The sequence below is a fragment of the Myxocyprinus asiaticus genome, chromosome 20, assembly GCF_019703515.2.
Source record: "Myxocyprinus asiaticus isolate MX2 ecotype Aquarium Trade chromosome 20, UBuf_Myxa_2, whole genome shotgun sequence".
NCBI lineage: Eukaryota > Metazoa > Chordata > Actinopteri > Cypriniformes > Catostomidae > Myxocyprinus > Myxocyprinus asiaticus.
The window spans coordinates 33,483,657-33,627,835 of record NC_059363.1 but is presented as its reverse complement, the minus strand read 5'-3'; the positions used below and the strand labels follow the sequence as shown (position 1 = coordinate 33,627,835).

At 41.1% G+C, this 144,179-nt stretch overlaps 1 protein-coding gene and 1 long non-coding RNA gene across 5 annotated transcripts; one reads left to right on the top strand and one right to left on the bottom strand.

The window, feature by feature from the left end:
• Positions 1–12,734: 12,734 nt before the first annotated feature.
• On the bottom strand, positions 12,735–16,489 carry LOC127411376 (uncharacterized). The gene is made up of 3 exons (XR_007892269.1): positions 16,355–16,489; positions 16,145–16,233; positions 12,735–12,839 (listed from the first exon to the last, which is right to left on the bottom strand). It is a non-coding gene; the product is annotated as an uncharacterized LOC127411376 (long non-coding RNA).
• A 47,672-nt stretch (positions 16,490–64,161) lies between these two features.
• LOC127411330 (solute carrier family 35 member F4-like) lies at positions 64,162–139,705 on the top strand. 4 transcript variants are annotated; one of them, XM_051646839.1, is made up of 7 exons: positions 64,162–64,484; positions 118,928–119,228; positions 122,040–122,259; positions 123,008–123,133; positions 124,661–124,853; positions 125,884–125,973; positions 137,499–139,705. In XM_051646839.1, the coding sequence occupies exons 1-7, from the start codon at positions 64,265–64,267 to the stop codon at positions 137,738–137,740; spliced, it is 1,392 nt and encodes a 463-aa protein (XP_051502799.1). In that variant the 5' UTR covers positions 64,162–64,264; the 3' UTR covers positions 137,741–139,705. The 4 variants fall into 4 exon arrangements, with proteins under 4 accessions (XP_051502799.1, XP_051502803.1, XP_051502801.1 ...); XM_051646843.1 differs by lacking the exon at positions 137,499–139,705 and adding an exon at positions 126,391–126,438; XM_051646841.1 differs by lacking the exon at positions 64,162–64,484 and adding an exon at positions 98,318–98,671.
• Positions 139,706–144,179: the final 4,474 nt, after the last annotated feature.

The following is a 144,179-nucleotide window of genomic DNA, read 5'->3' as shown; positions in this document are numbered from 1 at the left end:
TTTTAAATGATTTGATGCACTGTTTTCCTTTGCACCACCCTTTGGGGCCACTCACACTGAACATGATTTTGTGTCGATCTGCTCTGTGTTTAAATTTATATTTTCTGTAAACACGTGCAGCACTTCTCACTGCTTTTTCTGTGTCTCGTGCAGGAGCACCATGTTTTTAAATGCTTTGTCAAGTTAAAAAGAACTTCAACTGTTAAAATCGTGTCTGAAGACACGTTTCATCTTTGTGCATTATGCAGATTTCCAAAATTATTTAAAAAAAAATATATTCACATAAATAATAAACATCACTTGTACTCTGGCTTGGTAAACTCATTCGAGGGATCCCAGCCTAATCCTCATTATCTGGGGGATTTTCCCATATCAGATGAGAAGCAGATGTCTCCATCTCTCCCTCCCCCTGTTCTCCTCTCTTTATCTCACTCTCTGTTCACTTCCTTCACTTTGTCAATTGTCAGCTTGTGTTGACGTCAAAGAATGCCCCTCTCTCTAGTTGTGTCTCTGGCTGTTCTTTACCCTTTTTCTTTTGCTCACCCCCACACATTTCCCTTCAAACCCTCTTTTTCCCTTCATCTCCATGTCTCTCTTGCTATCTCGGTCCATCTCAGGACCCCCCTCTACCACTCCCTCAGCCTCCCCATTCCCTGGGGCACACAGAAAGAACACAAGCACCATGGGAAGGCCCCGTGGTCCCCAGAAACCTGGTCACATGACCAGAGCACCCGCCTTTCTGTGGGATGCACGCAGCTTTGATGGTAAGGTAGAACTGCGAACTCCATGGACCCTGTCCAACAGCTCCTGTATTTTCTCATGCAGCAACAAGAAACAAGGCAATTCTTTGAAATGTTCTGTTTTTGACAATTCCCAGCTGACTTAACTCTGGCAGATTCTAGGTATATATATATAAAAAAAGATCTCTGTGTTTGACCCCAGCAAATTATTTTTCTCAAACCATTGTTTATGTTGGAGTTGAACTTTGACATGTCTAAAGGTTGTTTTTGAAAATGTTTGATGAATTGAAATGTAGTGTTGGGACTTCTGGAGAGACCTGTAGATCCCTTAACTATTTTGTTGAATGGTGTAGTGGTCAAAGCCCCAGGCAGATGACTAGAAGTTTGCTGGTTCAATCCCAAAAAGAAGCAAGCTATGAGGCATCCACAATTTGACCTTGAACAAAGAACTTAATCATAAGTTGCTCGAGGGGAATTATTCCTATTGTAAAGCATGTGAAGGCAGCATGAGATCAATACCAGTTTGCTTTGGCCATAATCTTTAATTGACATGCCAACCACTCTGAGGTTTGAAGTTATTAACATAGCCCATTTTTGATTTCAGTGCTTTATTAATTATTTGATTTGAACTGAGAGTGAATAACAACTTCAGTTTCATTCTGTTCATCAAAAGTGATTGTATCGCTTCCAGTAGACTTCAGAATGAGTTGTATCGATTGTTTTTACTGTGGATTAACTGGGTTTTTATTGTCATTTTCAAGTGATTACATGGCAAATAAACCCTGTGAGGACTTTTTAAAAATTACGCTGTGTGTTCCACGGAAGCAAGAATGTCATGCAAGTTCTGAGTGACATTAGGGTGAGTAAATTATGACTGCATTTTTTTATTTATGGGTGAACTTTAAAAAAAAATCCAGTGTTTCCCGCTGACAATAACAAATGTATGGTGACTTTCAAGTGTGCTCAGATCATAAATACGATAATTTCAACATGACATAAACGTAGCATGAGGCGCCTCTCTGTGGGAACATCATGTAAAAGTAGTGAAAATAATTTCCACTGGTCCTGGTTGTGAAGCAGTTCTAAAACGCTTCAGTGGCCTCCAACACCAGAATCACATGAATCATCCTACACTACCTCCATTCCTTTTGTCATATTCTTTGGGCTAATACTCTTGGCAATGGCCTCTGCATAAACATATCTGTATTTTTTCAATGGGTTTGCTTTCTCTGTGTGGGTCTCAGGGCTGCTGGACAAGATGTCTGTAAACAAGGGGCTGGTAGAGGGGACAGGAACTCCCCATGGAGTACTATAACAAAGATTGAGGGAAGTTTTTTGTTCTTGTATGTTTGTATATGAACGGATGTGATATCAGCCACAACAGGGAGCATTAAATGGATGTTTTGTGCTTCTTATGGAGTTGTTGTTTTTTTTTTCTTTCTGAAAGAATACCTTCCTTGATTATACGAGTATGCACTGGATTTTTAAATTTTCTGAACAGAAATGCGAGTGTAGTTTGCCCATTAGGTTGTTGTGGGTTGTTGCCAAGGTGTTCTGAATGATTTAAGTGCATTTTTTATGCATTTGCTAGGGCATTGTTATGTGGTTGCTATGGTGTTCAGGGTGGTTACTAGGTGGTTGCTTACTGGCCCAAGTCAAAAGAGCCCATCCTCAAGTCTCTATGATATTCTGGTCACTTGATATGACTCAGGTCGCTCCTCCAATACAAGTCCGTTTTATAGTCTGCCAGGCCAAAAACATACTGGGAGTCTGATTGCTTTAATGAGTAAAATCACACCTCTTCTCACAACTGCAATATCATTCATGTCCGTAGCACAAATAAGCAGGGGGAGTTACAAGCAAAAGTTTAAAACTTAGTTTGTTCAAATCCCTAACTCTTAGTATGGGCAATAGAAATAATGATGCTAGCCTTGATGCAAACACCACAAATAAATTAAGTACAGTATATGGCACAACCCAATATAAATCTTTGCCTTTGGGAAAATGAAAAAGATCTATAAATCTGGCAGCTAATATTAGCAATGTACATTCTGTATGACTTGAGCAAACAAACTGCCATTTGTAGTACAAGCTTTAATTCTGATTGCTGTTCAAATCTCATGATAAGGCCTAAATGCAAATAGTCTCAAAGATCTGGCGATACAGGGCAAGCCAGAAGACTTTTTAGATGGACCTTGAAACTACATCACTACATAACTCTGAGCCAAGGGACTGGGGTTCTAAACCAGGGGTACATGCATTATGAATAGCTGCAAAACATCTGGCTGACATCTGCGATGAAAGGAGCAAGAGAGCATGGAGCATGGAATTGTTGCATTGTATAAGAGCAGCCAGAACAGGTTCACCTAGCTTTAATATAACAATGCCTTGTTGAGAATGAATGTTTTGGGAAAAGTCATTCGGAAGGTCACAAAGTCCTACTTTAACTACACACACACACACACACACACACACACACACATATACACGCACACAAAGCAATTTTTGGATGTGGTTGTTTTCAGAAGAACAACATCAATTACTAATAATGGTCTTGCTAAACTGCTCTTTAATGAAGCAGGATGCACTGGCAGAGAGTTAAAGGTTTAAGTTGTAGTTGTCTTACATTACACCAACCATAAAGCCCCATTACTGGTTTTATCACTAGCTCAGGTAAAGGCACTTAAAATGCTGGCAGTGACTTGGTCAAAGTAAACACTCTTTGCTACACTTTTGAACCTGTATTACTGGCACCCTCTAAATTGCAGAGTTCTTCTCTTAATGGCAAGATTCTCAGATATGGGGAAGAGCGGCTGCTTGCAGTGAATGGGCCATCAAAGTGGACCAATCTGGAGAGAAGAGATCAGGGCGCTTTCAAGAATGAGGGAGGCTCTTACACAAAGGCTTTAGAAATTGAAACAAAGCGTACTTCAGTGCCCGCTAACACATTAATTCAAACAAAAAGACAAATAATGTAATCCTGTCCAATCATTCCCAGTTTATTTTTAATCATACTTTTTTTTTTTTTTTTCAAGAAAGTTTTAGAAAGAGTTATGATTTGGATAACATTAAATCCAAAAATAAAGATAAGCTTAATTTTTTTGGTAGCAAAACAACAAAGCTTTGTGTAGAAAACATCACATATCTAGATCATCAGAGTTTAAGCCAGCCATAAAACACTGCACACAGCTAATCATTTTACATAAGTGGACTTAATAGTATTGTGTCAAGACATGTTGCCTAAGATTTGGCACATAATATTGTTTATATGACCGTAAAGCCAAGAAGAGAAATAACAAACAGTGGATTTCGTGGGTGATACGAATCTGAGAATTATAATGGTTTATATCAAACATCGAACAATTACTGTAAGAGTGCCTAAGCTGTTAAAAGTTATCAATGAATGAATAAGGGTAGCTTTGTTTTGTACTGATTATACACTGTTGTAAGAGTAGATCTGGTGCAACTTTACCCACTCACATGGTGCATTAAATCAAGAAAAATGAAGCAGAGGAATCCAGCAACACTTAAAAACATTTTTTTGAATTTAAAATTAATTAAACAAACCAACACGTTTCACCACATAGACTTTTGTCAGAATTAGGATGAGGAGGAGAGAAAAAAAAAAAAAAAACCTACACATTTAAAGCAATCTCTGACCAAATACCAAAAAGAAAGCAGACTAAGACCATTCAGTTTGGGTCCTGGAATTAAATACAGCTGAAAAGGGGACTCCCCTACTGATTATTTTTTAATAGGTTAATGATGGCCAGTCAGTCAACCAATCCCAGTATCAAAATGCTGCTCCAATCAGGCTAAACTTCACTGGTGTACTAATGCTGCATTCCATTTAACTCGGAGAGTTTGATTTTCCAGCTTCCTACTAGGGCAAGTTCAATGGAATGCCACTTGAAATCAGAATTCCAACTTGGAAACTTGTGCGGAAATTTTAAACTCAGATTTTGCAGAGATGCAGGTGCATGACGTGACGTCACACAAACATGTCGGCACCCTGGGAGATATACAAAGTAAACATTAACTTTTCTTAAATAATATCGATAAATGATTCAAAGTTCCCACTTTATATGACATTAAAGCTTGTTTAACAAACACCTGCATAAACAGGTGTATAAAACATGGTAAATTATACTCTCTTTTGATAATCGTACACATGTAGCACAAATGCTAGTGTTGCCGCATTGTTTATCACTTGGGTTTCTAGGAGACATCTCTGGTGACAGTCGACTACCAGCTTTAGCTTATGGTTTTCTTTCCTAACACGGTTTAGTTTTGTTTCCTTTCATGTCATCTTCTGAGCATCTGGCAATGGAATGCCTTTGTGGTCAGAGATCGGAGATGTCAAATAGGAAAATCCCACATCCGACTTGAATGCAACATCAGTAGCAATACGAAAACAGTACAGATACAAACAGTTCTCGACAAACACAGAAACATCAACAGACAATATCAAAAGAATCAAAATTACAAACATTCCTTCAAAGAAAAATCCTTGACTTCATACTGTACTGATTAGTCAGTGGCGCTTGCTAAGGCTAGCATCCCTATTGATCATACTTAGGTTTAGGGATTTGAAACTCGGGGTACGAGCGCTGAAGAGCACGCGAGTTGACGCATGAGCCGGAAATGTTGTAGAAGCACCACAAATTGGTGTAGTTGCTTCAGCAATTGTGTTATTAATCTCACATTTGCTTTTGACACTATCAGTTCAGTTTAGATTTAAGGTTTAGGGTAGGGAGGTAGCTTCTATTGATATTAATCTCGATAGACAATTAACCGTAAAAATCTAATCTATTTGGGAGAACATTTAAATCGCTTTTAGTGCAACATATTGGACATTTGAACAGCCACGATATGTGTAATGAACCACGTAATATCATTTTGCAAATATGTCAACACAGTCTTGTAATTTTCATGAGATAGGGCCAGTTGAAAAAAGCAATAAAATCCCATAGACTCACATGGAAGAAAGGACCTGTGTAACATGGACCAGAATTTCTTAAAGACTTGATAGAAAACACTCAGAACACCTCACCAAAATACCACTCCTGTTCCCAGGGAATGCATAAACTAATATAGCTTGATGAAATGAAAATGGTTTAAAAAAATGTATAGCTTGAATGCATATCATGCAACTGCATAGCAATGCGCTGGTAACTACCCTAGCGACTTGGTGACTTTTTCATTGGAATGCAGCTCTCACAATTTCTTAAAGAAAATAATAATAATAAACTAGCACTAATATTCCAGGTTGTCCATGTATAACTGTCATTATAATTTATCAGGGCTAAGGCAATTTATCTGTCATGACTGTAGTTGCCTTTGCTTTGTCTTGGACCTTACAATCATATCACCACCTATTTTACATCCACTGCAAATCAGTGGACTGCTGCACACCTGGCATGCACAGGCCTTCAGCTCAGCTAGAGCTTCACATCTCTGCAAGCCTTGAACATTGTTGATGTGGGTGAGAGGATGATGTATGTACTAGGGAGATGAGCTGGTCATAACAGCACAACCAAAAAGACGAACGTTCCCAGGGTAAGGAACCCAACATTTGCTGTCTCTGTTACTATGAGCCCCCTTAGCCTAATATCTCATCTAATTTTCTCAGCCCCTCTTGTCATGAACATTTACAACTATGCCTGCTCTTTCCACACTTGCAGAGACCTCACTGTGTCGTGACTGCCTGCATTTCCAGTGCAGAGATAACCCAATAGGTCCCAACAGGCTCACAATCCCTCAGTTTGGCTCTCCAATCCAGCTGAACCATCTTAAGACATTAGTAGTGACAAATGGGACTGCCACTGGAGTGCTGGCTGCACACTGGTAAAACTTTGCTCTTCCTCTGCTGTTATCTTTGTGGGATAAACAGATGGAAGCCAGAGAGTGCAGGCACTACAGGAAATGCCTCCTTAACAAGAGCACCGATGTTTGTACATTGTCACTCTCCTTTTACTCTCTCCCCCACTGATCTAGCTGCTCTTGCTACAGAACATGGACAAATGGATGTGGACCCTTTATAATTATCAGCTTTGGCTAGGCCCCTAATTCCAATGAAGTCAAATCTTACACTGTAAAAACTTTTTGTCTGATAACTTAAAAATGCTTTATGTGGGAAATCCTAATCAACACTCTAATATGATTGATTCAACTTGAATACATTAGGTCATACTAATAAATGTTTTAAAGGGGTTAGATCAAGAAGAACTCCTTAAGGCCCAGGTATACTTCGTTTTTGCATGTTCCGGATCGGCTCACGCCTGGTCGACCACGTTGCCTTTGTGAGTATACTCTTCTGACCACAAGTGAATACAAACGTGTTTGACGCATGCCCACTACATCTCCTTTGTGGTACTCTTTTAGTAGAGCCAATGGCTGGCGCATGTTCCGACAATGCGCACAGACAATGACTGCGTCCGTGAGACAAGAAAATCTGGCCAGCGCTCGGTCAGGCCTCGTGGACTGGATTATGACGAAATTTATGTCACGCATACTGTGCGCGGAGCGATCAGCAAAGTGGATGTGCCAAGTATATTTTGGCCTTTAATGTGACCACTGCACATAGCCACTATTTAAATCTTAACACTTGAACGTTGGTCACCACAATCTCATACTTCCATTTATGTGTTATTTTATAGTTTTGATTACTATTATAAAATGTAGAAAACAGTAATAATACAGAATGAGTAGATGTGCTCAAACTTTTGACTGGTAGTGTATAATTCAGCATTCAAGTTTGGGTGCCTTTTGGCCATATTGCGCAATGATTCCCAACCATGGTATGTGTGTGAACCCTAGGGGGTATGTAAGCAGGTTCCAAAGGGTACTTGTGTTTGACCATAGGTGAAATTCTATAGTTGATGAGCTTGTATGGTGTTTAAATTCCACCATTCAAATAGTGTAAATTGATTGTTTTGTTAAATGTCTCTGGACAATTTTATCTGTGTTTTATTTATATATTTCAAAAATATATACACTACCGGTCAAATGTTTCGAAACACTTACTCATTCTTTGTTATATTTTTTTTTTCTTCACATTTTAGAATAATAGTAAAGTCATCAAAACTATGGAATAACATAAATGGAACTATGCCAATTATGTTGTGACTAAACAAAATCCAGAATAAATCAAAACTGTGTTATATTTTAGCATCTTCAAAGTAGTCATCCTTTGCCTAGAATTTGCAGACATGTACTCTTGACATTTTCTCAACCAACTTCTTGAGGTATCACCCTGGGATGCTTTTTAAACAGTATTGAAGGAGTTCCCATCTATGTTGGGCACTTATTGGCTGCTTTACTTTATTATTTGTTCCAAGTCATCAATTTCAAAAACTTTGTTTTTATTTTTTATAAAATTTTAGTTTTATAATGAAATAAATTAATATAGTGGCACAATTATATTTTTGTCTACAAAACAAATTTAAAACATTTAAGCATATGCCTTCAGATCAAAAGATTTTTAAGATCATGAGAAACATTTCAGTCAAGTGTTTCAAAACTTTTGACCGGTAGTGTATGTACTAAAAATGCAGCATATATGGCTGGAGACGCTGAAAACCAGTAAAAAACCAACAAACACAGTGAGATGCACCAAAAGCGTCTGTCTGATGCATGTATATAGACAGAACATATCTTGTGAGAACATCTCTAAAAGAGACAGTTCCCAAAAAAGAAAATTCTCTCTCATCTACTCACCCTCATGCCATCCCAGATGTGTATGACTTTCTTTCTTCAGCAGAACACAAATGAAGATTTTTAGAAGAATATCTCAGCTCTGTTGGTCCTCACAATGCAAATTAATGGTGGCCAGAACTCAACAGGTCCAAAAATAACATAAATGAGGCAGAAAAGTAATCCATATGACTCCATTAGTTAAAACCATATTTTCTGAAATATGATAGGTGTGGGTGAGAAACAGATAAATATTTAAGTCCTTTTTTACTATCAATCTTTACCTTTGACCAGCCCCAACCAGTAGGTTGCTGAAAGTAAAAGTGAAAGTCACTTCCATGCTAGAATGTGGAAATGAAAGTGAAAGTGTAGATTTTCAGTTAAAAAATTATTTAAATATTGATCTGTTCTCAACCACACCTATCATATTGTTTCAGAAGATTTTTATTTAACAACTGGATGTGGTAATGTATTACTTTTATGCTGCCTTTTGGGGCCTTCATTGTTCTGGTCACTATTCACTTGCATTGTGTGGACCAACAGAGCTGAAATATTCGTACACCTCTTGGATGGCATGAGGGTGAGTAAATGGGTGAATTTTTGGGTGAATCATCCCTTTAAGTCAACTTCAGACAGACTGACAAACTCAGTTGTAAAATGGATTGCTGTGGACTGTAGGATAGTGATAGGCCTATATTCAATGATATGGAAATATAACAAACAATTTATTGACTTCCAAAGTCACATTGTGTATTGTCTAATAAAAACTTGACTCATCTGCTCCAATAATGTAATGACTTTGAATTATCTAATAATATTATATTATTACTACTAATGTTAACAATAATGATGTCTACTAATATTAACTAAACGATATGCAGTATAACTTAAGTTAAATGGAACACATTTTTGGTTTAATTTCTATAAAGGGGTACTTTAGTCTGTGGGGGTACATAAGACAAAAAAATTGGAAATACTGTATCTCTTCACCTCTTACTCTTCCAGTGTTCTAATTTCACACATTTTAACTACCATAAATTATCTTTCTCTTGTTCACTGTCTCTTTCTCCCTGTAAAGGATCAGAGTGATAAGGGGTGGCAATTATATTCTTGAAACCATTAGCTTGATTATCCCAGGCTGAGAGTAAATTGTGGCCGTGTGGCAGACATCAGCTGATACAAGAAATCCACTGCATGAGAAGTAGTTACAGAAGCTCAGTTGCACCAAATGTCTAACATGCAAACTCATGAGAAATATGCCTCTAGCTGTACAATGGACAGATCAGCAGATGTGCAATGAACAGCTGGAAAACGTCTTGAGCTGTTGCCATGGGAATCTTTAATTATGTACAATGAGAAATGTCAAAAGTTTTACTCTGGAGTTTAGCACTGCATATGTGACATTACAAAGCACTTTGCAGATCAAGCAAGGTCTTATAACATGAAACATTTGTTTATTCCATGTAATACTCAGAGAAATGGCTGACAGCAGTAGACAGTTTGCAAAAATACTATACAAGGATCATACATTCAGCAATATGTTCACCCTTACCGTTCACTTGATATGCTGCAAAGTTTATTAGTGGTGTTTGCTAAGGTAAGCATTACTATTTCTACTGCTCATACTTGGGTTTAAGGTTTGTTGTAAACTCCTAACACTGAGTATTAAATGTAACTTAAGTTGTCCCACCTTGAGAAGTAATGTGCTATTTCTTTTTAAAGTTCATCCAAAAATAAAATTCTCCTATCATTTACTCGCCCTCATGCCATTCCAGATGTGTATGATTTTCCAACCACCTGTGTATGCGCGCATTCAAATTAAGTATACCTTGAAAGGCTGCATGTTTGACTGGATGTAGATGCTAAGCATTTGTGCCAAATCGAAGTATACTTTTGCCTTTTGAAAAATTGGGCCGCACATGTTCAGTGCTTGGGCAGTCTGCTGATGATGAAATTTGTGTCAAATGTCCTGTACGCAGACACCTGGCATTCGCGCAACAACTCTCAATATTAATATTAATAATATAAGTGCAGTTCCATAGGTGGGGAATGCATAAAACATTGTGAATGATGTCCCTTTGAAATGCTCTTGTTTTCAAGGAAATATTTAATAATATATTATACATTTATATTGTAAATATTTTACTAGTGACCAGTTGACCAATTTTACTAGTGACCAATCTGATGCATGTTTATTTATTTATTTATTTATTTATTTATTTATTTATGTTATTTTGATGTTTATGAGTTTATGCACCACCAGGTAAGTCACTAGTGCAGATCTTTGGATTAGCTACAGTAAATGAGACAAAGACCAGCATTTTAGCTGGGACATCTGACTTGGTCATGTTTGTCTTAGAAGGTATCTTTCCTCTGCACAGTACCAGGAATGGAGGAAATAATAGTGATGCTTGGATATGTCAGTGGAGATGCATAATGCAACTATTCACAAACCACATTTTTCAAAGCACTCATCCAAACCAGATGTTTGCTCATCATAAACAAGCCAATATACTGTGTGAATTATCTCCTTTCTGAAGCATAAACACTGCTCAGAACTGCTGTCAATTCTGCACTGCCTTTGATTAAACTGAGTGACCTTTGGCTCCACTGAATGGTCAGCCCAGTTCATTAATTTTAAAGGTTTACTGGACATTACAGCTTTTATTCTTCATGCAAAGGAAATTATGTGACCATCCACTATTTTCTCAGAGGGTTTGGTTTGTGACTAGCAGTTTGTAATAGTGACCTCTGGGCAATTCTCACTAAGGCAAGTCATTGCTGATGAAACGCCAGTATAGTTTGGTTTTACACAATATTGAGCTGTTGCACTCTTTAGCATCCCAGTCCTGTTATACTGCACTCTTGGAATGTCGCTTGTCAAAATCAAAGTCAAGAACTGGAACTAACTTTTCTGTAATATAACAGTTTCACAGTTTAACTTTTGGTCACCACATTCTCATCCTTCCATTTGTGTTATTTTATAGTTTTGAGGACTTTACTATTATAAAATGTAGAAAACAGTAATAAAACAGAATGAGTAGGTGTGCTCAAACTTTTGACTGGTAGTATATAATTCAACATTCAAGTATATAAAAGCTCAACAGCTGAGTAAATGAATGGACATCTCCCCACATACATATGGCCAGGTTTTCCTCATCCAAGCTGCATTCCTCACATTTTCCCACTATCAAATTAAATTATGGCGGTAAAAGTTGGAGAACTGATTTCACACAGAAAAATCTCATTAAATCAAGGCACAACCATTAGAGTGTTTCAGGTTTAACTGCAGTGTAAATCAGGATGTGAACTGGAAATATTTTTAATAATCAAAACTCAGGCTGTAAAGAGCTGACAAATTGGCAACTCGTGTCTAACTGAGAAACAAATCAACTCATTCCCCACATAACTTTGTTCTGGCAACTTGCAGAGCATCCTTGGATAAAAATGCAAATGGGTTGCAGACATTCAATCTGTTAAGATTAAGACAAAATTCCAGCAGTTCTCTCAGTGGAACTATATGTTTAGCCACTTACAGATTTGTGGTCAAAATTCCATATCTTTGAAGAATAATTGCATTACCATTAGAGTTGCCAACTGCACATATGGTTTGGTTTTAAAAATGATTAAATTAACAATGAACCTTGAATTGGCTTTTTTGTGACTATTATTGAAGGTGTGGTTAGGCCAGTGGTTCTCCAAAAATGGGTCACACCTAGTCTGATCTGATAAGGTCACGAACAGCAGGGGAAAATAATGCGAAATGCGAAAATAAAAAGGCAACTTAACATTTCATAATGCACAGTTAGGGTATCAAAATAAATAGGTGTATCGATTAACTTTTAAAATGAAAGAGAAAACTTACATGCACAGCAAACCGACATCTTGCTTCCGAAAGTTCATGTACGCTCAAAAATCAAACCCCCAGCTAACAAATTTTGGTTGCCATAACATTCTGGGAACATACATTTAATGTTTGTTTTTGGTTAGCCAGAAAGTTTTCTTGACAGAAATAGAATGTTCTTTTAGGTTTGCAGAACGTTCCCCTAACGTTCTATTAACATTCCTATAATGTTCTTTTAACGTTCCCCTAACCTCAATTTTCATATTTATGTTTACATGTTCAAACATTCATACATCATTAATCCTAAATAAAACAATCAGTCTATATAAATAAATAATCAGCCCACAATCAATGTCTTTGCTGATCCATTGTTTAATTGTTAACATTGAAACATTCAAAACATTGAATTATCATTTAATTAAAAAAAAAACATGAAAACATTTTAATAGATAAAAATGTGCAATAACAGTATCATTAAAAAATGCATTCTGTAAAAACTGAAATTTTTGTTAAACTTCTCCACTTGAAAAAAACAGGTGAACTTCTTCCACCACCATCATCTGCAAATTTAACAAAAAAATAAAAAAGGCAACGTAAGTAACAAAATGGAGTGATGTATAAATTAATGGATAAATTCATATCCATCTATTATTTTTTATTTTTTTACCCACTTCACTTATGTAAAGTTGCAGGTATACCTCGGGCTGAAATGATGCAAAAAACCTGCTTGTGTCCAAATAAATCCCCTTAGAGCAGCTCACATTCTTCACATCTCTTGCAATGCATCTGCAGTCTCGCAGCAGACAAGTCCTAACATTTATCACATCACTGCACATTCAATGCATCCGTGGCAGACAAACGCAAGTAGAGTTCTGTGCGGAGGTGGGTTGTAAAGCGCTACATTTACTCCGTTACATTTACTTGAGTAACTTTTTGAGAAAATGTTTTTACTTTTAGAGTAGGTTTAAAAGTGGGTACTTTTTATTCTCACTCAAGTACATTTCTAATGAAAACATTTTACTTTTACTTCGTTACAATGGGCGGCATTCCTGTCATTATTTTAATTGTGTAATTTATTGAGAGATTATTGAATGGGACTTTTACGATAGCGGAAGTTCACACAGCTGCACGTGCTGTCACAGACTGTCACTCAAGCTGAGTCTATCACTGCTGCAGCATCAAGCTCTTCAAACAAAGTGAAACACTTACTTTGCTCCACACAGTGAAAAAAATAATAGTTTCGTCAAGCAATGCCTTCATTTAACACCAAGACAAGCAGATATTTCAAGATAAAAATCTCAGCTCTTATGATAATGTGGGCTTTTCTGTGACATGGTGATGGTCATTTTCAGGGTGATTCTGTAAATATGGGCTCTTATGATATCAGTTTTTAAGTGTACATTTTTTAATCGGTGCAGAAATATGTCAGTGCGCTTTGTCCCGCGTCCTGCATGTCATAAGCAGTATTTATGCATTTACCCCGTGCCCTCACGGTGATACTGGAAACTATGGCAGCTACTTTTAACTGTATAACTGTATAAATCCATGTAAACATCCAAGTTAAGTGTAAATGCCTTTTGGTCTACCGAACGTGTGATTGACAACTGGAGTGTGAACAGACAGCATTTCTGCGCGTGCGTGAGAGATGTGTGGGCGTGAGGTGATCGTATGGTGTTGCGCGACCGGTGTCGGTGCCCTACGCAGGCTGCGTACTCTGCGTTTAGGGAGCGGCGGTACTGCTGTACAGAACTAATGATCTAAATTCTTCAGCACTGAAAACTGTAACTTCACTGAACTAAGAAATAAAAGCTATGAAATAGTGAAATTTGGCAATCATAAAGCATGATCTTGCTTTGGTTTATATTTCAGCATTATATATAATGTCCCTGTGTGGGACATTGTTCACGTTTTCACCGTAATAATTACTAAAAAGTTTTCCAGACCTCTCTTCTTATTGACAAATTTATCCAGATCTGACAAAAGCCCTTAAACAGATAGTTCACCCCAAAATGAAAATCCTCTCATTATTTACTCACCCTCATGCCAGATGTGTCTAACTTTCTTTCATCTGCTGAACTCAAATGAAGATTTTTAGAAGAATATTTAAGCTCTTTTGGTCCATACAATGCAAGTGAATGGGTGCCAACATTTTAAGACTCCAGTGGTTAAATCAATATCTTCAGAAGTGATGTGATAGGTGTGAATGAGAAACAGATCACTTTCACATTCTTCTTCTTGTGTTTTTGGTGATTCACATTCTTCTCTGCATATCGCCCCCTGCTGGGCTGGGAGAAGAACTTCTAGAAAAAATTACTTAAATATTGATCTGTTTCTCACCCACACCTATCATATCACTTCTGAAGATATGGATTTAACCACTGGAGTCATATGGATTACTTTCTGCAGAAGAAAGGAAGTCATACACATCTGGGATGGCATGAGGGTGAGTAAATGATGAGAGAATTTTCATTTTTGGGTGAACTAACCCTTTAAAGTGGTAGCTCAGCCATAATTTAATATTCTGTCATTTCCCTATCCTCATGTTGTTCCAAATCCGTGTGACCTTCTGTATTCTGTGGAACACAAAATATGTTAGACAGAATGTTAGGGACTGACAGTCTCGGTCACCATTCCCTTTCAAAATATGGAGAGAGAGAAAAAACACATTCACTGAAAGTAAATGGTGACCAAGGCTAACATTCTGTCTAAAATCTCCTTATTGTGTTGAATGGAAGAAAGTCACAACATGATGGTGAATGATGACAGAATTTCCATTAATAATAATAATAATTATTATGTAATACATGTTAAATGTATTATGTAATGGTACTCTAAAGTACTCTTTTAATTGGATACTTTCTTACTCTTACTCAAGTAATTATTTACATTAGTACTTTTACTTCTACTTGAGTACATTTTTTTTTAAGTAATTGTTCTTTTACTTGAGTTCTGTGCATGTAAAGTTTTGGTGGTAAGCCCAAAGAGATGAATACTCCAATAGCACAGCAAAGCTAAGTTATTTCCTCGTTACAGTGGTAAACAGCTGCCGCTTGCACTCACGTTGATGACGCAATTGGACCGTGGTTCAGACCCAAATAATATGATGTGAACAGAGACCAGCGGGGCCAGGGAGAGGGGGAGGCACCCTAAAGCTCACACATGCCCAAATGTTCAACAACGCTTCAAGCTCCGGCCACTGGGGGTCAATGATTCGAAAAGCATAGACCGATTTCAGCAGCAGAACTTTCGATCTATAGTCACAGAATTCACAGTGCGATCAGTCTGTAAATGCCTCCAATATGTTTGGTTGTTGACTTGGTCACTTGTTATAAGCTAGTTAAATTAGCTAGATGTAACCATGGACAGGTTGCATGATGACATGCCCTTATCCTAAAATAAATTTGAAAAAAAAAAAAAAAAAATATTGAAGGTAATATGGGTCCAACTGTAACGAGAATAAACATGGTTTGTTGGTTTAAATAAAACTAACAGATTTCAACTGGTCACAACAGGTCACATTAAAATGGTCTTGAAAACATTTTACCCTGCCTCCATCATTTATTTTTAATACCATGTTTTCATCATTAATTTACTTTTTTTTAATGCCTTTTACTGTATATCTTTAGATTTACCCATGTCCCAGACCCAGACTTCGATCTTAAAATGTTAATGCGTAATATAAGAAATATTATTACATTTTAAAAAATGTAATCTAAACAAAGAGTCAAATAATTTTAAACCACTGCAATGTGTATTGTGTGAAAATATTTTATATCATATTTTACACAAATTACAACTGTCTCAGTTGTGATGTCATTTCCACCAAAACCAACGATTTTCAATCAAAAGTTAAATGCAATGTTACCAAAGTCTGTATAGCAAGTCAGTCCACTGTCGGCCATCTTTGGAACGCTCCTGGGAGACTATTTCCAGTCATGCCAGTGCAGCTCCTATCTACTTGAATGAAGAAAGACAAAAATCTCAAAAAAGGATGGTCAAGATTAAGATCAAAGAACATATTTCAAATCAGCAATAAAATCTGACAATACTGCAATCAGAAATTGTGATTCTTAACCTCATATTATGCAAAAAACGCAATTTTTCCCAGCTTGTATAGCTAATGTGCATGCGCATTCTAGAGTTGATTGACAGGTGATGTCTGTATCTAAAAGGTGATTGGCTCTTTTAACTGTAAGGTGGGATCCGTGAGCACCCAACATTCAAGAGCTCCTTTGAGCGTTCCAATTTCTCCCATTGATTTTAATAGTATTGGCCCATCCTCTGCTAAATAATCTCTGATGTTACTATCCTTGGTAACCAAGGAGACTGAAGTGTCAGTGAAGGGCATGCTTGAGATGATTTAATCTTCTTCAAATGTCATTTCCAACATTGTCATTTCCTCCGCAGAATGGTATCACACAGAATACATCATTTGAGATGGGACAAGTCGTACATTCCATGATGACAAATTAAATAAACTAGTGAGAGTGTGACAAGTGTGTTATTAGGGAGTTTAGTTCCACAGGGTCAAAAGGGCCCAAAGTTGACGCAACACGATCAGACAGAGTAACAGTGGTGAGGTTCAGTGATCTGAGCTCCCTGGTGCTCCCTTTTTCTTTCTTTTTTTCAGACAGCTGAAGAGAAACTCTGAAGGTCTTTCCCAACCCACCTGCTGGGTTTTATGGAGCCCCAGGGTTTAGGCTTTGACTGATGACTATAGCAGGCAACCAGGTGGTGAAGAGCTGTGAAGACGGGTAATGAAGTTACATAATAACTCCTCTGTTCTGTGGACTCAGGGAAGTGCTGGAAAAGTGGGAAAGACTTCTGTGTGTCTACATGCAATGAAAAACTATATTATAATGGAGTGTAAGTGCTTGACATTGTTACGAGCAAACCAATATGACAGCCATAACAATGTACTTAGGTAAAATACATTAAATGGTTAGACATATTGCATTATACTGTACCACATGATGGATGGTTATCTATTTTTATCGGTCAACTAAAGATAGCAGTATATAACAGCCAATATAATGTAAACTCAGCAAAAAAAGAAACGTCCCTTTTTCAGGACACTGTATTTTAAAGATAATTTAGTAAAAATCCAAATAACTTTACAGATATTTATTGTAAAGGGTTTAAACATTGTTTTCCATGCTTTTTCAATGAACCATAAACAATTAATGAACATGCACCTGTGGAATGGTCGTTAAGACACTAACAGCTTACAGACAGTAGGCAATTAAGGTCACAGTTATAAAAACTTAGGACATTAAAGAGATCTTTCTACTGACTCTGAAAAACACCAAAAGAAAGATGCCCAGGGTCCCTGCTCATCTGCGTGAACGTGCCTTAGGCATGCTGCATGGAGGCTTGAGGACTGCAGATGTGGCCAGGGCAATACATTGCAATGTCCGTACTGTGAGACGCCTAAGACAGCGCTTCAGGGAGACAGGAAGGACAGCTGACTGTCCTCGCAGTGGCAGACCACGTGTAACAACACCTGCACAGGATCGGTTCATCCGAATATCACACCTGCGGGACAGGTACAGGATGGCAACTGCCCGAGTTACACCAGGAACGCAAAATCCCTCCATCAGTGCTCAGACTGTCCACAATAGGCTGAGAGAGGCTGGACTGAGGGCTTGTAGGCCTGTTGTAAGGCAGGTCCTTACCAGACATCACCGGCAACAACGTCGCCAATGGACACAAACCCACCTTCGCTGGACCAGACAGGACTGGCACAAAGTGCTCTTCACTGACGAGTCGCGGTTTTGTCTCACCAGGGGTGACGGTCGGACTCGCGTTTATCATCGAAGGAATGAGTGTTACACTGAGGCCTGTACTCTGGAGCGGGATCGATTTGGAGGTGGAGGGTCCGTCGTGGTCTGGGGCGGTGTGTCACAGCATCATCGGACTGAGCTTGTTGTCACTGCAGGCCACCTCAGTGCTGTGCGTTACAGGGAAGACATCCTCCTCCCTCATCTGGTACCCTTCCTGCAGGCTCATCCTGACATGACCCTCCAGCATGACAATGCCACCAGCCATACTGCTCGTTCTGTGCATGATTTCCTGCAAGACAGGAATGTCAGTGTTCTGCCATGACCAGCGAAGAGCCCGGATCTCAATCCCATTGAGCACGTCTGGGACCTGTTGGATCGGAGGGTGAGGACTAGGGCCATTACCCCCAGAAATGTCCGGGAACTTGCAAGCGCCTTGGTGGAAGAGTGGGGTAACATCTCACAGCAAGAACTGGCAAATCTGGTGCAGTCCATGAGGAGGAGATGCACTGCAGTACTTAATGCAGCTGGTGGCCACACCAGATACCGAATGTTACTTCTGATTTTGACCCCCCCCCTTTGTTCAGGGACACATTATTCCATTTCTGTTAGTCACATGTCTGTGAAACTTGTTCAGTTTATGTCTTAGTTGTTAAATCTTTTTATGTTCATACAAATATTTACATATGTTTTTTTGGTATGCACCATCAATCTGTATTATAATGTCAGGGAATCCAAGCTACATCACCTACTATTCAAATAATCCAAACCCAAAGAGACAAGAGCACTAAAAAGGGGCCGCTAATCAGGAAATTCAACATTCGCTGCTTTAGTTAGGTTCTTCAGTCTGCACCAGGCCTCATCAAATGATTTTTATTTATATTTACCTGTGTTTTGACCAGTTTAATATCCTCTGATAAATATGAAAACTATTAAGGAAAAATGTATGCTGTATGAACCATCACAAATTCACTGTGCTGTCTATACCCACTGGAGGGCAGCAAAGTAATACTTATGGCATGAAACGAGTCAGCACATTGACTCACTATTTCTTGCACATTTTACACTGATATTTATACTGTTCAATAAATATATCTATATTCTGCACTCAAAGCAAAGTTGTGTGATCATAAGCAATTACTATAGCATTATCTATCATATTATCTTTATGGCAGTCATGCTCAGCAGAATGTTCAGGAACATTTATTACAGAATTATGCATGAACTCAGAGACATAAGACATGATGAACTGACCTACACAGAATTCATGTGGTCAAGACACTGCTTTTAGTTCTATGAATGTGGATGGTGATTTTTCTGCCATTACACCCAAAAAGGACAAAAAAGCACCATAAAAAGTACTCTAAACAGGGCCAGTTCTAGACATTAAATGTTATTTTTTTACTTAATTTTATTAATTACTGTGATACTGTATGACATGCAACAAAGTGGTAGCTTGTTCAAATTATCACATAATCTACTTATCTACTTCTACTTCTTTCTTTCAAAGAAACAATGCTATACACTTTGTAAGCTTTGGCAAATCTAATCAAAAATCAAATAGCTGTTGACTAGTTCTTCCTCAGAGGTGCTCATTTTTGCAGCCTGGTAACTTCTATACAACACTTTGCTACCTGATGATCTGATAAAAAAAAACCTGTGCAGTGTGCACCCCTGTCTCACATGAGTTGCATTGCAGCCAGCCAGTCAGAATGGCTTTTCTGCTAACTGTTTTTATGCTTTATGCTTGCTGTGAATGGTCTGCGGGTATTCCATGGGCATGCTGTCTGAGTGTTTTACAAGTACAGCAAGTAAAACATAAGGGACTGAAAAATAATCAATACCATATCATATCACATTTTAATATAATTACATACCTTTATTACTATTAATGTTTTTATTTATATAAATTATTGCCATTTCTAACTCCAACACACCAAATAATATGCATTTTCTTATTTCCTGCTTTGTAATAAACAATGTATTATAATATAAAAGATCTTAAATGTTTTTTTTGTGTTTTTTTTAACTCATTGTACTGGTGTAGGAATAGACCACTGAAAACCCCTTATCTGTCGACTACTAATATGAGTAGCCTATTAGTGGAAAGTGCATCGCATTGTGTAAACATGTTGAATTCAGTGTTTTTGAGTCAAAAGCTCATCATCTTTAAGTTCTTTCTGGATAAGTCAAGCATTTAGATACTTTCTACATGCTAGCAAACAGAACAATATCTCGCTTCTTATTTTATCACCACTCAGTTTCGCGATAGCAAAGTAGACATCAGACTTATTTTACATGCTCTTTATTGCAACGCTGATAATAGGCATCATTTGTGGATTTTCCATGTACAAGAAATTAAACTTATCGCTCACCAGCAAATGGGTTAAAATTACTTTTTGCATGTTACAATTTGTAATTGCAATTGCAAGCAAAACTGTCACACTGCACAGCCCAGGCTAACTACCAAGTTCACAAGTCTTTTGGAGGCCCCCCAGCAATGCAGAGGCCCTAGGCAACTACCTAGTCTGCCTTTAGGTAATGCTGGCCCTGACCCTAAAAATTTGTCCAAATGATTTATACTCTATATTCCATGTTCAAAGTTGTTATTCACTGAATATTGAAAATCATCCCCTTCACCATAGCTCTTAAATTTCTTTCATGATGGCATATACTGTTTATTCCAATAGATTTTGACATATCCTGTTTGACATAAATGATGCCAAACTTCATAGGATATACTGCGACACGTGTCATGTTGTGCCAAGTTTGAATATGCTGAAGTGTGTAAGATTTTCAGTGAATAACAATGAATTTCAGGCTGTTCCTCACACAAAGCTATTGTATGGCTTCAGAGGACTGGAAATATTACATACACTCCCATTTGCTCTCACTTTTTGAAAAAGAGAAATACTTCTTGCTAAGGGTGAGTATATGATGACAGAATTTTTACTCCAGCAGTGACAATGTATGGTATAAAACTGTCCCACACCACCCAGGTCATCACTATATTTTTACAATAGCTGAAACAATTGTGTAGTTTTCTTTTAGAGTAAGTGCTACTATAGCTCAGCCTGTTTGTTGCATGCTGGGATTCTTAGCCATGTACAATTTTCCAAATTGCAATTGTTTGATGTTATTGTTTTTTCTATAGTGGTGCACACTGGATGTATGTAAAAAAGTAAATTGCGCTGATGCAAAGGAATATATTACACATTTATGGTGTATGTTACATGGCAGAACCACAACATCATCAGTCTTAAATCCTAACTCCAATGAGGCATGACAGAAATCAGTCAGTCATTGACATATCATCAATCATCATCAATTATTGTTCTGTCTTTCAGAGCAAAGATCAAAAAGCGCTAATTTCGTAACATGCCACGGGATGCACTCTACGTGACCAGCTTCTGGGACAGATTGATCTGCAGACGTCTGTTCCTCGCTATTCCCAGCATGCCTGTTCTGAAGAGCAGGGAGGAGAGGAGGAGGCTGGCCAATGACAAACGAGTTAAATTATCTCTCATGTGAATTGGAGAGGCGCTGCGTGTTTGCGCTGACACATGCATTGCTTGGGGGAAGGAGCGATCAATAAGGGATGCAGCGAGATGGGGTTGTTGTGAATAGTGCGTAGGGGTCCACAGAGAGCAGGGTCTTTATTCAAGTCACACAGTGAAGAATGGCGCCATTTAATTTCAGACATGAATGTGAACTCTATGAAGGGACAAAAAATATAGTGGTGACAGTCAATAACAAAAACGAATATGCTGGTGTGATAAACATAATTTTTTTATCTATTTTTAAATGTTATAAAATTACTTTTCAAAAAATAATTTTTACATTTTTAAATGAACAACATTTAAAGCTAATTACAACCTTAAAACACAATCTCAGTACAAAAAATAAATATAGCATATCCCTAATATCTTCAGTTTTCAAGAAATTAAAAAAGGGACTCCAAGTACATTCAAAAGCCTTGTATCTATCTTTTGTAATGTGTTATCTTGTCCACTGACATGTTACTTGCCATTACATTCAATGAAAAAATATTTACAGGCTGCAGGAAAACAACTAGTGTCACGGAAATGTAAGATAATAAGAAAGGAAGATAAAAAGCTGCAGAGAATGCAGGGAAGAGGTTCAATATTAAATTAAACAGTATGTCTTCAAGTAGGCGCATTGATTAGCAGGGGATTTATAAACCCCAAAGACATTAACAGCAAGGATAGATCAGCTGGTTGGGCTAGTGATAATAAAATGCAGGAAAAGCACTGAATACAAAACCATCTGTGCTTCTTATAGGCTCAATATAAGCTTTTCATTATCCTTTAGATATTAGTGCCAGCGCTGTCTCGATGTATTATACAATACAGCGTGTGAAAATTGTACAGATGTCACTGCCGAAGACTGAGCTGTTTTTTTGAAGAACATCCAAACAATCTTGTTTATATTCCCCCTGCTATGGCAGCTAATGTCTTTCCTTTGTGATTATTTCTTGAAAAAAAAAAAAAAATTTACAGCCGGAAAACGTCATGGTTACTTTCGTAACCTCCATCAGGGAACGAGACATTGTGTCGATGTAGTGACACTAGGGGTCACTCTTGGGAGCCCCAAACTTCTCTGCTTTTTTGAAAAAATGCCAATGGGAATTGGCGAGTGGAATTTGCATGCCACTCCCCTGGACATACGGGTATAAAAGGAGCTGGTATTCAACCACTCATTCAGGTTTTGTGCTGAGGAGCCAAGACCAGGTCCCGGCCATTTCAGCGGGTAGTTCAACGTTGTGGCAAGAGGGACACAACATCTTGTTCCCTCCATCAGGGAACGGAGGTTAGGAAAGTAACCATGACATTCCCTATCTGTCACTCACTCGACGTTGTGTCGATGTAGTGACACTTGGGGTCCCTATACAAAACGCCACAACTAGCTGAACTGTGTTACGTGAACTGGAGGTGCGAGACGGGCAGACCACTGTGTGCCGTGTAACCAGCGCACCAGGCCATCACGTAACCTCCCCCAACACTCTTATGAGCGTCGAACGGTCCTTCGGGAACAAGTCGACTGCCCAACAATAGGGACAGGCTAGCCCAGCCGAGGCCTCTTGTCCTCTTTTTTCTCCCCAAAAAGAGTGGAATTTGTTAACCGACTGGGAGCCATAAGTGTCTACGTCGGGGGGTGTCCCTCTCAAGGGGAAGACACCGCGGAGACCACACCCCGCCCAAAAAAAGGGGGGGGGGTATAATAAGTGGAATATGTCACATGGTCTTACCGAGTCTTGTCAGAAGTATGTCGTGTGGAGAGGTCCCATGGTAGTTCCTACCCGAAGGGGGAGGAATTTCTACAAAGCATGGCGACCGGGGGCAGAGGGGCCTCTGCTCAAGGAAGATGCAGTTTACCGACAGGGAAATGATTTTGCGGAAGATATCACATGGGGTCGCCTTCAGGGAACCAGCACATGTGGAGCACCTACCTCAGTACAGGGCCTCATTAGCGCATGTACTGGGCTGACAGCAAGTTTCTCTGCACACTCAACTGCCAGAGGGCTAAGGAGGAAAGTCATCCAGGGATCACAGTCTGTGAACACGACTGGGAGTCAAGAACGCATGTCTTCACCTCAAGGGAGGCGAAAGGCGCTATGCGCAAGCGGTACACCCGGCCAGCTTTCCCGGATCTTACCTGCTCGTGCCTGCCAATACACGGGACGAGACTGGCTCAACCCGGATATTGTAGAACCTCGCAAAGGTGTTGGGTGCTGCCCAGCCCTCTGCTCTGCAGATATCTGCCAAAGAGGCGCCACTGGCCAGGGCCCAGGAGGCTGCCACACTCCTGGTAGAGTGGGCTCATAACCTGGCAGGGGGTGGCACGTCCTGAGCCTAATATGCCATCGCGATGGCGTCAATGACCCAGTGGGCGATCATCTGTTTGGAAACAGTCCAAACTGTCCACCAAATCAGACAAAGAGCTGCTCGGAGCTTCTAAAGCTCTGCGTGTGATCCAAATAGATGTGTAAAGCTCGCACCGGACACAGCAACACCAAGGCTGGGTCTGCCGCCTCCTGGGGCAGCGCTTTCAGGTTCACCACCTGATCCCTAAAAGGGGTCATGGGAACCTTGGGCACATAGCCCGGTCGGGGTCTCAGGATCACGTGAGAGTAACCCAGACCGAACTCCAGGCACGATTCGCTGACAGAGAATGCCTGCATGTCCCCTACCCTTTTGATGGAAGTGAGCGCAGTCAGGAGGGCAGTCTACAAAGAGAGTGCCTTAAGCTCAGCTGACTCCAAGGGCTCAAAGGGAGCTCCCTGTAGACCCCGAAGGACTACAGAGAGGTCGCACGAGGGGACGAGGTACGGTCTGGAGGGATTCAACCTCCTAGCACCTCTCAGGAACCTGATGATCAAGTCGTGCTTCCCCAAGTACCATCTACTGCATCGTGATGAGCGGCTACATATACCTTCAAGGTGGAGGGGAACAGCCGCTCCTCCAGCCTCTCCTGCAGGAAGGAAAGCACCAATCCAACTGTGCATCTCTGGGGGTCTTCACGTAGGGAAGAACACCACTTAGCGAACAGATGCCACTTCAAGGCATACAGGTGCCTCATAGAGGGAGCCCTAGCCTGAGTGATCGTGTCTACCACCACGGGTGATAGGCCACTTAGGTCTTCTGCATCCCATCTAAGGGCCAGATGTGGAGATTCCAGAGGTCTGGTCATGGGTGCCAGATGGTGCCCCATCCCTGAGAAAGAAGGTCCTTCCTCAGGGGAATTCGCCGGGGGGGGGGGGGGGTCTGTCGCAAGGAGCGTGAGATCCGAGAACCACGTCTGGGGTGCTACTAGGACGATCTGCTCCTCGTCCTCCCTGACCTTGTACAGGGTCTGTGCAAGTAGGCTCACTGGGGGAAATGTGTATTTGCGTAGTCCAGGGGGCCAGCTGTATGCAGCGCATCTATACCGAGGGGTGCCTCGGTCAGGGCGTACCAAAGCGGGCAGTGGGAGGATTCCCGGGAAGCAAACAGGTCTACCTGTGCTCGACTGAATCGACTCCAAATCATCTGGTCCACCTGGGGGTGGAGTCTCTACTCTCCTTTGAGTGTAACCTGTCGTGACAGCGTGTCCGCTGCGGTGTTGAGGTCGCCCGGGATATGAGTGGCTCGTAGCGACTTGAGGTGCTGCTGACTCCAGAGGAGGAGATGGTGGGCGAGTTGTGACATGCAACGGGAGCGTAGACCACCTTGACGGTTTATGTAAGCTACCGTCACTGTGTTGTCCGTCCGGACCAACACGTGCTTGCCCTGGATCAATGGCCGGAACCTCCGCAGGGCGAGCAATACTGCCAACAACTTTAGGCAGTTGATGTGCCAACGTAGCCGCGGGCCAATCCAGGAGCTGGCAGCTGTGTGCCCATTGCATACGGTGCCCCAGCCCGTCTTGGAGGCGTCTGTTGAACCACGACACACCTGGAGACCTGCTCTAGGGGAACCCCTGCCCGTAGAAATGCAAGGTCAGTCCAAGGACTGAAGAGGCGGTGACAGATCGGCGTGATGGCGACACGATGTGTCCCATGGTGCAATGCCCATCTCGGGACTCAAGTCTGAAGCCAGTGCTGAAGCGGTCTCATATGCATTAACCCGAGCGGTGTGGCCGCTGCTGAGGATGCCATATGCCCCAGGAGCCTCTGAAAAAATGTCAGTGCAACCGCTGTCCTCCGTCTGAATGCCTTCAATGTCTGGTCTGAGTGCCCAACCGGGGCAAGCGAGCGTTCTGGGGAATGGGAGGTCCGTGGGGGTTACCCGGCGGAGGTGGTCCCATTGATGTCCCCAAATCGGCCCCAGTGCTAACCGGCATGACTTCATAACCGTAGGTAGAAGGACTGAGGCGGGGAGCCACTGGGGTGGCTTGCTTTCTTACGAATGCAAGGCGTGACCACAATGTTGCCATGGTCATATTCTTGCAATGAGGACAAGACCCATCCACGAACGATGTCTCCGCGTGGGCAGTGCCCAGACACGTAAGACAGTGATCATGGCCATCGGAAGCAGAGAGATAACGACCGCAACCAGGAATAATACACAAACGGAAAGGCATCTTTAAAAAGACGTTCCGTGTGTGCCACTTTTTTAGAATGAAAATATACTCTTTTTAGAATATACGCTTTTGTTATTCTGCCGAAGCGCCCAGGGGGAGAAGTCGCTGAAATGCGCCATAAAATCCAGCAGATGAGGTGAATGAACTTGCGGATGAATTTAGCTTCAATGAATAGAACCGCTCGGCTCTGAAGAGAAAATCTGAATGAGTTGTAGCTCCTTTTATACCCGTATGTCCGAGGGAGTGGCATGCAAATTCCACTCCCCAATTCCCACTGGCCTTTTTTCAAAAAAGCAGAGGTGTTTGGGGCTCCCAAGAGTGACCCCTAGTGTCACTACATCAACACAACGTCGAGTGAGTGACAGATAGGGAACAGACTTTTATGGGTTTTGCACTATATGAACATGCATAATTTTGCAAGCGGATAGAGGAATGTTAGATAAGGTCTGTGCAAATATTACTGCCCTTGGTGAAGCAACAAGGGAAGAAATCCACAGCATTTTTTTTCAGACAGTTTTTTTGTACATCCTTGAATTCAAGCTTCAAGTTTTGGAAGGTGGCAATAATGCTCCGAATAGTGTTAGCAAATCACTGTTAAAAGAATAGTTAATCCAAAAATGAAAATTCTCTAATTTACTCACCCTCTTGCCATCCCTGATGTGTATGACTTTCTTTAATTTGCTGAACTCAAATTAAGATTTTTTGAAGAATTCCTCAGCTCTTTTGGTCCATACAATGCAAGTGAATGGGTGCCAAAATTTTGAAGCTCCAAAAATCACATAAATCCGCATAAAAGTAATCCATAAAACTCCAGTGGTTAAATCAATGTCTTCTGAAGCAATATGATAAGTGTGAGTGAGAAACAGATCACATTTACTTCTTGTGTTTTTGGTGATTCACATTCTTTATCATATCGCCTCCTACTAGGCAGGGAGAAAAATTTCTAGCAAAAAAGGACTTAAATATTCATCTGTTACACCTATCATATCCTTTCTGAAAATATGGATTAAAACACTGGAGTCTTATGGATTACTTTTGTGCTGCCTTTATGTGTTTTTAGAGCGTCAAAATTTAAGCATCCATTCACTTGCATTGTATGGACCTACAGAGCTTAAATATTCTTTACAAATTATCATTTGTGTTCTGCAGAAGAAAGAAAGTCATACACATCTGGGATGCCAGGAGGGTGAGTAAATAATGAGAAAATTTGCATTTTTGGGTTAACTGTCCCTAAAAAGTACACAAAATAGAAGAAGATATTCCTACTGTGAGGAACAGTCAGAAATTAAGCTCTACTTGCCATGTTCATGAGAGAAGAAGAGATGTCTGAATTGTGAACAAACTGCTTTTTTTTTTTTTTTTCAACGAATGGGTTGATCTATTCCACAAAATGTGCCTGATTCAGTTCTTAAGTTAAACTCACTGTCTCAATGATTCAGTCACAGAAGAAAAGACTATCAGTGAATAATGACTTCAATCTGTTCCTCTCACAAAGCTATCAAGTCAGAAGTCTTGGAATATAGCATGTGAGTTGTAGGCACCACTTTTACAACTAAGGTGTCAAATAGTGATGCTTGTTACTTGTTACAGTACATCTATTATATTGTTGAGAAGTGGTTAGGTTTAGTAGGGGTGGGGGTTAGGTGCTCCAAAGTATCTATAGGTGCTCCAAAGTATCTATAATGTATCATAGTGTAATGTAACTAAAAGTATTGTGACTGTAAATGTATCTGCCTATTTGATCTTTTATATTGTTAAAAAGTGGTTACGTTTTTGGGTTAGGTTATGCAGTGGTGGAAATAGCCAAGATTCATTGGGGAGACCATAGCTGGGGAGTCAGGGGGCATTTGAAGATCAGGTTAAAGAAAACAGGATGTTTTAGATGGCTACCTCTCAGTTTAGTGCTCTGAAAATCAGGAATCGTTAAACATGTGAAGAGGTGGATGCTGTTGTAGGGGATTTTTCCTTAAAAATGTAATGTAACAGACTAATCAGTTGGAACAGACTAATCTCACTGTGAATTCGGTGACTGCAGGTTGAAAGTTCTTCAGCTAAAATCTCTCTTTGCTTATCGAAATTTTAACTACTGCCCCCAGTGTTTGAAGCAGCAAGCATAAGGGCTTGTATGGGCTCCAGTTTCTGGATGAAATGTCCACAGAGGGCCGCCAAAAGCCAGTTGTAAAGCGAGATGTTTTTGTTGTCACTGATGTAATACAGCAAAGTGGAGTGCATAATTTATTAACTCTACCCCCAAACCCCAAATATAAACCTAACTGTCAGTGGTGTAAAAATGTACAGTAAAAAATGCAACTCCCAAATGGCGCTCATATTTGATTGTCAACATGATTACTTCTTGGTTTCTGTACACAAACAGGTCTATGATGCTGCTGACCCAATGTGCATTCAGTTGCACCATAGGAGAAGGTAAATATACTTGAACTGATGCAAAAACTGTCTGATGGCAAATGGCGCTTGTCAGTAATTTGGCAGCATGGGGTCAATGTCAGGGTACTAGAAAATTCGGTAGCAACATGTCGACTTCCTGTATGATCATGTTGGTTTGAACTGGAACTGCATCCCCCCTCTAAATTCACTCCCCAGGATATTCTCCACCTTTTTTGTTCTATGGAAGAAAGTCAGTCAGTTTGGGAAGGCATTTGGTAAGTAAGTGAGTGATGAATGAGTTTTCAGTTTTGGGTGAACTATTCCTGAACTACACCTGAAGATTTCATTAAAAAGCCACATACAGCTACCCACAAAAAAATCATACTCCACTTGCACCTTTTGCAACTAGTCATACTAGGATACATTTGTGCAGTGGTTTCCAACCCTGTTCCTGGAGGGCCCCCAACACTACACATTTTGGATATCTCCCTAATCAAACACACCTGATTCAACTCATCAGCTCATTAGTGGAGACTCCAAGACCTGAATTGGTGTGTCAGAAAAGGGAGATAAACAAAATGTGTAGTGTTGGGGGCCTCCAGGAACGGGGTGGGGCTCCACTGCGTTAGTGTGCCTCTTCCTTTCTTTACTGTCTCCCGCTGTTCAATCCCCTCCCTTCATTTGGATTCTCTTGTTTGGTAGAGCAAATACGTGCACTGTGGTGAGCAAATGGCCATTGCTCTAAGAATGAATCCAGAGATGTTGATCAAAATAGACACAGCAGTCTCAAGTGGGCATTCAAGTTCATGCATATATTTTATGACCAAGGGCATGAGTAGTGCCCACCAAGGGTGCATTACAACCTCCACTGATGCAGAATAAACAGAGAATACCCTGCTGACTGTATGATTAAAATGTATTTTTACCATATTAGGGAACATTTTATAAGCAATAAAGAGGAATGTGAATAACATGAGCAGCACCAAAATCCCACAATGAGAATTTTGTTTGCCCTAAAACAAAGGGTTTTTGCTGCAAAAGTACCTGTCTTTCAGTATGTGTTCCTCTTTAATTCCAGACCACAAACACAATAATAGAATAAGGATGTGTTATATAGATGACAGGACCGGAACTGGAATAATCTACTGTAGAATGTAATGGCTGTAATGTTTGCAACCCATATCAATCTGGATATTGCTATGAATATGAGCCTTTAGGGAAAAAGGAAAATGAAAAACACATCTCATGCTCGATTGCTCTGTTTATCTTGAAAGTATCTCTGTTTACAACCTCTTTTCCATTAGGCAATATTAGAAGAAGAGCATTTAATGTAAATGTGACGACATTTAAGAGCATGATATGTGTTCCACTCGTTATCCCTCATAATGTAATCCCGTAAATGCAGGGGGTGGACGTTATTGAAAGAAGCACACTCACTCTCATTATTTGCCTCACTATCAGAGCCCACAGTAACAATAGGCTGATAAGATGGCAAATCTCCCAGGAGAGCTGTCATAGACTGTGATTGGAAAGAAAAGAGAATGAATTGAACTGCTCCCAGCACCTGGGGTCTGTCTGCCTTTTTGGCACTGAGATAATATGAGTATTGCCTGATGAATGTCCCTCCTAGCTATAAGAGAAGAACTGCACTTGAAAGAGCAGTGTAGTTTAAATCAATGACAGCCTTTCCTGTTTAATTAGTTAATTGCTCAATTGTGACAGGTTTACGGTGAGACTGAGGCTTGCAGTGATGTTATATGTCAATCAGAGAAAGCTAAAATGTCAAAACTGGACAAAAAGTGACTCAGACACATTCCAAGCCTGTGTTTCCACCAATACAAGGTTTTAATTGAGAATACAGAAGAAAAAAACACGTGGATAATATTGAAGATCTTAATTGTTTTATTGATTAGTGGTGCAGTGGCGCAGGGTTAGAGAGATGGCAGGGAGATTGTTGAGGTGAGGTGGGGTGCGGGGTGTTGGAGAAGTAATTGTAAATGTGCCTTGCCTTCCTATCATTCTAAAAAAGACAGAAGTTCTAGAGTGCTAAAAATACCATGCTGTCAGGATTCATGACAGTCTAATGGCCTCATCAGCAGTTATTTTGAAATATGCACACACTTTTCCATTTCCCAACACTTTAAGATGACTAACAAAACAATGACTCTTGTTGATGACTCTTCCAAAACAAATGTGGAACAATGACTCTTGTTGATGACTCTTCCAAAACAAATGTGGAATTCAAGGTCATATCCAAGTTTGGGAAAGAAACTGCATCTGAAATGTAGTTAAAAAGATCTGTTGGTCACAGTAAAACTAAATTAAGGAACTACATTTATTAAGGAATTAAGATGACATGATATAATCGACATGATCACAAGAAACCGACATGCTGCTTCCGAATGTTCATGTACCATGAAATCGACCCCATTCTGCTGAATTATTAACAAGTGGCATCCCCATCAGACCTTTTTGCATCAATTCTAATGTGTTCAACTTTCCCTGTGGCGCTACTGATAGAGTGATGCCTGAGCAATCTTCAAAACATGGGTTCTGGTAAGTGCCTGATTTGATACCAGTCCCTTCAATTCGAGCACTGGTTCTGGTCCTAGGCAAACTGGTAAGTAATTTCCTTCATGTAAGCAATGGTGAGTGTGATTCAGAGGTTGCATATTCTCTCTAAAATCGCATTTTTACCCCACTGACGGTTAGGTTTAGGGTTGAGGTTTGGGTTAGGGAGTAGGGTTAATAAAATATGCATTCCTGCTGACTGTTTTACATACTTTAAAACTAAAAATACAACTCGCTTTTGGTGCCACCTTGTGAACATTTCACCCAGAAACCCAAGTAGATACAGGTGCATCTCAATAAATTAGAATGTCGTGGAAAAGTTCATTTATTTCAGTAATTCAACTCAAATTGTGAAACTCGTGCATTAAATAAATTCAGTGCACACAGACTGAAGTAGTTTAAGTCTTTGGTTCTTTTAATTGTGATGATCTTGGCTCACATTTAACAAAAACCCACCAATTCACTATCTCAAAAAATTAGAATATGGTGACATGCCAATCAGCTAATCAACTCAAAACACCTGCAAAGGTTTCCTGAGCCTTCAAAATGGTCTCTCAGTTTGGTTCACTAGACCACACAATCATGGGGAAGACTGCTGATCTGACAGTTGTCCAGAAGACAATCATTGACACCCTTCACAAGGAGGGTAAGCCACAAACATTCATTGCCAAAGAAGCTGGCTGTTCACAGAGTGCTGTATGCAAGCATGTTAACAGAAAGTTGAGTGGAGGGAAAAAGTGTGGAAGAAAAAGATGCACAACCAACTGAGAGAACCGCAGCCTGATGATTGTCAAGCAAAATCGATTCAAGAATTTGGGTGAACTTCACAAGGAATGGACTGAGGCTGGGGTCAAGGCATCAAGAGCCACCACACACAGACATGTCAAGGAATTTGGCTACAGTTGTCGTATACCTCTTGTCAAGCCACTCTTGAACCACAGACAACGTCAGAGGCGTCTTACCTGGGCTAAGGAGAAGAAGAACTGGACTGTTGCCCAGTGGTCCAAAGTCCTCTTTTCAGATGAGAGCAAGTTTTGTATTTCATTTGGAAACCAAGGTCCTAGAGTTTGGAGGAAGGGTGGAGAAGCTCATAGCCCAAGTTGCTTGAAGTCCAGTGTTAAGTTTCCACAGTCTGTGATGATTTGGGGTGCAATGTCATCTGCTGGTGTTGGTCCATTGTGTTTTTTGAAAACCAAAGTCACCCGTTTACCAAGAAATTTTGGAGCACTTCAGGCTTCTTTCTGCTGACCAGCTTTTTAAAGATGCTGATTTCATTTTCCAGCAGGATTTGGCACCTGCCCACACTGCCAAAAGCACCAAAACTTGGTTAAATGACCATGGTGTTGGTGTGCTTGACTGGCCAGCAAACTCACCAGACCTGAACCCCATAGAGAATCTATGGGGTATTGTCAAGAGGAAAATGAGAAACAAGAGACCAAAAAATGCAGATGAGCTGAAGGCCACTGTCAAAGAAACCTGGGCTTCCATACCACCTCAGCAGTGCCACAAACTGATCACCTCCATGCCACGCCGAATTGAGGCAGTAATTAAAGCAAAAGGAGCCCCTACCAAGTATTGAGTACATATACAGTAAATGAACATACTTTCCAGAAGGCCAACAATTCACTAAAAATGTTTTTTTTTATTGGTCTTATGATGTATTCTAATTTTTTGAGATAGTGAATTGGTGGTTTTTTGTTAAATGTGAGCCAAAATCATCACAATTAAAAGAACCAAAGACTTAAACTACTTCAGTCTGTGTGCATTTAATTTATTTAATACACGAGTTTCACAATTTGAGTTGAATTACTGAAATAAATGAACTTTTCCACGACATTCTAATTTATTGAGATGCACCTGTATAGCTGCAGTCCGGAGACCTCCATATGGGGGTGGAATCTCCAAAAGGGGGCGTGGTTACTCCAAAAGGGGCCGTAACTTCCACTCATGGTTAAGGTTAGGGAAAGGGTTAGGTAAGAGGCTCCCTAAATATTTAATGGTGGTTTGGAGTCTCCACCCCTTTTTGGAACCTGGTAAAAAACGTTTCTAGCTTCGGCCATTGGGGCAGTGGTTTGAATTTTGGCAAACAGACCAAATTCAGCAGCAAACTTTCGATCTCCTGTGGCCGAATTCACAGTGTAATCAGTCTTGATAAAATATCAACTGATCTGATAAAATATCAACTGATCTGATATAAAAAAGTGATTGACTCTATTTAGTATATATATATATATATATATATATATATATATATATATATATATATATATATATATATATACACTATATTGCCAAAAGTATTCGCTCACCCATCCAAATAATTGAATTCAGGTGTTCCAATCACTTCCATGGCCACAGGTGTATAAAATGAAGCACCTAGGCATGCAGACTGCTTCTACAAACATTTGTGAAAGAATGGGCCGCTCTCAGGAGCTCAGTGAATTCCAGCGTGGTAATGTGATAGGATGCCACCTGTGCAACAAGTCCAGTTGTGAAATTTCCCCGCTACTAAATATTCCACAGTCAACTGTCAGTGGTATTATAACAAAGTGGAAGCGATTGGGAATGACAGCAACTCAGCCACGAAGTGGTAGGCCACGTAAAATGACAGAGCGGGGTCAGCGGATGCTGAGGCGCATAGTGCGCAGATGTCGCCAACTTTCTGCAGAGTCAATCGCTACAGACCTCCAAAGTTCATGTGGCCTTCAGATTAGCTCAAGAACAGTGCATAGAGAGCTTCATGGAATGGGTTTCCATGGCCGAGCAGCTGCATCCAAGCCATACATCACCAAGTGCAATGCAAAGCGTCGGATGCAGTGGTGTAAAGCACGCCGCCACTGGACTCTAGAGCAGTGGGGACGCGTTCTCTGGAGTGACGAATCACGCTTCTCCATCTGGCAATCTGATGGACGAGTCTGGGTTTGGCAGTTGCCAGGAGAACGGTACTTGTCTGACTGCATTGTGCCAACTGTGAAGTTTGGTGGAGGGGGGATTATGGTGTGGGGTTGTTTTTCAGGAGCTGGGCTTGGCCCCTTAGTTCCAGTGAAAGGAACTCTGAATGCTTTAGCATACCAAGAGATTTTGGACAATTCCATGCTCCCAACTTTGTGGGAACAGTTTGGGGATGGCCCCTTCCTGTTCCAACATGACTGCACACCAGTGCACAAAGCAAGGTCCATAAAGACATGGATGAGTGAGTTTGGTGTGGAAGAACTTGACTGGCCTGCACAGAGTCCTGACCTCAACCAGATAGAGCACCTTTGGGATGAATTAGAGCGAAGACTGCGAGCCAGGCCTTCTCGTCCAACATCAGTGTCTGACCTCACAAATGCGCTTCTGGAAGAATGGTCAAAAATTCCCATAAACACACTCCTAAACCTTGTGGAAAGCCTTCCCAGAAGAGTTGAAGCTGTTATAGCTGCAAAGGGTGGGCCGACGTCATATTAAACCCTATGGATTAAGAATGGGATGTCACTTAAGTTCATATGCGTCTAAAGGCAGATGAGCGAATACTTTTGGCAATATAGTGTATATATATATATATATATATATATATATATATATATATATATATATATATATCGATAGACAGATAGATAGATAGATAGATAGATAGATAGATAGATAGATTGTGTTTTATTCTGAAATGCGTCACATTATGGAAGTAAAATGGGTTGCAAATGCTGATTCATGTTGACTTAATTTTTCTTAAAACAAATGACTAATTATAATCAAAAAGGTCAATAGAATTTGCTGTTTTAAACACTGCCTTTAAACTCTACTGACATACTTCAATCTAAAACACACTGACAACATTCCTTTCATCAGACACACATACTGTACATACTGTAAGTTCTTTACAGCCTATACCCTCCAATATACCCATTTGCTGTTCTAACTCTCTCTTCTCCTTAATTGTCTTTCTCCACCTCCAGTACCATTTCTTCCAGTACCCCCTCATCCATCATTCCAGCAGTGGGAGAGGCAGGAGGTGTTCAGCTTGACCCTAGAGACCTCTAAATATGTTACCCTGTCTTATAACTCATACCCTCCAGCAAAGGTCTGTTTAACCACTCACTAAGGAGACGGAAGTCAATAGTAGCATCATGTAACTTTTCGTATACATTCAGATCTGATAGAAAGAGACATGAGATATTTTATTTCACATATTTGACATGCCATCATTAAACTTTCTCGGACTGGTGAAATAGATGACTTCCAGTCTAATCTAGGACTGTTTATAATGCACAGAGAATGGTACGCTAACTCTGGTCTCTTGTTACCTTGCAAAAATGTAATCTGTGCAGAGTGAAATGAGGCTTATCTTGTGGTTTTAACATGATTTTGGCTTCCATGTTGGAGTACTTGACTTTTCAATCCAGAAGTTGATGTGCAGATGAGCAATTGAAAAATACAGCTTTAATCAGAATGTTACTTGAGATATTCCCTAATTCTATTTCCTGGTCTTCTTCCTCCGCATTGGGGTTCAAACATTAACAAAGAGGGACATTTGGAGGAATTGAGTAATATATAAAACAATGGCTGTGTCCCAAAACCTGCATACTGAGTACAGAGATTAGGTGACATCACAGCATGTCCAAATTCAATGTTTGTATAACATTCTGTCAACTTAAATTGGTTGATTTCTGAAGGCAGCAAAGATGTATCCAAGGAGGTCTATAATACTTGGAGTGAGCTATCCTGTGCATGAAGTTTGGCTGTTGGTAAAAAGAATAAAAATGCCATCTGATGGAACAGTTGAAAGAAGAAACTTAATAAATAAATGTCTTTTATAGAACTTTAACTATTTCTACAGAGAAATAATCATTGAAATCATGAAATATTTTGCTTGTGGTCATTAAATATATGATGCTATGGTAACTTGGATGCCTATCTGAAACCAATTTTCTTTCGGAGGTAGCCTCTGTTAAGTCATTGACAGCAAGACAGGTGCCTTTGGTTTCAGACACAGCCAGTGACTAAATAAAGTTGCCCATAAAAGCCATTTCCTACACATGCAGTATTTATATTTCTCTTGGAAGAAGTGCCTTGACACTAAGAAGCAACATGTGCTAAAGCTGTAGTTTTAAAGAAGGGAAAGTGCCATTCAGGCCTTTTACCAAAATCCCAAAGGGAATTCTTAAAAGGTTTACAATCACAGCTGTTTCTTCAAACAATTTTTCTCTGAATCCTCGGCCTGTACTGTGCACAGCAGTAAGAGACAACCCATTTGAACTTCATAATTTTTGTTCAAGAAGCTTGTCAAAGTAAAGGTTATTTCTGATGCTTCGCTAAACCTCAGAGATTCCTGCCGATCTGTTACTTTAAGATTTATGCTGTAACACTGCTGTTAGAGACTTGAGTCATTAGTCAACATGAAATCAAATAATTTGTTTGAATTTTATTTGAAGGAGAATGATATGAGTTTAGCAGGATACAGGTCTAATGATTTAAGTCATTTTGGCATATCTTAAGGCAAACGCGGCCAGTTAGGACAGAAGTAGAATATAACAGGAGGAAAACTTTGCCAATATTATTATGCCCATAATTCATCAAAGACCAGACTTGAAACCCCTTCATTCTAAAGTGTATACTTGCCCTTATAAAAGTTTACCATTTTAACAGTGGCATTTGTAATTTTGTAATAAGGCCATAACCACAGGTAAGACCACGGATGGCTTCTCATTACTGTTTAGGTATTTGTTAAAAAAACAAAAAACTATAAAAGCCTAAATGCATTTGGAAACTTTACCAAAAACTTTCACAGTTGTAATAAAAAAAAAAAAATCTAAAATATTTGCCATAATACATTTTATATGAATCTATAACATTTCTATTATAATACCAGTTAGTGTTAATAAAGTAAACGTGATACATTTTAGTATAAGCATGATGTATAGATTGAAACGTCTTGTAATTTATGTTGGTGCTTGACACAGTGTTGTCTTCCCTTTTCCTCATCATTGCTATTTATAATGTCTTGCTGTTTGAGATATTCGACATCCTCAAATGCACTGTATTGCAGAACAATCTACACTATGTAAAATTTCTAATGGATTGAATACGTTTTGTGGTCTGCGCTGCAAAATTGAGTGAAGCTTTATTGAATCCCACATGATATCAGCTCTGCGCTATCTTATCTGTGGAGCATGCATAATGATAATGCGTGAATAATAAGGGAAGCCCAATTGATGTGAACGCTACAGAATTATTTTAGCACTTAGCTTAACCTGCAAGACTTCCTTGTTTCACCGGAGAGGAATTGAATGCCTTGGTTATATTTTTTAAGAGTTGAACTACTTTTTACTTTAACACAGCTTCTAAACAGTATCTTGAAAACGCTATGCTCATGGCATGAGATGCTGAATAAAGAGCAAGATGTAACACATTACACTACAAAACATTCATTTAATGTATATGTTTATAGACAATTAGCAAATAGCACAGACAGAATGCTAGAACGTGTCCTGTGTTAAAGAATCCTTATTCTTCTCTTTTCAGCTAACGAAAGTTAGGAAAGATGTTTGTTTTTTGTGCAGATCATTTCATAGTAGCAATGAGTAAAACCCTAATAATTTCCACTTGAATCCATTAGGCTTGGCAACCCCTAAGAGAGCTCCCATGGTGGGGAAGCCTTACTCTACAGTATCTGTTATTCTCTTCTGATGTTGTCCAAGCATACTGGAGCTTCTGTCATGATGATCAGGCATATTAACCTTTACTGTCCAAGAAGCAAAGAATTAATGTTTGATGGCTGTAGTGTTGAAGATGAGTGTGATTGGCCAAGCTTGTGAATAATGTACGATTCTGTGACATTTCTGCAATGTTACTCAACCTTATTTAAGCGGAGGACAGCATCAGGGCTCTGAAGATAAAAAAGTATATCCTGGAGAAGGTAGGTAGGATCTACAAACATAATTTGAAGATTCTTGCCTGCTATTTAAAAGCATGTTCAAACTTGTATGAGGGCATAAGGGGGAACCTGGCTGCATTAACGGAGAGCAACAAAGCATGAAGAGGGAACAATAATTGTAAACAATCACACCACACAGGGTTATGGAGACAATAATATAGACTTTCCAATTACTCTAATGGTACATAGAACTGTAATGCAGAAGGAAAAGACTACATTTTCAAGAGGAACCATAGAAGGAACATGGTCATCAAGCATTCATAAACATTGTTTCAAGGATGGAGAAATATAGTTACACATTAACACACTAAACAATGCACAAAGAAGAGGAAATCTCTGAAAAAAAAAAAAATGGTAGTAACAAAGACTCTAGAGAGTTACAGTGTATTGTTCTTCATTGTTTCAGGCAACAAAGTGTACAAAACCACTCTAACTATGAACTAATGGTGCCTTCAAGTCCTCCTGGTAGGTTCCTACTTATAAGCTTGAAAGTCGTAATTACGTTGTGAAATGTGTTCAAGTGATTTTTGCGGGGAAACAAAAGGACATGTTAGGAAATTTCATATTTCTTTAGCCACAGAAAATGATGGGAAATGCTGTTTTGCCACAGAAGCCTGTCACTTCTTAAATCTGCTGAATGAGTAGTATTTTCTAGCAAGTTCAATCATTAATCTTTATCAGCAGCAGCTCCATAAAATACGTACAAACAAATTTAGTCAACGTTAACAATTGAAACATAATTATGATGAACACCACTTTGCCTTCACTCTCTTTAATTGACATGCAAACTAGGAAAGTCTGTGCCCAAATAAAATAAAATAATCTGTCTGTAATTATGACATTGTGGTGGTGATAATGTGCGCTCATCTTGTAAATAATATAACTATGTCATGACTTGAAGGCAGTATAAGTAGTTGTCCTTAAAAGATGAAAACCAAGTAGGCCTACTGGCTTGCTGTTGATAAAGAAAGAAAGAAATACTGCAAGTGCACTGAAACAGTGGTAGTATTTGCCCTTCAATGTTTGCTGATGCATGCGCATTATTGAAAGGTCAGATACCCCACCAGATTACCAACAGGTAATCCATTTGCTATTAATGAACAAGCATGTGAACTATGGATGATTTATGCTCTCATTTAGAAGTGTCTGCTTTCACATCATATGTCATGACCATTTTATGTTGTATTCTGCAGATGAAAGAAACCCCATCAGTTTGCAGAAATTATAGTTTTTACGCTCTTTCCCCTTTTAGCCCAAATTAACCAAGCTAACTATGTCATGCTAACCACTAGAGTGCTAATGTCTGGTTAGAAATTGGTGGAATGGTGAGTTTCTTCTTTTACATCAACATGAAATGGCCTTTGTGACCCATTACTTACATAATGTGACATATTTCCAAGTGAAACAGAATAGCCAATGAGACAAAAAGGGTGTTTCATACAAGAATGCAGTCAGACCTGAAAGCAATGCAGAATGTAGAGAACTACTTCCCTCCTGAAACACAGACGTCAGCCACTTTTGAGGAGGATTTTTGCCTGGGACTTGGAGGTTAAAGTCAAGTTCACACTCTAGTCTATAATACTTCCCTTAATAATCCTAAGGTTAGCACTTCTTTTTGAAATATTACTGCTATTACTGCTGTAACCTTTATTATATTAACAGGCACTAAATTACTGTTAACTATTGACAAGACAAAGGTAATACAGTTAAGAGTTGGAGCAAGTTTTTACATTTTGATGAAAAACTAAGCAGACATACTTCATTTTTTTCTTTGGAATAACATCCGACCAGGAATGTGTATTAACCTCCTGAGACCCGAACGTGACTGCTGTGTGCAGTTTTCATTTTCCTTTTTGATTTGTAACTAGTAGCACCTAATAAACATGCTGATTTTATTTTTTTTTTATGTCCTCACATATAAGTTGTGAAATTTTAAACAATACAAAGCTATAGAAAGTCAGATTTAAAAATAAAATAAACAGTTTTATCAAATTGTTTATTATGTTTACAGGAGTGTTGGTTATTCGTGTTTTTGAGACATACAGACATTACAGCTGATTTTCTGTAAAGCTACTTTGGAACAATGTGTACTGGGAAAAGCACAAATAAAAAACTGTACAACTAAGAATTATTTGACTTGATTTGACTTTTATGTTTCAATGTTTTTTTCTACTTTGTCAACAAAATCTCAATGTTCTCTCCTTGCACTGTCAAACAAACAAGTGATAGCCAGTGCTGGAGCATTTTAAAAATCAGAAATCTGCATTTTTAATTCTGATTAATTCTACGTAATGGCCAGCATCGTCCAATCACTACCAACCATGTTACAATAAAATGTTGAATCTATGTGCTGATTTTCATTGTCCCATGTCTGCCAAACATGTTGAGTGGTTCAAACATCATCTGCAGCCTAAAACTGAACTTTTGGTCAGATTTTAGGAGTGAATGCACTTTCCTGCATCGGAAAGCTAAAGGATGCTCCCTTGCTACCTAATTAGTGAATGACTTAACCTCCAGTGTGTGTTCTCTCTGCAGTGGTCTCAGAACAGTTTTTAATACACCTGATTTTCATCCTAACTCCATATACAGCCTCTGAAAGCTAAATTTTTCAGTTTTTCAATGGGTGCATCCCCATTGACTCTCAATGTGATAATGCACAGTGGATAAAGTATTTCTATGGTAAGTCTGACTAAATGTCCTTGCAGAAGGTCTCTTTTGATTCAAACAGGTTTCAATGTTCAACTTACTGAGGTTTCTTACCAGATGTAGTTTTGTTGGCATTTCTCCCAAAGACAAACTTCCCTCAGATCGGCGGCATGTTGTTTTGTCACATGACTCTGTACGTCAGAAGTTTAACACTTTAATGATAGCCCAGAGTGTCCTGAACTGAGATCAGTTGGTTTAATTAAATTAAATTATGTGTAGCATCTTGCGAAGCCAAAACACAATATGCATGCATGAGGGTCGCAAGAGGTTAGTAAATCATGTCCATTTTGATTTCATGTTGACTTTAAAAATACACTTCTTCAACTGCAGATCAGGATTTGGAATTCATTACTGTTGTTTCACTGTCCTTTTTCAGCCACGCATAACCCTTGTCTGAGTGGATCAATACATCCCAAAATACCACTGTTTGTCTTCTGGCTCAACTGGAGGCATTATCCCAATGGCTCTTTACAGTCACACCATGTTGCATCTAATTAAAGCAATACATTGCTACAAACTGTGTGTGCAAGTAATCACACATATTAAATATTCACCAGTCTGTTTTCTAACTGACTATTCTTGGTGGACTCGCCATAAAATGCACAAGTTGAGAAAATGAAGAAGTAGTAGATTTTGCACTTCTGAAGAAAATAACATGTGGTGCTTGCTAGTCGCCACCATAATGATAGGGTGACGTGGCATTGCTAATAAATGTAAAATACAAAATTTAATTCTCGCTACTATATATTTAAAATCTTTGTCGAAAACCTTTCGATTCTGTCTACAACAGCAAGAGATGTAGTTATCTTTAGAGCACATGGAATATTTATCCCAGCTGAGGGTGGCTGGTGAAGACACTGATCGCGAAGGTGACCCATCAGGACTGAGGAACAGGGCTGTGACTTCAGGTTACTGCTCTCCTTCAAGTGTCCCCTTGCACGAATCTTTGATACTGTATGACATTATAGCTGTATATCAAAACCTCACAGTCAATACACATTAAATCAGAGAGCTATCCAAGCATGTCTTTTAATGCATGCTGTGTTATGCAAACATACTGTACATTTGGGGATTAAATATTTAAATGCTATAAAGAGTGCAGCACTGCATTCATTAATTATTTATTGGATATGTATATTTTCTGAAAAAATCCTGATTTGAGAGGTCTGCTTGATTCATGTGCCTAAAAAGATTGCTTATCCAATACAATAACCCTGATGTTTCTAAATATAGAGGCTTAAAAGCCACCTGCCTCAATAAACATGATAGTCCTCAGTGAAGAACATGTTATTGGCTCTTGGAATCAATGAAAGGGTAGCATTTTAATTTCCTCGCATTAGCTTATTGCTCAAGTACAAAAGAAGGGCGTAGTCACAGCTGATGGAGGTGATCGTTTGTCCACTGACTAGTGACAGAACCTAGTGACTTCCACGAGTACCACTACTAGAGACCTGTATATAGATTCAGATTCCAGGCATAAATATACAAATATTATAGCCTTTGACTCCACACCTAGGTGATGACGCACATTTTATTACATTTTATTTAGACAGACATTAAAGCAGCGACATGCTTCCAAAGTATCATGTATTATAAAGAATCAAATGGTGCCTTTAATAAACAAGAATGGCACATACTGTATTCATTTCTTTCATTCATCATTAAAAGAATGTTCCAGGTTAAATTCAACTAAAGCAGTTTCGCTTCTGTGACTCATACTTCTGGCACAGTGCCTCCTACTAGCCAAGAAACATTAAACAACTGGTACTTTTGACCCTGAATGGTGTCTTTAGATTCTTTGGGGTATACAGAATCAAATGATACCCAATGTTTCTATGTCGGCCATACTGGTTGTTGGCCATTTTGAATTTTGTTATAAAATGCTGTTTCTTACAAACTGTCACGAACGCCGGTGAAGATTCCTCAATCGACCACCGGAGGTCTCACTCACCTGAATATTAACATTGAACTACACTTCCCAAGTGCCCACATGCCTGGACTGATTACCCTACACCTGCCTCATATCACTCAGACTATTTAAGCCCAATGTGTGTGTTCATTCATTGCAAAGTCTTGTTTGCCCTGGCAACATTTCTGAGAGTTATTATTTACTCTGTTTATCTACCCGTGTTTGACTCTGCTTTGGATTTACCTTGTACGATTCTCTGCTGCCTGCCTATTACTGTGTTTGCCTGGACTATCTCTATTGCTGTTTTGCTGCCTGCCCCGATCCTTTGCCTGTTTGACTACATTGCTGCCCTGTCTCTGATATTGTTGGTTGCCTGGTTATTTTACCATTTGTACTCTGAACTTGTTTTGTTAATAATCCGCACATGGATCCCACTCAGCCTGAGTCAGTGTTACAGAAGACTTCACCAACTACCGATCCAGCGGTCCTCATGCATCTGTGCAGTGAACTCTCTGCCCAAGCTAACCTACTGGCATCTCACCAACAACTTTGCCGACTCACCACACCAACGGAAGAGTTAGTGAAATCCATACGGAGTCTCCATCAGCCCGCACCTGAATCCGCTTCCACAATGCCTCAAGCGAGTCAGGTACCAGTCTCAATGCCTCATAGTACAGTGACTGCTAATCCACATTTATCCTTTCCAAAAAACATTTATGGCACCCCAATCAAGTGTAAAGGCTTCCTTATGCAATGCTCTACGTTCCTGACTCAGCAGCCCTCGTTATACCCGTCTGATTATAGTAAGATCTCTCTTGTGTGTTCTCTGCTCATGGGTAAGGTGTTGGAATGGGCAGCAGCTGTCTGGGCCAATCAAGGACTAAACCACACCACTTTCAATGAATTTGTTCAACGTCTGAGAGAGGTGTTCGAACATTCTGAGGGAGGAAGGAGTGCTGGTGAGCAACTGCTTGCGCTTCGTCAGGGCAGAAATACTGCAGCTGAATTCGCTCTGTCTTTTTGCACTCTTGCTGCGCAGACTGCTGTTTTGTCAAGGATTAAACATTGACATGCAATCTGAGCTGTCCTGCCATGATGAAGGCACAGCCCTGGACCAATTCATCGACCTCGCAATTCATACTGACAATCTCATTTGCTCCAGGAGATCAAATCGATTTACCATTCCTCTCACTCAAACGCATCAACCCAGTGATGTCGCTGAACCCATGCTGGTTGGTCAAACTCATCTCACCACAGAGGAGCGTGAACACCGCATCAGGAACCATCTCTGTTTTTATTGCAGCCAAACGGGTCATTTAAGAGCTGACTGTCCGACACGACCCCCTCAAACACACAATCGCATGGTAAGTTAAGGTAATGTTGATTCCCTCTATCCAAACCACTGCTTGTATTGAAGTGCCAATAAAATTAACGTTCCTGTCAGATACCATCATCACTAAAGCCTTGTTAGATTTGGGGGCAGCGGGCAACTTTATTGATGAAAATTTAGCCCGACAGCATAAGATACCACTAATTCCTTGCGACTCTCCTTTGGCAGTGGCAGCGCTAGATGGGCGTCCCCTGGGGACTGGCCAGGTTCTGTACACCACCACTGACCTCATTCTGCAAGTTGGAATTTTACACACTGAAACAACACGACTCTTCGTCATCCACTCTCCACACCACCCAGTTATCCTCGGATTGCCCTGGCTGAAGGACCATAACCCACAAATTTCATGGTGTGAGCTGCTCGTCCAAGTGTCTCAAACCAATCATCCCTATGTCTGTGAGTACCACTATGGTAACTAATGAGTCCAACATAGCACCACATATACCACATATACATACACTACCGGTCAAAAGTTTTGAAACACTTGACTGAAATGTTTCTCATGATCTTAAAAATCTTTTGATCTGAAGGCGTATGCTTAAATGTTTGAAATTAGTTTTGTAGACAAAAATAGAATTGTGCCACCATATTAATTTCTTTCATTATAAAACTAAAATGTAATTTATGTTTTTTATTTTTTTTTTAAGTTGATGACTTGGACCAAATAATAAAGCAGCCAATAAGTGCCCAACATAGATGGGAACTCCTTCAATACTGTTTAAAAAGCATCCCTGGGTGAAACCTCAAGAAGTTGGTTGAGAAAATGTCAAGAGTACATGTCTGCAAATTCTAGGCAAAGGGTGACTACTTTGAAGATGCTAAAATATAACACAGTTTTGAGTTATTTTGGATTTTCTTTAGTCACAACATAATTCCCATAGTTCCATTTGTTATTCCATAGTTTTGATGACTTTACTATTATTCTAAAATGTGAAAAACAAATTATAATAAAGAATGAGTAAGTGTTTCAAAACTTTTGACCGGTAGTATATATGATTTGTTTGAAGCCTTCAGTAAAACCAAAGCCTCGCAACTACCACCGCATCAATCTAGTGACTGCGCCATTGATCTGTTACCTGGTACCTCACCTCCTAGAGGCAGAATCTTTCCCCTGTCAGAACCTGAGGCTAAAGCCATGAAATCGTACATTGAAGAAGAACTGGCCAAGGGTTTCATTCGTCCATCCACTTCACCAGCAGCAGCAGGATTCTTCTTTGTGGGAAAGAAGGATGGGGGCCTTCATCCTTGTATTGATTATTGTGGTCTAAATGATATACCGGTTAATTTCAGATATTCCTTACCCCTGGACCCGCAGCTTTGGAACAACTAAGAACTGCTAAGTTTTACAGTAAGCTTGATCTATGCTGCGCGTACAACCTCATTCGCATTTGAGAAGGAGATGAGTGGAAAACTGCCTTTTCTACCAGCAGCGGGCACTATGAATATCTCGTTATGCCGTTCGGCCTGTCCAATAATCCATCTGCGTTCCAGTCTTTCATAAATGACGTATTCAGAGACATGCTTAACCAGGGCTTAATTGTGTATATATAAATGACATCCTGATTTATTCAGACACCCTGGAGGAACACATCAAGCAGGTCCGAGCAGTTCTGAAGCTTCTCATGGAACACCAATTGTATGCCAAAGCAGAGAAATGTGAATTCCACCAAACTTCAATTTCCTTCCTCGGTTATATCATCAGTCCAGAAGGGGTGTCTATGGATGAGGGCAAGGTACGAGCGGTTCTAAACTGGCCTCAACCCACTACTGTAAAGGAACTATAATGACTCTTAGGATTTGCACATTTTTACAGAAAATTCATTCGAAACTTCAGCACTGTCACCGCTCCACTCACCGCCATGACAAAGGGAGGTAATACCAAGCTTCGCTGGTCTTCTGACGCCATCCAAGCCTTTAATGATTTGAAAAGTCGCTTCACTTCTGCTCCTATTCTGCATCATCCTAATCCCAACGTACCTTTCATGGTTGAAGTAGACTAATCAAACGCTGGTATTGGCGCTATCCTCTCTCAATGCCAGGGTAATCCTCCTAAGCTTTTCCCTTGTGCATACTACTCACGTAAATGTGCCACCTACTCTATGAGAAAAGGTAATCCGCTGGGTGCACTCCTCCACAAGCTCTGGCCATCCAGGCATTACTACCACAGTATGATTGTTAAGAAATCTGTTCTGGTGGGAGACATTACAGGCAGACACCAGTACATTCGTGAATGCTTGTCACACCTGTGCCACAGCAAAAAAAACCCAGACAACTACCGGCAGGATTGCTACAACCTCTACCCATTCTACAACGACCTTGGTCCCACATCGCCATTGATTTTGTCCCCGATCTACCCATCTCCCAAGATAACACCACCATATTAACTGTCATTGATCGTTTTTCTAAAGCATGTCGACAAATACCCGTCTAAGCTTCCATCAGCCTTTGAAACCACAGAACATCTTTTCCATTATGTGTTCCGCTACTATGGTCTTCCTGAAGACATTGTCTCTGACCAGGGCCCTCAGTTTACATCAAGGGTTTGGACAGCTTTCTTTCGACTACTTAATGTCAATATAAGTCTCACTTCAGGTTATCACCCCCAGTCTAATGGCCAGATGGAACATCTGAATAAAGAACTCACCAAATTCCTTCGCATGTACTGTCAACAGAATCAAGCCAACTGGAGCCGCTTTCTTCCCTGGGCAGAATATGCGCAGAACTCGATCCTCAAACCCTCCACAAAACTGATGCCCTTCCAGTGTGTTCTGGGGTTCCAACCCCCTCTATTTCCATGGTCTGGTGAACCGTCTGCTGTACCTGCTGTTAACAACTGGTTTCAGCATAGTAAGGCTGTTTGGGATCAAGCTCATGTCCTTCTACAGCATGCCATCAAAAGGGGAAAGGAACAAGTGGACCACCATCGTCGTCCCAGTCCCAACTACGTTCCAGGACAGTGGGTGTGGCTTTCAACCTGGGACCTTCGTCTCCATCTACCTTGCAAGAAGCTCAGTCCCAGGTATGTGGGTCCGTTCAAAATCCTAAAACAAAACAATCCTGTGTCATATCGCCTCCAATTACCTAATTATCATGTTTCTCCCAGTTTTCATGTCACTCTTTTGAAACCTGCCGGTGGTCCGAGGGTGGAGGAGGAAGGCGGTGATGCAGGCCCCTCACCCATGATCGTGGATGGTGAAGACGCATTCCTAATACAAGATCTGCTAGATTCCAGATGTTGGGAAAGCCAGATCCAATATCTCGTAGATTGGGAGGAGTACAGTCCGGAGAAGAGGTCCTGGGTCAAGGCGGATGATATCCTCGACCCCAATCTCATTACAGAATTTCATAGGACTCACCAGGAGAAACCGGCCCCTCGACCTCGAGGAAGACCCTGACATCGGATGTGCTCTTGCATCAGGAGCTGCTTGTGGGGGGCTCTGTCAAAAACGCCGGTGAAGATTCCTCAATCGACCACTGGAGGTCTCACTCACCTGAATATTAACATTGAACTACACTTCCCAATTGCCCACATGCCTGGACTGATTACCCTACACCTGCCTCATATCACTCAGACTATTTATAATTATAATAATTTATAATTTTATTTATTTCACACATTATACATTTGCACATATACAGTGAAATTCTTTTTCACATATCCCAGCTAAGCTGGGGTCAGAATGCAGGGTCAGCCATGATACGGCACCCCTGGAGCAGATAGGGTCAAGGGCCTTGCTCAAGGGCCCAACAGTAACTGATCAGTAACCCAGAGCCTTAACCGCTGAGCCACCACTCCCCCTGTGTGTTCATTTATTTTTTAAGCCCGATATGTGTGTTCATGCATTGCGAAGTCTTGTTTGCCCCGGCTACATTTCTGAGTGTTATTATTTACTGTTTATCTACCCATGTTTGACTCTGCTTTGGATTTACGATTATACGATTCTCTGCTGCCTGCTTATTACTGTGTTTGCCTGAACTATCTCTATTGCTGTTTTGCTGCCTGCCTCGATCCTTTGCCTGTTTGACTACGTTACTGTCATGTGTATTTTGTTGATTCATGTCTTTTATTTTGAATAGTTTAGTTCCTGTTCCCTTGTCATGATTTTTCCCTCCATGTTCATGTGTCAAGTTTTCATTGGTTTATTGTTTAATTATCTTGTTAGAGTTCTGTTTGTTCATTGGTTTATGTTCTCCCATGTCTTGTATTTAAGCCCTCATGTTTACCATTGTCCTTTGTCAAATATTGAATGTATGTGTTTGGTACCCTGTTGTTAAGTCAAGTCAAGTCATGCCATGTTTTTGTTCACGTTTGGAGTATGGTTATTGGATTTCACGTTTGGATTACTACACTTTGTAAATAAACTGCACTTGGGTTCTCTTCACTCCTTCATCATTGTCTTCATCATTGCAAGCTACAACATTATAGAATAATTGAACGACTATGAACCCAGCAGTTCTACTCATACGGCTACGTCAGGGGAATCGTCCCCTGGAGGAGTACATAGAGGACTTTTGCGCTCTGGCCAGCCAGTTGGATTTTAATGTGATCGCCCTCAAGGACATTTTTAGGGTGGGGTTAAGTGAGCCGATCTCCTCCTTGATGCCTGGCGGTCGCAGTTCCCTCAGCCTGGCTCAATATATCGACCTCACCCTACAGATCATTGATTCCACGTTCACTGTGGGGGAGGCAGATGCCGAGCCAGAGGTCCACGACATGTCTGCCACCAAGCCAGAGTGTCACGTCATGGCCGCCAAGCCAGAGTGTCACGTCGTGGCTGCCAAGCCAGAGTTCCTCATCATGGTCGCTGAGCTAGCGCCATCTTTTGCTCCATGCCACGTCACAGCAACACCTCAGCCTGCTCCATGCCACGTCACAGCAACACCTCAGCATGCTCCATGCCACATCACAGCCACACCTGAGCAGTTGGACCTGGAGATGGTTCCCACCCTTATACCCACCCTTAGTTCTCCTGAGCAGGCAAGGGGAATTTTCGGCCCTCCGCCCCTGCCTAGACCCTCCGAGCCCTGGACTTCGCCTTGGCCTGTCGGTCCCTCGACATTGCCTCAGCTCTGCGTTCCCTCGGCTCCACTGCAGTACTTCAGCCAGTCGGCTTTGCCGGGGTCCCTCGTCCCTCCGGCTCCTCCTTGGTCTTTCGGTCACCTGGCTCCGCTTTGGCTCTCCGATCCTCTGGCTGCGCCTCACCCTCCGCTCTGTCAGCTCCACTGGGGACCTCCTTCCCTACGGCTCCACCTTGATCCTCAGTCCCACCGGCTCCACCTCAGTCTTCCGATACCCCAGCTCCGCCTTGCTCCTCCGAGCCTCTTGCACTGCCTTGGTCCTCCCTGCCATCGGCTCCGCCCTTGCCCTTCGAGTCTTTGGCTACTCTCCGGGCACCAAGTTCCATGGCTCCGCCCCTCGAGCCTCTCACGGCTCCACCTTCATGGCTCTGCCCCTCAAGCCTCTCATGGCTCCAACCCCCACGGACTCTGCCCTGGTCCCATGCCCCTCACCCTTTCTCGCCCCGCCCCACGCCTCAAGACACCCCCCCCAGCTCCCTACAGAACTTTGGAACTTTGTAATGTTTTTTTGTGTTTGTTCTTGTGTTGGGGCGTCGGGAGCCACCCCTAAGTGGGGGGGGATATGTCATGTGTATTTTGTTGATTCATGTCTTTTATTTTGAATAGTTTAGTTCCTGTTCCCTTGTCATGTGATTTCATGTTTCCATGTTCATGTGTCATGTTTTCATTGGTTTATTGTTTAATTATCTTGTTAGAGTTCTGTTTGTTCATTGGTTTATGTTCTCCCATGTCTTGTAGTTAAGCCCTCATGTTTACCATTGTCCTTTGTCAAGTATTGAATGTATGTGTTTGGTATGCTGTTGTTAAGTCAAGTCATGCCATGTTTTTGTTCACGTTTGGAGTATGGTTATTGGATTTCACGTTTGGATTACTACACTTTGTAAATAAACTGCACTTGAGTTCTCTTCACTCCTTCGTCATCGTCTTCATCACTGCCAGCTACAACATTACAGTTATTGCCCTGTCTCTGATATTGCTGGTTGCCCTGGTTATTTTACCCATGCCTGTTTGTACTTTGAACTTGTGTTAATAAACCACACATGGATCCCACTCAGCCTGAGTCAGTGTTACACAAACGCATTGACATATCATTATAAAACTTGGTATGTGTGTAGGGCTTTACTGGTTGTTTAGATCAGTGTTACTATCAGAAATAATAATTATTTCTTAATCTAAAATTAATTTAATCTAAAATTGAAACCTCATATGGGGCTCCAGTAAATGCAGTGCGCTACGTTTAGAAGCTTGATTGGTTATTAGCAATAATTAATAATTATCAAAGATAATTATTAATAATTAAATTCAATAGAACATTGATGAGAATCAATGTTATCTTTTTTTTTAAATCCTTTAAATCAACAATTATCAAAGATAATCGTTAACTGTTAACATCGATGAAACATTAATTAAAATTAACATTGATCATTCAAATTCAACAATCATCAAAGATAATTATCAATTATCAAAAATCAACAGAATATTAATAAGGATTAACATTGACGGGGCACCACCCTGGAATCAGGGACTAATAACCAGATAGTACAACAGTCTCAATATTAGATTGTTTTCTTAGGAAAATCGACATCCGAAGAATATCGATTTTCGGGAAAAAAAACAATGAATGAAGTCTTGAATCCGAGCACTGGCATCCTGTCAGCATGACACAGGCGTATGCAAAACAAACCAAAACACTTCTCTTTGTAATATAAACAAAGTTTATTTATGCAGTAATATCAATTAATAATTAATACAATGCAGTCAATAAACTTCCGACTTACAACTACAAACTAAACAGTGATATGATTAGATATGGAAATCAAAATAATCCTATAACACATGAGCGTGTGTGTGTGTGAGAGTGTGTGTGTGTGTGATGCCTTTGTAATTAGTATCTCTCTCACCAATCCAGAAATAATCAATCTGCTGTAATGTCATTCACTGGCCAGTATCTCATTACAATAGCCTCTCTCTCTCTTTGACAAAGCATCCTTCCTGTTGCAGTCAGACAAACATTTCAGGCTCCAGTCACACACTTCAAGTTTGTCTGTCTGTCTGGTCTGTTTCTGAGGAAGAATTTTTCTCTCAGAGAGCAAATGACACCAAACAATGGGAGAACAGGCACAAGAAAATGGGAAAGAAAGAGCAGATAAACTCTGTTGCCTTTCAAAATATACAAAAGACCTTACACCCATATGTTCACTGGGTATTAGCCGTTCAGTGATTTATTGACTGGACTGTGTCGCTTCTCTGGGCAGAGAATCCAAGGACAGTCACTTAGGTCCAACCCTTATTATCATGCTGAAGTCCTCCTCACTGAAGCAATCTGTCTGACACCACCCTCACAACACAGACAGAGCAACCAGAAAACCACTATCTAGGATTACTGCTGTCACTTTACACCAACATTCTTTGAAGCATGAATAAAAGTGTGCTAACAGGGTGTGAATACTAAGTAACAATCATTGTTAAGACTTTAGAAAATTTATCTGATAAAAACAAAAGCCTGTGAAAAAAATTTCAGTGTAGTGGATCATTTCTGTCTCTAAACAGAATAGCAAAAAACAAAAAAACATAATCACTGTTTTAAACGGGTTTTCCGAATGGTCTTCCATTACAGTTCAGTTAGGACACTCGAAGTAGTTTAATAATGTAAATTATATTGGAGTAGGTTTGGATTTGGTGGACTAGATCTCTTTCATGCATGCTGATGCTGCTTGACATTAGCCAATATGCTGCTGCTGTGGGAAATGTACTGCATCTGAGACAAGAGAGACATGCTAATCCCCCCCCCACCATAAAGCAGATCTAGAAAAATGGAGCTAGGGAGGAGGAGGGTAAATACTTTGAAAGGCTGCGCTGCTGGACTTGAGTCAAGCTGTTGTGGTGAATACAAGTTTTATATGTTCTGATGGAAGGGTGTAACTGCCTGATTGGTTAACACAGAGGTGTCTGTAATGGAACCTATCGGCCTGCGCAATGTAGAGTTTTCAAACTCAACTTAATGGGACATTCCTGCCCTAAATTCATGCCATAGGTTGAGCCAATGTTACTGTCGTGGGTTGTACTTGCTTGTTTTGATCCCCCCCAGAATCTACGCCCCTGCTTGGATGTAATGTCAAAGGCATACATACATACATACATAAAATTACAAAAATATACTCTTATCCCACACCCTAAACCTTATTCTAACTCTAACAGTACTGAGACGCACACAGCATTCTTTCACTCTCTTCTTTGGAAATTAGTATTTAGTATCTTGATAGCCAGAGATCAAAACGTATGTGATGTCAAAGGCACAGTGTGGGTGATTCTAAGGGAATGAACATTAGGCACATGGTGCCGCTTGTCCAGAATTCTTCACATCAGGTTCAAATTTGGGTGGGGAAAAAAAGAAGTGACATGCTGATTTCTTGTATGATTGTTGAAAAAATTGAACACATCACATTTAAAATGTAGAACATTGGTTGGAGTAAACATAATACAGTGGTTTACATGAATGCATTTCTTAAATAATGTTTAAAATAAATTTGTATTGTAATTTATATGTATTACTAAAGTTTTTTTTTTTAGGTCTGCAGAATCTAAGTCATACTGAATTTCATTCTATGAATTAAAGTTCTGGGCTTCAGTGGCCACCAAACAAGCATAACAAGTATGAAGAATTGTAGGAGACAGAGACAGCGTAGTAGGCTGGAAGGAGAACAAAAGGAAACAAAACAATGTGGAGAGCAGATTGGTTTAGCAAGAGAGTGAGGGAAGAGAAGCTTATAGAGTCTGGCACTGTAATTGGGCCACGTATGAAACTCAGCATGTGTCCCTCTCTCCCAGAAAATCTGAGAGGACCGTGAGAAAATTCTCTTTCGTGTGCCGGAGATCAATTTCACACAAAGTGCTAAGGACTTGACGCAGAACCATAAAGAAGTCACTGAAATAGACTTGGCTTGTGATATTGGACTGGGTTTGGCCTGAACCTCAGCACTTTTTTTGGATGATCTGCACAAGAGGCATTGGTTTTGAGCCGAGGTGCTGTAAGCCAAGACTCTAAACTTCAGAGGCATGTTATGGTACTTTGCTCTACATGTGAAGGTATTTCTATGGACTTTTGTGCTCTAAACTTTATAGTAGTCCCTCTGTAGTTATAGCTGACATTAAGTAACTATCACAGTTAATTATTGTATCACTTAACAATCTAGAGTGGAAAACTAAAAATTTTATTTTGTTAAGGAAAATAGCACATTTTACTCATATTTACTGTATAATAGTCAGTGTTTCACTATTCCCCTAAAACAAGCATTCATATGGCAACTTTAAAATGAAGAACTCTAAGGTATATGGATTTTATACTTCACAAAAAGAAAAAAGTGAGGCAGTATGCCATACTCTCAAAACCTTATATATATATATATATGAAGAAAAACAATAAAAAGATACAAAGATATGAAACAAATGAGAAAACATATGTATACTAAAGAAAGAAATCTTCAAGCTACCTATATCTACTGTACATGCTACAGAATGTGGTTTTATCCATTTTTCCCAGAAAACATTGTCAGAACTTTGGCTAATGTTCTCTAAAAGTTCTCTCAGAGTATGAACAAACGTTCTTGCAGTAACATTAATAGAACATTCTTCTGTCGTTGATAAACATTCTCAAAACATTAGCATAAAAAAACATAATTCATACACCGTTAGTGGAACACTCTTTAAATGTTACTACATAATAATAAAAAAAATACACAATTTAAAAAAAAAAAATCAGAATGTTCCTATTGACCATTGTTTCAGTGATGTCACTTTTTCCTCGCAGCTGCCATATATGTGACCATTAGCATGAGGAAACAATGGCAGTCAATGGAAAAACACCCGTGAAACGATATCAAGAAAAACATCAAAAATTGCTTTTGATCCATGCCAAGTCCCAGGAAAAGTTCATCCAGGTCTGAAGACAGCACAAATATTGCCAAAACTTTTACTGAAAGGAAATAACATTTTGGCTCTGGTAAGTACACAGCAGCAAGGGAACCCTCTAAGGGCCATGGACAGACAGGGGGCCCAGCAGAACCCCAAGACTTTTCCTGCTTATTTTCGTAGAAACAGTCACCTCGCACTGGTTAGCTAAAATGAAGACTGCTCTTACTTGATGATAAAAGATTATCTTGTGTGTGGGATCCCCCATAAGACGTTCAGTGGTTTATCCCAAAAGCATTTAAAAGGGGGCCTGGCTAGCTCAGCGAGTATTGATGCTGACTACCACCCCTGGAGTTGCGAGTTCGAATCCAGGGTGTGCTGAGTGACTCCAGCCAGGTCTCCTAAGCAAACAAATTGGCCTGGTAGCTAGGGAGAGTAGAGTCACATGTGTTGTGCGTGGATCGCGGAGAGTAGCATGAGCCTCCACACACTGGGAGTCTCCGCGTTGTCATGCACAATGAGCCACGTGATAAGAAGCGCGGACTGACTGTCTCAGAAGCGGAGGCAACTGAGACTTGTCCTCCGCCACCTGGATTGAGGTGAGTAACTGCGCCACCACCAGGACCTACTAAGTAGTTGGCATTCCAAATTGGGAGAAAAGGGATAAAAAAATAAATTAAAAAAGCGCTTAAAAAGAGCTGAATGCACTTCCCATCCGTACAGCGCACGGCACGAATCGCGCGCATCCTCGCGCTGGCCCCATCATAAACCAGGCTTGACTGGATCATGCCTGAATCAAACTGAATTTTCTACTTTGAAGCACTATGGACAATGTCAAACACCTCATAAGGTCAGACAGACTCGACATTCTAAACAGTGCTGATGAGGAAAAGACGAGAAAACATAATGTGTGCCATTACTTTAGCATCAACTGTAGAAACAGGTATGATTTGACAGAAATTTTATAGATTCATATTAAAACTATAAAAGGGGAGGGAGAAAGTTTTATTATAGCAAAGGCAGTTTTAATTATAGATTTTGAATGTTTAGGCTACTGTTTTTTCTCTCTCTCAAAACAATATGTTATAGTTTGTTTTATAGTTACAGTACATTGACCTATTCAATAATGAGCCAGCCATGGTCAAACCTGTGGTAATTCTTACAAATAAGAATAAAATAATATCAAGGGCTTTAAAGCCTGGACCTTTTCGAACTGTGGGCCAAGCTACAGTGGATATAAAAAGTCTACACACCCCTGTTAAAACAGCAGGTTTTTGTGATGTAAAAAATTAAACAAAGATAAATCATATCAGACTTTTGGCACCTTTAATGTAAAAATTACAACCTATGCAATGCCACTGAAAACCAAAGTGACACATTTCAGAGAAAAAACAATTAAATAAAAAACTCAGAATAACTTAACTGCATAAGTGTGCACACCCTTTTATAATTGGGTATGTGGCTGTGTTCAGAATCAACCAATCATCAAGCTCATGTGAAATAGTACACACCTGTCTTCAACTGAAATGTCTCTGATTAACTCCAAATAAATCTCAGCTGTTCTTGTAGTATTTTTCTGACATCTTCTTGGTTGCATGCTACTACAAGAGCAATGGGCCACAAAGAGCTTACAAAGCATCAACAGTATTTCATTGTTGAAAAGTATCCCTCAGGTGAGGTCTACAAAAAAAAAAAATTCCAAGGCATTAGATATACCATGGAACACAGTGAAGACAGTCATCAACAAGTGGAGAAAAAATGGCACAACAGTGACATTATCAAGAACAGGACGTCGCTCCAAAATTGATGAGAAGACAAAGAGAAAACTGGTCAGGGAGGCTGTCAAGAGGCCTACAGCAACATTAAAGGAGTTGCAGCTCTTTCTGGCAAGTACTGGTTGCTCTCTACATGTGACAACCATCTCCCATATTCTTCATCTGTCTGGGCTATGGGGCAGGGTGGCAAGACCAAGCCTTTTCTGATGAAAAAAAAAAAAACATCCAAGCCTGGCAAAAACCTATATCCAGTCTCCCAAAACCATGTGGAAAATTGTGTTATGGTCTAATGAGACCAAGATTGAACTTTTTGCCCAAAACTGTAAAAGGTATGTTTGGCGCAAAAACAACACAGCACATCAGCAAAAGAACACCATTAGTGAAGGTGGAGGGAATCATGAATAGCTCCAAGTACCAGTCAATTTTGGCACAGAACCTTCTGGCGTCTGCTAAAAAGCTGAAAATGAAGAGATCTTTCAGCATGACAATGACCCAAAGCACACGTCCAAATCAACAAAAGAATGGTTTCAGCAAAAAAATATTAATGTTTTGGAATGGCCCAACCAGAGCCCAGACCTGAATTCTATAGAAAATCTGTGGGGGGACCTGAAAAGCGCCATACACAGGAGATGCCCTTGCAATTTGACAGATCTGGAACGTTTTTGCAAAGAAGAGTGTGAAAATATTCCCAAATCAAGATGTGCCAAACTAATTGACTCTTATCCAAACAGACTGAGCGCTGTAATAAAATCAAAGGGTGCTTCAACTAAGTATTAGTTTAGGGATGTGCACACTTATGCAGTTAGGTTATTCTAAGTTAATTATTTTTATTATTTTTCTCTTAAATGTGTCACTTTGGTTTTCAGTGGCATTGCATAGGTTGTAATTTTTACATTTAAAGGTGCAAAAATTCTGATATGATTTATCTTTGTTTAATTTTTTACATCACAAAAACCTGCTGTTTTAACAGGGGTGTGTAGACTTTTTATATCCACTTTATCTGTTTTAAACCTGTATAAAATCCGTTCTATTCTACTGCTATTGTAGGGGGAAAATGTTGGTTTAGTTTGCCTTCAGATATTCCAAGAGATAACTTAACCCTAGAATGCCTATGTAAATTCACCAATCTTTAATACATATGTGGGTCAAAAAACACCAAGGTGAAATCTAGATGCTTATTCTTTATAAAACTACTTTTTCCCCCAAAGTAAATTAAATCTAATGATAATTTTATAAGTAATTTACATTTTAAAATAGTTTATATATATTTTATTACATTCTGAAGACTTTCAGTCACATTGAAAATGAAGTATACATGGGCGAGAGTCTAAAAAAGCCTGTATAACTGAAATATGGGCCATTTCCATGTTTGGTGGTAAAAAAATCTGAAATGTCTCAACAACCCTACCAGCACAAACACATACATTTAAGTACAATGGACTAGGATAAAATGCTTGTTTTTTAGAAACAACAACAACAAAAAATTAATAAACTTGTAAAATTACAACTTTATGTACTCTAATATATTACCATATGACACTATATTTATATTACTCTACAATCAATCAATGTTTTACAAAAATAATGCCAGGGTTAAATGCATACCATAGGAAATACATATGGGTTATATACACTGCCTGGCCAAAAAAAAAAAAAAAAAAAAAGTTGCCGTTTGGATTTAAATAAGCAGATACTTAAGAGCCTATGATTGGATCATTATTGAAGTGATTAATATGTTTCAGCTGGCAAGAATTCTTTTCACCCTAACTGATGCAGCGTGTAACTTCTTATTTCTTAAACATCCATGTGGGAAGAAATGTTCTGTGGTCATGGAAAAGATATTGCTGTGTTTCAGAAGGGGCAAATTAATGGCCTGCATCAAACAACTAAGGAGATTGCTGAAATCACTGGAATTGGGTTAAGAACTGTCCAACACATTATTAAAACCTGGAAGGATAGTGGTGAACCATCATATTGGTGGAAGAAATCTTGAATGATCGTGATCGGAGATCACAAACGCTTGAAGTCACATCGTAAAAAATCGACAGTAGAACTCACAGCTATGTTTAATAGTGAAAGAACTTACAGGATTGGGACTAAACAGCTGTGTGGCCATAAGAAAGCCACTTGTTAGTGAGACTAATCGGGAAAAAATACCTCATTTGCTAGGGAACATAAAGACTGGACTGTGGAGCAATGTAAAAAGGTCATGTGGTCTGATGAGTCCAGATTTACCCTATTCCAAAGCAATGGGCGTGTCAGGGTAAGAAGTAAAGCACATGAAGTGATGCACCCATCATGCATAGTGCCCACTGTACAAGCCTCTGGAGGCAGTGTTATGATCTGGGGTTGCTTCAATTGGTCAGGTCTAGGCTCAGAAACATTATGCGGCAATAAAATGAAGTCAGCTGACTAACTTAATGTACTGAATGACCAGGTTATTCCATCAATGGATTTTTCTTTCCTGATGGCACGGGCATATTCCAGGACGACAAAGCCAAGTTTCATCGGGGTGAAATAGTGGTTCAGGGATCATGAGGAATCATTTTCACACATGAATTGGCCACCACAGAGTCCTGACCTTAACCCCATTGAAAGTCTTTGAGCTGTGCTGGAGAAGACTTTACGGAGTGGTTCGACTCTCCCGTTGTCAATACAAGATCTCGGCCAAAAATTAATGCAACTCTGGATGGAAATAAATGTTGTGACGTTGCATAAGGTTGTCAAAACAATGCCACAACGAATGTGTGCCATAATCAAAGCTAAAGGCAGTCCAACTAAATATTAGTGTATGCAACTTTTTTTCTGGGCAGGCAGTGTAGGACCAACAAATGCATTCTAGGGCTTGTCATGGAAATCCTATTAAAAAATTATGTTTAAAAAAAAAAAAGTTGCCTAACTTTTACACAAGTAAGTTCATATGATAGAAGACACCTTAATTGAGTAATACCTGGAGTGGCAGATCAAAAGACCACTTAATGTAAAAAAAGATGTCTTAAAAATTCAAAGTTATTTTTGAACCACACATGAATTATAGGGTTGAGTCAACATTCAGAATGTAAAAAATCCAATATTTCCATTAACAACACAGTCATAAAATTACATTCATTTATTCAAAAGTTAAGAGTCAGAGTGCAAAGTTGTAAGCAGTAGCAGTTTTAACCACCACGCAAACCACGCAATTGGGTGGGGCCCTGGACGTGGGGGACCCCCCGTGTTCTGGGTACACATGTGCGAATATGCTGTTGTCAGCGGTTCACATTAGAGGTCCGCCAGGCTCGGGTCAGTTTTTCAAGTAGGACCTTGGGTTCGGGTTTGTAATTTATGAAAAACATGACTGTATGCAGGGTTTAAAAAATACCGAGGTCCAAAAACTACGTTTGCTAGTGGGGTTGGGGGGCAAAAAATATTGATTTCCTTGATCGACATATGTGCATTTTAAGACATTGGATAATAATAGCTTTAAAACCATGTCAGTGTGCAGTAGCAAACTTTGTTTTAGGGTAATTATAGTTATGTTTGAACCACTTATTCTGAGATGGCAGTACTTGTCTTCATCTGTTAGTGGCTTATTTTTAAACTGGGCTGGATCAAATTTGTGTAGAAATGTGTCTCTTTGACTGACATCAGCTCTATCACCTCTCAACTCAGCCTGGTCTACTCCAGTATTGCTCTGCTTGTGTGGTCTCTCTGAGTCTTTTCCTTTTGTGTCTCCTGTGCTCTATCTCTCTGCTCTCCATAACCTGCTCCGTTTCCCAGCTCTTCTTGTCTCTCTGCCTTCAACTTTACAATCTTTCTGTTCATTTCTCTCTCCAACCTCTTCTACTCTTTCTTCTCTCTCTCCCTCTGTATTCACTGCCTGTCCCTTTCTTTGTGACTCCTCACTTGTGTCTCCAGCCAAAGTGTAGTAAAAATTATTTAGTAAAATTAAAAACCCCATATATTTAATCTTTGTGTTTGCATCATTTTGGATTTGAATTATACAAATGTGTCTCAAGCAGTACATAAACGTAGGAAAAATTTGTTTTATACAAAATGATATCTACACAATAGTACTATACTGTATTATGACACTATACTTAAATTAAATTGAACCTATAGGCTTCACTGTAATTACCAAAGAACATACAGGTGCATCTCAATAAATTAGAATGTCGTGGAAAAGTTCATTTATTTCAGTAATTCAACTCAAATTGTGAAACTCATGTATAAATAAATTCAATGCACACAGACTGAAGTAGTTTAAGTCTTTGGTTCTTTTAATTGTGATGATTTTGGCTCACATTTAACAAAAACCCACCAATTCACTGTCTCAAAAAATTAGAATAAGAGCAATAAAAAAAAAACATTTTTAGTGAATTGTTGGCCTTCTGGAAAGTATGTTCATTTACTGTATATGTACTCAATACTTGGTAGGGGCTCCTTTTGCTTTAATTACTGCCTCAATTCGGCGTGGCATGGAGGTGATCAGTTTGTGGCACTGCTGAGGTGGTATGGAAGCCCAGGTTTCTTTGACAGTGGCCTTCAGCTCATCTGCATTTTTTGGTCTCTTGTTTCTCATTTTCCTCTTGACAATACCCAGACAGTTCTGGTGAGTTTGCTGGCCAGTCAAGCACACCAACACCATGGTCATTTAACCAACTTTTGGTGCTTTTGGCAGTGTGGGCAAGTGCCAAATCCTGCTGGAAAATGAAATCAGCATCTTTAAAAAGCTGGTCAGCAGAAGGAAGCATGAAGTGCTCCAAAATTTCTTGGTAAACGGGTGCAGTGACTTTGGTTTTCAAAAAACACAATGGACCAACACCAGCAGATGACATTGCACCCCAAATCATCACAGACTGTGGAAACTTAACACTGGACTTCAAGCAACTTGGGCTATGAGCTTCTCCACCCTTCCTCCAGACTCTAGGACCTTGGTTTCCAAATGAAATACAAAACTTGCTCTCATCTGAAAAGAGGACTTTGGACCACTGGGCAACAGTCCAGTTCTTCTTCTCCTTAGCCCAGGTAAGACGCCTCTGACGTTGTCTGTGGTTCAGGAGTGGCTTAACAAGAGGAATACGACAACTGTAGCCAAATTCCTTGACACGTCTGTGTGTGGTGGCTCTTGATGCCTTGACCCCAGCCTCAGTCCATTCCTTGTGAAGTTCACCCAAATTCTTGAATCGATTTTGCTTGACAATCCTCATAAGGTTGCGGTTCTCTCAGTTGGTTGTGCATCTTTTTCTTCCACACTTTTTCCTTCCACTCAACTTTCTGTTAACATGCTTGGATACAGCACTCTGTGAACAGCCAGCTTCTTTGGCAATGAATGTTTGTGGCTTACCCTCCTTGTGAAGGGTGTCAATGATTGTCTTCTGGACAACTGTCAGATCAGCAGTCTTCCCCATGATTGTGTAGCCTAGTGAACCAAACTGAGAGACCATTTTGAAGGCTCAGGAAAACTTTGCAGATGTTTTGAGTTGATTAGCTGATTGGCATGTCACCATATTCTAATTTTTTGAGATAGTGAATTGGTGGGTTTTTGTTAAATGTGAGCCAAAATCATCACAGTTAAAAGAACCAAAGACTTAAACTACTTCAGTCTGTGTGCATTGAATTTATTTAATACACGAGTTTCACAATTTGAGTTGAATTACTGAAATAAATGAACTTTTCCATGACATTCTAATTTATTGAGATGCACCTGTATATCTCTGTGGTAATTAGGCCTACATTGTTTCAATGAGATCAGGTCAGTTTTTGTTTGTGTTAAACAGCACAGTAACATAATGCTAATCATATTCTGGGCACAATCATATTCCTGCTCTTCCTTTCTCATCTCCATCATCTTTTCTTTTTCTTTTTCTCTCAGTCTGATCTTGTCCCCTGTTGCTTCCCTTCCCAAAGCTGAGCTTTAATTGATGCAGTCTTTTCATTTTCGTCTGTGTCAGTAAAGAAAGTAAACACAGGGTAAATTGATATTAATTTTTAAATGTTAATGGCCTCTGCTATGATAATCTTGCAATGAAAATAAAAATATATAGTGGTACCTCATCATTTTAACATGCATTTCAACCCTACACAAACTGATATGAAAAAAAGTATATCATTATCATTCCGTCATTGGATGGATGGAATTAATGTTAGCTGGCAGCTAGCTAGTTAATTCACTCATGATGGACGGCCACTGTTTAACGAAGCGCGACCGCTTACAGGAGCTATTTGTCAGATGATGTCTGACTGGGTAGGTATGAATCATGGCAATGAACTACAAGCAGACGACTAGTAAAATTCTCTAGTTACCTCATAACGCTTCGGCGGATTAAGGTGACTGCACTGCCCGGTATGTTGACATAGTCCAGCACAGTGGAGCGCAAAGCCCGCCCCCCAGCCGATTTCATTGGTCAACTCAAGCAAGCAGTCACCTGAGAAGGTCGGTTATCTTTGCGGCACCAAATAGATATTAGGCAATTATTTTATGACTTTTAATATACACCTCGGGAAAAAAATACCGAGGTCCGGACCTCGGTGACCTCAATGGTGGATACGGCCATAATGAAAAGATATACAGGCTTTCCGAACTTGTTTCGCCCACGCGCTCTCACTCACAGATACGGATGATGGGCCGTTCATACCGAACGCGTTCTTGCTTGCGTCTGCTCTGTTTTTCCATTGTTTTCCTATGTAAATGTGCTGGACGAACGTCCTTGACTTCTGCACCGCGTCTCACTGTTTCTTCAGTGTCTCACGCAGGACCGGCACATTTTTAGACACTGTGTCAATTTAATAAGAACTTCAGGTCTCAAAAACACATGTCAAGACACCTGTGTTCTGTTTCATGTTTTTAGCGCAGGTGTCACAAAGATTTAACATTCTGAACAAGTTCGGGTTGCAAAGAGGTGACTGTTTCATTGTTTAACATTATTCCAGATTGTTCTGCACCAAGCTAAGCGCTTGATAAACGTCAATGTTTTTTTACCTTCTGCTCTAGTGTGCTGAGGGGCCGCCGTGCCTTGTTTACTGTTACAATACTGCTACGAATGTTGCCTACGATGCTTACAAAAAATACTTCCTTCTGCAACATGGCGACATTACACTGCAGCGTTAGAATATAAGATGAAATTAAAGTAAATAAGACAGATTTACAATATATTACTATTGTATACCACAAATCCCCATAATAATAATAATAATAATACTGTATCATATTATAATGAATCTGGACATAAATAAATAATTGAAGGGTTATAATAATAACAAATAACAACTGAATTCTGAAATAATATTGAGTGAAGCAGTAGGTTTTGCATACCCTGTTCATTAAAAAAGAAGGAAAAAAAGTTTTGTAAAATAAATGTAGGTGAAAATTGCTTCTTTTTTTTTTATCACTGTATTGTGGAAAAACTGGAAAATATTCATTCATTATCTTTAACTAAATTACATTAAACGTTTTGAATGTACTTGGCAACGATGGCTGATAGGATGAATTTAAAATTATGATTTAAAATACAATTTATGCAATTGTTTAAGCAAAAAAATTCTAAATGGGGCCACGGGTTGGTCGGTTGCTTGGGGCCTCAGAAATCGTAAACCCGCCCTTGGTTGTTAGCGGGCCCAAAAATTCTTACCGCGTCCCTGCATACTGCAGTGTCTTGAGTGTCACTGCAACATGGCATGCTGAAATATTTAAGGAAGGTGTCCTACTCTAGCCTGTGTTAACATGAGTCAGTCTACTCGTTCGTCCTCCTTAGTAAAAACGACGGCACCCCACTGCGAACACTCCACCACCGTAATGTTCGAATCGCGAATAAATGGTTCTTTTGAACCGGTTCTTTTAATGATTCATTTGAACCGATTCGCAGCGTTTGTAAATCACAGGAGCAAAAATACAGTAAATGAGGTGAGGTGGATTACTTGTTGAAACCACAAAGAGCCCACCCTTACAACAAATGCCCATTATTGTTCCATAAATATACCATAGTTACCACAATAAAGCTGTGATAACATTGTATTATTAGCCATTATACTGTCTGTCATTTATGAAATTAAACAAAATGGCAAAGATTCTGAAAGCTTATTGTGCTGTTTGAAGGAGATCCTAATTCGTTATGGTTTGACAGCACATGCTAAACATGTAAACATTATCGGTTAAATCAGTATTTACAAACTACCACAAAAAAACAGACGTACAATTGACTTAATGGTGACACTTTTTGGGAGATAACACGAGAATGGATGAATCGGCTTGTTGTGCCAGTTCATTTAAACGAACCGATTCGCAAAGACGAACTGGTCTTCCCAAAAGCTAGATGCCATCTGTTCGGAGCAGCGTGACGCCCTCTGCTGTCTGTTGCACGAAATGCGCTGGGCAAGTTTTACACAACCCTGAGCGACTCCTCAAACGATGTGTGCTGGAATTTGATTCGGGTGATGCTCTCTACGGCCGGGATCGTATGCTTAACGCTTGTCACCTAAAAGCTGCCGTTTTGCCGGTGTGGAGGTAAAATGAGCAGCACGGAGAGCCATGATTCGGGAGAGCAGCCCTGCATTCGCCTGGAACACCTACCGGGCAAGAGCACGCACCTAGCGGGCAAAGCGTCTCCGCAGGTGAACAGCCGCTGGGATGTGCCACAAGTGACGGCCAACGGGGTGCATGACATCGAGGACCGGATTTTACGAATCACCGGCTATTACGGTTATAACCCCGGATACTCCAGCCACAGAAGTAAGTGTTTGCAGAAATAAATGTATAATGTTGTCATGCAGTCATGCAAATATGTTCACACTGTCTGCTCATTGGGGTGCATAGACTTGAATAATGTAGCTATACACAGTGTGAGTTTGGACTGTTTAATTTGTATGTATGCATTAGTTTATTTAGTTGACATAAAAAGAGATGGTGGTTTGCTCACTTGTTATTTGCTCACTAAATGAATCTGATCAACACATGCATTCTAAGTGGGGCAGAACTTTCTGTTAAACATTTGAACAGAATAGAATAGAACAGAACAGAAAAATATAATATGGCAGAATAGAATGGAATTGAATAGAAATAAGATGGAGTGTGTAACAGATAGTTTTAGAATACTAACTCATCCCTTTGCTATTTGGACTGGTAAGACCTATCAGTGGAGCAATTTATCAATGTCAACAAACTACAAATATTCTATACATTATGCTCACAAATAATTGCTGTCAACTATGCTATAAATGCAAGTGTTGTCTTCAGCTTACTGAAACAGATTTGCAAATGAAACTACACATCACTTTGCTCATAAATGCAAATAGGCTATAACACAATAAGTTATTGTGCTCTCACAAGCAAACAAGAAATCACAAGCAACAAATAATGTGTATGGCCAGGCTGACAATAACTAAATGCAAAGAGACACTAAGCAGAAAGACACTGATGTGCTGAACACTTATTATCATATAACACTTATATGATTCTAATTATAGGTCTGTGTGCCTTTCCTGAATTTCAATACCCTCTTAGTCTGTTTTAATGCAGTCGAAATAGTCTTGGCACAGCAAGGATTTGTGGTTTGGCTTTTGTTGGCATGCAGAATTATATATTTTTTTTAATTATTATTTTTTTTAATGTCACCAAGTGCAATGACTGAGAGGAATCTGCCTATTTGTACACACACAGACTTTACCACACAATGCTGTACGTGTTAGCATTGGTGGTCTAGCCCGTGTCTCTGGTGTGCTGTTATAACACTGGTGCAGTATGTAAGTACATGAATCACATCTAATAATTATCATTGTTTGTGTGTGTGAGTGCGGTATCTCTGTGTCCCCGAGGTCTTTGGAGTTAATGTTATCTATGCACTACATTTATCTTTACCCACCCATTGTAAGCATATCATACATGTGGGGCTGTGCCAGAGATGTCAATTAAAGCAAAAACTACAAAACAACATAAAGCCAAAAGGAGGATTGAAGGATCCCAAGACCTTTTGGGGAAAATCATAGTCAAATGTCTTTTCAAATAAAGAATGCAATTTTCAAAAACATTTTCAAGTAACCTTAAATGTTCCTTTTACAAGTGCTTTGTTGAAAGAAGCTGAATCAAAAATCAGCAAACTGATAAATCACCTTGATCAGTGATTCTCAACTGGTTTTGCTTCAGGACCCAGATTTTACAGTGGAAATCAAGTGGCAACCCAACACAATACCAAAATTGTTTACTGCAGAAAAGCAACAAAAATGTCCTTAAAACCCAATGTGAAATGTATTAATACTAACATTAACTGCAAAGGCCCAACAATATCCAAAATTATTAATGACAAAAGTAATGGTAAGTGATAAAAGTTGATAAGCCTATTCATTTTGGGACGGGTTCAAATACAAGTTAACCTATAATAATGATTACCACAAAAAATGTTTACATTTTTTTTTATATTCAATCGCCCCTCGTTTATTTAAAAAAGCAGTTGCAGTGAGGCTCTTACAATGGAAGTAAATGGGGCCAGTACATAAATGCAAAAATACACAGAGGCTGCGTTTACACTGCAAGGCTTAATGCACAGATCTGATCTTTTGACCAAATCCGATTTTTTTGTCCCGCCTGTTTACATTCACTGAAGACACGACTCATATCTGATATCTGTGTTTACATTAATCTCCCGCCCAAACTCGAATGATTCCATTGATGATCGCTTTCACTTACGAGCACCACAGTTCACCCTCGGGTTTTGAATGGCCTTGTGCTATTTAATATTTTCAAAAGTAGGCAAAATTGCACGCAATTAATTCGGCAAAAAAGGCGAAAGCAACTTTTCACTGCTGCCATGGTAAGCATCGGTTAGATGGTTGTGGCTAAAGACCTGTTTAGATGGTATTAGTTTTCCTGTCATATATCTGTAAATTAATTATTACTGTGAACATCTGTAATATTTACCGTCAATTTGCATGCACGGGATAAGCAATGTCTTTAAAAATCACATGTGTATACAGCATTTACACACTGCTGTTACCTATTAGAAAATGTATAATGTGCTTATTAATTAAGCAGGACATATTAAACATGATCATATACTGTATCTGTGATTATAAGAAGACATTGATTGTACTATCTGGCTAAATACAACAGAAATGTTGACATTAACAAGCCTGTAATCATGTATTACACTCTTGAATTAAAAATATAGACACTCCCTCACTTTATGTAATTTTATGTTCTTAAATGCGGGGCTCAACCCAATTTCCCACACTCACTCTGCTCAAATCATTTTCAAAAACATGCTCGTTTCTCTTTTACATGGGTAAATATTTAATATTTAAAGGGCTCAAGTGCTGGAAAGTGCAGATTTACGGGCTTTATATTAATTTGCACTGGATTAATATTACCAGGGGTTATTTTTACAGACCGTTTTATAGTAGGTAATGTCCCCATATAAAAACAGTTCCGTCTGGATACGGCTACGGATATGCGTGTTTAGTCATAGGTCAGATGTCCAGATATCGGATATGTATCTGATTTAAAACCACATTTGGAAGTGGCTCAGATCGGATGCGAAAAAACCTGATCTTGTGCGGATTTTTCCATTTACACATGTGCAACAATATCCTATCTGTGTCAGATGTGAGTAAAAAATCAGATTTTTTGTGACAGTGTAAACACAGCTATAGTTTCTAAAGTATAGCATCAAGATATAAACATTTTACAGTGTGTTAACACGATTTTAGTGTTATAAACCTTATGTGTAAAGTTATACCTGATTTTAGGATTGCAGTTTCGTTGTAATGACAACCAGAAGGTAAGCAAGCAATTTTATCACACTAAAATCATGCTAACAAATATAATGTTTAAATCTTGTGGCTATACTTTTGAACCAGTGTGAATTTTAACATTTATAGACAGGGTCCCATTCACTTCCATTGTAAGTGCCTTACTTTAACTTTTTTTGCCTTTTTTTTTTTTAACCGTGTTGAAATGTTTTACCCAATTTGGTGTTCCCGGTCAAAAATGACCGGTCTATTAAAAATTGCTTATAAATCTCTCGTTATGCTATATTATCACCAAATATTGGGTTAGATGTTTTTGTCAATTTGTTTTCTTTCAATTAGCACAGGTTTTCTATTTCTTTTTGGAGCTTATTGATCATAGGCCTCATTGACCTGAGCTTATGCACCAGTGAAAAAAGCATTATTTGTGGATAATTTTGGCAATATTAAATAAAATATGAAAACATTCTGTACTATTTATCAGACTAGTGTGCTTTAATGTTTAACCAGGATGTTTGTTTTGAAATGCTTTTATTTTGTACAAAATGGCACAAAGTCACACTTGTGGTGTTCCCGGTCAAAAATGACCGGCCACTGAAAATGAATGGGGGAGATCAAAAATAAGAGGAAAATTGAGTGTTCAGGAGCATGTACATGTTCACATATGTGCTTGCAAACATAAAGGCCTTGGACCTGTGCATGTGCACATACACACACACATGTGCACTAACACACACACACGTGCACGCACGCACAAACACACCTATGCTCACGGACACACACAAACTCTTTTGAGTATTACATGCTTTCTTTTTCACAGAGATTAACTTTATCCTACCCTGAACTGCAACCTGTGCTAATTGAAAGAAAACAAATTGGCAAATAGATCTAATCCAATATTGGGTGATTATATAGCATATTGAGAGATTTATAAGCAATTTTTTTAGGCCAGTCATTTTTGACTGGGAACACCAAAAGTGTAACAAGGTGAAACCCAAATTCAAAACATTTTCAGACATTTTTGGGGAAGTTGTGATACCCTGTGTGAGCAAAGTCAGTACATTTTAGTCCAATAGGATAACATTAACTAGCATTTTAAGGCAAAAGAAAATCCTCTTCTGGTCAAAATGACCGGAACACAACATAAGGGTTTATAAAGTAGCGTTAGAGTCTAAATTATTTTTTGTGAAAATCAACATACTGCCACAAATGCTGTCGATTGAGGTTAACTTGTATTGAACCCAGAACATTCCTTTAACTATGAACAATGCACAGTTATATGATTAGTTGCATTTTATTATTTGCATTTAGCATTGTTTTTTCCCGTTGTCCATTTATCTCAGAGCTGATCCACAACCCATTTTTGGTGGGATCTGGAACTGCTGGGATCTTGACCCACCAGTTGAGAACCATTGCTCTAGAACACACACACACACACACAAAGTTTTTTAGGAGATACATTTTGTCTTTTTATGGTGAGGTGTCACATTGATCCATTTTCCCAGAGTCTATGCCATGCTCATCACTGTTTTAAGACCTGATTCAGCACTTTATGGTGAGAATTAAAGTGTCAGACAAAGACAGGCAAGAAGAACAATGTGAAATCACTACTATTCATCAAAACTTATTGTAACCAAACATCATGGATCCCAGAGAACTCAGCCTGTACACATTGTTATTGACAGTAAAGCTTAAAATTGATGCTTAATAATTCATTGATGAAAAATATATGTCGTGTTGGTTTGTTCGTTGAGAAAAATCAAAAGAAAATATTCGTATTGAACGAAATGAGGTAACAAGCAAAAGCAAGCTCTTCTCGCATAAACTTCACGTTATCACATTGGAGTCTCATCCATGTCATGGCTGATGGGAATAACAGTTCAATTAGCTAAAGTCAACATGAAACGGCATTCGCAATCCATTTTACTTCCGTATTGTGGCTTATTTTTGAGAGAAACAGGATACGAGAAACAAATTTAGGGCAGGACTTGATTGGATCATGAAAGGTCATCGTTCCAAACCAGAATCGAAGCCAGACCTGAAGGCCAGTTTGAAGTCGACTGTGGAGGACTACTCCCCTCCTGAAACATAGGAGTATGTTTAGAAAGTCAGATCACATACATTTCATAATATTTGTCCTAATGGAAATAGTTATTTTTCAAATCTATTGTTATTTACTATAACATTTATTACATCAACTTTAAGCTACATTAATTTACTGCATTATCTATTCGCAAGATTTTAAATCATCACCTTGCATTAATACATTACCTTTATCAGTAGCCCCAAACAATGCCATAGTGGCTATTGGTTAACATTATTTTCTGGCTGAGGGGACATCAGCCAAAAAGGAAAGTCATTTCAGAGGCAAAGCAAATTCTGAAGAAAGATTATGAAGACAAACCTTTTTTCTCTAGAATAATGTGCATTTATGAAACGTGGACAATAAGAACAGAAATGGGTGTTATTGTAAGCATGTAAAGAGGGTCAGTTCTGATTTCATGCTGACTTAGGATCACTTTACTTTCTTTTTCAACTTACTAGTGAAGGACGTTTGGATCACTTTCAAATGAATAAAGGGAAGCTTGAGCAGTGTACTGTTAATGAATGAATCCCAAGTTTTCCCAGCAGCAGTCCCTAACCAGTCCTGATGTTGCATCTTCTCTACCAGTAGGGTGTAATTGTATCAGATCTGTCTGACTTGCATTCTTCAAACCTTAAAGCATATGCTTTGGAATTTTTTGTTTTTGTTTTTGGAATTGTTTCGAAACCTCACTAAATAGCTGAAAACTCTTTAAACCCAGCTAAATATGTGCAGAAAAGTATTGTTTTATTTATTTATTTATTGTATCTAGTCTATGCTAATCGGTTTCATTCAGTGGCGAAGGCAAGAGTGGACCAGGTGGGCCTGGACCCACCCAATTTAGACCCAGGCCCACCCAGAATATTACAGATTATTCTTTGACTTTGGAAGTGTGAAAGAACTGTTTGAATGCACTGCTACTCTATTATGATGGAAAATTTGGTTTTAAAAAAATGCATTGGCTGAAATGTATTTAAATGTAGGCTTATGCTCACATGAAGTCTAGTCATATCAGTCTTAGAGAAGAAACTGTTTTATTCTACATACTGTACATATTGAGATCACATGACCAGCTGAATGTCACTCACTTCATTATTTGTGCTGTGTATTGTAAGTAGCTCAGATTGTAATTGAAAATTTCATTTTCAATGTGTTTTTGCTGTTCACAGTTCCATCTAAAACAGATCTGTCAAATGTGACTTGTGCAGCATAACTAATAACACTAAACCAGATGAACTTGGATACATGCAACATTCAGAGATCACATGATGGTATGCAGTTTAAATTAAAGCAGGTGGCATTCAATTCTGTATTACATCAACTACATGCCATTTTGAAACAAAAGGAATAGTTCACGCAAAAATGAAAACTGTCGCATTTACTCACCCTCAAACCCCCCAATATTTATACCATGATCAATGGAAATGCTTCACGCTGCAACCCCCCAATGTCAAAGAAAAATCTATGCCCTTGGGGAAAAGTCTTATCTGAAGTTTAAAAAGAAAAATTAAACAAAGGCTTGCCTCCTTTGCTGGCCACACAGAAGGTAGTTAAAATGAAATGGCATCCACCTCCCTACAAAAGCTCCCAGTATTAGCTAACAACTTTAAGCAGTAAAACAATATCAATTAACGCCTTTATACAAAGCTTACTGGCTATACAAGTCACGAGACACAAAGTAGCCCAGCATGTCTGAGACAAGAGAGGGGAAGCAGAGAATGGCATTTCCCAGCAGCTTTTATCCCCACTGCTCATAGCCAGACCAGTCCAGATACCTCTCGTTAGTGGTCTCACCTGGTAGGCATTAGAGTGATGGAGCGAGAGAGAGAGGAGACAGAAGACAGGAGCTGTGTCCGAAACCGCCCCCTTATCCACTATATAGTGCACTATTTTGGGTGTCGGCCATTTTGTAGTGGTGTCCGAATTCTGAGTGAGCCACTCGTTCCCTACTTCTATTCACTCATTCTTACCCACAATGCACTCTAATTTCGAGTGTACATTCGATGTATACCCATAATACACCGCAGGGAAGACGAGAGAGCGAGTGAGCGGGCGAGAGAGAGATGCCAGTTTACTGCTTCCTTCACTCCTGCAATGTTTTATTTCATGCTGAATATATTAAATTACTTTTTGACAAATCATTACTTGATTAAAATAACATAATAAAATATAGAGAGGCAAAACACACAGATACATTTGAAAATGTACTCTTTATTTATATTTATACAGAATTTTGCCATTCTGCTGAAGAATTCTTTAGTTACGAGGTGATATTATTTTAACTCAGGAGACTGTACACAGTGGAAATTATAATTCTGTGGATGATTTAAATATTCGGTTATAACATGAAGGTCATGATAACTTTGGTGATGTTTATGGTCGGATTAGAAACGCTACCCAGATTTTATTGGAGTTTAAAGATACTAAAGTATAACAAATAAATACAATTATGTAAATTTGATAAAATTTGTTTACTCTTTATATTAATATATATTAAAAATGACAAACAGAATAAAGATTTATTGTATTAATATATTATTTGATAAGAATAACAAGTAAGGCCCAAGTATTTTAAAAGTTCATACACTAGTGGCCAAAAGTTTGGAATAATGTACAGATTTTGCTCTAATGGAAAGAAATTGGTACTTTTATTCACCAAAGTGGCATTCAACTGATCACAATGTATAGTCAGAACATTAATAATGTGAAAAATTACTATTGCAATAAAACTACTTCAAAATGTTCTCATCAAAAAATCCTCCACATGCAGCAATGACAGCTTTGCAGGTCCTTGGCATTCTAGCTGTCAGTTTGTCCAGATACTCAGGTGACATTTCACCCCACACTTCCTGTAGCACTTGCCATAGATGTGGCTGTCTCGTCAGGCACTTCTCACGCACCTTACAGTCTAGCTGATCCCACAAAAGCTCAATGGGGTTAAGATCCATAACACTCTTTTCCAATGATCTGTTGTCCTATGTCTGTGTTTCTTTGCCCACTCTAACCTTTTCTTTTTGTTTTTCTGTTTCAAAAGTGCCTTTTTCTTTGCAATAATTCCGATGAGGCCTGCACCCCTGAGTCTTCTCTTTACTCTTGTACATGAAACTGGTGTTGAGCGGGTAGAATTCAATGAAACTGTCAGCTGAGGACATGTGAGGCGTCTATTTCTCAAACTAGAGACTCTGATGTACTTATCCTCTTGTTTAGTTGTACATCTGGCCTTCCACATCTCTTTCTGTCCTTGTTAGGACCAGTTGTCCTTTGTCTTTGAAGACTGTAGTGTACACTTTTGTATGAAATCTTAAGTTTTTTTGGCAATTTCAAGCATTGTATAGCCTTCATTTCTCAAAACAATGATTGACGAGTTTCTAGAGAAAGCTGTTTCTTTTTTGCCATTTTTGACCTAATATCGACCTTAAGACATGCCAGTCTATTGCATACTGTGGCAACTCAAAAACAAACACAAAGACAATGTTAAGCTTCATTTAACGAACCAAATAGCTTTCAACTGTGTTTGATATAATCGCAAGTGGCAATTTAGCATGATAAGGTGTTGGAGTGATGGCTGCTGGAAATGGGGCCTGTCTAGATTTGATGAAAAATGACTTTTTTTCAAATTGTGATGGTGCTGTTTTTTACATCAGTAATGTCCTGACTATACTTTGTGATCCGTTGAATGCCACTTTGGTGAATTAAAGTACCAATTTTCTTCCGAAACAGCTAAATCTGTACATTATTCCAAACTTTTGGCCACCAGTGTATTTGACGTTGTTTCTGCGACAGCCCCAGAGCTTCGACGCTCGGTGTATATGTCAGCATCCGAATTCTCTCACTCATTTCCTTCACTCACTGTTGAGATATAGTGCACTAACTGCCATTCACTATATAGGAAAAAGGACACAGCTAGGGAAAACACATGCACACACAAAAGACATTCCCACCCCAAAATATACAACCAAAACAAATGATATAAAATGGCCACTTGAATACGACTTAGGATGTAAAAGTGCTGCGGAAGAAAGAAAGTCATACACATCTGGGATGGCATGAGGGTGAGTAAATAATAGAGAATTTTCATTTTTGGGTGAACCACCCTTTAAAGTTATTGCTCATTGACATACATTTCTAAAAACGTATCTTGTCCTTATTGACTTCAGACATTTTACTATGAAAAATGTGATGCGACAAATGTTCTGGAGCTTTTTGCAACAGCTAGTGGATTTGTCCTCAAATCATATCACCTTATTGTAAATCTTATTGTAAGGTTTGCTCACACATCTCTAAAACCAGAATTACAGCCTTTGTATACTGTATCAGTCATCAGAATTACTAAATTGTTTGTAATATTTACAATAGAGTTGTGAATAAAGCTGGGAAACAATGCTGCAAGCACAAAATTGTCTGAATGTGTAATACATCTTTTGGCAATCAGCCATGTGTACTACTGTATGTGCTCTCCTGTACTGCCCCCATCTGGTCTTTCAACATATGTCTTTTCACTCTTTCATCGATTCAGGCTGATATAGTGATGAGAGGACCAGAGACCAACCCACTCTGATTACAGTTAGTTGATTACTAATAAATCACAATCACATACAAACGCATCAACGCAACCAAACAATATTTTGTCATCATTTATTGTGTCAGCTAAATATGAATTATTTTACCTTGGATCTCTCTTATTATTCTTTGTTCAGTACATCTTACATTTTACCAACTTTACATACAGTATAATTTATATGTGGCTGGCACTGAGAATAGCTAACCATAAGGGCTGTGGCTACCTAGAAATGAACTTTCATTCTGTGAAAATATTTGCATATGCACATTTGCTGCTACCAAGGTTTGGTTAAGGTATTTTCCCTATAAACAACTCGGTTTTGGGCGAGATGTCACACGTACTGATTGTTTTTGCTGAAATATCACTACATTCTGTCAGAATCACTGATTTAGAATGACAGGGTGACAGAGATGAAATGAGTGCCTACGACATTTCTCTCCAATACGTGTCTTGCAGGAATACAGAAATTAAAAAAAAGGAGCACCGCAAATACTTTAATAGACTTAATTGGGACTATGACATGTAGTGGCTCTACCCTGTCAGTTTGTATTTGTTCCTTGCTGTATAAAGTATACAGTATGTTTATGTGCAGTCTTAGTGAGAAAAAAGATTTACAATAAACACAAATAGTTCTGCCTCCTTTTTCTTAATTTATACTTTTTTTTATTTTAGATTAAAGTAATGTTCCTGGTTCAGTACAAGTTAAGCTCAATCGACAGCATTTGTAGCATAATATTGATTACCACAAAAACATTTTTTTTTTTAAAGTATAAAAATCAAGGTTACAGTGAGGAACTTACAATGGAAGTGAATGGGGCCAATTTTTGGAGGGTTTAAACACAGAAATGTGAAGCTTATAATTTTATAAAAGCACTTACGTTCATTATTCTGTTAAAACTTGTGTATTATTTGAGCTGTTAAGTTGTATAAATTGTCATTTTTACAGTCATTTTAGGGTTTGTTGACATTACATCGTCACTTTACAGAGAAAAGGTTAGTAAGTGATTTTATCACAGTAAAGTCATGTTTACACACATATCCTTTATGTCTTGTGACTATAGTTTTGAAAAAGTGAGTATTTTAACATTCAGAAATTGGCCCCCATTCACTTCCATTGTAAGTGCCTCGCTGTAACTTCAATTTTTAAATAAACAAGGGATGGGTCAAAATTATTTTCTGTGGTAATCAACATTATGCCATAAATGCTGTTGATTGAGCTTAACTTGTGTTAAACCCGGAACATTCCGTTAAATGTGGCAAACCTTATCAGGAAATGTGAGGCTGATACTGATATATTATAACACTGTGATTGGCCGATACTAATCAGATCACCAGTATTTCTTTTAAAAGTGCTACGCTTTTGCAAGTTATATGCTGCAGTTCTTTGTTCAAGCCCTACACTGTAAAATTACATTCAATTTACATGAATTGTTTCTAAAAATTTTTTAATTGAAAACAGTTATTAATAGTTCTGTTGTCAAAGATCTTTGTGACATACTGGCAACCAGTAAACACCATGAGAGCATCATACACCGCAGAGATACATTCAAAAATATGATATATCCACTCCAATCTCCAAAACTGCTCCAGTGAGAAATCATTAGCATTTATGATTTGTTTACCATCTTTGACATTTTGTTGTAATGCAAAACACAAATTATTAATTATTAATCATAGACATGTAATTCATATACATTTTTAAAACAAACCTGGCATTGTATTGATCTTTTAATCTATTCATCTGAATTGTTACATTTCTGAAAGTGTAAATTTGCGAATGCTTAGAATTGCCAATAGCTTTTCCTCCAGTGCTTGCTTCGAGGGCTGAGCAAGCGCTCATTCATTACAGTAGCAGAGTATATGTGATTTTGTGCATGCTGCATTTAAAAAAAGATCAGCCCTTAATCTAGGCACAATAGATTGGTGCATCCCCAGCGTGGTTGCCTGCAACAACTCCCTTTGATTCATCAAAAACAATTTAAATTTAAATTAAAAGTTATGGATGAAAATCAGATGGAAAACCAGCAAAGGTCTTAAAGTTAGAGTTGGTTTAAGATTCAGGTTGGGGTAGATTTTGGGCAAAAGTAAGTTTTAGGGTTTGAGTTTGGTATGGTTAGGATTGGGGTTTGGGTTGGATTAGGGTTAGGGTCTCAGTAGGCTTCTCGCTTCTGCAGGACATATAAATCCAGTGTGTGAATGTCATAACCAAATCTGTTTTGGAGAACAAGGGTCACCATCTAGCCATGGCCAACCATAATTTCTGAGTTCAGAGAAGAGATGCAACTCCCTCCTCCTGGCCACAAGATGTCACCGCTCTCATTTTACAAATGGTTAATTCTATGTCCAATTCACTTGTCCAAATAACATTTGACAAATTGTTTAGTTGACCAAGTATCTGAACTCTCAAGTCATTAAAAGGGGTCATTTTTTATTATTTTTCCATTAAGTTTTTAATGCCAAAATAGCCATAATTTAGGTTTTTACAACTATTTTGACCCTTAAGAAATAATCAGGCCGTGTTTTTCCTGTTGTGTCTTTAAGACTTCTAAATAAGCACTCTCTTTGCATGTGAAATGAGATACAGTACTTTGCTGCACATTTACACATTGACTGCAGACTTGCTGTTGGGTCAAAAATAGCAAGTATGCATTCATTTGTGTGATTTCAGAAAGTTGCTGAATTTTGAAATTAACCATTTTTGCAGCTCAGTTTCAAAAGATACAGTATGTATGTAAACTGTACTTTAAAAGTGGTAATGAACTATATTTTTCAGTATCAAGGAAAACTTTATTCCTCATGAAATGAACCCTTGAATTAGTGGACATTTGAAGGAAAACTGTTACAAACAGGAAAGACCATGTGGCAAAGTTGCTGCAGTTCAAAATCCTGATTACTAGAATTTCTGTTTCAAACAAGAATGGTTAGCTTGTAGCAAAAGTACGAGAAAGTTCATATTTATTCAAATCACGCAGCTCCTGCACTTTTGTAAGTCTTTTATGAGGTTTTGACTAAGTGGTTATGAAGTGTGTGTTACACATAGTGTGTGCACAATTCCCCTCTCTTCTCATCACGTCTCACTCTCATGTCGTAGAACGCTGCTAATAGACATGCATAAAGGATGCAGCAGGTCTGTGGACAATGGTGGAGGAACATGGCACTGATCTAAATGACAAAGGTGGTGAATGGGGCCACACAGGCAGTGTCAAAGGTGGAACACAAGGGCCAGGCGTTGCTATGGCAGGACGTGAGTGGAGGGGGGCATTGGGACTAAACAACAGGCATCCCAAATGGCAGGTGTCCATTTGAAAAAGAGAGGTTGATAATATAAGACCACTCTGAATATAGGTCCATATGCGTGATTGTTCATTTCCATACAAGAAGTTCAGAGCATTGGGTATGAGTGTATGAATGTCCTCTACAGCTCAGCTGAAGTTGATTATTGTTCAAGTATATTACTGCAATATATATATGTAAAATAAGTCATTAAAATAGCTGAGCGTGACACAATACATGTAGTCCTGACATAAAATCCATCTTAAATATGCATGAATATATTTTAACTTTGCATGAGCTGTTGGGGTTTATATTTAATGGTGTCTAGGCCTGAAATGCTTTATGTATATGCTGTAAATGCCAATGTGTCAAAATCAATACATACAGTATATGTGAAAGCACATGATCATCTAAAGTATTAACAGTGGCCCCAAAGACTATTTGGACACTTAAGACAAAATTAAGAATAAATTGCAATGCATAAGATAACAAAATACTATACTAAGTGGCATCTATAAACAAGTGTGCTTAACTTTTTGCAATTACTTTTAAAATCAAAATTGAATCTAAATTTAAATACTTAAAGGGATAGTTCACCCAAAAATGAAAATTCTCTCATCATTTACTCACCTTCATGCCATTCTAGATATCTATGACTTTATTTCTTTTGCAGAACACAAATTATGATTTTTAGAAGAATATTTCAGCTCTGTAGGTCCATGCATGTTATTCCAAAGAACAAAAAGTGTTTTTTTTTTTTTTTTTAGATTGTAATAACTTGCTTGGCATTTAAAATGACTTTCCTTTTTGGACGACGTTACAAATCCCACTTAATTTTTAACCTCTCCCCTCTAATCACCTGGTGGTATTCTGGTATGTAATGATCAATTCCTAATGATTAAATTCAAGTCCCGCCTTACATTTTCAATAATGTTGAACATACTCTTTCATTCAGAAATACTTCAGTGTACAGTAGGATATGTTGCAAATGGTGTTTCACATTGAGTGCCCTTTAATCAGACTGATCTCACAGAAAGCAAACAGAAGGTTGAACTTTTGTCTGCTAAAATCGCTCTTTACTTTTTTAATGTCCAAACTGGCTGAAGCATGATCTACAGTCGTGTGTATGCGCAACAGTACTGAGCAAAACTGCGCTGATCACACTGTGAATTCAGTGTCAGTAGGTCGAATGTTCTGCTGCTGAAATCAGTCTGTTCTTACTGAAAATCTAACCAATACCCCCAGTGGCTGATGCTGGAAGTGTTGTTGACCAGTTTCCTTGTGAAATCTCCACAGGGTGGTGCCAAAAGCGAGTTGTATTTTTTTGTTGAAAATGATGTAATACAGTGAACTGGAGAACATATTTTAGTAAACCTAGCCCCTAATCAAAACCCCAAACCTGAACCTTAACCATCACTGGAGTAAAAATGTAGCTTTAGAACAAAAATGCAACCTCTGAATCATGCTCACCATTCTTTATGTGAACGTGATTACTTCCTGGTTTCCATGGGACCAGAACCCATTTCTGAGAGATTCTGAGAGATCAGTAGTGCGACAGGGAAAAATAATTAAGTTTGAATTGATGCAAAAATGTCTAATGGGGGATAATTTGGTATAATTCGTCCGAATGTGGTGGATTTTAGGATACATGAAATTCGGCAATAGCATGCCGATTTTCTAGTGATCATGTTGTTCTCTTACTTCTTTGAATCAATTTAATATGAAAGGCACAGCACATCAGATTTGATTAGAAAATACATTTATATACTCTTAACCCTAACATTAACCGAAATTGCGCAATTTGTGTAGTTGGAAAAACCTTTCTTAAAAATAAATGTCACTTGGTTTGATATTTTATCTAATGCAATGAAATTGATCATTATTCAGATTGGCTTACATGTCCACAATACAAATAAGTATCCAAGTGTGGCGTAATTGCCACTCACTATATTTTAAATATAAAAATCACTGTTTTCTCTCAGTTCAGTGCCTTTTTGTCCAAAAAACAGTGTTATTTATTTTAGTAAGTAACAGGACCATATGTTCAGGCCAATGATGATTGCTTTAAAGGGGTCATCACATGAGAAATCAAATTGTTCTTGTTCTATTGACATATAAATGGTCATTGTACTATAAAAACATCCTTTAAGTTTCAGAACTCAAAACTTCCTCCTCACTGCAGAAAGAGCATTTGTTGAAACCAAGCTGCCAAAAAGACTCGTTCTCTACTTTCTCCACATTGTGATGTCACACTGTAGTAGATATTTGCATCTGACCGCTTCCACAAAAACACATCAATGCCTACTTTACCTTATCACTTCTGTAGCCCCTCCCAGTAGTGGTGAGCACTGAGATGGTAAGGAGAGAGCAGGTCAGTCAAGAGCAGAGAGCCATTCATAATAGTGGGCGTTTACTGTCAAGTCTTAAAGGGGAAGCAGCAGCAAAACCAAGTTTTTCTGACAGAGGATCAGAATGAGGGTGGAAAATGATCATGTTTTACAAATATATGACTGCTTTTTGTGCAAAAATCTTTACTGATATTTAGGGATGGGACGATATATAGAATTTCGATATATCGCAAACCAAAAAAATGACTAACCATATCAAGGCAAAACTCGATATTTCGACATTTGAAACATTGTTTTCTCTTCATGTGATCATAAATGAAATGACCTGTCAAACATCATAATCTCTCTGTCACTTGATTTTACCCCTGTTGCACTTTTTTTCAACACATAAGGTCCTGGAAGTGCTTAAAGTGCCTGAATTTAGCTCTTAGAAATGTAAGTACTGGTATACCATGAAAAATCGCCTTGTTTTGTTGAAAAGTGCTTTAGATTAAAATGGAACATTTCTTCCATGTAATGTGTGTCCATCAAAGATGAGATCCCACATGCCACTTTCATTGAATAATGTGTCTTTTAATATCCTTTCTGTTCTTTACAGTCAGTTAAAAAAGTAAAAAGAAATATTAATTTTAAGCACAAATAGCACAGATGAGCTAAAAAAACAAGACTTTGTTCTCATTATAAATGAACCGCAACACCTGTACGAGTCTGTGAGATGCACTTTAAACTCTTAAAGTGACCGTACCATTATAGCACTTGTTATACAAATGAATGTAAACTTAATTTTATTACTTGTAAATTGTACACATTATTTCAAACATTGACAATTCATATCATTATTATATATACACAATTTCAATAAATAATATAAATATTTTTATATTTTTAAAAAGTTAAAATGTGATTATAATAATAAAGACAAACAAATTATTAAAAAATATATATATATACACACACTTTCACATACTTTTTCAGGACAGGTTCTGTTCAGTTCTATTGCTTGTTCTGCACCTGATCAGCCTGAATGTAGCCAACTATTTTAGGCTCATTTGTTTGTGATCTTTTCTTAAAGTGAAAGGTATATGAGAAACTATTATTTAAACTTTGAAGATTTATATTGTGTAATAAAGAACTTTATTTTGATGAGAAATTATAATGCGCATACATAAAAAAAAATGTTCTGCCATACTTGTAATTTAAGTGTAATCATATCGAATCGAGATAATATCCAATCGTGAACCTCATATCGTATATGATATCATGAGAACCATATCATCCCATCATCCCATCCCTACTGATATTATCAGTGAACCAGTGAATTAAAAAAAAAAAAAAAAAAAAAAAAAGGCATGTCATGACCCCTGTAAGACTACATGGGAGCAAGGCTTCCCTTAAAATTTCATTAAAATTGCACAATGACATTTTAATCAAATTGCATATAATTTCTCAAATTGCATATAACATAATTCAGACAGTTATTGTCCTGGTTCAATATTTTAGGGAACAAAAGTGTGCAATAGCATACAACACTTTCGCAGTGTTCATCCCTGTTGATGTTGCCTGCATTATTACGTCCATCGGAGTTAGCGGACACATGGCCCATAGAACCTGGGAGTCTAAGGCAGAAACGCGTCCCTTTAAGTTCAGTGGAGGAACAGATCGATGTTCAGTGGACAAGAGGCTCTAAACGCATCATTTCGGGTCCCGCCCGGACGCTGTGCATCTCTGGAAATCTATGGGGCCTACAACCTGAGAGCACTGTGTGCTGCCTCTGGTGAGGGAGTGCTGGGTGCCGCTTCCAGGGAGCCTCACATAAAGGGGAAAACCCTCTCCAGAGTGACTTTAAATACTCCATCCACATGTGCTCTCCCATCTCTGGCAATTCCACATTGATGTTAAAATTCAGGCCAATCCAGTAAATGGATTTAAAATGGATCCCAGTTCATCCGGTTCGCTATAGTACAAAAGCGAGCAGAGTACTCCAAAAAGGGAAGTCCAGCCTGGCACAGTTCAGTAAATTCAGGTGCTAGATCCATACTGGGTCAGTTCTTCTGTAATGGAGTAGTCTTGAGAAGCGATATGCAGATCTAAGGAAAAACAAGAAACAGTAACACTCCAACACAGCAGCCTTACTGGGACAAGAACTGACAAAGACACAGAGAACATGAGGGCATTATATACACAAGGACTAACAAGGTTAACAAGTGTAACAAGTGTAGTAACTAGACACAGCTGGGGAACAATTAGGGAGGGAACCAGGAACAAAGACACAACTAGGACAATGCACAAGAACTTATCAAAATAAAAGTCACTCAATAAACCTATTGCCCTCTACTGGACGCCAGGGAATGCCCATATATGACAGGGAAAGAGCATTTAAGTTCATGTTAATGGTTGAGTTTACTTTGCAGGGTGTGTATAGAGCATGCCATTGATGAGGTCACACGCATTTGAGTGGCAAAGCACAATGGAACTGTTCAAAAGAACAGGGCAATCCTGAGTTGCCTAACTGATGCAACATCTTTGTTTGGTCATCAGGAGCTTTCAGGGCTTTCAGAGGGCATGATGAGGACAGTGATTCTGCCAATAAGGGAAACTACAGGGAATTCACTGTGGTGCTGGCAAAGTGTGATGATGTATTAGCTGCTCACTTTTAGTCTTCATCTGTATTTTCTGGCATGCCCCATTCCATACAAAATGATTTGATTTCATCTATTCAAAGTCAAAGCTTCTCCATTTTTTGGATGGCTAGCAGATGAGACAACTGACATTTCGTGTCATGCACAGCTGTCCATCATACTTCGATATGAGAATACTACTGCCTTATACATTTTTTTTTATGTTTCAGGAGTGCGAAATGCTCCAAATGCATTGTTTGTGCACAGCTATGCTCACAGATTGAATTTGGTGTTATCTCAAGGGGCAAAATGCTTGCTTGAATCAAGTGTGTCTGTGTTTGCCACATTCTTTGCCAAATCAACAAAAAGATTGATTAAGTCCACAGGATGCTCATGGCTGCCTAGAAATGCTCCCACTTGATGGAATTTCACATCCCAGGTTATAAGTAGGATGGGGTGTAATGATCCCCTGATGTGCTAAAGGATCTTGATTGACCTGCTCTCTCCTTACCATCTCAGTGCTCACCACTAGTGGCAGGGGCTACAGAAGTGATAAGGTAAAGTAGGCATTGATGTGTTGTTGTGGAAGCGGTCAGATGCAAATATCTAACACAGTGTGACATCACAATGTGGAGGAAGTAGAGAACGAGTCTTTTTGGCAGCTTGGTTTCAACAAATGCTCTTTCTGCAGTGAGGAGGAAGTTTTGAGTTCTGAAACTTAAAGGATGTTTTTATAGTACAATGACCTTTTATATGTCAATAGAACAAGAAAAATTTGATTTCTCATGTCATGACCCCTTTAAAGCAATCGCTATTGGCCTGAACATATGATTCTGTTACTAACGCAAATAAATAACACTGTTTCTGGGGACGAAAAGGCACTGAACTGAGAGCAAACAGTGATTTTTAAATGTAAAATACAGTGAGTGGCACTTACACCACACTTGGATACTTATTTGTATTGTGGACATGTAAGCCAGTCTGAATAATGATCAATTTCATTGCATTAGATAAAATATCAAACCAAGTGACATTTATTTTTAAGAAAGATTTTTCCAACTTGCACAATTTCGGTTAATGTTAGGGTTAAGAGTATATAAATGTATTTTCTAATCAAATCTGATGTGCTGTGCCTTTCATATTAAATTGATTCAAAGAAGTAAGAGAACAACATGATCACTAGAAAATCGGCATGCTATTGCCGAATTTCATGTATCCTAAAATCCACCCCATTCGGACGAATTACACAGAATTATCCCCCATTAGACACTTTTGCATCAATTCAAACTTAATTATTTTTCCCTGTCGCACTACTGATCTCTCAGAATCTCTCAGAAATGGGTTCTGGTCCCATGGAAACCAGGAAGTAATCACGTTCACATAAAGAATGGTGAGCATGATTCAGAGGTTGCATTTTTGTTCTAAAGCTACATTTTTACTCCAGTGATGGTTAAGGTTCAGGTTTGGTGTTCCGTATCATGGTGTTTACCATCCTAAGAAACCAGACAAGCTTAGAGTCGTTTTTGATTGTTCTGCAAGATATCGTGGAACTAGCTTAAACGATCATCTTCTTCAAGGACCTGACTTGATGAATAATTTGATCTGTGTTCTCCTCAGATTTCGTCAGCACCCTGTTGCTTTAACATGTGATGTTGAGAAAATGTTTAATCAGTTCCATGTTTATGAAGCAGATAGAGACTTCCTGCATTTTCTGTGATGGAAGAATGGAGATTTAAGAGAACAACCTCAAGAGTATCGAATGACAGTTCATCTGTTTGGAGCATCTTCATCACCAGGATGTGTGAATTATGGATTGAAGCATTTGGCTAAACATAATAAAGATTAGTACCCTCTGGGCTTTCAGTTTGTGATGAACGATTTTTATGTGGATGATGGTGTTACAAGTGTACGAACAACAGAGAATGTAATTCAACTTGCTCGAGAAGCCAGAGACCTCCCACGTTGTGACAGTCTCCCCGGGTCATGAGGACAGGCCTCTTCCTCCCCCGTCCCAGGCTGTTCCGGGGGTGGTCACAAGGAGCCAGGTAAGTGCTTTGATGTCCTTAGACTCGGCACAGCCACGACATGGTGTGGCAACTCGAGCTCCACCCTGCCGCAAGGCCCCACCTGCCAGTACGTCCAACAACATTGTCCCTTTGGTCCCCCTTGTGCGGAACTTGGACATGTGGCTTGCGCTTTCCAATCCGTCGTGATGGTCCGACTCGACTATGCGATTCAGTTCGCCGGGCATCCGCCCAGGTTCAGCGGTGTCCACTTCACCTTGGTGAAGGACGAAAACGCTGCTACCTTGTGCGGAGATCGCTACCCTCCTACGGAAGGGCGCGAAAAAACCTGTCCCTCCAGCCGAGATGAAGAAGGGGTTTTACAGCCCCTACTTCATCATACCGAAAAAAGGCGGTGGGTTGCGGCCAATCTTGGACCTGTGAGTACTGAACTGGGCTTTACACAGACTCCCGTTGAAGATGCGGACGCAAAACGCATTCTGGTGAGCGTCCGGCATCAAGATTGGTACGCGGCAGTAGACCTGAAGGACGCGTACTTCCACGTCTCGATCCTTCCTCGACACAGACCCTTCCTGCAGTTTGCATTCGAGTGTCAGACATATCAGTACAAGGTCCTCCCTTTCGGCCTGTTCCTGTCTCCTCGCATCTTCACGAAGGTTGCAGAGGCAGACCCTGCCCCGCCAAGGGAGGTGGGCATTCACATTCTCAACTATCTCGACAACTGGCTAATCTTAGCTCACTCTCGGGACATGTTGTGCAAACACAGGGACTTGGTGCTCTCACACCTCAGCCAACTAGGGCTTCAGGTCAACCGGGAAAAGAGCAAGCTCCTCCCAGTTCAGAGCATCTCTTTTCTTGGTTTGGAGTTGGACTCAGTCTCTTTGACAGCGCGCCTCACGAATGAGCATGCCCAGTCGTTGTTGGACTGTTTGAAGGCATTCAAACAGAAAACAGCGGTTCCACTGAAACTTCAGAGGCTCGTGGGGCATATGGCATCCTCAGCGGTGGCCACCCCGCTCGGGTTGATGCATATGAGACCGCTTCAGCACTGGCTTCAGACTCGAGTCCCGAGATGGGCATGGCGCCGCGGGACACATCGCGTGGTCATCACGCCGGTCTGTCACTGTCTTTTCAGCCCTTGGACCGACCTCTCATTTCTACGGGCAGGTGTTCCCCTAGAACTGGTCTCCAGGCACGTCATAGTCATGATGGACGCCTCCAAAACGGGCTGGGGCGCTGTTTGCAACGGGCACGCAGCCACCGGCTTGTGGACGGGCCCGTGGCTGCATTGGCACATCAACTGCCTCGAGTTGTTGTGGGGGTTTCGGCCGTTGATCCAGGGCAAGCATGTGTTAGTTCAGACAGACAACACGGCAACGGTAGCATATGTCAACCACTAAGGCGGTCTGTGCTCACAACTCGCCCGCCATCTCCTCCTCTGGAGTCAGCAGCACTTCAAGTCGCTGCGAGCCATTCACATCCCAGGCAACCTCAACACTACAGCGGACGCACTGTCACGACAGGTTACCCTGAGGGGAGAGTGGAGACTCCACCCTCAGGTGGTCCAGCTGATTTGGAGTCGATTCAGACAGGCACAGGTGCACCTGTTCGCCTCCCAAGAATCCTCCCCACTGTCCGCTCAGGTACGCCCTGACCGAGGCCCCCCTCGGCATAAACGCGCTGGCACACAGCTGGCCCCCGGCATTCGCAAATATGCGTTTTCCCCCAGTGAGCCTACTTGCACAGACCCTGTGCAAGGTCAGGGAGGACGAGGAGTAGGTCGTCCTGGTAGCACCCTACTGGCCCACCCAGGCGTGGTTCTCGGACCTCACGCTCCACGCGACAGCCCCCCCCCCCCCGGCGAATTCTCCTGAGGAAGGATCTTCTTTCTCAGGGACGGGGCACCATCTGGCACCCACTACCAGACCCCTGGAATCTCCATGTCTGGCCCCTGGACGGGACGCGGAAGACCTAAGCGGTCCACCACCTGCGGTGGTAGACACGATCACTCAGGCTAGGGCCCCCTCTACGAGGCGCCTGTATGCCTTTTAAGTGGCATCTGTTCGCTAAGTGGTGTTCTTCCCAACGGGAAGACCCCCAGAGATGCGCAGTCGGATCAGTGCTTTCCTTCCTGCAGGAGAGGTTGGAAGGGAGACTGTCCCCTTCCACCTTGAAGGTGTACGTTGCCGCCATAGCAACACACCACAACGCAGTCGACGGTAAGTCCTTAGGGAAGCACGACCTGATCATCAGGTTCCTAAGAGGCACCAGGAGGCTGAATCCCCCCAGACCGTGCCTCGTTCCCTCAACGGACCTCTCTGTAGTTCTTCAGGGTCTACAGAGAGCCCCCTTTGAGCCTTTGCAGTCAGCTGAGCTTAAGGCACTCTCCTTGAAGACTGCCCTCCTGACTGCACTCACTTCCATCAAGAGGGTAGGAGACCTGCAAGTGTACTCTGTCAGCGAAACATGCCTGGAGTTCGGTCTGGGCTACTCTCACGTGATCCTGAGACCCCGACCGGGCTATGTGCCCAAGGTTCCCACGACCCCTTTTAGGGACCAGGTGGTGAACCTGCAAGTGCTGCCCCAGGAGGAGGCAGACCCAACCTTGTCGTTGCTGTATCCGGTGCACGCTTTACACATCTATTGGGATCGCACGCAGAGCTTTAGGATCTCTGAGCAGCTCTTTGTCTGCTCTGGTGCACAGCGGAAATGAAGCGCTGTCTCCAAGCAGAGGATCGCCCACTGGCTCATTGACGCCATAACTATGGCATATCACGCCCAGGACATGCCACCCCCGGTGGGGCTACGAGCCCATTCTACCAGGGGTGTAGCGAACTCCTGGACCCTGGCCAGGGGTGCCTCTCCAACAGACATTTGCAGAGCAGCAGGCTGGGCAACACCCAACACCTTTGCAAGGTTCTACAATCTCTGGGTGGAACCGGTTTCGTCCCAGGTAGTGTCACGCAATACAAGCGGATAAGCCCGGGATAGCCGGCCGGGTGTATTGCTTGCACATAGCGCCTTCCACCTCCTTTTGAGCTGAAGACGTGTGCCATTAATTCCCAGTAGTGTTCACAAACTTTGTTCCCTGGTTGACTTCCTCCGAGCCCTGTGGCAGTCGAGTTTTCGGAGAGACTCGCTGCTGGCCCAGTACACGTACTATCTAAGAGTCCTGTTCTGGGGTAGGTGCTCCGCATGTGGCAGTTCCCTGTAAGGCTAACCCCATGTGATATATATATTCCACTAGTTCGTTTCCCTGTTGGCAAACTGCGTCTTCCTTGGGCAAAGCCCCTCTGCCCCAGTCTCCATGTTTGTAGTAACTCCTCCCCCGTTGGGTAGGATCTACCTTGAAGACTCTCCACATGGTCGGAAAGACCATGTGACATATTTTTCCACTTAAATATCCCCCCCCCTTTGGGAGAGTTGTGGTCTCCGCGGTGTCTTCCCCTTGGGAGGGACACCCCCCGACTAGACCTGGCGGCCCAGTCGGATAATCCCCCTTCTAGGGAGTGGGAAAAAAAGAAGGGGAAAAGAGGCCACGACTGGGTTAGCCTGTCTCTATCTTTTGGGTAGTCGACTTGTCCCCAAAGGGCCGTTCGACACTCATAAATATGTTGGGGGAGGTTACGTGTCGACCTTGTGTGCTATGAGGCACACAGTAGTCTGCCCAGCACACACCGCCAGTTCACGTAACACAGTTCAGCCAATTGTGGCGTTTCGTATAGGGACCCCTAGTGTCACTACATCGACACAATGTTGAGTGAGTGACAGATAGGGAACATCATGGTTACTTGTGTAACCTCCATTCCCTGATGGAGGGAACGAGATGTTGTGTCCATCCTGCCACAACGCTGAACTACCTGCTGAAATGGCCGGACCTTATATCGGCTCCTCAGCATAAAACCTGAATGAGTGGTTGCATACCAGCTCCTTTTATACCCATATGTGGCATGCAAATACCACTCACCAATTTTCATTGGCCTTTTATCAAAGACCAGAGGTGTCTCAGGCTCCCAAGAGTGACCCCTAGTGTCACTGCATCGTCACAACGTCTCGTTTCCTCCATCAGGGAATGGAGGTTACACAAGTAACCATGACGTTTTTCTGGACTGACTCCAAGGTTGTTTTGGGATATATCAAAAATGAGGTCAGACGATTTCACACATTTGTTGCCAACAGAGTACAAAGGATTAATCTAAGCATGACTCCGCAGCAATGGAGATATGTCCCAACAAAGGACAATCCTGCAGATCATGCCTTGAGGGGCCTTACTGTTGATGAATTGATTTCGTCTGTCTGGTTCACAGGGCCAAGGTTCTTGTGGAATAAAGAGATTGTCTTTCCTCCTAATGAGATCCCAGAGCTGCAACTCAGTGATTCAGAAGTCAGAAGCTCTCAAACACTTAGTACAAGAGTAACGAAGCAAGGAATTGTTGTAGACCATCTGTCAAAGTTCTCGTCTTGGTCTCAAGCAGTCAGAGCAATTGCACGAATTCAGTGGTGAATTCATAAGGACAAATCAAATGGTCTTTCTACAGTCAAGGAGAGAGAGAGAGCAGAGCGCTTTATAATTAAACATCTACAAAAACAAGTGTTCCAAGATGAATTGAACGTATTAAGTAAAAGTGCCCTGCTATCATCTCACAATTAATTGTATAATCTCGATCCATTCTTTGACAGTGATGGTGTGCTTAATGTGGGAGGAAGGCTTAACAATTCGTCTCTTTGCAGTCTACTTAAACATCTTACAATTATCACTAGAGATCATCACATTACAAAATTGATTGTAGCTGACTGCCATAAAAGAGTTAAACATCAAGGTAAAGGCTTTATCATCAATGAAATCCGCTCAAGAGGTTATTGGATCCCTGGCATCAATCGTACCATAGCATCCTATGTGCGTAACCATGTTATTTGTAGAAAACACAGGAGACCAACAGAAGAGAAAAAGATGGCTAACCTGCCTTCAGAGAGAGTGAATCCCTCTCCACTGTTCACCTACTGTGGTATGGACTGTTTTGGTACATTCCTTGTTAAACAAGGACCAAAGGTATATAAGAGATATGGACTAATCTTTACTTGTCTGTCTTCACATGCAATTCATAACGAGATGCTTGATTCTCTGTCAGCGGATTCCTTTATTAATGGCTTGCGTTGCTTTATTGCCATACGTGGGGCAGTCCGACAGATTAAATCTGACCAAGGGAGCAACTTTGTTGGGGCTAAGAATGAGTTGGCTGAATCCCTCAAGGAACTTGACATTGACAAGCTGAATAGCTTTTGGCCACGAACCAGTGTGATTTTGTAATGAATGCTCCACGTGCGAGTCAAACACGAGGCATATGGGAGCGTCAGATTAGGATGGTGAGAAGTGTCCTTCAGTCCACACTCTTACTTGCTTCTGAAAGGATTGATGATTCATCTTTGAGAGCCTTCTTTTATGAGGCAATGTCAATTTTAAACAGTAGCCCTCTCACTGTGGACAATTTGAGCGACCCAAACAGCCTTGAACCTATAACTCCAAATCATTTTCTCACTATGAAATCGACCATTGTTTTACCTCCTCCAGGAAAGTTTACTAAAGAGGACATATATGCCAGGAGATGGCGTCATGTCCAATATCTTGCTGAACAATTTTGGAGTTGTTGGTGTAAAGAATATCTTTCCAGCATTGCTGTTAGACAGCGCTGGCACGCCTCTAGGAGAAATTTGATGATAGGAGATATAGTGATCGTTAAGGACAGTGATCTACTCTACAAATGGCCTTTAGGTAGGATTGTAGAGACTACCTTTGATTCAGATGGACTTGTGAGGAGAGTTAAGGTTCGTCTAATTGACAAAACTCTTGGAAGGAAAGAAAAATGTCTCAATAAGCCTTCTATAATTGAACGTCCAATTCAGAAGTTGGTTTTATTTTTGGAGTCTGCCTAAAACTGTCCCTTTTTGTTTTCCTTTTTTGAATTGTGACTAAGTACTCTATGCAACAGTTTTTGCATTGTTGTTTTAAAAGGGTCATTGTAATTCTGAAATCATTCATGTTTTGATTCATGATTTGGTGGGAGTGTAAGTGACCCCCTGATGTGCTAAAGGCTGTAAAGTTTGTATTGATTATGTATTTGTTTTGTATGTTGATTGTTCTAGAAGACTCTTATGTTGACATTGAGTGCAACATGTACCGACGTGATTGTATAAAGTTGTGTTATGTGTGCACACTTTGCGAAGAACACGGGCTTCAATTGTGTGATGGTTCTTTCTCTCTCTTTCATTGTATTGAGCATCTCACTGAAAGGGTTATAAGGTAAATGTTATTTGTCACTTAGTAGATGTATGATGTGAATTGTCTTATTGTTATGTTGGTTATAGCATTGTTTTATTGTTTATGCTGTGTTTGTATGTTTTTGTGTGCTTCTGTAGCTCTTACGGTGTTTTTACTTGAGTGTCAACAAATTAAATATTTTGGGAAACATCAGTTGAGGAGTCCTGGCCATCAATTCAGTGGGGTAGCTACATGGGTGCATAACAGAGGAGGACGCCCTCAACAGTGCCACAGAGTTCCTTCGGACTTTAGAAGATTTTGAGTTTGTTTTTATATTACACACATATGAGCCAATCTTCTCAGAAACTGATGTTGTCTTCGATATTTTGCAGCAGAGGGCTATGGATGTTCTCTTTTGAAAACGCAGGGTTGAGAGCCTTCTGACATTTTGCAAAGTAGAAAAGTTCTGAGGAGGCTTTCAAAGTAATGTATGCAAAGGCAGCAAGCCTTACAGTGGAACTTGGGAATATGCCTAGGAGAAAGCATTGCTTTCACAACTACAGGATCCCCAGCAGCATTACCAAAGTCTACACAGGGCCATTTTAGACAACCTAATTGAGCAGATTTATCTCTGCTTTTCAAATTTGGGAAGTACATGTTTTCTTGAACTCGACCCAAGCAAATTTTATTAAATGAATCTGGTGGTTTCTGATGATGCATTCCCAAATTTGATGTATAGCTATGGCCATTTCATTGATGTAGACTGAGATCTGAACTTCAAGTCCTGTACTCGACTTGCAAGATAACAGGGGAAGACTTTGTGACGTCTTAGTCTTTTTAAAGAAATAGGGCTGAATGAGGCAATGCATCAATTATACAAGTTAATGTGTTTAGTTGCAAAAATTGGAGATTAATCAAGCAGGTGCAGAGAGAAGCTTCTTATGCTTAAAAAGAGTGAAGTCGTACCATTGAGAAGAAAATGGTCAAACAGCTGGAGAAGAAAACATCTACAGCTGCCAACCTATTTTTGGAGTCCAGCAGACTTCCCGATATTTGTGCACTAGGTTCAGAAGAGGGCAGAGTGGGATCACTCGTGGCGAAGACCCCGAAATGTATGTTCTGTAGAGTTTTTTTATTTTCTTTTTCTTTTTTCTTAAAGCGCTATGGAGTAAATCAAACAGCTAGACAGCCCAACATTCTAACCACCACTGACGAGGAAAACAGCTACAACACTGTTATGTGCCGAAATATAGGGTTTTTAATTAAACATTATCACCGTTAGTAAAATTCTGTTCAAATGATATTGCATATTAGATAACAAACCTGCCATGTTCGCCTTCAGATATTCATATATTCTCTATAGAGATTACTTAAATAATTAAGTGTTTAATTTTGTTGGATATTATTTTACATATGTATTATTGTCTTTATTGCATTGCTTTGAGAAGATGTTGAGATTCTTTAGGAAAGTTAATTAGAATAGCAATATTATTGATCAACAACATATCAAACTGAAATGTGGCATAATATGAAATTTAGCAGTACGGTAAGGTTGATTTAAAACTAAGTTGAGTGTACTTATTAATTTTTTTTAAATTTTATTTTTACTTTGACTATGTTTGTCAAGTTCCAAATAAGGGGAAATTTTTAAAAGAGTAAGTAGTTTTCATTTACATATGTAATTCACTGACTGAATTATCCAAAAATAGACATTAAAATATGGTTATTTACTATATAACCCATTTTTATTTATTTTACAGAAAAAAATACTGTATTGTGATATACACTACCGGTCAAAAGTTTTGAAACACTTACTCATTCTTTTTTTTTTTTTTCAATTTGGAATGCCCAATTCCCAATGTGCTTTTTTAAGTCCTTGTGGTCACGTAGTGATTCGCCTCAGTCCAGGTGGCTGAGGATGAATCCCAGTTGCCTCTGCGTCTGAGATCGTCGACCCGCGCATCTTATCACGTGGCTTGTTGAGCGTGTTGCCACGGAGACATAGTGAGTGTGGAGGCTTCACGCCATCCACTGCGGCAATCACGCTCAACTCACCACGCGCCCCACCGAGAACGAACCACATTATAGTGATCACGAGGAGGTTACTCCATGTGACTCTACCCTCCCTAGCAGCTGGGCCAGTTTGGTTGCTTAGGAGACCTGGCTGGAGTCATTCAGCACGCCCTTGGATTCGAACTAGCGAACTCCAGGGGTGGTAGCCAGCTTCTTTACCACTGAGCTACCCAGGCCCCCACACTTACTCATTCTTTATTATAATTTTTTTTTTTTTTTTTTTTTTTTCACATTTTAGAATAATAGTAAAGTCATTAAAACTATGGAATAACATAAATGGAACAATGGGAATTATGTTGTGACTAAACAAAATCCAAAATAAATCAAAACTGTGTTATATTTTAGCATCTTCAAAGATGTCTGCCTAGAATTTGCAGACATGTACTCTTGACATTTTCTCAACCAACTTCTTGAGGTATCACCCTGGGATGCTTTTTAAACAGTATTGAAGGAGTTCCCATCTATGTTGGGCACTTACTGGCTGCTTTTCTTTATTATTTGGTCCAAGTTATCAATTTCAAAAACTAAAAATTTTTGTTTTATAATGAAATATATTAATATGGTGGCACAATTATATTTTTGTCTACAAAACTAATTTCAAACATTTAAGCATACACCTTCAGATCAAAAGATTTTTAAGATCATGAGAAACATTTCAGTCAAGCGTTTCAAAACTTTTAACCAGTAGTGTATATCGCTTTTGTGATATAAAATTATTAATATCACGATATAAGATTTTGGTCATATCACCCACCCCTAATAATTATAATATAAAAAATTAAAAAGATGAGAGGAAATATTTTTTGACCGACATCTGAGATTCCCCTCTTTTGAAAAGCACCAGGTGCCACTGGTTCACTGGTTCCTAGCTGCTCTGAGTGCATATAAAATAGCCAATTTCCAAGTCACACAGTGTTCAGGTAGGGATTAAAACGACACAATCATTGCTAAGTTACATTTCCTGGCATAGTACAATCAGAACTGTACCACATTCCATCAGACAACTTGCTCAGAGCTTTTTCAAGCAAACTCTTCTTCAAAACCAACTGCAAATTTGCCAGTACTGGCTAAGCAAATGAGCTTTATTTCAGTTCAGAAGTAGGCAGCATACTTCAGTGTGTTACTGGCAGTAGTGTTTGTGTGTGGTGTTAAATAAAAACAATGTGAATGAATGAGAGGGATAAAGCTGTAGGCTCTTTGGTGTTTGTAAGTCGATTGTGTGGTGTGATGTGAGAATAAGCAGCTGTGGGAGTAACAGGAAGAGTGAGGGTCGAGTTTATGTCTAGGGTAACTGGAACAAGCTTCATTGAGGAGTATTAAATACTAGGCTTTGAAAATGGCAGACAGGGGCATCGTGTAATAGACCCTGCTCTGGCCAGGCAGGCCTGCTAAAGGTTTGCTCAATACTAACATTGCTCTCTCAACTGTGACTGAAGACTCTTGTTAGTCCAATAAAATTTTAGCACAGTATATAATATATAGTATATAATATGTTATATAACATTTTTAAAGTATTAGTTCACAAAAAACAAAAAAACAAAACAACTCTCAACATTTATTCGGCCCATATGACTGAACAGAATGTCCAAGCTGCTCTTTTCCATTCAACGAATTTCCATTCATCTTTTCCATTCAGTGTCCAGGGCCTGTCAAGCTCCTAAAAGCAACCTGGTCTCATTACTATACCTACATTTTTACAAAAAGATTTTTACGTGGCAACGTATTTGGTTAAGTAATGCAAATGTTAAAATGTATTGTGTGAGGAACAGAGTGAAAAGTTAGTGTTTATGAACTGATATTCAGCCATTTTACTGGTGATTTGTGTGAAAGGGAATAAAGTCATTGTTGTTTTAGCCTCTCTAATGTTTATTTCAACAAGAAACAATTTGTAGAATGAAAAGTAATTTTTGTAAAAATTTAGTTATGGTAACTACAGTGATTCTATGAGACCAGATTGAAATTTTAAAGGGATAGTTCACCCTAAAATGAAAATTCTTTCAACATTTACTCACCATCATGCCATCCCTGAAGTGTATGACTTTCTCTCTTCTACAGAACACAAATGAAGGTTTTTAGAAGATTATTTCAGCTCTGTAGGTCCATACAATGCACTATAAATCTCCATTTTCACATTCACTATTTTTTATTTTTTTGGCGATTCGCATTATTCATTCATATCGCCACCTACTGGTCAGGGCTGGTCAAAGGTGGAGATTCATAGTAAAAAAGGGCTTAAAGGGGGCCTGGGTAGTTCAGCGAGCAAAGATGCTGACTACCATCCCTGGAGTCGCAAGTTCGAATCCAGGGTGTGCTGAGTGACTCCAGCCAGGTTTCCTAAGCAACCAATTGGCCCGGTTGCTAGGGTGGGTAGGGTCACGTGGGTTACATTCTTTGTGGTCACTATTTGGTGGTTCTCGCTCTCGGTGGGCGCATGGCAAGCTGCCGCATTGAATAGCGTGAGCCTCCACACGCGCTAAGTAAGGATGCTCCGATCGATTGGCCACCGATCGGTATCGTCCGATATTCACGTCCTATGACTCGATCGGTGATCAGTAATTTGGCCGATCGCATAAACTGATCGCTCATGTCGTAAAAGACACGCAGCTCTTTTAAGACTTCAGCAGCACTGTCATGGCATCACAGAGTGTGGGGAATACTGGCATAGTGTTGTAAGACAACAAACTTGATTCAGCAGTTAAGAATGATGCAGTTGTAGGGGTACGGTGAATATGAAAGGTTTGTGTACTGTACTGTTAATGTGACAAGGCAAAGGGAAAGCAGCGCTTATTATCGTTCATGGCGGCAGCTTCTCAGTCTCCGCCAGGCATAGGCATCTTAGTAATAACACGAGTTACAAGAAGTGGTGTAATTCAGCCATCGTTATTAAATATCTCCCAATTAAACTGCATTGACAATAGTAGCACCTTTAGAGTCCAGAAACATGCACTCTTTCTCCGCTTTCCTTTCATCTCTTGCCCTCATGAGAGAGCGCCTGCTCACCTCATTAAAGTTCAAGCAGCAACAAGTGAAAAATTTGCTATTAATACAATCATCCAACTAAATGAAAAGGCAGGGAAGGAATTTATAAACATAATTCTTTATACAATATTAAGATATCGTAATATAACATATTAAATATAATGCAAAAATAAAATGGAAATAAAATAAGGAATAAAAATAATTATATGAAATAATGACAATGAATCAATAACCAAAAATGGCACATTAAGTTTAATTTCACCAAAGGGTTATCAGTTTGTCTTTAGTTTGACACTAAGCTTCATTTTTATAGGGCTATCTATCTTAATATAGAGAATATTTTGTTAGCCTACTTGTTTAAAAGTCTTACTAAAAAAACTTTTTTGATAGGCCTTTTAAACTTTTTATAAACTTTTTTTGTCAGCAAAAACTAGGCAAAGTGATATAACTGGGAATAGGAGAATTTAATTAATAGTGACAGTATGCAGAAAGCTTACATATAGCAAGTTATGACAGAGATCCTGATAAAAGGTGAAATGATCGGGACCAGTATTGGCCGATCAAGTGACAAGAAGATTGGTGATCGGTATCGGCTGTAAAAATCCTGATCGGAGCATCCCTAGTATTTGATAAAGGATACATTTCTCGGTCAGTAAAACAAGTACTAGTGCGAGTAGCCTACTTTGAAAATATTCCCGAAATACTTAATCCGGGGACGTGGGTATCGACCTCTGACCCATATATATATGATGTAATAACATACACTGATCAGCCACAACATTAAAAACACCTGCCTAAAATTATGTAGGTCCCCCTCGTGCCGCCAAAACAGCGTCAACCCGCATCTCAGAATAGCATTCTGAGATACTATTCTTCTCACCACAATTATGCAAAGCAGTTATCTAATAATCATAGACTTTGTCAGTTCGAACCAGTCTGGCCATTCTCTGGTGACCTCTCTCATCAACAAGGCATTTCCATCCACAGAACTGCTGCTCACTGGATGTTTTTTGTTTCTGGCACCATTCTGTGTAAATTCTAGAGACTGTTGTGTGTGAAAATCCCATGAGATCAGCGGTTACAGAAATACTCAAACCAGCCCATCTGGCACCAACAATCATCCATGCGATTATCTAATCAGCCAATCGTGTGGCAGCAGTGAAGTGCATAAAATCATACAGATACGGGTCAGGAGCTTCAGTTAATGTTCACATCAACCATCAGAATGGGGAAAAAATGTGATCTAAGTGATTTGGACCGTTGCATGATTGTTGGTGCCAGATGGGCTGGTTTGAGTATTTCTGTAACTGCTGATCTCCTGGGATTTTCACACACAACAGTCTCTAGAATTTACAACGAATGGTGCCGAAAACAAAAAACATCCAGAGAGCGGCAGTTCTGTGGATGGAAATGCCTTGTTGATGAGAGAGGTCAACAGAGAATGGTCAGACTGATTCGAACTGACAAAGTCTACGGTAACTAAGATAACAATTGTTGTGAGAAGAATATCATCTTAGAATGCTATTCTGAGATACGGGTTGGCGCTGTTTTGCCAGCACGACGGGGACCTACACAATATTAGGCAGGTGGTGTGGCTGATCGGTGTATACCGTTAAAACAATCTGGATTTGTTAAACAAGCACCATTTAAGCACAAGGGACAACTTCATGATATATAGCACTTACATTTGAAAAGAGCCGTCTGGCTTTCTGTTCACCGTCATTCTTTTAAAACCAGCTCCTGAGGAATTATGGGATGGTAAAGAATGTCGCTGGAAATAGTAGGTCATTTGTGTAGGGAAGTATGGATATTCGGATGCAGCCTTTAGTGACTTTAGTCTGAATGATGACAGAATTTTTTTTTTTTTAGGTCAACTAAACCTTTAATCTACTGTAAACACAAGAGAATAATAAAAAATAATAAAAAAAAAACAGACAAAAAAATGCTTTGTGATAAGTATCCCAAAATCTGAGAGTGCATTCTGCTCACTTGCAAAAGATCAACAGATTCCAAATTTTTTAACTTTGCAACACTAATTTGTAAGGACACTATGGACTTCTCCTGTGGTTAAGAGGGGACATTGGATCATTCCATCCAGGAACGTTTAGGATTTTTAAAGACATATTTTGCAGAGTCCCTAAAGGCTGAGTGCTTGGTTTTATTTGCATAACACTAAAGAGATGGCAAGACAAGACCTCTGCTAAAGCAAGCAGTGAAGGACTTTCAAGTGGAGCACAAGTGCTGATGAAGGAAGGAAAGAGCGTGATTGGGCAAGGGGAGAGAGAAAAGCTACTTTTTACTCTTAGATTACTCATATCTTCATCACATTGCCGTTATCAAGCGACTGGATGTGGCAAGGAAGTGGATGTGGGTGTATAAAGGATGGAAGGACTGAGAAAAAGAGAACAAATGAGGAAAAGAAAGTGGAAGAGAGACGAAAAGGGGAGAGGGGCCAATGCAGCATAATTAGCCAGAGCTGCTTGGTTACCTTCCAAACACAGCAAAGGATACTCTGTGCAAACGAAGAGGCGGGGACAGAGAGAGAAAGATGAAGGGGATGATTGCATTCCACACACACTTAAAGCTAAGTCTCCCTAGGAGATGCAGGATAGCAGCATGACAGTGCAACATCTAAACTAGAGCCACAGCTATACACTTATATGTGCGAAGAGGGGCGAGAGACCTTGAAAATCATAGAGAGAAAGAGAGAGGGAGAGGTAAGTTAAATAGAAAGAGAAAATACGGCAGAGAAACTGTAATAGTGACAGGAGAGATGCGCGTAGGGGTGAAGTGGCTTTGTCGGAGGAGCTGAGCCGTGCCGCTCACACACATACACACACACACACACACACTTCCAAATCTCAGGACTCCCAAGGAAGGAGGAGAGAATGAAGAAACACTCGGCTAGAGTGGCTCCTCTCAGCTCTTACAGCACTCAGGTGCTCACCTGCCCCATTTCTGAAGGTAAAACATGATGTATGTGTGTGTGGTTTGGTGGGTGGTGGGTTTATTTTACTGTAGTTTGTTCACAAAATTGTCCCCAGAAGTTAGCTAAATCTATCAATTAAACCTCCCTTTGGGGCATCCGGGGATGTCCTCAAAGGTAAAAATGATTTATAAGAAAGTAAATGTTTTTTATTATTATTATTACTCTAAATATGCAACAACAACAATATATATATATGTATATATATATGTATGTATATTCAGGTTAGAGTTAGTCTGTATTAATTATAATTAGCTTTATATGGAAATAAGTCTGTGGTATGCCCTCATTTAGACAAACGTGTGTGTTTGTACGTTATTTGTGTGTGTGTGCGTGTGTGTGTGTGTGTGTGTGTGTGTGTGTGTGTGTGTGTGGCACATAAATATGCTATGGTGTTTTCTGAGTGTTCCAGAAATATCTGCAAATGGAGAAACAGGAGACAGTAATTACTATATTTGTCAGTAATGAATATTGGCTTTTTCATTAAGAATCTGTACTGTATATTTGAAAATGATTGTGCTTTAGTGTTTGAAATTGCACAAATCATCTGTTTTCCTCACAATGTGGCTGGGTTTGTTTAAGCGTTAAATGAACAGTCCTGTCCTCAGGGATGTCGTTGTTTAAAAAAAAGTGTTTTTTACTACACAAAAGTTCATTATGTGGGATTTATGGTCACTTTTCAACTAAGATTGGAGGTACAGTTAATTAGACAGTGTTTTAAGATGTACAGTTGTAGCATCGTGCACTTATGTTGTAGGATTGCATTATGGGATTGTGACGAGCCAGCAAACGTAAAAATCAACACAAACTGCTCAGTGAATCCACAAGCACTGATTTGATTGTGGGCCTCTGGTCGACCTCATTGCTGGCTGATCTGGGATGTTAAAAAGGTTTTGGCTGGTTTTGATTGCAGTTTTTGAAACCTGGTTGCACTATATACTGCAAATCTGAAACAGCAGCTTTAAATCAAAAGTATAACTGATGTTTTTTGCATTTTTTTTCCCTTCATTTTGAGACTTTTATTTGAGTCTTCATATCTGTATATAGTGGCCTCCAATGATTAATATAATTTGGTAATGATTCATTAGGTTGTTGTGTTCATAAATCTACTGACCATACCTGAATGGTTCTGTTTACCTCTATGGATTTGTAATATAATAACAATGTAATATAGTATAAATGACACATAACATTGTTATTAAGTTGATTTGTTTCTACCTCAAAATATTAGTTTAAAAACTTCTAAAATTCTGAACATATTGTGGTGGAAATTACATATTTAATGTTAAAAACAAACATCTTGCTAAGGCTAATTTCTAGCTTGCATTTTAATATTAAATACACACAATGAAAAAATATTTTTAAAGTTTTTGAATAATTTGCCAAAATTAGGTGCTATAATTGGTCACCCTTTTATTGAGGTTTCGCCCATTTTAATCACTGCAAAGTCTTGTGATGTGCGATAAAAGTTTGACAGTACAAATATTCCATGTAATCTGCTAGTTAATATGACTTCATAAAACATAAATGATAACTATTATACAAAAAATAAGATAAAGGCTGTTTAAAATAGTTTTAGATATTAGTTCTAGAAGTACAATATACCACACTGTAGGACACTGCTGTTATTGTTTGACAGGGGCGGTGCTAGGATTTTTTTCATGGGGAGGCCAACCAACCTAACAATTCTCCAGTAATTTGGTGTGTCCTCTGTCAGATTTCTTTTGCCTTCATTCTAAAATTATGTTTATGAATCTTAATGCTGTGAAATGACGATAGCATTGCATGCAACACTCTAAAAATATGTTGGAGAGGTAAACCAGGAATTTACCAGGGTTTCAATGCCTCTGCATTGTGGATCTGTGGTTCCCTGACAGTGGTGGTTTCTTCAGGTCATTAAGCTATCCAGAGATATAAAAAAGTCTGTCAGTGTGGGTGCACATTGTGGGAGCCCTTTACAGCCTAGAATATGTCTTAAGAGTTGTCAGGTTCTCTTTAAAAACACTATCATGTGAATAGAGTAGTGGTTTAGCTGCTACGGTTTCAGGAAACATCTGGAATCGATCAAGTTAGACATCAGGCAAATGTGCAGTGCAATAACGAGGAGTCACAGGTGTTAATGCAGTAACATTTTCATTAAATAATTTATGATATAGTGGACATTGTGGTTTTTGCTCATTTTAATTTAATCCAATAGGGACTTTGTACTTTTACAATGCAAGATTGAGTCACACTACTCGTACTGCAGGAGTACTTGGTGAACTGCAAACAACTAAAATGATTAAAATGTCTTAAAAGAACAAAAACAAAACTTAGAAGTAATGATGACCAGTCACAGTGCCTAAAATATACACTTCCCCTTATAAATTCCAGACTGATCTCACAGTGAATTCCGAAACAGTAGTTTGACTTGATCTCAACTCAGTCTTTGCCTACAAAAATTGGAAACACTACCCCCAGTGGACAAAGCAGGAAGTGTTTTTGAATGCAAAGGCACATGTGAGCTTCAGGTTCCTAGTGAAATGCCCACAGAGGGGCGCCAAAAGCGAGTTGTTTTTAGCTGTAAATTATGTAATACAGTGATGAGGTATGCACATTTGATCAAATCTACCCTCTAACCCCAACCCTAATCCTAACCATCAGTGGAGTAAAATTTTATTTTAGAGTAAAAATGGAACCACTGAATCGCACTCATCATTGATTATGCATTTGTGATTACTTCCAGGTTTTAATGCAGGACAAAAACCCAAGTCTCCCATGCTGCTGACTCAACACACATTGGTTGCGTCACAGGAGAAGGCAGATAAACTTGAAACGATGCAAAAATGTGTGATGGGAGATGACTCATGTCAGGAACTCAGCATAATGGGGCCGATGTCAGGTTACTGGAGCCTTCAGAAGCAACATGCAGACTGTGTGATCATGTTGTAAATTCATATAATTTAATATATAAATTCATATAAATTGAAATTAGCTGAATTACTGACAAGCGGCATCACCCACCTTTTGCATCACCTTTCCCTTTGGCACTACTGAGAGTGCGTTGTACAAGCAACCTCCAAGACACGGGTTCTGGTCCCCTGGAGCCAAGACATAATCGCATTCACATAAACTATGGTAAGCGTTATTCAGAAGTTGCATTTTCGTTCTAACATGACATTTTTACTCCACTGACGGTTAGGTTTAGGGTTGAGATTTGGGCTAGGGGTAGAGTTAATAAAGTTTCCATTCCTGTTGACAATATTACATAATTTACAACTAAAAATACAGTTCGCTTTTGCCCCCATTCTGTGAACATTTCACCTGGAAACTGGAGCTCACACATGCCCATCACTTTCGACCACTGGGGGACAGTGATTTGGATTTTGGTATTTACAGACCGACTTCAGCAACAAAACATTGGACCTACTGTTTTCACAGTGCAATCAGTCTGGAAACAGCTAGTTAGTTAGTGTTTGTTAGTTAGATACGTACCTGTTTAAAATACAGTCAGCTCTCACGATCTCACATTTGTGTCTGATTTGTGTAGATGCTGCCTTGTAGCACTACTCATGGTTGTCCAGACTTTTCTTCTTACTGTAAATAAGCTTAACAGCTTTGTAGTTTAGTAATTAATTTAGAGTTACAAGTCTTAAATTGCAATGAGATAATGATTTATAATACTTAGCCAGTTTGGAGTTTTGCCTACTCCATTTTGTCCTGAGCAGAAGGTTTTGCATGTTGCCAGTGAATTATTTGAGTTATGTACCCATTTATCCAAAAGGTTAAGGCATCTGAAGTAATGATCAATAATGTGAACCGGGGTCAGTGTCTTGTTTACTATTCATAGAAGCATTCAAGGGCTTCATTAGTGTAGGTCTTTTCCTGCAGATCTGCCCTACAATCTTTGAGATGAGCAAGTCAAAGAACTGTGTACAAGCAATTAATTTTTAGACTCTGTATGGCCTTTAACAGATGCTGGTGCACTGTCGAACACAAATACTGATCTAATATTGGTCTAACGCTGACCGTACAAAAGATGAGTTTAATCTCTGTCTCTCTCTCTCTCTCTCTCTCTCTCTCTCTCTCTCTCTGTATTGCAATAAGGATGGGTTCAATGGATTGAGAGTAAAAAGACAACAACAAAGTGGCTTTTTGAGTGTGTGTAGGGGTGGGTGTAGATGTGCTTGCTGACCCAGCACATTGCAAGTTAGTGATCATGAGCCAGTGCATGTCATCTTTTATTCCTGGCCTGGTGTAAATTGATCACTCTGAGTCTACAGCATAACGGATCTTGGCTTTGTGATACTAGCGCTCTTCCCCTCCTATCAACTCATCTCTCTATCTACAGTTGAAGTCAGAAGTTTACATACACCTTAGCCAAATACATTTAAACTCAGTTTTTCACAATTCCTGACATTTAATCGTAGAAAACATTCCCTGTCTTAGGTCAGTTAGGATCACTTCTTTATTTTAAGAATGTGAAATGTTAGAATAATAGTAGAGAGAATGATTTATTTCAGCTTTTATTTCTTTCATCACATTCCCAGTGGGTCAGAAGTTTACATACACTTTGTTAGTATTTGGTAGCATTGCCTTTAAATTGGTTAACTTAGGTCAAACGTTTTGGTTAGCCTTCCACAAGCTTTCACAGTATACTGGAATTTTGACCCATTCCTCCAGACAGAACTGGTGTAACTGAGTCAGGTTTGTAGGCCTTCTTCCTCGCACACACTTTTTTAGTTCTGCCCACAAATTTTTTATCGGATTGAGGTCAGGGCTTTGTGATGGCCACTCCAATACCTTGACTTTGTTGTCCTTAAGCTATTTTGCCACAACTTTGGAAGTATGCTTGGTAGGGCTGGTTGATACATCGAATACCCACATGTAACAGTAAAAGAACGAGCAAGGAGGAGGTGGGAACCGGACGAACCATCAAAGTAATATATAATGAAAACTTAAATAAAAAGACACAAACATAAACACACACACGGCAGCTGCATGTGGCTCTCACTCTCTCGAACTGCCGCATTCGGCTTATCTTTATCCCTCTCCTCGGCTGATTAGCCCGATTGGGGGCCGGGGTTCTCACTCACGGCCCGGCCCCACCCTCCTCCTCATCACACCCCTCCCTACTTTGCCTCAGGCCAGGGAACCCCCTTTTGGCCATGCCTGCCGGCAGGCTTTCCCCACCTTCCTCGAGACCTGGGAGGGAGACAAGGGGAGGAAAAAAGGGGAGAGGGAAAGAGCGAGGCGGAGAGACAGTGAGAGAGAAAATAATTGCTCGCCGGTTCCCAGACATGCTATCGCCTGGTCCTCGACCACTCCTCCACCCTCTGGCGGATGACAGTCACCCCTCCCCGGGCGGACAGCAGTGAGTCCTCCAACCCCTGCCGGATGGAATGCCCCTCCGCATTCTGGTGGCCAGTAGCAAGACCCTCCGCCCCTGGCAGCAGCTTCACCACTCCAGGCAGCCGTTCCACTGCATCCAGGCGGCTTGCAGCAACTCCTCCGTCCCCCGGCGGATGGCTCCTTTGGGCAGACGGCAGTGGCGAGGACTCCATGACAGCGCATCCCTCCTCCTTCCCAGGTTTCAGCACCAATGTGTACAGAGGGGGTAAAAATGGGAAAGTAGGAGGCGGGAACCGGACGAACCATCAAAGTAATATTTAATGAAAACTTAAACAAAAAGACACAAACATAACACACACATGGCAGTTGCATGTGGCACTCTCTCTCACACACTGCCACATCTGGCTTGTCTTTAATCCCTCTCCTCAGCTGATTAGCCTGATTGGGGGCTGGGTATGCGCATTCACGGCCTGGCCCCACCCTCCACCTCATCACACCACGATATACACTACCAGTCAAAAGTTTTGAAACACTTGACTGAAATGTTTCTCATGATTTTAAAAATCTTTTGATCTGAAGGCGTATGCTTAAATGTTTGAAATTAGTTTTGTAGACAAAAATATAATTGTGCCACCATTTTATTTATAATTTATTTCATTATAAAACTAAAATTTAATTAAAAACAAAAAGTTTTTGAAATTGACAACTTGAACCAAATAATAAAGAAAAGCAGCCAATAAGTGCCCAACATAGATGGGAACTCCTTCAATACTGTTTAAAAAGCATCCCAGGGTGATACCTCAAGAAGTTGGTTGAGAAAATGCCAAGAGTACATGTCGTCATGGTTACTTGTGTAACCTCCGTTCCCTGATGGAGGGAACGAGACGTTGTGTCGATGTAGTGACACTAGGGGTCACTCTTGGGAGCCCGAGACATCTCTGGTCTTTGATAAAAGGCCAATGAAAATTGGCGAGTGGTATTTGCATGCCACTCCCCCGGACATATGGGTATAAAAGGAGCTGGTATGCAACCACTCATTCAGGTTTTATGCTGAGGAGCCGAGACAAGGTCCGGCCATTTCAGCGGGTAGTTCAGCATTGTGGCAGGACAGACACAAAGTCTCGTTCCCTCCATCAGGGAACGGAGGTTACACAACTAACCATGACGTTCCCTATCTGTCACTCACTCGACGTTGTGTCGATGTAGTGACACTAGGGGTCCCTATACGAAACGCCACAACTGGCTGAACTGTGTTACGTGAACTGGCGGTGTGTGGCGGGCAGACCACTGTGTGCCTCATAGCCAGCACACCAGGTCGACACGTAACCTCCCCCAAAATAGTTATGAGTGTCAAACGGCCCTTTGGGGACAAGTCGACTACCCAAAAGATAGAGACAGGCTAACCCAGTCATGGCCTCTTTTTCCCTTTCTTTTTTTTCACTCCCTAAAAAAGAAGGGGGATTATCTGACTGGGCCGCCAGGTCTAGTCGGGGGGTGTCCCTCCCAAGGGGAGGACACCGCGGAGACCACAGCTCGCCCAAAAAGAGGGGGGGATATTTAAGTGGAAAAAACATCACATGGTCTTTCCGACCATGTGGAGAGTCTTCTAGGTTGATCCTACCTAACGGGGGAGGAGTTACTACAAACATGGAGACTGGGGCAGAGGGGCTTTGTCCAAGGAAGACGAAGTTTGCCAACAGGGAAACGAATTAGCGGAAGATATACAATCGCATGGGGTTAGCCTTACAGGGAACTGCCACATGCGGAGCACCTACCCCATAACAGGACTCTTAGTTAGCACGTGTACTGGGCCGGCAGCGAATCTCTCTGAAAACTCGACTGCCACAGGGCTCGGAGGAAGTCAACCAGAGAACAAAGTTTGTAAACACTACTGGGAATTAATGGCGCAAGTCTTCAGCTCAAAAGGAGGTGGAAGGTGCTATGCGCAAGCGATACACCCGGCCGGCTATCCCGGGCTTATCCGCTTGTATTGCGTGCCACTACCTGGGATGAAACTGGTTCCACCCGGAGATTGTAGAACCTCGCAAAGGTGTTGGGTGTTGCCCAGCCCGCTGCTCTGCAAATGTCTGTTAGAGAGGTGCCACTGATCCAGGGCCCAGGAGGCCACTACACCCCTGGTAGAATGGGCTTGTAGCCCTGCCGGGGGCGGCACGTCCTGGGCATGATATGCCATAGTTATGGCGTCAATGAGCCAGGTGGCGGCGCTCTGCGGGCATAGGTGCACCGTGAGTGCCTTATCCACCAGGGGGATTGCCGAATAGCCCTTGGCCGCCCCACCATCGAGGGTGGTGAGGGCGGGGGAGCTGAAAGATCGGGACCGGGCAGTAAAAGGTGCCTCCCACGACCTTGTTAGCTCCTCATGCACTTCCGGGAAGAAAGGAACAGGGGCGGAGCTTGGCTGTGAGCAGCGCCGCAAGCCCAGGAACCAATCATCGAGCCGTGAGGGTTCAGGGGAGAGCGAAGGGTTCCACTCTAGCCCAACGCTCGCGGCTGCTCTGGAAAGCATGTCCATCATCTCCGCGTCAGCCTGTGACTGAGGCTTCCACATCCGTCTGGACGAGCCCGCTCTCCAATGCTGCGCTCGAGAGCTCATCACCTTCTCCTTATTCGGGCTCCGAATAAGAGGTCGAACTCACCGTGAGACGAGCCAGCGGACTCATCCGGAAGCCGATCGGGGCAGATGAGCGTGCTGGGGAATGGGTGGTCCGTGGGGGGATACCCGGCAGATGTGGTCCCATTGGGGTCCCCAAATCGCCCCCAATGCTAGCCACGCTGGCCTCATACCCGTGGGTGGAAGGACCGAGGTGGGGAGCCTCTGGGGTGGCTTGCTTTTTACGAAGGCAAGACGCGACCTCATCGTTGCCATGGACATTTTCTCACAATGAGTACATGACCCATCCACGAACGCTGTCTCCATGTGAGCAGCGCCCAGACACGAAAGAGAGTGATCGTGGCCATCAGAAGGCGAGAGATAACGAGTGCAAGGAATAACACACAAACGGAAAGGCATCTTTAAAAAGACATGTCTTTAAAAAGACGTTCCGTGTGTGCTGCTCTTTTAGAGAAATATACTCTTTTAGAGAAATATACTCTTTTATTTCTGCCGAAGCACCCAGGGGCGTTCTCTGCAGTGCACCAGTGCAGAGGGGGGAGAAGCCGCTAAAATGTGCCATCAGATCCAGTAGAGGTGAATGAACAGCCGTGGGAATTCAGCTCAGTGAGCATCGACCGTTCGGCTCCGAAGAGAAAATCTGAATGAGTGGTTGCATACCAGCTCCTTTTACACCCGTATGTCCGGGGGAGTGGCATGCAAATACCACTCACCAATTTTCACTTATCAAAGACCAGAGGTGTCTCAGACTCACAAAAGTGACCCCTAGTGTCACTACAACGACACAACGTCGAGTGAGTGACAGATAGGGAACAAACACTTTTATGTTGTTTCAGAGCAAAAACATAATTATCGAGATATATATCGAATATCGTCAGTTTGCTGAAAAATACTGAGATATAAATTCTGAAGCATTATCGCCCAGCCCTAATGCTTGGGGTCATTGTCCATTTGGAAGACCCATTTGTGTCTGAGCTTTAACTTCCTGGCTGATGTCTTGAGATGTTGCTTCAATATATCCAAATAATTTTCCTTCCTCATGATCCCATCTATTTTGTGAAGTGCACCAGTCCCTCCTGCAGCAAAGCACCCCCACAACATGATGCTGCCACCCCCATGCTTCATGGTTGGGATGGTGTTCTTCGGCTTGCAAGCCTAACCCTTTTTCCTTCAAACATAACGATGGTCTTTATGGCCAAACAGTTAAATTTTTGTTTCATTAGACCAGAGGACATTTCTCCAAAAAGTAAGATCTTTGTCCCCATGTCCACTTTTAAACTGTAGTCTGGCTTTTTTATGGCAGTTTTGGAGCAGTGGCTTCTTCCTTGCTGAGCAGCCTTTCAGGTTATGTCGATATAGGACTCGTTTTACTGTGGATATAGATACTTGTCTACCTGTTTCCTCCAGCATCTTCCCAAGGTCCTTTGCTGTTGGTCTGGGATTGATTTTCGCTTTTTGCACCAAACTACGTTCGTTTCTAGGTGACAGAATGCATCTCCTTCTTGAGCGGTATGATGGTTGCATGGACCCATGGTGTTTATACTTGCATACTATTGCTTCCAAGGATGAGCCAGACTTCCACAATTTTTTTTTCTGAGGTCTTGGCTGATTTCTTTTGATTTTCCCATGATGTCAAGCAAAGAGGTACTGAGTTTGAAGGTAGGCCTTAAAATACATCCACAGGTACACCTCCAATTCAGTACACCTCCTATCAGAAGCTAATTGGCCAATTGTCTAAAGGCTTGACATCATTTTCTGAAATTTTCCAAGCTGCTTAAAGCCACAGTTAACTAAGTGTATGTAAACTTCTGACCCACTGGAATTGTGATATAGTCAATTAAAAGTGAAACAATCTGTATGTAAACAATTGTTGGAAAAATTACTTGTGTCATGCACAAAGTACATGTTCTAAATGACTTGCCAAAACTATAGTTTGCTAATATTAATTCTGTGGAGTGGTTAAAAAATCTTCAACCTAAAGTTATCTGAAAACAATGTGGTGAACATTTTTGGTGCTGTAAAATTGTTTTGATGGCTCTGTTAATAGTTTTGACAGTATTGAAATTTATGTCTAATAATTTGAAGGGGAAAAAAGTATATTCTACATATCAAGGAATAAATAGGCATAATCTGTAAAAATGTACAATGTAACTTTTTTATTGTCACTTTTGGTTGTGTGACTGTTAAATTCCTTTTGATTGCAATTCAACATCCAGTGAGGTGTGTACAATTCAATTCAGATTCCAATTTAAATTCCAATTCCACAAGCCAATTCTTAGATTCTGCATTTTGCACAACCCGGCTTTTTATCTCTCTGATTGTCTATGTACCTGTCCTTCAGCATGCTGAGGTATAATGTTGTCAGTAGGACTGAATACAGCTGCTATGAAGGAGGTCATGACTGATGATAGGCGGTATGTTTTATGATTGGTTGCTGTTTATGTGGATGCCTGGTGTTGTCGGGTTTCTATGTAAATCCTACTATGCATGCCACGTCTGAATGGTCTCTGGGTGTCTTCATGACCCTGTGGGGTTATATTTGACAGAGTCTTGACTGTGCAACATAGGCAGATTTAAAGCATTAGTGCTTCACCTGCAGGTAACTGACACTGACAGCCACTGATCAATACATCTGCACATATTGAAGAGAGACATCAGGGGCAGCAGCAATGGGTTGGAGAATTTCTCATGAATACAACACATCAGCAAAGCACATAATTAGCATTTCTTAACCCTGTCTAAATATAGCCTGTAATATTGTGTTCCAATATTTGACCAAACAGAAGGCAAGAACAGAACATTTTTACTTTACTGCAGGTAAAAGTACAGCAAACTAAAAGTAGATTTGCATTTCCTGCAGGAAATAACAGTTCTTGCAAATCAGCAAAAGAATTGTGTTAAAGGTTTAAGACAGAAATTAAGTTCGATAGAGATTTGCCCTTAAAAGTTGAGTTGCAAACATGTTGCTACATAAGAACAACAGTACAAAAGTTGTCCACATAATTACATGTCATTCGTCAAGCAAATGTTAGTTTACATGCTTGGCAAATGATGTGTACTGTAATATATGGGTTAACCGTTGAGTCCTTATCTAGCAACTTGCAAGCAACATACGTTTTTAACGTTTTAAAATGATCACACGGGAAGTCGCATGTTGTTTCCAAGATTTCTGATGTTGTTGCAGAACATCGGCTTCAATGCATTTATCTTCCTCTGTGGTGCGATCATAATCACGTTGTATCAGCTCCATGGGAGACACGGGTTCGGATCCTGCGCTGAAACCAGGAAGTAATTGTGTTCGCGTAATCAGTGACAAGCATGCTTCTGATGTTGCATTTTTCCCTCTAACATAACATTTTTACTCCCCTGATGGTTACGTTTAGGTTCAGGGTTTGGGTTGGGGGGTACAGTTTATAAAATATGCATAACTCTTCACTGTATTACTGCCTGTACGTCTGAAGTCACTTTTGGTGCCCCTCTGTGGACATTGTGTCTGGAAAATGGAGCTCACACGTGCCCATATGCCCAACAACACTGTTTTGGCCACTGGGGGTGGTGTTTTGCATTTCAGTAAGCAAAGACCGATTTTAGCTACAGAAAAGTCAACCTAATGTTTCTGATTTCACTGTGAGATCAGTCTGTCAAAATTCATGCTTGAGGTATGACTATGTTGCAGCACAAATGTTCAAGTAATGTTAACTACAGAACATATTTTACTCATAAACTGAAAATCACTATTCAAAAAACCCATTTGAAATTCCACAGGAAAACCCATGGTGAATTAGCCCTATGGGTTGGCCTTCAAACTGATGCCATGACTGAACAGTCAACTGTATTTGCATACTGTCCATCCTAAATAGTATGCAAGATTATGCAAGACAATTACTTTGTCCAAATTCAAATTATGTTAAAAATAACAAGTCAGAGGTGCCCGGACAGACTGTGAACACGTGAAAATCGGTGACAGGAGGTTGAATATTTTGTCTGTAGGGATGGGACGATATATCGAATTTTGATATATCGCAAACCAAAAAAATGACAAACCATATCGAGGCAAAACTCAATATATTGAAATTTGAATCAGTTTTTTGTCCATCATAAATGAAATGACCCATCAAACATCACAATCTCTCTATTGCTTGATTTGACCCCTACTGCACTTTTTTCTATACTGCTTACAGAGTTCTCACAAAAGTCCTTGAAGTGCTTAAAGCACCTGAATTTAGCTCTTAGAAATTTAAGTACTGGAATACCTGTAAAAAAAATAATTAAAAAGTGCTTGAGCATAAATCGGACCATTTCTTCCGTGTAATGTGAGTCCATCAAAGATGAGATCTCACACTCCGCTCTCATTGAATAATGTGTCTTTTAATATCCTTTATGTTCTTTACAGTCATATGAAAAAGTAAAATGAAATTTACATTTAAAAAAATGTGGCGGAACGACCCGCCCATCCCTCTTGTCATTGTCGCCCCACCTTAGGGCCATCCTTCAGCCAGGCTCACGACGGGAGTTGGGCCGGAGAGCGAGAAGAGGTGCATAATTAATAAGCCTCGTTCTGACAGTAGTGGATAAAGTACACCTGATGTGAATTATTCTTCATCACCACTGTCTTTATAATGCAGAGCACACCTCTTCTCAGGAAGCCAGCTTCAAACATCTGTGTGCACACACTGGTATCCTCACACGTCCAGGACCAGAGCGGAGAGGGTTCGGACAAATTAGATGTGTCGCCGGACCTGCTCCTCGGACCCCCGGCATGAGTTAGATGTGTCGCTGGGGGAAAACAGCACACGTCACAGCCGACAGGCTAGAGGCCAGGCCGCCTTCCCCTCTCACCTGCCATTGGGCCTGGGAAGACAGGCCGCCAAGGATGCTGCCGCCTCATGTGCCCCGTCAGACCCCACTCATGCCTGAGCCAGAGGCGCAAAAACCATATATGCAAGGTATGCAATGCATAGGGGCGCCATGTAAAAGGGGGTGTCAGTGGCTCACTAAAGGTGGTGCAGTCGGCCTCCTCGACCCCTCCAACATCACCCCCCCACCCCCCTGCTCAATGCTTACAATGGATGAGACTCCCCTCCCCTCACTTGACAGATACATGGGGCACAAAATGTAGTTTTGCATACCCGCTCGGACATGTGTAGTTGCACCCCTGGCCTGGGCCATTCCTTGGACACTTCCCTGCCCTTCACGAAGCGCCGTATCACTGCGAGGATGCCAGAATCCCCCTTTATTTTGAACACCATTCCCCCTGGACACTTTATTTTCTCCTTTTATGGACATTTTATGTTTATTATTATTTCCAATATATGCCTCTCCAAAGCTTGACACCACACCCACTGGGTGCTTCTCATTTCCTAAATTTTGCTTCCTCGTTTCCTTTCCTGGTTTCCTTGCTCCACCCACTTAGGAAACGAGGAAAGGATTTAAGGAAAGGAAATGAGTACAGAGGAATTGAAGGAAGATGTTTTTGTAAAATGGAATGTCCTGCTCGCTCAAGCGTCACTTCAGAGCGCCGTCTCTGCGCTGCTGCATTACATCGGAGCACTTTCCATTATATTGTTGAAACTTGATAAACTGATATTTTCATTATAAAACCTAATAATTCACAGTTAAAGTATGTGACAATTATGGTTTATTTAAACCACAAAGGTGAAGTATGAATTAAATCTGTTGTGTCAGATGTAAAGGGGGAGGAGAATTTGTGCGTGCGTCAGGTGCTTCGACCAGAAAGTCTTCCGCATAGGAAGCTTCTGTGTTTCCTCACTCAAGAGTCCTCGGTAAGCTTCCTCGGTCCTCGATCCTCGCCTCCTCATGGTACATTTAGCGAATTGATACATACCTCATGATGGCGGAATTTGATCGGTTTCTGGGTCACGGATTCGAGGACGGAGGAGCGAGGAAGCAAAATTTAGGAAATTACAAGCACCCAATGTGTCTGTCTGTTGCTCACCCCACCACACAACAAATTGCATGGATGCGCTAAAAAAACAAAAAAAAACAAAAACAAAACGAGACTTCTTTCTCGTTAATGAATGAACAGAAACAACTGTGTGTGCCTCTGTGAGATGCGTGTTAAACTCTTAAAGTGACGTTACCATTATAGCACTTGTTATACAAATGAATGTAAACTTAATGTTATTACTTGTAAATTGTACACGTTATTTCAAACACTGACATCTCATATCATTATTATATATACAATTTCAAGAAATAATATTAATATTTTTATATTTTTAAAAAGTTAAAATGTGATTATAATAATCAAGACAAACAAATGATAAAATAATTTTTACAAAAAATTCACATACTTTTTCAGGACAGGTTTTGTTCAGTTCTATTGCTTGTTCTGCACCTGATCAGCCTGAATGTAGCCAACTATTTTTGCAGGCTTATTTGTTTGTGATCTTTTCTTATAGTTAAAGGTATGTGAGAAACTATTATTTAAACTTTGAGCATTTAAATTGTGCATTATTTTGAACTTTATTTTGATGAGAATTTATATTGTGCATTTTGCCCAAAAATCATTAAAATAAATGCAAATATTCTGCCATACTTTGTCATTTAAGTGTTATCATATCGAATCGTGAACCTCATATCGTATATCAAACCGAACCATGAGATAACCATATCGTCCCATCCCTATATGTCTGTGATAATCAGTCTATGCTTTCAAATGCCCAAACTGCACTCCACTGGCTGAAGCTGGAATGCACAAGACATGAGCAAATGTTATATGAATTGAAACATTTGAATATATGTGACATGAAAGGCACAATGCACAACCAAAATGTCCTGGTTACTTGCGTAACCTCCGTTCCCTATCTGTCACTCACTCGACGTTGTGTCGATGTAGTGTCACTAGGGGTCCCTATACACAACGCAGCAACTGGCTGAACTGTGTTATGTGAACTGGTGGTGTGTGATGGGCAGACAACTGTGTGCCTCGTAGCCAGCGCACCAGGCTGACACGTAACCTCCCCCAACATAGTTATGAGTGTCAAACGGCCCTTTGGGGACAAGTCAACTACCCAAAAGATAGAGACAGGCTAACCCAGTTGTGGCCTCTTTTCCCCTTCTTTTTTTCCACTCCCTAAAAAACAAGGGGGATTATCCGACTGGGCCGCCAGGTCTAGTAGGGGGGTGTCCCTCCCAAGGGGAGGACACCGCGGAGACCACAGCTCACCCAAAGGGGGGGGGGGGTATTTAAGTGGAAAATACGTCACATGGTCTTGCCGACCATGTGGAGAGTCTCATGGTAGATCCTACCCAACGGGGCAGGAGTTACTAGAAACATGGAGACTGTGGCAGTGGGGGCTCTGCCCAAGGAAGACGCAGTTTGCCAACAGGGAAATGAATTAGCGGAATATATACAATCGCATGGGGTTACCTTACAGGGAACCGCCACATGCGGTGCACCTACCCCAGAACAGGGCTCTTAGTTAGCACGTGTACTGGGCTGGCAGCGAGTCTCTCCGAATACTCGACTGCCACAGGGCTCGGAGGAAGTCAACCAGGGAACATAGTTTGTGAACACTACTGGGAATTAATGGCGCACATCTTCAGCTCAGAGGAGGTGAAAGGCGCTATGTGCAAGCGATACACCCGGCCGTCTATCCCGGGCTTATCCGCTTGTATTGCGTGACACTACCTGGACGAAACCGGTTCCACCCGGAGGTTGTAGAACCTTGCAAAGGTGTTGGGTGTTGCCCAGCACACTGCTCTGCAAATGTCTGTTAAAGAGGCACCCCTGGCCAGGGCCCAGGAGGCCGCTACACCCCTGGTAGAATGGGCTCGTAGCCCTACCAGGGGTGGCACATCCTGTGCGTGATATGCCATAGCAATGGCATCATGAGCCAGTGGGCGATCCTCTGCTTGGAGACAGCGCTTCCTTTCCGCTGTGCACCAAAGCAGACAAAGAGCTGCTCAGAGATCCTAAAGCTCTGCGTGCGATCCAAATAGATGCGTAAAGCATGCACCGGACACAGTAACGACAGGGCTGGGTCTGCCTCCTCCTGGGGCAGCGCTCACAGTTTCACCACCTGGTCCCTAAAAGGGGTCATGGGAACCTTGGGCACATAGCCCGGTCGGGGTCTCAAGATCACATGAGAGTAGCCCGGAGCGAACTCCAGGCACATTTCGCTGACAGAGAACGCTTGCAGGTCTCCTACCCTCTTGATGGAAGTGAGCGCAGTCAGGAGGGCAGTCTTCAAGGAGAGTGCCTTAAGCTCAGCTGACTGCAAAGGCTCAAAGGGGGCTCTCTGTAGACCTGAAGAACTACAGAGAGGTCCCATGAGGGAATGAGGCATGGTCTGGAGGGGTTCAGCCTCCTGGCGCCTCTCAGGAGCCTGATGATCAGGTCGTGCTTCCCTAAGGACTTACCGTCCACTGTGTCATGGTCTGCTGCTATAGCAGCGATGTACACCTTCAAGGTGGAAGGGGACAGCCGCCCTTCCAACCTCTCCTGCAGGAAGGAAAGCACCGATCCGACTGTGCATCTCTGGGGGTCTTCCTGTCGGGAAGAACACCACTTAGCGAACAGACGCCACTTAAAGGCATACAGGCACCTCGTAGAGGGGGCCCTAGCCTGAGTGATCGTGTCTACCAACGCGGGTGGTAGACCGCTTAGGTCTTCCACGTCCCGTCCAGGGGCCAGACATAGAGATTCCAGAGGTCTGGTCGCAGGTGCCAGATGGTGCCAGTCTCTGAGAAAGAAGGTCCTTCCTCAGGGGAATTCACCGGGGGGCTGTCGTGAGGAGCGTGAGGTCCGAGAACCACGTCTGGGTGGGCCAGTAGGGTGCTACCAGGACGACCTGCTCCTCATCCTCCCTGACCTTGCACAGAGTCTGTGCAAGTAGGCTCACTGGGGGAAACGCATATTTGCGTAGGACAGGAGGCCAGCTGTGTGCCAGCGCATCTATGCCGAGAGGTGCCTTGGTCAGGGCGTACCAGAGCGGGCAGTGGGAGGATTCTTCGGAGGCAAACAAGTCTACCTGTGCCTGTCTGAATCAACTCCAAATCAGCTGGACCACCTGAGGGTGGAGTCTCCACTCTCCCCTGAGGGTAACCTGCCGTGACAGCGCATCCGCTGCAGTGTTGAGGTCACCCGGGATGTGAGTGGCTCGCAGCAACTTGAAGTGCTGCTGAATCCAGAGGAGGAGACGGCGGGTGAGTTGTGACATACAACGAGAACGCAGACTGCCTTGGCGGTTGACATATGCTACCGTTGCCGTGTTATCTGTCCGAACTAACATGTGCTTGCCCTGGATCAGTGGCCGGAACCTCCGCAGGGCGAGCAGAATTGCCAACAACTCAAGGCAGTTGATGTGCCAACACAGCCACGGGCCCGTCCATAAGCCGGCAGCTATGTGCCCATTGCAAACAGCGCCCCGGCCCATTTTGGAGGCATCTGTCGTGACCACAACGTGCCTGGAGACCTGCTCTAGGGGAACACTTGCCCATAGAAATGAGAGGTCAGTCCAAGGACTGAAGAGACGGTGACAGACCGGCATGATGGCCACGCGATGTGTCCCGCGGCGCCATGCCCATCTCGGGACTTGAGTCTGAAGCCAGTGCTGAAGCGGTCCCATATGCATCAACCTGAGCAGGGTGGCCACCGCTGAGGATGCCATATGCCCCAGGAGCCTCTGAAAGAGTTTCAGTGGAACCGCTGTTTTCTGTTTGAACGCCTTCAAACAGGTCAGCACCGACTGTCGTGCTCGTTCGTGAGGCGCGCCGTCAATGAGACTGAGTCCATCTCCAAACCGAGAAAAGAGATGCTCTGAACCGGGAGGAGTTTGCTCTTTTCCCAGTTGACCCGAAGCCCTAGTCGGCTGAGGTGCGAGAGCACCAAGTCCCTGTATGCACACAACATGTCCTGAGAGTGAGCTAGGATTAGCCAATCGTCGAGATAGTTGAGAATGTGAATGCCCACTTCCCTTAACGGGGCAAGAGCTGCCTCTGCGACCTTTGTGAAGATGCGAGGGGACAAGGACAGGCCGAAAGGGAAGACCTTCTACTGATACGCCTGACCCTCGAATGCAAACCGCAGGAAGGGTCTGTGTCGAGGTAGAATCGAGACGTGAAAGTACGCATCCTTCAGGTCTACCGCCGCGAACCAATTTTGATGCCGGACACTCGCCAGAATGCGTTTTTGCGTCAGCATTGTGAACTGGAGTCTGTGTAAGGCCCGGTTCAGTACTCACAGGTCCAAGATTGGCCTTTTTTTCAACCCACCGCCTTTTTTTGGTACGATGAAGTAGGGGCTGTAAAACCCCTTCATCTCGGTCGGAGGAACATTCCGTAGGAGGGTGGCGATCTCCGCGTGCAAGGTAGCAGCGTTTTCGTCCTTCGCCACGGTGAAGTGGATACCGCTGAACCTGGGTGGACGCATGGCGAACTGAATCGCGTAGCCGAGTCGTACGGTCCGGACCAGCCATCATGACGTATTGGAAAGCGCTAGCCACGCATCCAAGTTCCGCGCGAGGGGGACCAAAGGGACAACGTCGTCGGACGTACCGGCAGGTGGGGCCTCGCGGCATGGCAGAGCTCGAGGTGCCACACCATGTCATGGCTGTGCTGAGTCTAGGAACATCGAAGCACTTACCTGGCTTCTTGTGACCACCCCGGAACAGCCTGGGATGGGGGAGGAAGAGGCCTGTCCTCGCAACCTGTGGAGACTGTCACATCGGGTGCGGATGTGTGCCACAGCTGGGCGCGCAGGGGCGGGGAGACCGCCGCTGGAGCGCCAATCCTGCAAGGGAAAAAAGGTGGACGTGGTCGTGATGATGACCGTGCACACCGGGTATGTGTCCCAGGAAAGGAAACAAAAGATTCTCCACCCGGCCCTCCACCAGGGGATGGAGTGGTCTTACTACCAGCTCCAATGCAGTGGGTTTTGTTGACCCTGGGTTGCCCATCTCAGGGGCGCTTTGATGACCTTCGTGGGTTCCGGCTGTGAGACGGGTGGCATCTGCTTCCTGCGGTGGGCTCCACACCGGGGCCAGGCCGAAGGGGAGGGCTGTGGCGGAGCCGGTGCAGTCACCGCAGGGGGACGCCCTTGGCGATGAGCAGACGGGGTGTGGGATCTTGAGCCGCGCCGGGGCAGGATATGCCAGATAGCCTCCGTCTGCTGCTTCACCGTTGAGAACTGCTGGGCAAAGTCCTCGACGGTGTCGCCGAATAGGCCAGCCTGGGAGATGGGGGCAGCAAGGAACCGTGTCTTGTCGGCCTCACCCATCTCGACCAGGTTGAGCCAAAGGTGGCGCTCCTGGACCACTAATGTAGACATCGTCCGCCCGAGAGACCGCGCTGTGACCTTCGTTGCTCGGAGAGCGAGGTCGGTCGCCGAGCGCAGTTCCTGCATCAGATCTGGGGTGGAACTACCCTTGTGCAGTTCTTTTAGCATCTTGGCTTGGTGGACCTGCAGGAGAGCCATGGCGTGCAGGGCAGAGGTGGCTTGTCCAGCAGTGCTGTAGGCTTTGGCCGTCAGGGACGACATGAACCTACAAGGCTTGGACCGGGAGCTTTGGGCGGGAAAGCATGTCCGTCATCTCTGCATCAGCCTTTGACTGGGCAATCGTCACCCAAAGGGGGGAGCCCAGCTGAGGATTCTGCATCCATTTCACTTCTTTTCAAATGTAGTATCTTGCCAGCCGGAGATCAAGATAGATGTGATATCATAGGCACAGTGCGGACATTTTTGGGGCATTATCATTTGGTGCATGGAGGTGTTTGTCCGTAATTTGGGACATTCTGTCCAAATTCAGTCAAAAAAACTAACATGACGATTTCCCATGTGATCATATTGGACCAAATGGTAAACTAATTCTGGTCCATTTTCAAAAGGTGCATTCATGCATGCTTCTTTTTCAGCTGATATTGCCCACAACACCTTGGAAGAGAAGTTTGTGACAGCTCTCTTTCTAATTTTTCATAGTAGTTCATAGTGCAAAGTGTAAGTATGCGAGTTGAAATACTGCCATGGAATTACTTATTGCACCTTCAATCTTAATTTTTTTAAAAGTATAACGTTTATAAAAACGCAAATTACACAGCACACCAAAAGGCTGAAATTATCTGCAGAAAAAATCTTGAATGGAGTCAGTACTTTAAGTGGTTGGAGCTGAATAAACTGCAGAAAGATGTGCAAAGAGGAAGAATAAGAAGTATGAGGGATTTCAATATAGCGATTGCTTTTTTCAGCACATTAATCATGTTACCTACTATGTAACAAGCCAAGTAAGCAATGCTGATCTGTGTGTTGCAGGAGAGGATGGCTCAGAATCGCAAGCAGAAACTCCAGTCAGTGAAACCAGTGGAGATGGCACTGCATATCAGGCCTGCACCAACACAGTACTCAAGGTGCTGGGAGGCCTGCTGGTGGTGTTGTGCGTCTCCTCGTCCTGGGTGGGCACCACACAGATGGTCCAGCTCACGTTCAAGTCCTTTTCCTGTCCTTTTTTCATCACCTGGTTTAGCACCAACTGGAACATCCTCTTCTTCCCCCTCTACTACTCTGGGCACGTGGCCACCACCAGAGAGAAGCAGACACCCATTCAGAAATTCAGGTGAAGTCAGAATAAATGAATCAGGTTAATTATGATGTGATGTGCTCAGGGTTATTATAGTTTTTTAACCTTAGTTTTCATTGTAGTGTTTGTGTTTTAGGGCTGCCAAAGTTAAAGCATATTTTAGTTTAGTTTCCAAATATGTTAAGTTAAATTTTTTATTTGAACAATTTTGTATTTATTTTTTGTTAGCAATATTGACAATAACACAAGTTAAAGCTGTATCGAGTTTTAAGTCAATAAAAATTACCTCCCTACCATAAACCTTAAACCTAAACCTAACCGATAGTGTCATAAAAAGCAAATGTGACACGAAAAACAGATGAGGTTTTTAAGGTAAATGCTCTATCGCATTTTAAATCACCAAAACTGACCTCCCTTCCCAAAAAATTAAACATTAAACTTACAGATGGTGCTTTAAAAAGCAAATGTGACATGAAGAGAGACAATCTGATTCTGAACACACTCAAACAAGCTTATAAATGTAATTGGTTATGTAATGCAGCAGTAATATGTACCTTATAATTCGTGCACTAGTAAAAGTGTTTAGATGTCATAAGATAGCATTGTTTGAGGAACTGGACAAAAAGTGTTTATGAACTGATAATCTGCCCATTTACTCGTGATTTGAGTGAAAGGAAATAAAAGTCATTGTTTAACGCCTCTAATGTTCATTTCACCAGGAAACTGCCACGATGCGTACAACGAGTCACGTAAAAAGAATTTTGCAAAAAGTCAGGTATCGTAATGTGTTTCTATAAGACCAGGGACTCGTTTCCCATTAACGATTGATTTTAGTGGTTGAGAGTGTTTTCTACGAGCAATTTAGCAAACGTTAGTTATTTTTTAACGTTCGTTTCCTAAAACTACACTTAACATGAACGCGCAAGGACATGCTTTAGGTGTTAATTAAGGGTGTGTTTACACTTGTAGTTCGGTTCTCTTGGTTCTCTTGGTCTGGACCAAAAAAGAAAATGATACATTTAGTCCTGTTTCGCTTAGCGTTCACACTGGCATTTTTAACACCGAACTTAAAGATACAAAACAAAAGGCATAAAGATAAGGTCACAACCTGATTGGACAGCTTTTATGACGTATATTTTGCAACAGAACTTGCCGAACATCCAAAACAATGCTGGCTGCTGGGCTAAATGTGCTCATTGGACCCACTTTCCCTTAACCTATCCCTGAACATTTTGAACACTTGAGCATTTTTGTGCATTTTTTCCAGTATACTGGAAATATGCTCGTCAGACCAAATGTTAATAAGGAACTTTATCTCCTCATTGCTCCATGTTTGCCCTCTGCTCATTTTTTTTTGCATACACCGCTCTTACCACTCTTTCTATGTTATCAAATCACGTGATTTGTAGGGTCACATCTTGTGACATCACATCCTGTTGTTGGTCCGTTTAGACATCTTTGGTCCATGCTGCGTTCATATATCAATCGAACTGCACCAGAGTTCATTTGGAAACGGACCGAGACCTTCTATTCAGGGGGTCTCGGTCCGCTTGTTTGGTGCGCACCAAGGTTCGGATGGCAGCGTTCACACTTGTTCAAATTAACCGCACTAACAGAGCAATCACACCAGAGTTCGTTTTTATCGAACCAAACCTGCCAAGTGTGAACACACCCTAAGGGAGTTGCTGTCCGTATACGTGAAGTGATGAAATGTGACCATAGTGCTGCTCGTCATTACAACTTGTAATTGTAAATTACAGTACCTCGCTGGAAATATTTAAAAATTATTTCCTAAATGTACAACCTAATTCAAGACATAATTACATTTTGTTTTGCAGTTATTTTGTGCAGAACGTTCTATTTCTTTTACACAATCACTGCTTCGTTCATCAGGTGTGCATTTGTAATATTTTGTTTTCACAAATTGCTCTGTGGATTGAGATGAAAGCTTCCAGGATCAGTAAAGACAGCGGAGGATCTGTGTATGGTCCTGCTAATCACAAGCATTAATTGAATATAACGAGGTTCACCGTGTTATCGCGAAGCGCAAAATAAGGAGATGTGAAGAAGCTGCGTTTTAGGGACATTTACCGATCAAAGGGAGGTCTGCTGTTTACTCCCAAAAGTGATAATGGTAAGAAGACCAATGCTAAAAAACAAAATGGAAAGAGTTAAAATGCTACACATGTGGTGCAGACGATAGCTGTCAGAGGGTGTCAGAGAGGAAGAGGAGACGAGGATGATGAGCCAATATACAGACAATTTTCATGCACGGCTGCAAGTGATTTTTTTCTTCTGTCTCTAATTCTTGAATGCAAGCAGGAGTGAAATTAGAGAACTTTCAACATGGGAAGAATTTCAATGAATAACAAGTCACATTTTGGTCTGTCCATTAAACAAAGCTTTTTTATGGCATCAGAAAACGTAAAATTTAACGCACCAGTCGTATGGACTACTTTTTTGGTGCAATTTCTTTTTTTTTTTTTTTTTTTAGAGCTTGACTGCCCCAGTTCCCATTTTGGAAAAAAACTCTCCGGACAATCTTCAAATGATCTTTGTTCCACAATATGTTCGAATAAAGTAATACAGGTTTAGAACGACATGAGGCAGGTGAGTAAATTATGACAGAATTTTCATTTTTGGTCAGCTATTCATTTACGTGCCTCACCCAAGAGCATAATGGTGATGAATTAGCCCTTGCATAATTTGAACCTGCAACCTTTTGGTTACCAGCCCAGATCTTTACCCACTTGACTACACTACAGTACAACACACTACAATGCTACAGTTTTGCATTACCAAAGTAAGCAAAGCCACCCTTTATTTTCTCCTCATGTCATTGTGTAGGGAATGTAGTCGCTTGTTCGGGGAGGATGGAATGTCTCTGATGGTGTTTCTGAAGAGAACAGCACCCTTCTCTATCCTGTGGATGCTGACAAACTATATGTACTTGTTGGCACTGAGAAAACTAACTGCCACAGACGTTTCAGCGCTCTACTGCTGCCACAAGGCCTTCGTCTTCCTCCTGTCATGGATCGTCCTGAAAGATCGTTTCATGGGTGTGCGGGTAGGAGGAATATAACTTTGAATATCACACATTATTATTCCATTATTACTACATGATATTTACTCTCTGGAATGCTTGATTTTTTTGATCAATTGGGGCATTCAATGGTCCAATATATTTGTATAATGACCACTGAACTGTTCAATTGACCATTGTCCCAGACAACCCATTTTCACACAGAGCTGTGAAAATTTCTCAGCTGGTGATTACTGCAAAATAACATTATCCCTTACATACACCCACAACCACTAAGATTTATAAATGAACTTATTATGCTTAATTGAATAGATACAGTGAGTGTGTTGAAATGAGTTAGCAGCACTACTTGTTGATATATTGTCAAATGATTCGTGAAATTGGATTTGAATTAACAGCTTGATGATTATTGAGAAGGAACCACTAGTGTGGCACGTATTTTTAATGCTAAGGTACAAAATGGTGAGTTAATAAGAATTTATTCTCGTTCAAGTGTAAAAAAGGTTTGCCTTGCCAGTTTGCTATTATGCTCACTGTATGTCAGAATTCCTGACTCATTTTGCTTGATGTTTTGGAATTGGAATCATAATTTCCTATGTATTTGCTTATTGCACCAAGAAAACATGAATCCAGATCCAACTGAAATACGAAAGGAGGCAAGTGCAAATCAGTCTTACCCAGAGGTGCAGTGATGGCAATCATTATGAAAAGTTTATTGTAGTCATTTTTAAAGAGTGGATTTCTTAATAATCTTCTTATTCTTTCCTCTTAGATTGTGGCTGCCATCATGGCCATCACGGGCATTGTCATGATGGCATATGCTGATGGTTTCCATGGGGATTCCTTTATGGGTGTGGCCTTAGCTGTTGGCTCTGCCTCCACTTCAGCTCTCTACAAGGTCAGTGCAGAAATCCTGCTCACCTGAAATGATTTCTCATTCCTGTTATGCAGTAAATTTTTCACTAATGTGTAAATAATCAAGTTATAATTAATAAAGTTAAAGTGATCAGAGCATATTTCTGAAAGTCTGGTATATCCTTTTATAGAAATACTTCCTTATACAACACAGCCATATAGATTTTTGTAGCCATCTTATTCTGTTAAAAAAGGGCTGCTTATTTTACTGTGAATGGCCATTTTTGACTGAAAAAAGTACAGGTGCAACTTGTGTTTTTTATTTTTTTTTATTTTAAGAAATCATACCATTTCTTCTTCCCTGAAGTAAAAACAATAATATTATGCACTTCTTTTGGGACTTTATTTTTTACATATAACTTGTTTACATATACATTTCTTGATTTCACCTATGCAATTATTAAATTGAGTATGCAAATAAGCAAAAATGATGTAACTTCATTACACTAAAAACCTACACTTCTATAAGTTGAAACATGATGAAAATATAAGAATCTGTTAAGCATTGGGGGCAGATTGCTGCCATCTGGTAAAAACAAATAAATTAATTAATAACATGACTTGACAATCATATAATGTCAATAATAGCCAGTAGATGGCTGCAGTGTTCTATGCAGTAACATACTGTGTAGTAATTCTAAATGTTATAAAGTTATGCATTTTGATGTATATTTGTACATTATCAAACTATTATTTGTCAAAGTTTAGCTTTTTTGTGTTTGTTTGTTTAAATGTTTTGAAGTGAAGTTTTTGAAATAATGTCACATTATGCTTACAGTCAAACCTGACCTGGTGTTACAAGGAAAATACTTTTTTGTTAGAAATTTTGTTGCCAATCATTAATTTCACACAAAACAAATTCATAAGTAAATTAATAATAATGTCAATACAAAATTGTATTTACAGTAATAAACAGAAATGAACAGCAATTGACTGTGGAAATTCAGTTAGTGTATAAAACAGAAGACTCAGACTTTGTTCTGTGTGTGTGTGCGTGCTTGCGTGCGTGCGTGCATGTGTTTTTGGCATGTGTGTTGTTCTACGTTCTGTCACAGCCTTCTGGCTGTGTTAGTCTCACCCATTTATTTGTGTGTGTGTGTGTGTGTGTGTGTGTGTGTGTGTGTGTGTGTGTGTGTGTGTTTGTGCGCACATGCGCTGCATTGTGGGTGTGTTATATATTGTATTTTAAATCTAAAAAAATTGTTCTGTTTTTAGTCTTTCCCATTCATTTTCTTATCGTTAGTCAATTTTAGAGTAGAGGAAAAGTAGAGGAAAAGTCACCAAGTCACCAAGTCTTGGACTGCTCAGATAAAGGAAACCATTTTTAGTGCATCAGGAAAACTGATTTTGTTAAAAAATGACCCAACAGTATACGAAGGTTAAAAGTTATAGTGCTCAAAAGCTATTGCACAAAAGGAATGACCCAGAGGAGCCTGATACCCATAAATATTACTTCAGTGATATTTTGTGTTTATATGCATTTCCTGCAAAACCTCTTTGTACCACTCAGGTGCTGTTTAAGTTGTTCCTCGGCAGTGCCAATCTGGGCGAGGTGGCTCATTTCTTCTCTACAATGGGCTTTTTCAACCTCATCTTTATCTCCTGCGTTCCCCTCATCCTCTACTTTACCAGAGTGGAGCACTGGGGTTCCCTCTCATCTTTGCCCTGGGGTTATATGTGCGGTGTGGCCGGCCTTTGGCTAGGTATCATTGGAATTCTGAAAAAACACATTGAACATTCACTAAGCCACACCTTAAACCATTATAGACCAATCCTACTTTAGCAAATGTTGCCATCACCCATATTATCAGATAAGCTTTTACTCTTTTTGAAAACAAATTAATTAGCCAGAATACATGGATATTTTTGAATGACAGTCAATGGGAAAGCATGCTTTTTGGAACTAAATGGAGTGGTTCCAGCATCTAGCAGCAGGGCTAATGGGGCGATGCTAACCAAAAAACTCCCGACCCCTTAGATATAACTATAAGAAAACCACTTGTAGTTTGATTTCCCTGAAAAGTGTAAACACTGTGGCTCTGTTGTTAGAACATCCTGACCAGCCTGACACAGCAACATTGGCTCTACTAGTGGCGTGAGATCAGGGCAGGGGCATGTTCCGCTACCCAAAACCAAAATATCTTTATTTTTGCAGTTACGTTTGGTGACGCTTCATTCAAGCCCACATATGAATCATGTAAATCTCCAATTCATTCCTTTTGGATGTTCTGTAAAGCTTGTCTGAATGAGCAACAGTAACTAAGAAGGGCGGGGCTTAACGCGGGTCAGTGCTCCTCCAAAAAATAACTTGAGTGTGTACATAGTATTGGCATTAAATACTGCTGATGGATCACCACTTGATAATTGCTGGTTTAGATGTGAGTTACAGTGTCATAATGGATCAAATACAATGCTTAAATACACTTCCAAGAGTGCTTTAAGTGCTTAGTAGGTGAGAGAATTCAGGTTAGAATCATCAGTTTACACTCATAGTAGCATTTCTTAGATATCCAATATGTGCTGTATCAGACTGTGTAGACCGTGGTAGAAACAGATCCACTTGAATTTACTGCATATTTTAGCAAAAATGGGTGCTACGTCTCTAGGGTTTTTTAAAGACAGGGCAGTATCCATTAACTTTGGGGGGGGCGGGGATGTTAGTATGTTGAAACCATAACAGCGTGTCATTGCTTTTTTAACAATCTCTTTTCTCTCTTTCCCTCTCTGTTATAGTATTTAACATCCTGGTCAATGTTGGAGTGGTGCTCACATATCCTATTCTCATATCTATCGGAACGTTACTCAGTGTTCCTGGCAATGCAGGTGTGTGAGTCTATGCTGTGCGTCATTATATATACAGTTCAGCGCATAAGCTTACATCCCCTTGCAGAGTTTGCAAGATGTTTATTCATACAAAAATAAATAAGAGGGATCATAAAAATTGCATTTTGATTTTTATTTAGTACTGCCCTGATGAAGCTATTGGACATAACAGATATTTACTCCACAATACAAAATACTAACTGAATTCACACAAATGATCTTGTTCAAAATGTACATCCCCTTGATTCCTAATATGGTGTATTGCTTCCTCAATGATCAATGATTGTTTCTATGTTTTGTGATAGTTGTAAATCTGTCCACTGTTTTTCTTTTTTGTTTTTCTTTTTCTTTTTTTTTTATCCTTGCACATTCTTTGGTTATCCAGCATGTTCTGAACATTTGTATTCTTCCCAACAGTGGCTATATGATGTTGAGATCCAGCTTTTGACACTTAGGACAATTGAGGGACTCATACACAATGATTACAAAAGGTGCAAACATTCGTTGATGCTCAAAAAAAAAAAAAAAAAAAAAACACTACATCCAGAACCAGAACCATTAACCATAATAATAAATATTAAGGCAAATCAAATCAAATAGGCCTACATTATATCATATATATATATATATATATATATATATATATATATATATATATATATATATATATTGTGGCAATAAATAAGTAAAGCATTTAGATAACACAAAATGTCAAATAATTGTTTTGTTTTGTTTTTTTGTTTTTGTCATTTAACATAATCTATTTAGTGACCTGAGTATCCTTTATTGCTATATCTGCTATATTTATGTATATAATATATATAAACATTTACATTTACATTTATTCATTTGGCAGATGCTTTTATCCAAAGCGACTTACAAAAGAGGAAAACATAAGCGAGTCATCTTAAGGAGACAGTGGTATGAAAAAGTGCCATAATACAAAGTTTCACTAGCATCAGAATAGTATTCAAAACAGATTAAAGTGCAACAAGAATTTTTTTTAATTTTTAATTTTATTTAATTTTTTTATTATTAAATTAGTGACTGGTTAAGTGCTCATGGAAAAGATGTGTTTCTAGTCATTTTTGGAAGACAGAAAATGGGTCAGCTTCACGGATGGAGTTGGGAAGGTCATTCCACCAACGTGGTATGATGAAGCTGAAAGTCCAGGAAAGTGTTTTGGTGCCTCTTTGTGTTGGTACAACAAGGTGACGTTCCTTAGCTGACTGCAGGCTTCTAGTGGGCGCGTAGCTCTGCAAAAATGATTTTAGGTATGCTGGAGCAGACCTTGATACATGCATTAACCGGCAGCCAGTGGAGAGAGACAAGGAGTGGTGTAACGCGCTCTCTTTGGTTGATTAAAGACCAGACGTGCTGCTGCAATCTGGATCATTTGCACGGGTCTAATTGCACATGCAGGGAGGCCTGCAATGAGAGCGTTACAGTAGTCCAGTCTAGTTATGACAAGTGACTGAACAAGCAGTTGTGTGGCATGTTCAGAGAGGAAGGGTCTTATCTTCCTGATATTGTAGAGTGTAAATCTACATGATCGTGCAGTCTTTGAGATGTGGTCTGTTAAATTTAGATTGTTATCGATGGTTACCCCTAGATTTATGACCGTTTTGGAAGGCGTTACTGTAGTTGCACCCAGATGTACGGTGATGTTGTGTTCAACAGCAGGGTTGGCTGGAAAGACAAGGAGTTCGGTCTTAGCTGGGTTGAGTTGCAGGTAGTGTTCCTTCATCCAGGCCAAGATGTCTGCCAGGCAGGCAGAGATTTGAGCAGTCACTGTGGTGTCATTGGGCTGGAAAGACAAGTGTGTCATCTGCGTAGCAGTGGTAAGAGAAACCGTGTGTCTGAATGATGGGTCCCAGTGATGTTGTATATATAGAGAAGAGAAGTGGCCCAAGCACTGATCCCTGAGGTACCCCAGTAAGTAGCTGATGTGGCTTGGATACCTCACCTCTCCAGGCAACCTTGAAGGACCTACCTGAGATACAGGAATTAAACAGGTCAAGCACAGTTCCTGTGATGCCAAGCGAAGAGAGGGTGGAAAGTAAGATCTGATGGTTGACTGTGTCAAAATCTGCAGAAAGGTCCAGCAGAATCAGGATGGATGATCTGGATTCAGCTTTCGCCTGTCTCAGCGACTCAGTGACAGACAGCAGGGCAGTCTCGGTGGAGTGTCCACTTTTGAAGCCTGACTAATTGTCATCCAGCAGCTTGTTCTGTAAGAGATAGGCAGAGATTTGATTGAAAACTGCCCTTTCAAGTGTTTTTGCCATGAATGGGATGAGAGAGACTGGTCTGTAGTGTTCTATTTGTGTGGGGTTATGTGCGGATTTCTTCAGCAGCGGGGTTATTCGAGCCTGCTTAAATGTAGTGGGAAAAGTGCCTGTAATCAGAGATGTGTTCATTTTGTTTGTGAGTGCAGGTAGGATGGATGGAGAGATGGCCTGGAGAAGGTGAGAAGGAATGGGGCCAAGGGAACAGGTGGTGGGGTGTTTGGAGAGGATGAGTTTAGAGACCTCAGTGTCAGTCAGAGGAGAGAACATAGAGACAGAAGAATTGCATACAGGAGATGGGTGTTTGACAGGGTGTGATGCTGAGAATGTATTGCTGATGGTTGTAACCTTATTAGTAAAAAATGTGGCAAAGACATCTGCTGTCAGTGATGTGTCAGGTGGTGGAGGGGGAGGGCAGAGTAGTGTGTTGAATGTTCTAAACAAGCTGCGAGTGTCTGTGGTGCTGTTGGTCTTGTTCTGGTAATAGGAGGTTTTTGCAGATTTAACGTTATCTGAAAAAGTTGCAAGCAGAGACTGATACTTACCTAGATCTGCTGGATCTTTAGATTTCCACCATCTCCTCTCAACTGCCCTGAGGTCAGTCCAATGTTCACGAAGGACGTCAGAGAGCCAGGGGCTGGGTGGTGTAGCATGTGCTGGCCTAGAGGAGAGAGGACAGATGTTGTCTTGCATCTATATTGTGTAAACGGTCTGTAACAGATAACAGGGATGTGCTTGAAGGCATATGTTATTTGTGAAGTAGACATGTTACCATGTAGAAGGGAAATAAGAAAAGAGATAAAATTAAAAGATACTTAAGTGCTATGGTGAGTGGCGCCTTGTCGGTGTCCTTGCTCGGTGGTCTGGCACAGGTAGACTCGCTGGTCTTTACACAAGTAGGTCTTCACACGAGGAGGGCTTTACATGAGGGCTACCACTTCCGCGTCAGCATTCACGTCAAATATATACACGATGTTAATGAGCTGCATTTAGTGTCTGGGCCACACTCACACAGAGGCAGCTCTCATGGAGACAGACTGCCCTCACTGCGAGGGCATGAGTTTCAAGGTGCTTAGCTCATGAATTGCCCTCGTTCTGAGGGATGATTCAGCCTCCTGCACCCTCCCAACTGCCTCTTCTGTTACTCTTGAGGGATCACATGAGGAGGTATGGTGAGGTCGAGCAGGATGAATTTGAGGTGGACCTCATGCCGGCACATGCCCCGCGAGCCCCTTAATCTTCATGTACTGCTTCTGCACCGTGGCTTCGGCCCTCTGCGGGAGCGCACAGCCTCATCACGTTCAGCGGTTCTGATGATGGGGATGATACTATGTCTCTCGGTGAATCTCGGTGATGTAATCTACCACTGTGTTGTCCATATGGAACAATACGTGCTTGCCCTGGATCAACGGCTGAAACCTCCACAAGGCGAGCATTACTGCCAACAACTCTAGGCAGTTGGTGTGCCAACGCAACCACGGGCCAGTCCAAGAACCAGCGGCTGTGTGCCCGTTGTATACGGCGCCCCAGCCCATCTTGGAAGCATCTGTTGTAACCACGAGACCTGCTCTAGGGGAACCCCTGCCCGTAGAAATGCCAGGTTGGTCCAAGGGCTGAAGAGGCGGCGACAGATCGGCGTGATGGCCACGCGATGTGTCCCGTGGTGCCATGCCCATCTCGGGACTCGGGTCTGAAGCCAGTGCTGAAGCAGTCTCATATGCATCAACCCGAGCGGTGTGGCCGTCGCTGAGGATGCCATATGCCCCAGGAACCTCTGAAATAGTGTCAGTGGAACCGCTGTCCTCCGTCTGAATGCTTTCATACAGTTCAGTACCGACTGAGTGCATTTGTTCGTGAGACGCGCTGTCATCGAGACCGAGTCCAACTCCAGACCGAGAAAAGAGATGCTCTGAACCGGGGAGAGCTTGCTCTTTTCCCAGTTGACCCGAAGCCCCAGTCGGCTGAGGTGTCGAAGCACGAGGTTCCTGTGTGCGCATAGCAACTCTCGAGAGTGAGCTAAGATCATCCAGTTGTCGAGATAGTTGAGAATGCAGATGCCCACTTCCCTTAGCAGTGTAAGGGCTGCCTCCGCGACCTTCGTGAAGATGCGAGGGGACAAGGACAGGCCGAAGGGGAGGACCTTGTACTGGTACGCCTGGCCCTCGAAGGCAAACCGCAGAAAGGGTCTGTGTCGAGGTAGGACCGAGACGTGGAAGTACGCGTCCTTCAGGTCTACCGCCGTGAACCAATCTAGATGTCAGACACTCGCTAGAATGTGTTTTTGCATCAGCATCTGGAAGGGGAGTCTGTGCAAGGCCGGTTCAGTACTCGCAGGTCCAAGATTGGTCGCAATCCACCACCTCTCTTTGGTACGATGAAGTAAGGGCCGTAGAACCCTTTCCTCATCTCGGCTGGAGGGACAGGCTCTATCGCGACCTTGCTCAGGAGGGTCGCAATCTCCGCACGCAAGGTAGTGGCGTTCTCACCCTTCACCAAAGTGAAGCGGACGCCGCTGAACCTGGGCGGGCGCCTGGCGAACTGAATCACGTAGCCGAGTCGGATGGTCCGGGTCAGCCATCGCGACGGGTTGGAAAGTGCGAGCCACGCGTCCAAACTCTGGGTGAGGGGGACCAAGGGGATAATCATGTCGGACGTACCAGTGGGTGGGGCCTCGCGGTGAGGCGGAGCTCGAGGTGCCATGTTGAGGGGATTCGAGCCCCGTGGATGTGCTGAGTCGAGGGACATTGAAGCACTTACATGGCTCCTGCCGGCCACCATGAGATTGGCCGAGGAGGGGGGAGGAGGAGTCTCGTCCCCGAGGTCCATCAGCACTAATCCCGTGTGGGGGTATTCGTACCACAGCTGGGCACCCAGGGGCGGGGGGTCCGCAGAAGTCTCAACTGGGCTCCCCCCCTCGGGTAATGTTGCCCAGTCACAGGCTGACGCGGAGATGATGGACATGCTTTCCTGGGCAGCCACGAGCGTCGGGCTAGAGTGGAACCCTCCGCTCTCCCCTGAACCCTCGTGGCTCGATGATTGGTTCCTGGGCTCACGGAGCCACTCACAGCCACGCCCCGCCCCAGTTCCTTTCTTCCCGGAAGTGCACAAGGAGCTGACAAGGTCGTGGGAGGCACCTTTTACTGCCCGGTCCCGATCTTTCAGCTCCCCCGCCCTCACTACCCTCGATGATGGGGCGGCCAAGGGCTATTCGGCGATCCCCCCGGTGGATAAGGCGCTCGTGGTGCACCTATGCCCGCAGACCGCCGCCACCTGGCGTGGGTGCCCAAAGCTCCCGTCCAAGGCCTGTAGGTGTCGGCGACACCGTCGAGGACTTTGCCCAGCAGTTCTCTGCGGTGAACCAGCAGACGGAGGCTATCCGGCACATCCTGCCCCGGCAAGGCTCAAGATCCCGCACCCCGTCTGCTCATCGCCAAGGGTGTCCCCCTTCGGTGACTGCACCGGTTCCGCCGCAGCCCGCCCCTGCATCCCGGCCCCGGCATGGAGCCCACCGCAGGAAGCAGACGCCACCCATCTCACGGCCGGCTGCCAAGAACCCGTGAAAGGCTTCAAAGCGCCCCTGAGATGGGCGACCCAAGGATGACAAAACCTGCTGCTCTGGAGCTGGTAAGCAGACCACTCCATCCCCCGGTGGAGGGCTAGGAGGAGAATCTTTTGTTACCTTTTCATTTAATTTCGCCGCATGCCCAAGTGGCTGCGGTACCCAAGAGTTCAGCAGTTTCCTTGTTCCCTGGCTCACATACCCGATGTGCACGGCCGCCATCACGACCACCGTCCACCATTCCATTTTGGCAGGTTTGGCGCTCCAGCGGCGGTCTCCCCGTCCCTGCGCGCCCAGCTGTGGCACAAATCCGCCCCCGTTGTTACGATCTCCACGGGTCACGAGGACAGGCCTCTTCCTCCTCCGTCCCAGTTTGTTCCAGGGGTGGTCACAAGGAGCCAGGTAAGTACTTCGATGTCTCTGAACTCAGCACGGCCACGACATGGTGTGGCACCTCAGGCTCCGCCCCACCATGAGGCCCCACCCGCCGGTACGTCCAACGAGACTGTCCCCTTGGTCCCCCTCGCCCGGAGCTTGGATGCGTAGCTTGCGCTTTCCAACCCATCGCGATGGCTGGTCCGGACTGTCCGGCTCGGCTACGCGACTCAGTTCGCTAGGCGTCCGCCCAGGTTCAGCGGTGTCCACTTCACCTCGGTGAAGGGCGAGAACACCGCTACCTTGCATGCATAAATCGCTACCCTCTTACGGAAGGGTGTGATAGAGCCTGTCCCTCCGGCCAAGATGAAGAAGGGGTTTTACAGGCCCTACTTCATTGTACCGAAGAAAGGTGGTGGGTTGCGGCCAATCTTGGACCTGCGAGTACTGAACCGGGCTTTACACAGACTCCCGTTCAAGATGCTGATGCAAAAACGCATTCTAGTGAACGTCCGGCATCAAGATTGGTTTGCGGCGGTAGACCTGAAGGACGCGTACTTCCACATTTCGATTTTACCTCAATACAGACCCTTCCTGCAGTTTGCATTAGAGGGTGGGGCGTATTATTACAAGGTCCTCCCTTTCGGCCTGTCCTTGTCCCCTCGCGTCTTCACGAAGGTCGCAGAGGCAGCCCTTGCCCCGTTAAGGGAAGTGTGCATTCGCATCCTCAACTATCTCGACGATTGCCAAATCCTAGCTCACTCTCGGGATGTGTTGTGTGCACACAGGCAGAAGACAGCGGTTCCACTGAAACTGTTTCAGAGGCTCCTGGGGCATATGGCATCCTCAGCGGTGGCCGCTCCACTCGGGTTGATGCATATGAGACCGCTTCAGCACTGGCTTCAGACTCGAGTCCCGAGATGGGCATGGCACCACGGGACACATCACGTGGCCATTATGCCAGTCTGTCACAGTCTCTTCAGCCCTTGGACCGACCTCAAATTTCTACGGGCATGTGTTCCCCTAGAGCAGGTCTCCAGGTGTGTCGTGGTTATGACAGACGCCTCCAAAACGGGCTGGGATGCTGTATGTAATGGGCATGCAGCCACCGGCTCCTGGAAGGGCCCGTGGCCATGATGGCACATCAACTGCCTTGAGTTGTTGGCAATTCTGCTCACCCTGTGGAGGTTTCGGCCATTAATCCAGGGCAAGCATGTGTTAGTTCGGACAGACAACACGGCAACGGTGGTATACATCAACCGTCAAGGCGGTTTACGCTCCCGTTGTATGTCACAACTCACCCGCCGTCTCCTCCTCTGGAGTCAGCAGCACCTCTAGTCGCTGTGGGCCACTCACATCCCGGGTAATCTCAACACTGCAGCGGACGCCCTGTCACGACAGGTTACCCTCAGGGGCGAGTGGAGACTCCACCTTCAGGTGGTCCAGCTGATTTGGAGTCGATTCGGGCAGGCACAGGTGGACCTGTTTGCTTCCCAAAAGTCCTCCCACTGCCTGCTCCTGTATGCCCTCACCGAAGCACCTCTCGGTATAGACGCGCTGGCAAACAGCTGCCCCCTGGACTACGCAAATATGCATTTCCCCCAGTGAGCCTACTTGTACAGACCCTGTGCAAGGTCAGGGAGGACGAGGAGCAGGTCGTCCTGGTGGCACCCTACTGGCCCACCCAGACATGGTTCTTGGAACTCACACTCTTCGCGACAGCCCCCCCTGGCAAATTCCCCTGAGGAAGGGCCTTCTTTCTCAGGGACAGGCACCTCTGGAGTCTCCATGTCTGGCCCCTGGACGGGACGCGGAAGACTTGAGTGGCCTACCACCCGCGGTGGTAGACACGATCACTCAGGCTAGGGTCCCCTCTACGAGGCGTCTGTATGCCTTGACGTGGCATCTGTTCACTAAGTGGTGTTCTTCCCGATGCAAAGACCCCCAGAGATGCGCAGTCGGATCGGTGCTTTCCTTCCTGCAGGAGAGGTTGGAAGGGCGGCTGTCCCCTTCCACCTTGAAGGTGTATGTAGCAGCTATAGCGACACACCACGACACAGTGGACGGTAAGTCCTTAGGGAAGCACGACCTGATCATCAGGTTCCTGAGAGGCGCCAGGAGGTTGAATCCCTTCAGACCGCGCCTCATTCCCTCATGGGACCTCTCTGTAGTTCTTCAGGTCTACGGAGAGCCCCCTTTGAGCCCCTGCAGTCAGCTGAGCTTAAGGTACTCTCTTTAAAGACTGCCCTCCTGACTGCGCTCACTTCCATCAAGAGGGTAGGAGACCTGCAAGCGTTCTCTGTCAGCAAAACGTGCTTGGAGTTTGGTCCGGGCTATTCTCACATGACCCTGAGACCCCGACCCAAGGTTCCCACGACCCCTTTTAGGGACCAGGTGGTGAACCTGCAAGCACTGCCCCGGGAGGAGGCAGACCCAGCCCTGACGTTGCTGTGTCCGGTGCATGCTTTACGCATCTATTTGGATTACACGCAGAGCTTTAGATTCTCTGAGCAGCTCTTTGTCTGCTTTGGTGGACAGCAGAAAGGATGCGCTGTCTCCAAGCAGAGGATCGCCCACTGGCTCATTGACGCCATAGCAATGGCATATCACGCTTAGGACGTGCCGCCCCCGGCAGGGCTACGAGCCCATTCTACCAGGAGTGTGGCGGCCTCCTGGACCTTGACCAGTGGTGCCTCTCTAACAGACATTTGCAGAGCAGCGGGCTGGGCAACACCCAACAACTTTGCGAGGTTCTACAATCTCCGGGTAGAACCGGTTTCATCCCATGTAGTGGCAGGCACAAGCAGGTAAGTCCGGGACAGCTGGCCGGGTTTATCACTTGCACATAGCGCCTTTCACCTCCCCTGCGCTGTTGACTCCCAGTAGTGTTCACAATCTGTGTTCCCTGGATGACTTCCTCCGAGCCCTGTGGCAGATGAGTTTGCGGAGTAACTCGCTGCTGGCTCAGTACATGTGCTAACTAGCCCTGTACTGGGATAGGTGCTCCGCATGTGTTGGTTCCCCATAGGTAACCCCATGCGACGTATATCTTCCGCTAATTCGTTTCCCTGTTGGTAAACTGCATCTTCCTTGTCACAATGTTTGTAGAAACTCCTCCCCCGTAGGGTAGGACCTACCATGGGACTTCTCCACATGACATTCTTCCGACAAAGCTCAGCAAGATCATGTGACGTATTTCCACTCAAAATACCCCCCCCACCCCGTGGGCGGGGTGTGGTCTCCGTGGTGTCTTCCCCTTGGGAGGGACATCCCCTCGACGTAGACCTGGTGGCTCCAGTCGGTTAACAAATTTCATTCTTTTTTTGGGGAGAGGAAAAAAAAGAGAGGATAAGAGGCCATGACTGGGCTAGCTTGTCTCTATCTTTTTGGCAGTTGACTTGTCCTCGAAGGGCCATTCGACACTCATAACAGCGTTGGGGGAATTTACGTGTCAGCCTGGTGCGCTGGCTACGAGGCACACAGTGGTCTGCCCGTCACACACCGCCAGTCCACGTAACACAGTTCAGCCAGATGTGGAGTTTTGTATAGGGACCCCTAGTGTCACTACATCGACACAACGTCGAGTGAGTGACAGATAGGGAACGTCCTGGTTACTTGCGTAACCTCCGTTCCCTGGTGGAGGGAACGAGACGTTGTGCCCCTCCTGCCACAGCGCTGGACTACCCACTGAAATGGCCGGGACCTTGTCTCGGCTCCTCAGCACAAAACCTGAATGAGTGGTTGCATACCAGCTCCTTTTATACCCATATGTTCGGGGGAGTGGTATGCAAATTCCACTCGCCAATTTTCACTGGCCTTTTTTCAAAGACCAGAGGTGTTTTGGGCTCCCAAGAGTGACCCCTAGTGTCACTACATCGTCACAATGTCTCATTCCCTCCATCAGGGAACAGAGGTTACGCAAGTAACCAGGATGTTTTGGAAAGAGGGGGTCTTGCTAATTCAACGGCTCAGTCTCGTGGAAGTAGAACGGCTGAAATCGCTTACAGCACCTTTAATGAAAATTGGCATAACTTCAAGGCATTACAAAATAATTATTTTACATTACAATAATGCAAAAATTTGAATTAGATTTATAAGATCAAAATTTAATTTGCGTTATGAAAGAAACTAAGGAAAATAAGACGAAAGCAATGCAAAAGAATATGCATAATATAATTTCATACTTTTTCTTTCGAGTTTGGGGTGAAATACAGTATGACCCGGCCATGTTCTTGACAGGCTTTGTAGGATTCACCTAAAAATGTAACAGATCAAATCTCTCAGTCTTCCCCATGACACCATAAGAAACCCTTACAAGCGAGTGTCTTCAGTAGAAGCAAACTACTAACTCGTGACAAAGGAGTGGTGAAGTTGCCAAGGCAACTGTTAATTCCTTAAGAGGGTGCTTGTCTTTAAAAACAGTCTGTCAAGGTCAGTGAGTTAATTGACATGTCGCATTTCTTCTAGAAAGCTCCCATGATTCAATTGTAGCAAATATTATTCATTTTTTTATAAATACTACAGTACATTCCTGGCATGTGGCTTTGAATTTTACTGGTAAAATCATGGTGTGCAGTGCATTAGAATGCAATGTGAATATGAATGGATAGTTTTATTTTATCATTATAAATGGTAGCCCTTTAACAGACTTTGTCTTAGCCAATAATGGGGAACTGAGACTCATAAACACCAGTCGTTATGTTAATGAACTTGATATTTATTCAAAATTCAAGCACAGGATTGCAATAACTCTTCATATATAGACTGCTTTTTCTTAAAGTATCGGCCACTTTAACACTGAATGTTTTTTTGTTTTTTAATTAGCGGTAATGAGTTTGATTTGACTGGAATTAATTGGTTGCTTGGTAGAGAAGACTTTGCCAAAGTCAGTAAGTCTCACCCACTTATAGTAAGTTTGGGAACAAGGTTACTTTTGAATTACAGAAACTAGTTCTTCTGTGGTTACCTTAAGAAATTAATTGGATTTTTTAACAAAACAATGGACTGTAAAAAAGGGCCTGCTACAATGAAACCATTTATTACATTTAATTACAAGTAAAAATAAAAGACAAAATTGCAATTTTTTTCACTTAAGCCTGCATCGTTTCTCTTTTTTTTTTATTATTATTATTATTATTCAACAATGTCCTTATGTATTCTTTGAAACATTTATTCATTCAATGTCTTCATTGTCTTAAGAACTACCAAAATTCAGATTTAGACCAGCTCTTAAAAATGTCTCTGTTGTCCCCCTTCATGCATATTCTCCATTTCTTTCCTTATCATCATCTCTCTGTGAGTAGCCATTGACGTGTTGAAGCACGAAGTGATATTCAGTGTGGTGCGTCTGGCTGCCACCTGCATCATCTGCCTGGGCTTCCTGCTGCTCCTGCTCCCTGAAGAGTGGGACACAGTCACCCTGCGCTTCCTCACTGCACTGGCTGACAAAAAAACGGAGGAGCACGGCGAGGAGCTCACCGAGTCCAGCATCCACACACGCAGCCGGAGTAGAGCCAACGGAGCCATATCAATCCCTTTGGCATGACCTTTAACCTGTCAGAGACCTAGGAATGAGTAGCCAGTGGTCAATATAGATCCAGCATGCAGCAGCATTTGGGCAAATAGAACGGTCTGGTTATATTCAAGGTTTTTGAAAGAATGGAGGGGTCTTGAAGACAAACAGCAAAGTGGAGAGGAATGATGGTATTTTCTTTAACAATAACCACATCAGCCAGTAAGAACAGATTTCAAAAGAGACCAGAACATGCTGTTACTGGCCTCCACTTTAATGGAGATAACATTTAAGAGATTTATTGAGTGTTCCGAGAATAACGTCTCGCCCTCTTAAAGGGATAGTTCACCCAAAAATGAAAATTCTCTTATCATTTATTCACCCTGATGTGGGATGGCATGAGGGTGAGTAAATGATGAGAGCATTTTCATTTTTGGGTGAACTATCCCTTTAAAGAAATAGTTCACCCAAAGATGAAAATTATGTTATTATTTACTCACCCTTATGTCGTTCCAAAACCATATGCTGTTCTTATTTCTTTCTGTAAAACACAAAAGTAGACATTTTAAAGAATCTTTACACAGTTCTTGCCATACAAGAACAATTTTTATTGCATGCCACTCTGGAATACTTGATTCTGATTGGTCAATGGCAGTACCTGGCAGTCTGATATCGCTGAGTAACAACTGAACATTCGGGGATTAAGACGTGTTAGACTGGTTATCTGGGTATTGTGAGTAACCTCTTCTGCTTCTCGGATCACTGTGCGATCTCTACAAGTAAGCTTATAAAATAATGTAAAATCAAATCAATGTTTCATGTCCAGTTATTTATTTATTGGGCAATTAGTCTTGCAATAGACTGAATAATGAGGAATCAGACAGAAATGGATTTCAACTGTTCAGCGATTTATTTCTTCTCACATAATTATATAATTTCAGCGCAAATCAATATTTTATGTCCATTTATGCAGTATATTTAGCCGTGTAAGCGGGATAATGTACAGTCAGCCAGTTGTTATTGCAAAATAAACCCCTTCAGGATAATACAAGATAATCAAGATACAAGATACCTGACCACCCTGTCTGGGTTTATTTTGCATTTACAACGGGCTAACTGTACATTATACCTTACAAAGTGAACATGTCTGTTAAGCTCCAAAAAGGACAACAACAATAAAAACACCATAGTCCATACGACTCTTTTAGGAACAGACTGAAATTTAAGTCGTTATTCACTGATTATCCTCACTTCTGCCAAAGCTTGATTGTCTGCGTCCAGATTAAAAAAATGGTATGTCAACGTCATTAAAGGCAAAGTGGCATTGGTTCTCATGTGTAGTAACAGAACATGATTCAAAAGCAGAGCTAGACGTGAGCTATGGCAGCGGTAGACATTATCAGTGAATAACAACCTCAGTTTTGGTGTATTCTTCACACCAAGCTTTCGTATGACTTCAGAAGACTTGGAATATAGCGCATCTTTTATGGTCCTTTTTGGAGTGTGACAGCCATGGTCACTGTGATCTGTCATTGTATGTCAGGAACGGTGGGGAATTTATTTATTTATTTATTTTTTTCAGAATTTTCATTTGTGGGTGAACTACTCTGTTTTCAAACAGGGGTATTTACTGACAGTATTTATTTATTTTTTACAAAAGGGATCTAGTATTCTCTTCTTTAAGTGAGGGCCTTACATTTCTATGGGCAGATTAACTCATCCAGTACATAGAAATGAATGGACTTTCAGATTATCTCTATGCACGCAAACCCTGCACCCCCCAGCCAGCCCTCCCCATGGACTGTATTCTGTGAATATAGACCCTGTCAGGGACAGTTTGGATCAATGTACACATGAATGCTTTCAGAAATCGGATAAACTGTATATGTATATGAAATACAAGGAATATTTGCATTGTACGTAGTAGTGTTAGATTGTGTATATGTAGAAGAAATATATTATGCTTTAATGAATGAACTTACATTTCCTTTTATAATAAAAGACAAAAATAAAAATCTGCTTTAAAAAGCTTCTGCCATTTGATTACTGTTTTAAAAGAGCAAATTTAAACTGAAACAGACTCTATTATTTATGAGAACAGTCCCCGTATTCTGTTTAGACTTAATTGTTAAAATGGTTGTTTTATTAAATTAATATTAATTAATTAACATACATTGTGTGATGTTACCGAGTAGACTACATCATTCACCATCAGGGTTGGGGAGTAACGGAATACATGTAATGGGATTACGTATTTAAAATACAAAATATAAGTAACTGTATTCCACTACAGTTACAATTTAAATCATTTGTAATTAGAATACAGTTACATTCAAAAAGTATTTTGATTACTGAAGAGATTACTTTGCATTTTATTGTCATTTGTTTCATTTAATATTTAGTCCTTTCAGATGGAAAACATTTATACATATACATCATGCGATCCAAAGTGCATTTGAACAGCGATGAAACACTTTCTTATGATGTGTTACATTCATACGAGCAGACAGAGAAGTAAATTTGAAGTAAGATTGGAGCAGAAGAAATAGAAATAAACCTTGTGTAAATTGTCAGCTTTACGCTAAGCTAAAATGCTATTTCTAGCCATTTTACATGCACGTTACCAGGCACGATCATATTTTTTATCAAGAAAATTCATGTTGGATCATAATTTCTTTTTTTCTAGTAAGACCTTTGATATTAGGGCAAAAATCTTATTCTTGATAATAATTTTTGTATTGTTTTCCAGTAAAAATATCTAAAAATCCTTAAAACAAGATCAATTAGATTCATCTTGTTTTAGAAACAACACTGCATATGATATTTAGGTTTTTCAGAGAATGTATTTTTAACATGTGTATTTTGTCTTACTGTACTGGCAGAGTTCTTATAGTCAAAACAAGTGAAAAAATCTACCAGTGCTGAAGAAGTAATCCAAAGTATTTAGAATATGTTACTGACCTTGAGTAATCTAACGAAATACATTACAAATAACATTTTACATCATGTATTCTGTAATCTGTAGTGAAATACATTTCAAAAGTAACCCTCCCAACCCTTTTCACCATAACAATACATGCATTAGACATGAACACCTTGAATGCAAACTGAAACTAAAACTTACTGAAACTAAAACTGGCCTTACTCTTACAATGTAAATTCATTGCATGATTAGATAATAAAATATCAAACCAAATCGCATCTGCTAACAAATGATGCTTGATCTGTTCTCCAAACTAATTTATTTTACATAACTTTTAACCATTTGGTGTCAAGGGAATTTTTAGGAGAGTTCACTCAGGTGCCCCAACAGAGTACCCATTGGTGTAGTTTTTGACATTACTATGGACCTGTTCCACTAAGTTTGACCATCAGAAATTGTCCAAATACTTATTGTTTTGATTTTGGTGAAGAAGAAAAAAACGACCTTGCTTTCTCAGTAATGGAATGAGATATTAGCTGAGTGGACAGGTACGTGTTTTTTGAGAATGCTGGGGAAGTCCAATTAAGTGAAATGAGGCATAGGGAAGAAAGGGAGGGGGGAGTATACAGAATGCAGAGGAAGTCTTTAAATCCAGATTATTGGCCACTGGTTCAACCCCTCTGGGAAGTGGCGATAACACTCCAAATGCAGACACAATTTAAAGGCAATTGCACACAATTATCTAGTGGCCAAGGACATGACTCTTTTTTTTATGTACATACCTGTCCATGTATTTAAAAAGGGTAAAATGCATTTCATTTAGCTAATGTCAGTCTGTGTTTACCAAAATTGGAAGCACTTCCCCCAGTGTCAGAAAGTGAAAGGGGGGGGGGGGGGGTTGCCAAAAGTGAGTTATAAAGCAAGATGTTTTTAGCTGCAAAGGATGTAATACAGTGAAGAGGAATGCAAATTTTATTAACTCTACCCCCAAAACTTAACCGTAAGTGGAGAACAAATGTAATCTTAGAGGGAAAATGGAACCTCTGAATTATGCTTATCGCTGATAATGCAAACACAATTACTTCTTAGTGTCAACATGGGACAAGGATCTGGGTTCTTTGTCAAGAACTTTGTCATGAATCAGTATATCGTGATTGAAAATGAGGGCACTGGCAAGGGTGTTTATCCACTGAACATTGGGACACTTATGACTCAATCACCTGCGGCATGATAATGAGGACATAGGTTTAAATGCAACTGTTACTAATCAGCAACATCGCTTTATTAATGACACTGTTGTACATTTTTGTGGTGGATAATAAAACGTACAATGTTTGTTTTCAAAAATAGAAACAAAAGTTCAAAGGACTGTATATTTTTATCTTCTAAAAACTGGAATATTTAAAAGATAATACAAGATAATCAAGATACAAGATACCTGATCACCCTGTCTGGGTTTATTTTGCATTAACAATGGGCTAACTGTACATTATACCTAACAAAGTGAACATGTCTGTTAAGCTCCACACCATACCATAGTTGTCACAGTCTGTCTCCCTCACGTTCTTCAAAGACTCTTATTTTGAAGTTTTCCTCCAGACTACATCTCCCATGTTTCACTGCCCTCATCACTTTCATCTGTTAATTATTATCCTCACCTGTATTCCATTCCCTCATTAGTTCTTTTGTATAAATATACTCTTGTTTTGCCTATTCATTGGTCAGTCCTTGAAGTGTTACGTTGTGTTAAGTTTTGATGTTAAGATTTATTGTTTGTTCCACTCCAGCGAGTGACATTAAAGGATTTAAAGGATTTAATCCTGCATCTCCTCTCTTCCTCTTCCACTCCTCATACCCAGCATTACAATAGTCCATACGACTCTTTTAGGAACAGACTGAAATTTAAGTCGTTATTCACTGATTATCCTCACTTCTGTCAATGCTTGATTGTCTGCATCCAGATTCAAAAATGGTGTGTCAGCGTCATTAATGGCAAAGTGCCACTGGTTCTCATGTGTAGTAACAGAACATGATTCAAAAGCAGGGCTAGAGGTGAGCTTTGGCAGCAGTAGACATTATCAGTGAATAACAACTTCAATTTTGGTCTATTCTTCATACCAAGCTTTCGTATATCTTCAGAAGACTTGGGATATAGCGCATCAGTCAAATGGACTACTTTTATTGTCCTTTTTGGAGTGTGACAGCCAAGGTCACTGTGATCTGTCACTGTATGTCAGGAACGGCAGGAAAACTTTTTTTTTTTTAGAATTTTCATTTGTGGGCAAACTATTCTGTTTTCAAACAGGGGTATTTACAGACAGTATTTACTCATTTATATATATATATATATATATATATATATATATATATATATATATATATATATATATTTACAAAATGGATCTAGTATTCTCTTCTTTAAGTGAGGGCCTTGCATTTCTATGGGCAGATTAACTCATCCAGTACATAGAAATGAATAGACTTTCAGATTATCTCTATGCACGCAAACACTGCACCCCCCAGCCAGCCATCCCCATGGACTGTATTCTGTGAATATAGACCCTGTCAGGGACAGTTTGGATCAATGTACACATGAATGCTTTCAGAAATCGGATAAACTGTATATGTATATGAAATACAAGGAATATTTGCACTGTACATAGTAGTATTAGATTGTATATATTCAGAGGAAATATATTATGCTTTAGTGAATGAGCCTTACATTTCCTTTTATAATAAAAGACAAAAATAAAGATCTGTTAAAAAAGCTTCTGCCATTTGATTACTGTTTTAAAAGAGCAAATTTAAACTGAAACAGACTCTATTATTTATGAGAACAGTCCCAGTATTCTGTTTAGACTTAATTGTTAAAATAGTTGTTTTGTTTAAATTAATATTAATTAATTAACATAACTTGTGTGATGTTACCGAGTAGACTACGTCATTCACCATAACAATACATGCATTAGACATGAACACCCTGAATGCAAACGGAAACTAAAACTTACTGAAACTAAAACTGGCCTTACTCTTACAATGTAAATTCATTGCATGATTAGATAATAAAATATCAAACCAAATTGCATCTGCTAATAAATGATGCTTGATCTGTTCTCCAGATACATTTATTTTACATAACTTTTAACTAATTGGTGTCAAGGGAATTTTTAGGAGAGTTCACTCAGGTGCCCCAGCAGAGTAACTATAGGTGTAGTTTATGAAAATTATTTGGACATCAGAAATTGTCCAAATACTTATTGTCTTGATTTTGGTGAAGAAAAAAGAAAAGAAAAAAACAAAAACAAAAAAAAACCAACCTTGCTTTCTCAGAAATGGAATGAGATATTAGTTGCGTGGACAGGTTGTGTATTTTGAGAATGCTGGGGAAGCCCAATTAAGTGAAATGAGGCATAGGGAAGAAAGGGAGGGGGGAGTATACAGAATGCAGAGGAAGTCTTTAAATCCAGATTATTGGCCACTGGTTCAACCACTCTGGGAAGTGGCGATAACACTCCATATGCAGACACAATTTAAAGGCAATTATACACA

Excerpts from the sequence above, each read along its gene's own strand:
- LOC127411330 (XM_051646839.1), top strand. The coding sequence starts at position 64,265 with ATGAGCAGCACGGAGAGCCATGATTCGGGAGAGCAGCCCTGCATTCGC. Across the intron at positions 122,260-123,007 it reads ATCGTTTCATGGGTGTGCGG|ATTGTGGCTGCCATCATGGC; the intron begins GTAGGAGGAATA and ends CTTTCCTCTTAG. Across the intron at positions 125,974-137,498 it reads CAGTGTTCCTGGCAATGCAG|CCATTGACGTGTTGAAGCAC; the intron begins GTGTGTGAGTCT and ends CTCTGTGAGTAG.